Here is a 144,179-nt window from a genome sequence, read left to right on the forward strand (position 1 = left end):
AACTTCAACATCCAAAAAACAACAGTCCTCTGAGTTGTCACCCCAATTGCACTTGCTTTCTCCCAGCTCTCAAGTCTCCACCCACCCTGCAGAGTTTGGTGTAACAGAGATGGCTGAGTCTGCAGAGCTGTTCAGTCACACTATAGCCTGGGAATCAGGCTCTGCTCCCAAGCTACAATGAGTACAGACCAGGAAATGGTCTGCAGTGATGCCCAGAAGCTTTGTGAGTCAGATTCAGGCCCTGATGACCAAGTTTCTGAGCATAATGTAGACCCTCATTCCCAAACTGTAACACCTGTTGGTGGAGACAATGAGGAATATACTGATGATGATGAGACGCAGATACCCGATTGGGATGACAATTTAACTATTCAGCCAGGGCAGGAAGAGGTTAGGTCTGAGGGCGAGGGGAGTGCAAACAACGCTTGATGATGAAGTTCTAGATCCCACTTACTGTCAACCCACAGTCAGGCACTCAAGGAGGTCACCAGAGGCGGTGGAGGAGGATGTGACTGACGACGAAGTCACCTTGCGCCTTCCTGGACAGAGTTGGAGTACTGGAAGCACGTCAACAACTGCATCCTCAGCCACAACTCTGCCTCTGAGCACAAGTCGGGGTGTCTCTGCAGGTCACATAGGCTCTAAGCGTTGCCTAGCCTGGTCCTTTTTTGACATCGCAAAGGATCTCCCAAATCATGTGATCTGTAAGATTTGTCGCCAATCTATAAGTAGAGGCCAAAACCTCACTAGTTTGACAACTTCTTCCATGAATCGTCACATGAATAACAAGCATAAGTAACAGTGGGAAGCTCACCGAGCTACAATGCGGCCAAGCGGAGTGGGCCAATCACCATCTGCCCCTTCAAGTGCATCCGCACGCTCTTCATCCTCTATGACTGTGGGGACAGCAGTCACACATGTTTTTCCACGCAGACCTTCCACCTCTTTAACTGCAACAGGCAGTTTGCGTGGCAGGTCGTTAGTTGTTTTGGAAGGGGAAACAAGTGCTGGTGTAGAGCTCCGTCCCTCAGATGTGGACAAATAAAAGGCCATTTCCTCAAAGCCATGACAAAGCTAAGAGGTTGACTTTATCCCTCTGTAAGCTCTTGGCTACCGAAATGCTGCCTTTCCGCCTGGTGGACACAGAGGATTTTCGAGACCTTATGTCAGTCGCAGTGCCCCAGTACCAGATGCCCAGTCACCACTACTTCTCCAAGAAAGGTATGCCTGCGCTACACCAGCATGTCGCACACAACATCACCGCTTGAGAAACTCTGTGTCACAGGGTGCATTTCACCACCGATACTTGGACCAGTGAGCATGGACAGGGGCATTACATGTCGCTGACTGGGCACTGGGTAACTATGGTGAGAGATGGCGAAGGGTCTGCTCAACAAGTCTTGCCATCCCCACGACTTGTGCGTCAATCCTCTGTATGTAGAAGTTCCTCCACTGCTTCTGCCTCCTCAACCTCGTCTGGGTCCTCCACCTCCGCCCCAAGCCTGCCTGGTCAGGCCACCCGCATTGTAACTGCGCACAAGGAATTCCTCACACCTCCTTACTATGCTGGCAGCAGAGCTCAACGGCATCAGGCAGTCTTTACCTTGAAATGTCTTAGAAATAAGAGTCACACAGCTGAGGAGTTGTGGTCAGCTCTTGCGAGCGAGTTTACTAAATGGTTGTCTCCACTCAACCTGCAGCCAGGGAAGGCCGTGTGCGACAATGCTGCAAACCTGGGTGCGGCCCTATGCCGGGGCAAGGTGACACACGTGCCTTGTATGGCTCACGTGTTGAACCTTGTTGTCAAGCAATTTTTAACCCACTATCCCGGCCTAGATGGGCTTCTGCACAGGGCACGGTCACTCTCTGCTCACTTCTGCCGTTCAACCGCCGCAGCTGACTGACTTGCATCGCTCCAGAAGTCTTTCGGCCTGCCGGTTCATAGCCTGAAATGCGATGTGCCGACACGCTGAAATTTGACTCTCCACATGTTGCAGCGACTGTGGCAGTACCGCTGAGCCCTGGTGCAATACGTTATGACATATAGCCTGGGCGAACGAGATGCAGAGGTGGGGCAGATCACACTGCTGGAGTAGTCTCAGATCAAGGACCTATGCACCCTTCTGCACAGTTTCGACATGGCGACGAATATGTTTAGCGCTGACAATGCCATTATCAGCATGACAATTCCAGTCATTTACATGCTGGAGCACACGCTAAACACTGTTCAGAGTCAGGGGGTGGGACAAGAGGAAGTGGAGGAAGTACAGGAGGATTCATATGCGCAAGGGATACCAACATCTACAAGGTCCAGACGTTCAGCATCACCAAGGCGGCAGGCGTGGGGGAGAGGGATTAACAAGGGCGCATTGTAGCAGCCAAAATATTGAGGAAGGGCAGGAGACCAGGAAGAAATGGAGGACGAACTCTCGATGGGCATGGAAGACTCAGCAGATGAGAGAGACCTTGGTCAAATTTCGGTTGAACGAGGTTGGGGGGAGATGTCAGAGGAAGAAAGCACGGTTATCACCTCGCTGTGACAAACACAGCGAGGACTTGGTCCGCATGGATGCACAAGACACATGAGCGCCTTCTTGCTGCACTACCTACAACATGACCCTCGGATTGTCTGAATTAGAAGTAATGACGACTACTGGGTTGCCACACTATTAGATCCCCGGTACAAGTCCAAATTTGGCAAAATAATTCCAGCCATAGAAAGAGACACACGTATGCAGGAGTATCAGCAGAAACTGTTACTCAATCTTAGCTCGGCATTTTCACCAAACACCAGTGGTGCACGGAGTGAATCTCCCAGTTGAAGCTTGCCAAGCATGAGACTGTCTCGTCATCATCAGTCAAACCATACCAGCAACACCGTATCTGGTGCCGGTAACAGCAATTTTATGGAATCGTTTTTTAATTTCTTTAGACCATCCAATGCAAGGCCACAAGAGACAAGAAGTCTGACACATAGTCACCTGCTGGAGAGTATGATACAGGAGTATCTCCAAATGAACATCGATGCCAAGACTTTGCAACTAGAGCCTTGCTCATTTTGGGCTTCAAATCTTGAAAAATGGCCTGAGCTCGCCACTTACGCCTTGGAGATCTTGTCGTGTCCAGCTGCCAGCGTTGTCTCAGAACTTGTCTTCAGTGCTGCTGGGTGTGTGCTGACAGATAAGCGCACGCGTCTGTCCAGTGACAATGTGGACGGACTAACGTTCATCAAGATGAACAAGTCATGGATCCGCAAGGACTTTCCTACCCCTGTGTCATCCTGGGGAGAGTAAAGGCTGGCGTATTTTGGAATGTGCTTAATGCAAGTCAACCTGTCAAGTTTGCAACTGGGGGACAACTGATGCCACTGAAGTGGTGTGTGTGTGGCCCAATTTTTGGAAAAAAGGGAGACTCTGCTTGGAGTCCCCTTGCGGTGTTTTTAAAAATGAGCCAAGATGAACAAGTCATGGTTCAGCAAAGACTTTGCTACCTACCCCAGTGTCATCCCGGGGACAGTTAAGGCTGGCGTATTTTTGAATGTGCTTGATGCAAATCTACCTGTCAAGTTTGCAACTGGGGCACAAGTGATGCCACTGAAGGGGTGTCTGTGTGGCCCAATTTTTGGAAAAAAGGGAGACTCTTGTTGGAGTCCCCTTGCTGTGTTTTACATGATTTTAGAAGTGCATAACATGCCTATATCTGTGTCTCCTCTTTTTCCTCGTCCAGCTGTTTTGTTTTCGCATGAATATATGTCCTTGTCACTTTCGTATGTGTTTGTGGTGTCTTGGGAGTTGTTTGTCACATTTTGGACACCTTTGAAGGTGTTTTCTATGTGTTTTTATGTGTTTGTGTTTGCCTCCCATTGTTTTCAATGGGGTTCGAGAGGCTCGTAGAACGGTTCATCGAACCAAACTCGAACAGGGCCTCCGTTCGACGAACCGAACTCGAGCCTTCAGAGGCTTGCTCATCTCTACCCAGGACCCTAGAGCTGCCAGACTGCAGTGCTAACCATTGAGCCACATGCACATCCACAGGCATAAGAACTGGCATCATTGTGGTCACACAACCAATGGGGCCACTCATCTCAAATCATCCTTCGGGCTCCTTCATACTTCAGTGCAATTCAGTCCAATATCGGATCGCATGTATGGACTGGCCCTGGCTCTTCAAACTCGAGCATGACAGCTTCATAGAAAGCATTAGAGGATGCAGATGGAACAGGGCTCCTGTGCACACACAGTATATGGGTCCTTTGCAGTCCAATGACTCATCAGTCTGCATAATTACACAGACTTTATACGTTTAAATGGGCCCCCTTACCTTTGCAGCCCCTGTGCGGCTGCACAGGCTGCACCAATGATATGTCCGCCCCTGATAGAAATATGTACAGTGACCACGCTCGAGCTGGGAGATGCACAGCCGGTCCATACATTGTAATCCAACATCGGAGAGAATTGCACTGACGTGTCAGAAAGCCCTTAGACAGATAGGTATACCCCTCATTAAGCACAGGTAACTCCACCTTGGCTCAAACAAGTTCTGAGCATGAGAGCCAGCATCAAACAGGGCAATTAGCTCATTTTCACAGTTTCAAATAAGTAACTGGTGTTTATAGAAGGTTAAGTAACATTGGGTCACTGATCTCACCACTGTTGCACAGGGATGCTGCGCATCAAACTCAGGGCTTCCTAGGCTGGCCAACATGGGTTCTGGGCATAAAAGTTTGCATTAAAGTGGGCAGGCAGCTAGTTTAAAAAAAAAATAAAAAAATTAATATGTAACTGATGTTTTTAAAGGGTTAAATGACTTTGGGCCACTGATCTCATTTCACCCCTAAACAGATAGCGATGCCCCACATTAAATTTGATTATTTCAGGCTGGAGTGTTTGATGCAGGCTGGATGATCCACGTTTGATCTGGGGAATCCCTATTTGTGAGACAGTGGTGTAAAATTAGTGGCTCAAAGTCATTTACGCCTTTAAAAGAACCACTTACACAGGTGTTTCAGGGTTTTTACCCCTCATCAGTGCAAAGCTTCTCTAGGAGGGAAAAACAATGTTTCCCTAGACCTCAAAGGCCTGTTACACAGCCAACTGGTACGCTCTTCTCCAAGAGCCCTTAAACAAACCTTGGTTAAATATCCATATTGCAAGGCTCATTAAAGAGTGAGAAACGAACTTATAGTGCAGTTCATAGAATGGTAGAGTTGGAAAGAACCTCAAGGGTTATCAGGTCCAACTCCCTGCGACTGCAGGTTTTCCTAAATCATCCAAGCTGTGTATCCGGCTTCCACTTGAAGATTTCCATTGATGGAGAGATCACCACCTCCCACGGTCGCCTGTTCCACTCTCTGACTGCCCTCACTGTCAGAAAGTTTTTCCTAATATCTAATGTGAATATCCTTCCTTTTAGTTTCATCCCATTGCTTCTTGTACTTCCTTCTGCTAATGAGAATAGGGTGGTTCCCTCTGCACAGTGACTTCCTTTCAGATATTTGTAGACCACTATTAAGTCTTCTCTCAGCCTTCTATTTTGAAAACTAAACATCCCTAAATCTTTTAGCCGGTCTTCATATGACTTTGTTGGTAGACCTTCTAACATCTTGGTTGCTCTTCTCTTCACTTGCTCCTATATATCGATGTCATTCTTGAATCGGGGCGCCCAGAACCGTACACAGTATTCTAGGTCTGGTCTGACCAGGGCAGAGTATAAGGGAATAATGACTTCTCCTGATCTAGATTCAATGCTTGCCTTGATACAACCTCGAATTTTGTTGGCCTTCTTAGATGCAGCACCACACTGTTAGCTCATGTTGAATCTGGGATTGGTGCCATCACCTAGTTTTATTCCTCCCATACTATATATGCTTTTTACATTTCTGTTACCCACATGTAGGATTTTGCATATGTCTCTGTTAAACACTGTTCTGTTTCTCTCGGCCCATTGGTCGAATGTGTCTAGATCCTTTTCAATATGCTCTGTCTCCTCTCTAGTGTTAGCTATTCCTACTTAGTATCATTTGTGAATTTTATGAGTTCCTCAATAATTCCATTGTCCAAATCATTTATTAAGATATTAAACTAGAAAACAGCTTTCCTCCACTTGAAAAATATCAGTTGCATATCCTGATCCTATAGAGCATTGCTTGGCCTACAAGTCTCCTTACACCTGCTGGTGGTGTTAGTAAAGGAAAGCAGTTTTCCCTAGACATGAAAAATGAGTTAAATTGGCTGAGTACGTATCTGCAGGAAAGTCAGGCAATCGGATTGAATAATTCCAGCTGTTGGTTGCATTTTACATAATGTTTGGAATTTTCGCTCAGCATTCGTGATTCTTCTTTATTTACAGACAGAAGCTTTAGCATTACAAATTGGACGATAATGGTCTTACGGTGACGATAGGTATATAGTCCCATTTATAACTACACAACTATAACATCTATGTAGTGTATTCTTGGTGATATATTGTGCTTATGTTTCTCTCTGCATTCGTTCTTATTAGAGTTCTGATATTGACTGGATCACATCTTGTTCACAATTTTAGGATATCTGATTTCAACTGACGTAAGTCTTTATAGTGTGCAACCTCTACAGTTAAATGTACAGTAGAATGGCAATCTGTAAATCCGTAACAGATAATTACAAGGAGGTGAAAGGACATCTTGGACTAAAGAACAGAATTTATGGTCCTTAGTATTTGGTGCACTACTCCATGTGAGAGATTATTAACCCTTTACATTGGACACTTGTCTCTCCATAGACTAAACTGTGAGAACAGATTTATTAACAGTCACTGAAATTCACTAAAAGTGCATTTCTGTCTTGACAAATGTGCACCTAATGGACAGCAGATACAATAATAAAGGGGTCAAAACAAGAATCAATTAAAATAACCGTTAACTCCTTATCCCAATCCCGTTGTAACAGGCCAGATTAACGCCATGCCGAGACTATACCAGGGGGTATAGTGACCTAGGCCAGATTATATCCTGGGTATATTATAGCCTAGGCCAAACTATACCCGGGGTATAAAGTGGCCTTGGCCAGATTATACTCCTCCAGTCCAGAATACACCACAGGGTATAAATTGGCCTAGGCCATAATATAAGCGGGTTATAATCTGGCCTAGGCCAGTTTATATACAGGGTATAATCTGGCCTAGGCCAGATTATACTCCTCCAGACCAGAATATACCACCGTGTTAATCTGGCCTAGGCAAATTTATACCCCAGGGTATAGAAGGCCTAGGCCATAATATACCCAAGGTTTAATCTGGCCTAGGCCACTTTAACTCCGGGTATAGTCTGGGCAGGGGGTTAATCTGGCCTGTTACACTGGCACAGTCTTCCAGCTCCTTGATGCAGCTGGTAGATTAGAGGTCTGTGCTAGCCCAGACTTCATTACTCACTCGAGTGCCCTTCTTTAGTGCCCTTTCAGCTGCCCACTTTCTATGATCTTCATTACACCAATGCTCCATTTGGGATGAAAATGCCCAAACTCAGGAAAGTTTCCTGTGACGACATAAAATAACATGGGCCACACTGCACACTAATGAAGCCCAGCTGGAGGCCTGTATGAGAGTGGTTTGATGAAAAATATCTAAACTCCAAATTTATTATTACGGTACTTTTGGATGGGTACTCAGGAAGGAGCACAGGGAGCATTATTACTTTTTGTGGACCACTGAAAGAATTTTCTCTTTGGGGGCAATTGAGGCATTATAAATGGTTATGGGGACACTTAGGTAACTTATTTTTGGGGGCATTTAGAGGACAATATTAAAAATATTAATTGGTAACTGCTGTTTAAAAGAGCATTAAGACTTTTTAGGGAACACTCAGGATATATCATTAAAAAAATTACAGGTGGAATTATTATATTTAAGGGCACAGAGGATAATATTAATCTTATCTAATTAATATTGAAGGGGATACTCAGGGGGCATTACTTCTTAAGGGAAGGCAAGATACGGTAGTATAACCTTCAAATTGGACATTATTACTTTTTAGGGATCAAAAAGATGGCACTAATAATTTTGAGGGTACACAAGGCACAAAAATAATGTCCTCTGCATTCGTTTCTTGGAGACTTTATATATTTCTAGAAGGCAAAGAGAAAGTATTATTTCTACCAGTATGTAAGTTACACAATGGTGGATTAGGGGCTTATTCAGATGTTTTGCTCCCTCCCATCCCCAACTCTGAACCCCTAGCCATTCCTCTGTTTGCCAGTGTAATGACCTTTGGTTCATAATTTTATCCAGGGACATACCTAGAGCATGCCTCGGGTACTGGGTGACAACAGGTCACCAACAAATCACTTTACATTGGCCTTGGTATTTATATGTAGAATTAGGAACTTTTGCCACAAGTGGAGAAAGTCTAGTTTTGACTCTTTTTTTATTTACTGATGAGCAAAAGGGTAACAATGTTTGAAACATTTAACTTTAAAGCTCCATATCCCACCACCCACTACAGTTTTCAGTGTGAGACTACATTCATTGTATAGACAATCATCTTGATTATCTTATATATAAATTTGACTTGCGACTATTTAGCATATGATTAGTTATGTAGATTATTTTCGTGTCACTGCATGGTTACTGTGTTGCTCCTAAAAATCTAAATTTTAAATTATTCTATTACTATTTTGTAAATCCACCTTTGGCTTTCAACAATGCCTGACTCCTTCTGGGCATTCTCTCGATCAGTTTCAAGCATGTCTCCATTGAAATCTGATCCTGCGTCTCTACTAGATGTTCCCAATGTGGGTGCATAGTGGTCGACCCACTTGGGTATGTGTACAGATTTTCCTTCAACTCTGCCCACAAGTGTTCCATTGACTTAAAGTCTGGGAACTGTGGGGGCCAATCCAGCACCTCTACTTCATTGTCATTGAACCATTTCTTTGCCAATTTGGACGTATGCTTACGGTCTTTGTCCTGCTGGAGCACGGTCATACTTTTCATAACCATAGTGCTCGAGTGTATGGAGTAACTCATCTCCTAGGATACTCACATAAAACTCAGCATTGAGACCAAGATTGATTCTGGTTAAGTATCCAATGCCTTTAGCTGTGAAACAACCCCATTTCTTCAGGCTTCCTCCACCAAACTTGATATTTCCTTCAATTTCTCGATCTGTTGGCCCCTTTTTCCCTTGTTTCTTACAGACCTATATGCACCCATCAGAGCCTAGTCTATTGACTTTCATCTCATTGCTCCAAATCACCCATTTTCAATCTTCTACTGTCAACTTTTTGTACTTTGTTTCCAAACTCGAGCTTCTTATAATGATTTTGAAGTCGAGGCTTCTTCAGCTTTTTTTGGGCCACCATTCCAGACTTGTGTAATGTGCATTGCACGGTGCTTTCAAGGACATCTGTAATCGCACTATTACAAACCATACGCCACCTCCACTGCCATGTTTGTCGCTATAGAACTGATAGACCTTGTGATGAGACAACTTATTGACTCCAATATTTTGCTGGACTTCCACCTCTTGGCTTTTGAATTTGTATTCTTCCAAGTGTCATAGCCTCACATGATGCAGTTTTGGAGCTTTCTGGGAAGAAAGATCACTATCGATGAGCTGAATGATGCAGTTTCTCTTTTCTTGGTAAATCTACCTTATGGCTGCTCCTCAATTTGTGTTGGAATGAACTTAATGACACACTGAGCTATTAGGGAATGTGAGAACAGGTTGTAATATGTAATATACAGGAAGAAAAGGATTTTTCCACCACCAGGAGCAAAGCAGTAAACAATGGAGTGACATGACAAGAATCATATGCTAAATAGTTGCAGCAAGTCAAATTTAAGCATCAGATAGCCAAGATGATTGTCTATAAAATAAAGGTAGTCTCACGTTTAAAGCTGCAGTGGATGATGAGATATGGAGCCTATAAGTCAAAAGTTCAAAATATTGCTACCCTTTTGCTCTTCAGTGTATGTTATGCCATGTGTTCTTGCAAAGTAAAAAAAAAAAAAAAATTAAATGGTCCTTTTAGAAACGAAGCAGCAAGCGGAGGGGGAAGTGTGGAAAAGTCACCGTTCAAAAAACACCAAGGTTCCAATAGTTCAAAATCCCTTATAGATATTCATCAGCTGAAAGCTCGAGTCGTAGTTCTATAACGAGTCCACCGTTCTTGATAAATTAGCTGTTTTAGGGCGAATTCACAAACTTTCTGCCTGTCTAATTCATCACAAACAATTCCATTTAGATTAACCAATTTTAAGTTAGTATAATATATTTATATTTGGTTAGTTACAAGCAGCTGTAAAAAAATTATCATCTACACTATCCACTCATATAGGACACAGTACAAAATATTATCTACACTATCCACTCATAGGACACAATACAAAATATTAAAAGCAATGGTGTGAAGAGGTGGAAGAGTTAATAGGTAGGGCAGTGTAGAGCTGTATGTGGTGGGTGGTCTAGACTCAGGGGGGCGCCCTCTTGCTATATCCAGCTCCTTGCTGCAGCTGGAAGGAGAAGGCTAGAGGTCTGAACTAGCCCAGTCTTCATTACTCACTCGAGTGCCCTTCTTTAGTTCCCTTTCAACTGCCCACTTTATATCGGCTTCATTACACCAATGCTCCATTTGTGATGTAAATGCCCAAACTCGGGGAAGTTTTTCTTTTAGCCTTGTCTGCGGAAGAATACAGAGAGGTATTCAAAACGTATTAACACAAATCAATGGCACCAATAAAGGCAAAATCTCCTTAGCAACATAATCTTGATTGCAAAGGAAGAACTGAGAGCATTTAGGAGAACAGTAGCCGGCATGGTATAAGCATTTGCCTGGAAGAATTTAACACAATGCTAAGAGGAGATATTTGGAAAGGAATAAAAAGTAAAATGAGCGCACAATGAACAGTTACTTTTCTACATACAAAAGTGGACAATTGCCTACATCAAATCTTTCGTGTGCTCCGGCACAAAGGATACAATGTAGCTTAGTGGAGTTAGATGACAATGCGGCCTGCACGTTATCCTGCGCAGTACTGTACGGTTACACAGGAGCTGGGACTCTGCACAATTAGGACTAACGCCAATGAACAAAAGAAGCAGGAGATTTCAAAGTAAGAATAAATTACCATCTATGTAATAGCCGTAGTGTCATTTAGTGATTGCGACAAATGGTTAACCTCAATTGCTTTAGATTTTTTTTTATTGCTTATTGGACTTTTCTATATTACCCTCATCACATTATTGCTCTCTTTAGAATTTTCAGAATCTATTTTTTAATAAAATAAAGAAATTAATGAACGCCTATATCAATATACAAATTATTTTTTTTAACTTGCATTGTTACTTCAGCCATATTATACCCTATGAAGGTAGATACAGGCAAGATTTACTCCATACACATCTATTTCTGTAGCGAGTAGTCGTTTTAGTTTAGTTTGTTAGAAGAGAACTCAAAAAACAGGTTGTAAATTTTTCCCGTTGAGGCACTTTAGACATCCATAAAATTTTGCTATAAAACATCCAAAACTCAAGGAACCTGCATTGTTATGCCCTGATAGAGCACATGTCTCAAAGAAGGGGTTCCCCACACAGAATCCCCCCTCTAGGAGTCAGAATGGAGGGCTGATTTTACATGGCAGATAAGACAAGCCTAAGGGCCCGTGCCCACGATCAGGAATAGCAGCGTTTTGGATGCAGCATAGTTTCGCTGAGTCCAAAATGCTGCGTTGTACAGTACACGCACAGTGGATGGATTTATAGAAATCTAACCACTGGGCTTCTTTTAGACACTGTGTGAACTGACCTACAGTGCGGCTTCCAGAGCCACATGTCGTCAATATATCCTTGCGGAGACAAACATGTCCTCAGTGGGAGCACACAGAAATCCACTGTGCCCAGAATCCTGATCTTAGGCACAAATACGGTGTTCCCCAGCAGAGATCACTAGTTTCTCCGGGAGAGGAAAGCCGCTGCATCCATAACGCAGCGTCTCCCGAGTGTTGTCACGTTCCCTTATTGTGCTTGATGTGTGTGTTTTAATTTTTAGCTTTCATCTAGCACCCGTTCAATCCCTTTATCCACAATCCTTTCAAAGTCCTTAAAGGGGTTGTCCAGGACTTTAGGTAATTGACATCAGGTCAGTGGGGGGACAACAACTGGCACCCCCGCCGATCAGCCATTCCTGATGCCGCCAGCACTACTCAGCTGTGGAGCTGCACAACTCCATCAGTAGAATAGTGGCAGTGCCGAAGTACTGCATATCCACCTTCTATTGATTGAACACAATTGCACAATATAGTTAGTAATAAATTTAATAAATAGATCATACCATGGCAGAACAGCACTTGAACAAATCTATAACCAAAGTTTAATCAAGAGACTTAAAACATAATTAAATAAAATGAGCTTTATTATAAAATAACTTGAAGTACAAAAATATACATGATTGTACAGGTAAATAGCACAATAAATAGGTTTAAAAAAAAACCTCAATTAGGGAGTACCCCTAGCAGCCAGAGAAAAAATGCAAAAACACCCTTACCTACCACCAGCCATAGTCAATGGATCAGAGATGGACTGCACTGCCCAGTACCTCAAGACGTGTTTCATGTTTAGCATTGTTAGGGTGGATGCTATCCAGTTGACGGAGCTGTGCTGGGCAGCTCTCAGCTGAGCAGTTTTGGATGGCAGCAGCGACAGCTGATCGACAGGGGTGCTGGATGTCGCACCCTCACCGATCAACATTGACGACCTATCCCAAGGATAGTAACAAAAAAGACACTTGCACTCTGTAGTGCTAACATACCATATTTTTAGGACTAAAAGACGCACCGGACTATAAGACGCACCCTTGTTTTAGAGGAGGAAAAAATAGAAAAAAAATAAAATTAAAGTAAAAGAATGTGGTCATGACACACTTATTTTACTGCTGACAGTGTTACTGAGGTAATAATATCCCCCATTCTGGGTACTTTCCAGGTATATATGGCCCCCATCGTGGAATATGTACAGTGCCTACAAGTAGTATTCAACCCCCTGCAGATTTAGCAGGTTTGATCAGATGCAAATAAGTTAGAGCCTGCAAACTTCAAACAAGAGCAGGATTTATTAACAGATTCATAAATCTTACAAACCAACAAGTTATGTTGCTCAGTTAAATTTGAATACATTTTCAACATAAAAGTGTGGGTCAATTATTATTCAACCCCTAGGTTTAATATTTTGTGGAATAACCCTTGTTTGCAGATCTGATCAGGCCGGCACAGGTCTTTGGAGTTATCTTGGCCCACTCCTCCATGCAGATCTTCTCCAAGTTATCTAGGTTCTTTGGGTGTCTCATGTGGACTTTAATCTTGAGCTCCTTCCACAAGTTTTCAATCGGGTTAAGGTCAGGAGACTGACTAGGCCACTGCAACACCTTGATTTTTTCCCTTTTGAACCAGGCCTTGGTTTTCTTGGCTGTGTGCTTTGGGTTGTTGTCTTGTTGGAATATGAAATGACGACCCATCTTAAGATCCTTGATGGAGGAGCGGAGGTTCTTGGCCAAAATCTCCAGGTAGGCCGTGCTATCCATCTTCCCATGGATGCGGACCAGATGGCCAGGCCCCTTGGCTGAGAAACAGCCCCACAGCATGATGCTGCCACCACCATGCTTGACTGTAGGGATGGTATTCTTGGGGTCGTATGCAGTGCCATCCAGTCTCCAAACGTCACGTGTGTGGTTGGCACCAAAGATCTCGATCTTGGTCTCATCAGACCAGAGAACCTTCAACCAGTCTGTCTCAGAGTCCTCCAAGTGATCATGAGCAAACTGTAGATGAGCCTTGACATGACGCTTTGAAAGTAAAAGGTACCTTACGGGCTCGTCTGGAACGGAGACCATTGCGGTGGAGTACGTTACTTATGGTATTGACTGAAACCAATGTCCCCACTGCCATGAGATCTTCCCGGAGCTCCTTCCTTGTTGTCCTTGGGTTAGCCTTAACTCTTCGGACAAGCCTGGCCTCGGCACGGGTGGAAACTTTCAAAGGCTGTCCAGGCCGTGGAAGGCTAACAGTAGTTCCATAAGCCTTCCACTTCCGGATGATGCTCCCAACAGTGGAGACAGGTAGGCCCAACTCCTTGGAAAGGGTTTTGTACCCCTTGCCAGCCTTGTGACCCTCCACGATCTTGTCTCTGATGGCCTTGGAATTCTCCTTTGTCTTTCCCATGTTGACCAAGTATGAGTGGTGTTCACAAGTTTGGGGAGGGTCTTAATTAGTCAGAAAAGGCTGGAAAAAGAGATAATTAATCCAAACATGTGAAGCTCATTGTTCTTTGTGCATGAAATACTTCTTAATACTTTAGGGGAACCAAACAGAATTCTTGTGGTTTGAGGGGTTGAATAATAAATGACCCTCTGAATAAACGTTTCACAATTTAAAAAAATAAATAAAAAAGAACTAACATTCTTTTTTGCTGCAGTGCATTTCACACTTCCAGGCTGATCTACAGTCCAAATGTCACAATGCCAAGTTAATTCCGAATGTGTAAACCTGCTAAATCTGCAGGGGGTTGAATACTACTTGTAGGCACTGTATGTTCCCCATCATTATATGTGTGATCCTCCAATCTGGTGTGTGTGTGTGTGTGTGTGTGTGTGTATATATAGAGCTATATACTATGTGTGTATATATAGAGTTATATAGTGTGTGTGTGTGTGTGTATATATAGTTATAGTGTGTGTGTGTGTGTGTGTGTGTGTGTGTGTGTAGAGTTATATAGTGTGTGTGTGTGTATATATAGTTATATAGTGTGTGTGTGTAGTTATAGTTGTGTGTGTGTGTGTGTGCATAGAGTTATATAGTGTGTGTGTGTGTGTGTGTGTGTGTGTGTGTGTGTAAAATTATATATATATATATATATATATATATATATATATATATATATATATATATATATATGATATACCCCATCCAGGTGTACAGTAATGCCTATATATTATATTATTTATTGCCTTACTTTTACTGATGTGATGCTCACCATGCTTCAGTTTGGTCCTGGCATCACAACCAAAGTCTCCCATATCTGAAGGACCTGCAGTGAAGTAATGCAGAGGCGGGCACTGTGCTGTTCTGTGCTGCTCTGGCCATCCCTCTGCATTACATCACTGTAGGTCCTTGTCAGCTACGGGAGACTGTTTCTAGTGTAAAGGCAGCAGGAGCAAAGTGAAAGTAATTTGAGCCCTCAGCACAGAGACTGCGGCTGTGCAGTGAAGGTATGCCGTGCTCTGGCCCCGGACACTGCAGTGATGTGCAGTTCCTCCGGGCCAGATATGACTGCAGCCGCACCCTGCTCCTGCCTCCTAAATAGCGGACACACAGTCTCCCCAGCCACTGCAGGAAGCCGGCGTCTGGAGCTCCCACGTGTGACCGCTGTTTACATTAAACTATTGATTAGCTGCTCCTCACCCCCGCAGTCTGCAGAGAGAGGTGGGCGGGGAGCAGCTAATGAAAATTCACTTACTTTAAGCAGCGGGCACACATGGTTTCTCCAGCACCAGCTTCCTGTAGCTGCGACCCTCCCTGCCTCCTGTGATCCCACTGCATAGCACTGACTCCCCACAGCTTCAGACCATAAGACGCACGCCACACTTTCCTCCCAAATTTGGAGGAAAAAAAAGTGCGTCTTATGGTCCGAAAAACATGGTAGGCGTAACAATGAATACAGGAAAATAGACATGCATTACTGCTATGGAAAACATGTAAAAATGGCCAGTTTTATGTGAGTCCAACAGCCAATGCAACCTCTTATTGTTTGGTCCCTATCAAACTAATGGCTCTCTTTGGATTAAAAACCTATAATTTTGGGTGGACAGGAACATGCAAATGGAGATTTAAAAATTGCATAAGGCTGAAGAGCAGGAGTGCTCAATCAGAAGGCATGGCGCTATTATCTAAAAGACTGATGGCACTTTCTAATGTGAACAGGAGCATACTGAGCATGAAACAATCACAAAAAGGAAACTGCTGCCTTTGTAGTGCTAAGATGTGTAACAATGAAAATAGGAATGTAGACAAGCATACTGCTATGGAAAACATGTAAAAATTGAGATACAAATATGGACAGTTTTATGTGAGCCCAACAGTCAAAATCCTCTTATTGTTGGGTCTTTATCAAACTAATGCCTCTCTTTGGGTTAAAAAAAAAACCCCTACAATTTATGGGCGGATAGGAACCTGCTAATAAAGAGAACCATTTTGCAGGTACAGGTGCTCAACACAAAAAGCTTGCCTTTCCCCAATGTCAAAATGATCAAAGAACCATCCCCTAGCCTTCAGCAAGCTTCAATGAGTGGCTGGGATTTGCTGTATCTTCATGACACGCATAATGTGTGTGTATATAATATATATACACATACACACACTGTATACATACATACGTGCACACACAATCCCCATATACTACATCACTACAACCGCCACATACTACACCTGTAATATACATCACTACATCCCTATACACTACACCTGTAATAAACTACACCTCTATATACTATACCACTATATACTACATCACTATACCCCTATATACACCTGTAATACTACATCAATATATACTACACCTGTAATAAACTACACCACTACATCACTATATACTACACCTGTGATAACCTACATCACTACACCCCTATATACTACACTTTTAATATACTACACCTGTAAAACTACACCCCTACTCCTCTATATACACCTGTAATATACTACACCTGTACTATACTACACCACTATATACACCTGTATTATACTACACTCCTATATACTACACCTGTATTATACTACACCACAATATACTACACCTGTATTATACTACACCACTACACCCCTATATACACCTGTATTATACTACACCCCTATATACACCTGTATTATACTACACCACAATATACTACACCTGTATTATACTACACCACTACACCCCTATATACACCTGTATTATACTACACCCCTATATACACCTGTATTATACTACACCACTACACCCCTATAAAAATACACCACTATATACTACACCACTACACCCCCCCATATACCACACCTGTAAAACTACATTCCCATATACTACACCACTACACCCCAAATATTTGTCAACAGTTACCCCCCCCTCCCCCCCCCACGCGCCCCCCATTGTCCCCGCAGGTTACTAGTAACCACTCGCCGCTCCCTTCTTATTGTCTCCTCCTCAGGCACCTCCGTACGAGCCCGCCGCTGAGCTGCTTCTCTTTCACATGCCCAGGCTGCGCCGATGCTGTTTTCCTAGGAGCCCCCACCGCTGCTTCTCTTGTATGGGCCCCCGCTGCTGCAGCTTCTTCTCCTGCCGGGCGGGAACTTTTCAAATGACACACACGCGCCGTACTGACAACATCAGGGCGCGCGTGTGTCACAGAGAAAGGTGTCGGGCAGGGAACAGAGGAGAGATTCCTGCATTCCGCTGCCTGCACTGTGCTGAGCTGCAGGATCGCTCCCTGCCCGGCACACAGCGTGTGATGAGGGCAATCTGACCAGGGGTCTCCCGGAGCCTGGAGCTCCAGACAACAGGTCAGATTGCCCTCATCACTGACCGGTCAGCAAGGACGCCCTGAACCAGGCGGGCCAGTCACAGAGAGTAGGCGGGCCGGATGTGGCCCGCGGCCCGCCCCTTGCCCAGGTCTGTCATAGAAAGTAGCTAGTGCCCAGCAAGTAGATTGGCTGCTTATGTAGAAGAGAAACTCATGACAAACTTATCTGAACATTTGAAGTCTATTTAGGCAGCGACCAAGATAACAAAAGGCAGCTCTGAACTCTCATAGCTTTCTAGATCTCCACTTATGAGTCATTGTGTGAGAAGAGAATCGGAGAACCTACTGTTACTAAATTAAAAAGTGTCACCTGTAAAGAGAAACTTATAATAAAACTAGTTTTTTTTCCCATACTTTTGCTAGCACTGACTAGGGTTTGTGCTGGGACTAGGGTTAGGGAAATTGCTAAGGTCCATATAACAGGTGTTTCAATATTCGTATACTGTACTGACTGAGCGAATTCTATTAGTTCACAAGATAAGTGTGCAAAATAGTTACCGTGCCCTGGAAATTGGCAATCCTCACCTCGCGACTGGTACTGAAATATAAAGCTTGTCTCAATTTATTGTACCAAATCAGTGGTGAACTTATTTGATTTTGGCTCACACAGAATAATTCTGAGGTCCTACACATCATATCTGAACCAGGATTTCGAAAACACACAAGTCCATCCTGCTCCATCCCTACTTCCCAAGAATTGTAGAGCTCTGTCTTACAAATATGACTCTGTCTGACGGAGTAAATCAAAATTTACTGCAAGTTGCAATATTACCACTACATATTGAGTACTGTCTGTAGCTTGACAGTACTTGTAGCTTGACAGTACTCGTACTGTCAAGCTAGAAATTCAGAATACCACCATCATATAGTGCCAGAAAAATCACTTCAGGCTTAATGAGCAGGAGTGCTCAATCAGAAGGCATGACCCCATAATCTATGGAAAAGACTGATGGCACTTCGTAACACGCAAATGTAAACAGGTGCCTCCTGAACATGAGATATATTTTAAGAAATAAAGAGACAGCTGCACTCTTATATGCCGAGTATCTCATTTTTTTAGATTTATTTTCTTAGTTCTAATGCATTTTCATATTCATTGTTAACACATCTAAGGGTATTTGCACATGTCTGCGTTCTAGTCCGCAGCGTTTAATTCACTGCATGTGCGTTTCAAACGCAGACGAAAAGCTACATTTTTAATGCATTGTGAATGCAGAATTCTTGCAGAATTCATACACTCTGGATGCTTGTTCTGCCATAGACAGAGTGGGAAAAGCATCCAGAACGCACAAAAGAAGTGACATGTTGCTTTTTAGAACGCAGCGTTTTGGCAAAATATTTAAGCATGCAAAATGCTGCATTATAAAACGCAACATGCGGATGTAATTTGCACAATCTTCATAGATTGTGCTGGGGACGCAGGACGCATGCTTTTACACTGCAGTGCAATACGCAGCGTAAAAGCTTGCACAACGCAAACGTGCGCACACAGCCTTAGCATTTTAGAGTGCAACTGTCTATTTGCAGGGTGGCACGGTGGCTCAGTGGTTAGCACTGCAGTCTTGCAGCGCTGGGGTCCTGGGTTCAAATCCCACCAAGGACAACATCTGCAAGGAGTTTTTATGTTCTCCCTGTGTGTGTGTGGATTTCCTCCCACACTCCAAAGACCTACTGATAGGGACCTTAGATTTTGAGCCCCAATGGGGACCGTGTTGCTGACGTACAGTGGGTATGGAAAGTATTCAGACCCCTTTAAATTTTTCACTTTCTGTTTTATTGCATCCATTTGGTAAATTCCAAAAAGTTCATTTTTTTTCTCATTGATGCACTCTGCACCCCATCTTGACAGAAAAAAACCCCAGGAATGTAGAATTTTTTTCAAATTTATTAAACAAGAACAATTGAAATATCACATGGTCATAAGTATTCAGACCCTTTGCTCGGTATTGAGTAGAAGCACCCTTTTGAGCTAGTACAGCCATGAGTCTTCTTGAGAATGATGCAACAAGTTTTTCACACCTGGATTTGGGGATCCTCTTCCATTGTTCCTTGCAGATCCTCTCCAGTTCCGTCAGGTTGGATGGTGAATGTTGGTGGACAGCCATATTCAGGTCTCTCCAGATATACTCAATTGGATTTACAGTTAGGTCCAGAAATATTTGGACAGTGACACAAGTTTTGTTATTTTAGCTGTTTACAAAAACATGTTCAGAAATACAATTATATATATATATAATATGGGCTGAAAGTGCACATTCCCAGCGCAATATGAGAGTTTTCACATCCAAATCGGAGAAAGGGTTTAGGAATCATAGCTCTGTAATGCATAGCCTCCTCTTTTTCAAGGGACCAAAAGTAATTGGACAAGGGACTCTAAGGGCTGCAATTAACTCTGAAGGTGTCTCCCTCGTTAACCTGTAATCAATGAAGTAGTTAAAAGGTCTGGGGTTGATTACAGGTGTGTGGTTTTGCATTTGGAAGCTGTTGCTGTGACCAGACAACATGCGGTCTAAGGAACTCTCAATTGAGGTGAAGCAGAACATCCTGAGGCTGAAAAAAAAAGAAAAAATCCATCAGAGAGATAGCAGACATGCTTGGAGCAGCAAAATCAACAGTCGGGTACATTCTGAGAAAAAAGGAATTGACTGGTGAGCTTGGGAACTCAAAAAGGCCTGGGCGTCCACGGATGACAACAGTGGTGGATGATCGCCGCATACTTTCTTTGGTGAAGAAGAACCCGTTCACAACATCAACTGAAGTCCAGAACACTCTCAGTGAAGTAGGTGTATCTGTCTCGAAGTCAACAGTAAAGAGAAGACTCCATGAAAGTAAATACAAAGGGTTCACAGCTAGATGCAAACCATTCATCAATTCCAAAAATAGACAGGCCAGAGTTAAATTTGCTGAAAAACACCTCATGAAGCCAGCTCAGTTCTGGAAAAGTATTCTAAGGACAGATGAGACAAAGATCAACCTGTACCAGAATGATGGGAAGAAAAAAGTTTGGAGAAGAAAGGGAACGGCACATGATCCAAGGCACACCACATCCTCTGTAAAACATGGTGGAGGCAACGTGATGGCATGGGCATGCATGGCTTTCAATGGCACTGGGTCACTTGTGTTTATTGATGACATAACAGCAGACAAGAGTAGCCGGATGAATTCTGAAGTGTACCGGGATATACTTTCAGCCCAGATTCAGCCAAATGCCGCAAAGTTGATCGGACGGCGCTTCATAGTACAGATGGAGAATGACCCCAAGCATACAGCCAAAGCTACCCAGGAGTTCATGAGTGCAAAAAAGTGGAACATTCTGCAATGGCCAAGTCAATCACCAGATCTTAACCCAATTGAGCATGCATTTCACTTGCTCAAATCCAGACTTAAGACGGAAAGACCCACAAACAAGCAAGACCTGAAGGCTGCGGCTGTAAAGGCCTGGCAAAGCTTTAAGAAGGAGGAAACCCAGCGTTTGGGGATGTCCATAGGTTCCAGACTTAAGGCAGTGATTGCCTCCAAAGGATTCGCAACAAAATATTAAATAAAAATATTTTGTTTGGGTTTGGTTTATTTGTCCAATTACTTTTGACCTCCTAAAATGTGGAGTTTTTGTAAAGAAATGTGTACAAGTCCTACAATTTCTATCAGATATTTTTGTTCAAACCTTCAAATTAAACGTTACAATCTGCACTTGAATTCTGCTGTAGAGGTTTCATTTCAAATCCAATGTGGTGGCATGCAGAGCCCAACTCGCGAAAATTGTGTCACTGTCCAAATATTTCTGGACCTAACTGTACGTCAGGGCTCTGGCTGGGCCAGTCAAGAATGGTCACAGTTGTTCTGAAGCCACTCCTTTGTTATTTTAGCTGTTCGCTTAGGGTCATTGTCTTGTTGGAAGGTGAACCTTCAGCCAAGTGTGAGGTCCAGAGCATTGTGGAAGAGGTTTTCTTCCAGGATATTTCTGTAGTGGGCCGCATTCATCTTTCCTTCAATGCAACCAGTCGTCCTGTTCCTGCAGCTGAAAACACCCCAAAGCATGATGTTACCACCACGTTTCACTGTTAGGATTGTATTGGGCAGGTGATGAGCAGTGCTTGGTTTTCACCACACATACCACTTAGAATTATCACCAAAAAGTTCTATCTTTGTTTCATCAGAACAGAGAATGTTATTTCTCATAGTCTGGAAGTCCTTCATGTGTTTTCTTGCAAACTCTATGCGGGTTTTCATATGTCTTCCACTGAGGAGAGGCTTCCATGGGGCCACTCTGCCATAAAGGCCTGACTGGTGCAGGGCTGCAGTGATAGTTAACTTTATGGAACTTTCTCTCATCTCCCTACTGCATCTCTGAAGTTCAGCCACAGTAATCTTGAGTTTCTACTTTACCTCTCTCACCAAGGCTCTTCTCCCACGATTGCTCAGTTTGTCTGGGCGGCCAGGTCTGGGAAGAGTTCTGGTGGTCCCAAACTTCTTCCATTTAAGGATAATGGAGGCCACTGTGCTCTTAGAAACCTTGAGTACTACAGAAATTCTTATGTATCCTTGGCCAGATTTGTGCCTTGTCACAATTCTGTCTCTGAGCTCCTTGGGCAGTTCCTTTGACCTCATGATTCTCATTTGGTCTGACATGCACTGTGAGCTGTGAAGTCCTATATAGACAGTTGTGTGCCTTTCCAAATCAAGTCCTATCAGTTTAATTAAACACAGTTGGACTCCAATGAAGGAGTAGAACCATCTCAAGGAGGATCACCATTAAATGGACAGCGTGTGACTTAATTATGAGTGTCTGAGCAAAATGGTCTGAATACTTATGACTAGTGATGGGCAATCCCGAACTGTAAAGATCGGGGTTCGTACCGAACACGTAGTGATTGTGTACACAATCCCGAACACTAGCTTTCCTGGGAAGATCGTGTTACAGTTCAGGTCCAGGGTCTGTAAAAAAAACAAAAAAAAAAAAACCAGAAAGCACATTATTTAACATTATGATCATGCTTACAGGTCCCGCGACGTGTCCTGCCTACTGTTTCCTAGCCGCTTCTGCATCCAATCATTGCTGTGCCCCCTGGTAAGAGCCACTGATTAAAGGACCTTCCATGATGTCATAGCCATGTGACCAGTCTGGTGTGAATGTTATACAGACATTGGCTGGTCACATGGCTATGACGTCATCGAAGGTCCTGTTAACTGAACTTAGACTATCACTGTGCGGATGTCGCATCGGCATCACCCGGTATTGCTGCACACTTTCCTGACAGGAGCGGTCGGCTGCATGTATTTCTATGCAGCTGAAGCGCTCTTGTCTGGAGAATCAGTCCGTGCGGGATGATGCCGATGCGAGACTGCACGAGTCATACGAAAGTGGAACTCTGGCCACAGTGTCAGCCTGCTTCTCACTCTGTAGAGATGCTTGTCTTTACGGAGTGATGAAGCAGAGCTGACAATGCTCTACCTGTGGAATTCGTCGGACTAAGGATTTTTTTTATAATACAGATGGAGTCTCTAAATGTTTTTTTTTTTGTTTTATTTCTAATAAACAAAAAATTCTCTTGTGGTTTTTTTTTTTTTATGGTTTACTAGAAATTCATGGTGGCCATGTCTAATTTGGCGTGACAACATGAATTTTGGGATCGGTACTAGCTGAGAATACAAAGCTGGTATTAACCCCTTTATTACCCAGCGTGCCACCGCCATCAGGGCTGCTGGACAAGCTAGGTAAAGCGCCTGGAAATGGCTCTAAGTAACAATGCACCATTTCCAGGGGCTGCTGCGGCCTGCTGAGAATCCCAGCCCCCAGCTGCCTGGTTTTACCTGTCGATCAAAATACAGCAGGAGCCCACACATTTTTTTTTAATAATTTTCACAATGGTTACAAAAGAAAATGGACCACAATATGTGAAATTTGTTGAGCAATGTCTCAAGTACAGCAACACACCATAGTGTAAGAAATGACCTTTCAGGCACAGTGCAAAGCTCAGAATGGAAGGAGCGCCATATAGGAGTGCAGATTTGGGTGCAATAGTTTGTGGGTGCCAGGTCACATTGGCAGAGCCTCTGAAGTGTCAGATCAGCAGAACCCCTCAAAAGTGACCTTATTTTACAAACCACCTCTTAATAAAATAATTTAGTGGCACAGTGAGCATAGTGACACCAGGTTTCACAAAATGAAAAAGACTACTGGGCGGTGAAGAAAAAATAATTCCATGTTTACAACTGTAAAAATGTTTTAGCCCCAGATTTTACATTTTCATAAGGGGAAATGAAATAATTAAAACTGAATACATAATTGTTAAACAATTTCTCTTGAACGTGACAATATACCATATGTGACTGTATAGTACAGTTTGGACACATGGTGAGATTTATGAGGGAAGGAAGGAGCGCTATTTGAATTTTGGAATGCAGAGTTTCCTAGAATAGTTTGCAGACTCCATAAACAGAACTCTTAAGTGCCAGAAGAGCAGAAACCTCCCTCACGTGACCCAAATTTGGAAATTACACCCCTCTGGGAATTCAACTACTGGTATAGTGATTATTTTGAATACATGGGCGTTTTCCAGAAGCAAGCAGCAATGGATGTTGCAAACTGAAAATGTAAATCTGATCAGTACATCATAGTGCCCATACCCTGTGCCCAGTTTGTGCTTCTGTAGTTCTGCACCCTGTAAATTCAGAGGGCTCTCCTCACTACAGAAATGAAACCAGGGGATGGAAACCAGGGGATGGAAACTGTGGTTTAGATACAAGTTTGTGCTCAAAATGGAGTGGGGGATTTGGGAGCACAGATTTCTTATGGGTGGGGCTTGTTTTTTTTCATGGGTTAAGTAGAATCTTTCATGGTATTTTGAGTATAGAACATTTAGCATCAGTTCACATTTATCCTGTGCTCTACATTGAGCATTTACATCTGAGTTTCCAACTACATCTACAAAATGCGTAATTCAGATGAAATCTCCAAAGGATCTGTAGCGCCCCTGAAGCCATCAGGGAGCTACAAGGTGGAAGCTACAAGGTACTGCATCCCCACTGGGATGCAGGGCCTGCCCCCTAGTGACCCAGAAGCCCAGTGGCGGTAACACAAACACTCCAGGTAATCCCAGTTTTCCCCAACTTCCCCCCATAGAAAAATACAAGGCTAGGGTCGGACCAATGGACGGCTGCCTACAGGTGGAGCCAGTCCAGTCCACTAGTTGACCAGATGGGAGGGGCAGACTGTGGACAGTCAGGAAGACAGTAGTCAGTCTAGCAGGGACAGAGGAACTGAAGTCAGACAGTTAGTTGAGGTCTAGCCGTGAGAGTGGGCATGAGCAGACGCACTGACTAGGAGTGAACAGTAACCTGGTGACCAGGAGTCTAGTTGCCGGTGGAGTACTCCCGGATTTACGCACCAACGGGGTACAGGACCCTAGGTCAGGCAGAAGCTCCAGGCAGGCCTGATAACACCTGCACAGTGAGGGGACCATCAAGGACCTCACTGACCTTGAAGTTCGGGACTCCGTAGCAAAGGGAGAACCGGGGACAGGACCAGACACTCCAACCCCACAGGGTTCACGCTACCATCATACGGACTGCAGTGGAAGACCACCAGACGGGGACCCCCAGCTGCTCTACGCCTCGGGGACCCACCAACCAGAGACAGGTGCAGGGGAAGAAGGTACCAGATTATTGAACTGGCACTGGGACTAAGGGGACCTGAAGGTGAAACCAACCGGCCTTGGGTGACCAGTTACCACCAGAAAGTGAGTAAAGAACCAGTTGCACTGAAACCCTTGTGTGGCCTACCTTCTTCCGACACCCCTCACATCATCTACCCTCTGGGGCCTGGCCCTGCTTGCGGAGGGCCTAACATCCAGGCTGCCATTAACACCAGCCCCAGTAGTGGACTTTGTGCAGCGGCGGCTCCAACTACATAGCAGCAACACCGCAAGTGGCGTCACGTGTGAACCTTATTCTAATCCCCTGCAAATATTCCCCTTTGCAAAAAGGACTCGGGGTACGGGACCAGGCAACGGCCTCCAAAGTGACATTCCCCAGTTGTACACCGCCCAGGACCGAGTACCCCATAATCCTGGGCGACACAGATCCATTTACTAATGAGACAGCAGAGATACTGTGAACTCTATGTGGCTTCTGTTCTGTGTCTAGCTTTTAAGACGTGCACAAAAAAGGTGGTCGACCTCAGTTTTGTACATTCTTAAAAAGATGATCATAGGCCAGAGAGAGTCCAAAGTTTTTTCAACTGCCTCATAGTGAGTTTGCCGTCTGGGGTTGAGCCTAAATCACATATTGCAGAGATTTAAATGGAAACCGTGCTCAGCGTTGTGTGCAGGATAAATGTGAGCCAAGCCTTACTGCGATCTTTGGAAGCAAGAATAAACAAATCAACGGCAAGTGAAGAATTGCCTTTTTTATTTAATTTAAAAGTAGTTAAGTGAGCATATCGACACGACAGTTGTGTTACAGAATTTTATGCCATAGTGCAGTAAAGAAAACGTAATTACATTTTTACAACAAAAATTTAGTTTTAACCTCAGATTTGATATTTTCACACAGGGATATAGAAATGGAATCAAATTTGTCACAAAATTTCCGCTGAACATGGCAATACCCCACATGTGGCTGTAGAGTACTTGTTAGCCACACAACGAGACTCAGGAGGGCAGGAAGGAGCGCTATTCAACTCTTGAAGACTAGATTTTCCTAGAATAGTTTGCAGACTTCATATACAGGGCGATTTTGGGATGCACTCCAGCAATCAAAATTGGGGTATTGGGGGGGGGGGCTCTACAGTTCCAGAGAGTGCAAAGGTTGATTGTGAGAGAAGGGTAAGGAAATAGTTCATACAATGCAAAAATAAAATTAAATAAAAAATAAAATGTATCTACCTATTTATCTCTATCTATATACACACACTATACGTATAAAATCCTTTACATATGTATGATAGAATGTAATATATATATATAGCGCCCCGCGCTTCGGCGCCACCTGCCAATACTCCCCTCATCATCCTCCCCGAGGCTCGCTCCACCTGTTGGGAACAGTACCATCTTGGCTGCTACGACCATCCGCCCCTGAGGACAGCGACAGCAGTAGCGGCTAATTCCCTGGCCGCGTACCGCAGGTGGCGTCACGAGACAATCATCCTCCTCACCTTCATCCACCACTACCCATTCTCCGTTCCCTCATCCATCTCTTATTTTGTACACCTCAGGGCCACGAAGCCGGGCAGGGCCACGCTAGACATCCCGGACCCAACATCACCGACCCGGCGACGAGTAACATTTGACCCCCTGCCCCGTGGGTGCTACACATCCTATGTATGATTTTTTACATGGGCATTTGATGGCATAGATGACTCCTGAGGTTGAACATGATATGAATTGTGAAATTGTATGTTTTTTCCGCTTTTATGTTGGTGAAAATATGTTCAATTTGCCTTTTGATGCCCGTTTGTTGGGTAACTGAATCTGTGTATCATCTCTAGACCCTCTTATCTAAATAGATTATAAAATAAAATACCGTATTTTTCGCTTTATAAGACGCACTTTTCCTTCCAAAAATTTGGGAGGAAAATGGGGGTGCGTCTTATAAAGCAGTACCTGGGGGGGTCCTGTGAGGCGATCGGTCGGCCGGGTGCCTGTGGCTGCATGCTAGCGGCCGGGTACCTGTGCTTGCATGCGGTGGCAGCCAGGTACCCATGGCTGTGTGCGGGCGGCAGCCGGGTGCTGTGTGCGAGCGGCAGTCGGGTGCCCGTGCGGGTGGCAGCCGGCTGCCGCCCTCACACAGTCACCCAGCTGCCGCCCGCACACAGCCATGGTTACCCGGCTGCCACCGCACGCAAGCACGGGTACCCGGCGGCGTACGGGTACCCGGCGGTGTACGCAGGGTGGGCGGGCAGCCTGCTGGCTGCCACTCTGTGCATGCGGGGCGGGCGGCTGTGCAGCATGTTACCAGTTGTCCGCGGTCCCACTTTCAAATGATGGCGCCGGTGGAGCTCTTGGATGAGAGCTCCATCTGCGCACGCGCTACTCCGGGCACCATTACTTGAATCGGGACCGCGGACACACTGGGAAAACACCGCATCCGTCTGCTCCACCACTGAGCAGTCCCTGCCCCTGCCACCACTGAGCAGTCGCCGCCGCTCCCACCACTGAGACGCCGCCGCCGCTGACACCACTGAACCGGGACCGCAGACACTCACTGCACCGGCCTGCTGCACGGCTCACCCGCCACCGCTGCTGCCGCCACCACAAACCCCACAGCTCCTGCCACCGCGCCTGCAACCACGGACCCCGCTGCCACTGACCCGCCTTGCCTGCCAGCACAACCTGTGCCTCCTGTGACCCCGGTTCACCACCACTGCTGCCCCCCTCCGGTAAGAGAACACCGGAGTATAAGACGGACCCCATTTTTCTTTTTTTTACCTTTTTTATGTCTAAGTTTGGGGTGTGTCTTATATTCCGGTGCGTCTTATAAAGCGAAAAATACGGTACATATATTTTTAACATTATCAAGTCTCAGATGTTCCATTTGTTCTATATCCACACATTACAACCCAGGCATAACTACTTATCCCGGACCCCTTCCAAAAAGTGAGCGCGGCAGTCTCCATATTCAGAGCTCCTACGTGAAAGTAAAGGAGAAACCCCTCAAGTGACCGCATTTTGGACATGTATTAACAGGTAGTGACAATTTTGACTCAATGGGTGTTTTCCAGAAACAGGCAGCAATGGATGTTGCCGAGTGAAAATGGAAAGTTTGCTATTTCAGTGCTCAGTACATCGTTGTGGCCATACATCGTGTCCAGCTTGTGCTTTTGGACACATGCACCCTGTAAATTAAGTGGGCTTCCTTTCTATAGAAATGCCAAACATGTGGATGCTAAGTGTGGTTTAGGCACACTGTGGGAGACAGATGGGAGAGTGATATTTGGATTTAGGAGAGCAAAATTCGCTGGATTTATTTGGGGATGGGGTGGTCGGGGAAGCCATAGCTCTTTTCCAGAGCCTTTGTGTTACCAGTAAAGTGAAAACCCCTATATTTTCATTGGCAGATGATAGACGGGAGTGGGGACTTTTTCTTTTTTTTCTTTTTTTTAACGTAGATTGATTTGAGGCTTTCAATGGGAATATTTTACATAAAATGTTGGATCCATTCATTCTAATGAGGTAGCAGAGTTCCGCTAGACTCTGTATGGTCTCTGTTCAGCATTGTCCTTTTCAGAAGTGCACACAACTGGTTGACCGCACTTATATGCATGCTGAAAAAGACAGACACCACCAGATCATAGGCCAGAGAGTTCAAAATGACTTCCTCGTCCTGTACTCCATGCTGAGCACTTACATAGGGGTTTCCATTTGAATCTAAGATACGTGATTCAGAGGAGACCCCCCCCCAACGGATCTATTAACTAGAAACTGCAGAGACACTGTGGACTGAGTGGCCATATCAAATTTTGCAATGCCATATTTTGAGACCTATAATTTTTCTAGACTTATGCTTGCTGCCATGTGAGGGCTTGTTTTTTCACGGGATGAGTTGACGTTTTAATTGACACCAGTGTCAGACATTTTTTATTATTTTCTATTCTGAATTTTGGGAGGCAGAATGAACAGGAATCAGCAATTCAGGAAATTTTTTTTGCTTATTATTATTATACAGTTCAAAAGTGATAAGACCGCTTAACTTTTCAGGTCAGTATGATTACAGCAAAATCACATTTATAATTTTTGCTGCTTTTACACAATCAATTTTATAAAATAAAAAATCTTAAATTACTTACCGGTAACGATTTTTTTCAGAAGCCACGATAGCGCCACCAGAGAGATAGGTCCGCCCATCTTAGGACAGGAAACCCACTGAAATAAAAGGGCGGCTCCTCTATCCCGCATCAGTCTGGTTACAGAGCACAGAGAGGAATACCAGAAAACATGGTAAACACAAAGATAACATACCATCACCTCAAATTATACACCCGTCGGACCGTGGTTACCAAGAACCCTGCAGGGTGAAGAAGAAAATTGAAAGTGGCGGGAAGCAGTGGCACTGTCGTGGCTTCTGGAAAAAATCATTACTGGTAAGTAATTTAAGATTTTTCCCTTCACAACGACAGCGCCATCAGAGAGATTCGACGATAAACATTAGGGAGGGACCACAGCCTCTAGCACCCTTCTACCAAAGGTCAAATGCAAGGTGGCCGACAAATCTAAACAATAGTGATTATAAAAGGTGATAGGAGAGGACCAGGTTGCAGCCTTACATATTAGATCCAGAGGCACATCCGCTCTCTCGGCCCAGGAGGTTGCCACTGCCCTAGTTAAATGAGCTGTAATACCTTGCGGGATAGGTCTATCCTGGGCTACATAAGCTACCTTAATAGCTTCCTCAACCCACCTCGCTATAGTACCTTAGGAAGCTGAGCACCCCTCTCTAGGACCCTAAAAACAAAGACATAACACCTGGGACTACCTCCAAGGCCTGGTGGCGCCTTAACGCCCTGGTAACATCTAATGTATGTAACCTTTCCTCCTTGGGGTTCCTAGGCGTCAGACAGAAGGATGGTAGGCAAATTTCCTGAGAGCGATGAAGAGACGTAGCTACTTTGGGTAAAACAACAGGGTCGGTGCGAAGGAGGACCCTATCCTCAAAGAACTGCGTATAAGGAGGACTTACAGAAAGGGCCTGAAGATCACTAACTCTCCGAGCAGACACAAGGGCAACCAACAAAGCAACCTTTAGAGTAATGGACTTTATAGTAGATTGCGAAAGGGGTTCAAAAGGGGGGTCCTATCAAGGAATACAAAACTAGATTGATTCCCAAGGAGGGAAAACTAGACCGGGAACTGGCTTGGCCCTCTGACAAGAAAAGATGAACCTCTTTATCCATCGATTACCTGCCAAGTCTGAATTCTAGGTGCTCACTGAACCCCAAATCAACACCCCTCTGGAGAAACTCTAGAATATCTCCCACCGAGGGCTCACCCACTGGACTTTTACCAGAAAAAGATAGAAATTTGTTCCCTACTCTTGCGTAAATCCTGGTGGTAGCCTGATTCCTACTTCGCAAGAGAGTAGAAACCTTGACCCTCTAACAATCGCCTCTCAAATTCCAGGCCATCAAATGATGGCCTGAAACCTGAGAGTGAAGCAGAGGGCCCTGGGAGAGGAGATCTGGCATCTCCGTGAGGATCCAAGGGTCAGATACTGACATTCTTTGGAGCCCGTAAAACCAAGGCCTCCTGGGTCAGAAAGGAGCTATGGAGGAGCAGTTTTGCTTTATCCTCCCAAGCCTTCAAGACTGCCGGAAGCAAAATTAGGGGTGGGAAGGCATAAAGCTGATCCAATTCACATGAAACCTGGAATCCGTCCACTGCCCAAGGTCTGTCAAGAGGGTTGAGGGAACAGAACTGCTGTACCTTTCTGTTGGATCTGGTTGCAAAGAGATCTACTGTCGGGCACCCCGAAAGACGTACTATTTGGTGGAAGACCTCATCGTGCAGACACCACTCCCCCTGCCGTACTTGATGCCTGAGGAAGTCGGCTGTAACATTGTCCGCCCCCCGAATATGAAGTGCCGTAAGGGATAAAAGGTGAACCTGAGCTAGGGAAAAAAAAAAAAATGGTGTTTGCTACCCCTATCAGGGAAGAAGACTGTGTCTCCCCTTGGTGGTTGATATATGAGACTGCAACTCTGTTGTCTGAGAGTACCCTGACACGTGTACCCACCAGATGAGGAAGAAAGGCTTGTAGAGCCTTCCCAATTGTGCATAATTCCCTTGCATTCAAGGAGCATTGACTTTCTAGAGGACTCCAGGGACCCTGCACCGCCTGATCCCTCAGGTGAGCCCCCCAACCCAGTGCGCTGGCTTTGGTCATGATGATATCTGAAAGTGACCAGGGAACCCCAGCTGACAGATTCCGAACCTGCACTCACCGGGGGTTGGGGGGGAGAAGAGTGCGAGAAGAAAGGGTGATGAGCCTGTCCAAACACCCTATCAACAATCTCTGCCCCCTCAACAACTCCCCTTGAAGTACCCGGGTATGCCACTGCGCCTAGGGAACTCCCGGGATAAATGCAACCAGGGACCCCAGTAGTGACACGGCCTCTCTGAGGCTGGGAACTGGGTTTGCGATGACCGAGGAGACACGTGTCCTGAGAAATGACACTTTCTCCTGAGGTAGGGGGCAGTGCGGAGAGCAAGAATCCAGAATGAGGCCCAAAAAAAAAAACTGTCTTGTGGAGGGCTGTAGTTTGGATTTTTCGAGATTCAAAATCCAACCTAGATTCTGCAGGATGGAGATCACTACCAGAATCTGGGACCTGCAGTGTAACTCTGAAGTGCCCACTATTAAAACATTGTCTATGTTTGTCCTAAAAATACAGGGAAGAAAGAAGGGAATTCCCTATTAATGGGAATAGAGAAACCCCAAAGAACACTCACCCACCACTGGCCATACGGTACCGGATCAGGCGAATGAGCGGGTCTCTTGGGACTCCTGCAGGAAGCAGATGACCTCTTGTCCAGACGTCCCCCACTGGAGAGACTACCGCCGCTCCCATGATGCTCCGCCTGCTTCTGCAGTTGTTTCTCAGTCAGTTCATGCTCCTGGGATTCTTCCTGAAGCTCCTCCATAATAAATCTGGAGGATGAGCACCGTGGATAGTCTCCTTCTCGTGTCCTGGAGGCAGAGTAGCAGTGGGCAGCGCCATATTGTTACCCACTGCGCATGCACCGAGGCGACTTCCTGTTACTGCTGAGTCACTGCCGGACCCAGGACCTGACCGCAGTGGAATCCCTGCGTCGCCGTGCTCCGCCTGCAAGGTCAGACACTGGGCGCCGAATAGGGGCACGGCCGGAAGATGGAGTGGCGAATCCTGCAGGGACAGCCACCGGACGCAGCCGACTCCATCCTGACGTATACACTGCAGGGTCAGTCACCGGATGCAGAGCAGGTATGCGGATGTACAGGGGAAAAGAAAATATCCACCTGTCTTATCCCTTCCCCGGAATGCTTCCAGAGTTAAGGCCATTGCCCTCACCCTGGGATATGCCGTCCTTCATATGGAAGCACCACAGCTCTTCTGGTTCTCCCATCTTGGGACAGGAAACCAAAACTGATGCGGGAGAGAGGAGCTGCCCTTTTTATTTCAGTTGTTTTCCTGTCCTAAGATGAGCGGACCTATATGTCTGGTGGCGCTGTCGTGGTGAAGGGAAAAAAATGTTTTGACATTGCAGGTCTCTGGCACCTCATCTTTTTGCACTTGCCGTCCTCCTCCCTTGCTCTGTGTGGATGATTTGTCCTACATTATCCAGTATCCTCAATTGCACTCTTGCGCATGCGCACTTCTCTCTGCCATGCTGAGGGCAAATCAAAGTATTGTAGTACGCATGCATGGGCGGTCTGTGACCTTTCCCTGCTTCTGCACATTACAATACTTTGCTCTGCCCGCAGCAACATAAAAAGAAGTGTGCATGCACAGGATCTTATGTAGGCCATTGGGCTCACAAAATAGTCCCCGATCATAGCTTTCAGATCAGGAAAAAAAAAGAAAAACAAATTCCAGTGCCTGACTGGTACGCTAGGGATCCATTTAGTTGACATTTTCAAGCTAATCTAAAGTCTGACTTACTTACAGGGGCTTGACATCATGATGACTGATTCCTTTTTAAGAAAAATAAAAAAAATCCAGAAGCCAGTAGTTCTTCTGGTAAATATTGGTTTAATAGTAATGACCATTTTGAAGTGATTAAAGTGGTTTTCCAGTTTCACAAAACTTGTCCCTAAACAGATAATAGAAAGTACTCATCCTCCCCAGGGCTGGCTCTCTGACTACTTCGGCACAGTGATTGTCTGCACTAGTGGTAGGTGCTGTAGTTGTGATGTCATAGCTGTAACAATACACATTTCTTTGCTGTATTTAATATGGGGTATTGCCCTTTTGACTGGCTTTGCACTCCAGCCTCCACCTTACCAATTAATGATTAGCCCAAGGTGTGTTTAACTTTGATTGGGAGGGGATCACATGCCGCCCTTAGGGTGGGGTCACACACAGCGACAACGACGTCGCTGCTACGTCACCATTTTGTGTGTGACATCCAGCAACGACCTGGCCCCTGCTGTGAGGTCGCCGGTCGTTGCTGAATGCCCAGCTTCATTTTTTGGTCGTCGCTCTCCCGCTGTGATGCACACATCGCTGTGTGTGACAGCGAGAGAGCGACGAAATGAAGCGAGCAGGGAGCAGGAGCCGGCATCTGGCAGCTGCAGTAAGCTGTAACCAGGGTAAACATCGGGTAACCAAGGGAAGACCTTTCCCTGGTTACCCGGATATTTACCTTCGTTACCAGCGTCCGCTGCTCTCGCTGCCAGTGCCGACCACTGCTCTCTGCACATGTAGCTGCAGTACACATCGGGTAATTAACCTGATGTGTACTGTAGCTAGGAGTGCAGGGAGCCAGCGTTAAGCATGGCTCCCTGCACATGTAGCACAGCGACGCGTGTCGTTATGATCGCTGCTGCATCTGCTGTGTTTGACAGCTAAGCAGCGATCATAATGCCTGCTTTACACGCTTCAATAAATCTTTCAATCCGTCGTCGGGGTCAAGTTGTAAGTGACGTACATCCGGCATCGTTCGTGACGTATTTGCGTGTGACACCTACGTGCGATCAAGATTGAACCCAAATACGGTGATCGCATACACGTCGTTTATTCCTCATACATTGGACGTTTTGTTGCACGAACCTAGTCAATTGAAACGTGTGACATCCCTCATACGATTTTGGTGTCTGATGCTATGTGCGCAGGTGTGCGCTCTGCACCGCAGCTTAAAAAAGGTCCGCTTCAGAGCGCAGCTGAAAAGCTGCGTTCTGAAGCGCCTCAAAATGTCTGTCATGCACTAATCTCTGTCAGTCGGTCACTATCTCTGTCCCTCTCTCTCTGTCCATGTCAGTCTATCCCTCTTACCCCCTCTCTCATACTCACCGATCCCCGGCGCGGCTCTGCACGGCGTTCACACTGCTCCGGCGGCTTTTACTGTTTTGAAAAAGCCGGCCGCCCATTAAACAATCTCGTATTCCCTGCTTACCCCGCCCACCGGCGCCTATGATTGGTTACAGTGAGACACGCCCCCCCACGCTGAGTGACAGGTATCACACTGCACCCAATCACAGCAGCCGGTGGGCGTGTCTATACTGTGTAGTGAAATAAATTATTAAATAATTAAAAAAAAACGGCGTGCGGTTCCCCCTTAATTTTAAAACCAGCCAGATAAAGCCATACGACTGAAGGCTGGTATTCTCAGGATGGGGAGCCTCCCAGCCTAACAATATCAGTCAGCAGCCGCCCAGAATTGCCGCATACATTATATGCGACAGTTCTGGGACTGTACCCGGCTCTTCTCGATTTGCCCTGGTGCGTTGGCAAATCGGGGTAATAAGGAGTTATTGGCAACCCATAGCTGCCAATAAGTCGTAGATTAATCATGTTAAGCGTCTATGAGACACCTTCCATGATTAATTTGTAAATTACAGTAAATAAAACACACACCCGAAAAAAATCATTTATTAGAAATAAAAAACACAAACATATACCCTGGTTAACCACTTTAATCAGCCCTAAAAAGCCCTCCATGTCCGGCGTAATCCAGGATGCTCCAGCGTCGCTTCCAGCGCTGCTGCATGGAGGTGACCGGAGCTGCAGAATACACCGCCGCTCCTGTCACCTCCACACAGCAACTGAAGACAGCCACGGGATCGGCTGAGCTGTCACTGAGGTTACCCGCTGTCACTGGATACAGCGGTGGCCGCGGGTAACCTCAGTGACAGCTCAGCTGATCGCGCTACTCACCTCAGTTGCTGCGTGGAGGTGACCGGAGCGGCGGTGAGTAGCGCGATCAGCTGAGCTGTCACTAAGGTTACCCGCGGCCACCGCTGCATCCACCGCTGCATCCAGTGACAGCGGGTAACCTCAGTGACAGCTCAGCCGATCGCGTGGCTGTCTTCAGTTGCTGTGTGGAGGTGACAGGAGCGGCTGTGTCTGCTGCAGCTCCTGTCACCTCCATGCAGCAGCGCTGGAAGCGACGCTGGAGCATCCTGGATTACGCCGGACATGGAGGGCTTTTTGGGCTGATTAAAGTGGTGAACCAGGGTATGTGTTTGTGTTTTTTATTCCTAATAAATGATTTTTTCGGGTGTGTGTGTTTATTTACTGTAATTTACAGATTAATCATGGAAGGTATCTCGTGGAGACGCCTGACATGATTAATCTAGGCCTTATTGGCAGCTATGGGCTGCCAATAACTCCTTATTACCCCGATTTGCCAACGGACCAGGGCAAATCGGGAAGAGCCAGGTACAGTCCCAGAACTGTCGCATATAATGTATGCGGCAATTCTGGGCGGCTGTTGGCTGATAGTTAGGCTGGGGGGCTCCCCATAACGTGGAGCTCCCCATCCTGAGAATACCAGCCTTCTGCCGTATGGCTTTATCTGGCTGGTTTTAAAATTAGGGGGGACCGCACGCCGTTTTTTTAAATTTTATAATTATTTATTTCACTACACAGGATAGACACGCCCACCGGCTGCTGTGATTGGGTGCAGTGTGACACCGATCACTCAGCGTGGGGGGCGTGTCTCACTATAACCAATCATAGGCGCCGGTGGGCGGGGTAAGCAGGGAATACGAGATTGTTTAATGGGCGGCCGGCTTTTTCAAAACAGTAAAAGCCGCCGGAGCAGTGAGAAAGCCATGCAGCGCCGGGGATCGGTGAGTATATGAGAGAGGGCTGCTCAATTCAGTTACTCAGGAGTTTAGCGGTCACCGGTGAGTCCTTCACAGGTGACCGCTAATCAGGGCGCGACACAGACAGAGCCGCAGCATGACAATGAAGTCGGGTGAAGTTCACCCGAGTTCATTCTCACAGTGCGGCTCTGTCTGTGTCTGCTGTCATCTGCCATTCAGCTCTGCTACATGGCTGTCTGTGTCTGCTGTCAGCGGCCATGTAGCAGAGCTGAATGGCAGATGACATAGTAAAAACGCATCCCTACACATTACACACGCTTGTCAAGTCAATAAATAAAAAAAAAAAAAGGTGCCCAATGCATACGTCACAGAACACATGATCTAAAGGATCGCACACAAAATTGATCAATTTAACAGACTACTAACGCACGTGTGACAGCAAATGAACGACCTACGTGCAATCTCATTCAAATCGCCTATGCGACCTGGGCGTGTCACATCGCATACGAGATCGCACACCTAATTGTAAAGGTGTAAGGCTATGTTCACACACTGCGTTTTTTACCTGCGTTTTGGGTCCGTTTTTGCTGCAGAAATTTCTTGAGAAATTCTTGTAACCTTTCTGCAGACATTCCCCAGCAAAACCTATGGCAAAAAAAATTAGCTGTGCACACACTGCGTTTTTTTCTTAAGAAAATTCTTTCAGTAGATTTTCTTAAGAAAAAGAATGAGCATGTCACTTCTTTTCTGCAGCTAACTGCGTTTTTTGCCATAGATAATTGGCACAATAACGCAGGGAGCAACCAGCGGTAAAAACGCACCAAAAACGGACCGAAAACGCACCAAAAACGCACCGAAAACGCGGCAAAAACGCAGGTGCGTTTTTGGTGTGTTTTTTAACACAGGTGCACTCTTAAGAAATTTCTTAAGAAATTTCTTAAGAAAAATCATTTTTCTAGTGTGAACATAGCCTAAAGCAGGCTTTACAGCGACTTACAAGGTCGCTGTTGCGTCACAGAAAATGGTGGCGTAACATCGACGTCGCTGTCGCTATGTGTGAGCCCAGCTTTACATGTAGGTTTGTAGAACCCTAGAGAAAAGCAGTACACAGTAGGACCCAGCATAGTGAGGTTGCAGTGACGTGACTGCTGGGCAGGTATTACAATGCCCATGCTAATATGCTAAAACAACTTTAAAACAAAAAAAACAAAAACGTTTTTAGATTGCTATTAGTATTTTAAATCTTTTGCCATTAGTGTTTGATTGTTTTTCCTTTTTATATGCAGCCAATACACAGACATTAACAGTCATGAAGTGTGGACGCTGGACCCAGGAGGCTAAAATTGCTGTTTGTTTTTTTTTTACTTCATATGTATGAAATCTTTTGGAGTCAAGTTTTGTAAAAGTGGAAAACCCCTTTAAAGAAGTTAATTGTATGATACAGGTAAACCAAAAATCTTGTATAAACATCTCCAACTCTTGATTCTTTTTCAGAATGCTCTCTATAAACCCCTTTACCACCAAGCCGGTTTTCACCCTCCTGACTGGGCCATATTTTCACTGTCCATTGTCAATTTGTAAAGGTAATAACTCTGCGAAACATTGAATCATTCCAGTGATTCTGAGGGTATGTGCGCACGTTGCTTTTTACCTGCTTTTTACCTGCTTTTTCTTCTGCGCTGTTTAATGCCAAAATGGATGTGTTCTTCTATTCAAGCAAAGTCTATGGGAATTTGGGTTTCTTGTTCACACTATGTTGTTCAAAATGCTGCCTTTTTGTGGCAGAACTTTGGTCAAAAACTCAGCTTTGCAGTGCAAAACCCAAATGGCAAAAACAATTGACATGTTGCTTCTTTGAAAAGCTGAGTTTTTGACCAAAGTTCTGCCACAAAAAGGCAGCATTTTGAACAACATAGTGTGAACAAGAAACCCAAATTCCCATAGACTTTGCTTGAATAGAAGAACACATCCATTTTGGCATTAAACAGCGCAGAAGAAAAAGCAGCAAAAAAGCAGGTAAAAAGCAGGTAAAAAGCAACGTGCGCACATACCCTGAGACGGTTTAGCCGTGACACATTGTGATTTCTGTTAGTGGTAAAGTTTAGTGCCGGATGTTTTTGGTAACCATAACACATGAGATCGCCTGGTCCTTTATCTGGATGACTCAGGGTCTCCACAGGTTCCAATTATATGTCCAGCAGTCGTGCAAGATTCTCCCAACGCGTTTTCTTTACATCATCAGGGGAGGATAGAAATCCAGTATTCAGGTCACAATAAGACCCATGCAAAACGGCATAGATTACTGTTGGAAAGCATAGGCACAAACCATATCAAATGATGAGGAGGTCTATGTCAATAATATAGAGCGAGCGGCCTAATATAGAGCGGCGGGTACAGCTTACCTCCATCGATACCAGGAAAACTCCTGGGCAAAGTGCGCCTGTCATAGTACGCCGTCGGATTTAAATGAACCGCTCACTCGCGATGGCGTCTGACGTCACATCCGCATGCCGCAGTGAACCCGCTTCCGGGTCACATGATCGCGGCCGCGATGTGTACGTCACAAAAGGGGCGTACGCAGTAGTCATGTGAACCTTGACACAGCAGGTAAATGACTACAACAAAATGGCCACGGTTAGTATCGTAAAGCCAGCGATACAAAGCGGTCATTTAATTAAAAAAACGGCCCATCAACATCCATATTGGGCCGAGAAAAGCCTGTAACATATATTACAGGCACCCAGATAGGTAGGAGGCTCATAAAGAATACAGGCAATGAAAAAACCGATATAAAAAGAAAATACACCAGCAGGCATATTTATTCAGGAAAGGGAATGAGAAAGAAAAACAGATTATACCCGTTGTTTACAAAATAGCAAGGGACCAGGACAAAAAATAGCGAAGGATCAGGAGAGGTCAGTAAGGACTCCAGAACAGTTATGTAATAGATAATGGGGCAAACCCGACTATATGGCCAGAGAGGTAAGAAAAACCATCACCACCCTAGACCTATCCTAATGCCCTATATTTAGACCTGACCCTACCTATTTGTGGAGGTCGGCACCCTGGGATAGATCGGTGATTGGTGCCCCCACTCGGGCGACGACTAACCCTCCTAACCACTATCTGTACTAATCTACCACAAAGGGTGCAAAGGAGAGCGCTTCATTGAGGCCCAAGGGTTTACTAGTTTTTAACAAAAAGATCCACTTCGTTTCTTGTTTCAGAATTTTGTTATCCCAATTGCCACCTCTGAGGGGGGGAGCCACAACATCAATACCCTGGAAACTGATTGATTTAATGTCACCTGCGTGATGTTCCATAATGTGACTTTTCTTTTCTCACGTCCTGGGGAAGCGCTTTGATATCCGCTCATTTATTAACTGCAAAACGAAGGGCGTTATATACAAAGCCACCTGTAGCTGCCAGAAAGAATACGTGGGAAAGACCAAAAGAGAATTTAGGAGGAGAATAGGGGAACACATCCGTGATATCCGCCTGGGCAATGATACTCCTGTGGCCCGTCACATTATGGAACATCACGCAGGTGACATTAAATCAATCAGTTTCCAGGGTATTGATGTTGTGGCTCCCCCCCTCAGAGGTGGCAATTGGGATAACAAAATTCTGAAACAAGAAACGAAGTGGATCTTTTGGTTAAAAACTAGTAAACCCTTGGGCCTCAATGAAGCGCTCTCCTTTGCACCCTTTGTGGTAGATTAGTACAGATAGTGGTTAGGAGGGTTAGTCGTCGCCCGAGTGGGGGCACCAATCACCGATCTATCCCAGGGTGCCGACCTCCACAAATAGGTAGGGTCAGGTCTAAATATAGGGCATTAGGATAGGTCTAGGGTGGTGATGGTTTTTCTTACCTCTCTGGCCATATAGTCGGGTTTGCCCCATTATCTATTACATAACTGTTCTGGAGTCCTTACTGACCTCTCCTGATCCTTCGCTATTTTTTGTCCTGGTCCCTTGCTATTTTGTAAACAACGGGTATAATCTGTTTTTCTTTCTCATTCCCTTTCCTGAATAAATATGCCTGCTGGTGTATTTTCTTTTATATCGGTTTTTTCATTGCCTGTATTCTTTATGAGCCTCCTACCTATCTGGGTGCCTGTAATATATGTTACAGGCTTTTCTCGGCCCAATATGGATGTTGATGGGCCGTTTTTTTAATTAAATGACCGCTTTGTATCGCTGGCTTTACGATACTAACCGTGGCCATTTTGTTGTAGTCATTTACCTGCTGTGTCAAGGTTCACATGACTACTGCGTACGCCCCTTTTGTGACGTACACATCGCGGCCGCGATCATGTGACCCGGAAGCGGGTTCACTGCGGCATGCGGATGTGACGTCAGACGCCATCGCGAGTGAGCGGTTCATTTAAATCCGACGGCGTACTATGACAGGCGCACTTTGCCCAGGAGTTTTCCTGGTATCGATGGAGGTAAGCTGTACCCGCCGCTCTATATTAGGCCGCTCGCTCTATATTATTGACATAGACCTCCTCATCATTTGATATGGTTTGTGCCTATGCTTTCCAACAGTAATCTATGCCGTTTTGCATGGGTCTTATTGTGACCTGAATACTGGATTTCTATCCTCCCCTGATGATGTAAAGAAAACGCGTTGGGAGAATCCTGCACGACTGCTGGACATATAATTGGAACCTGTGGAGACCCTGAGTCATCCAGATAAAGGACCAGGCGATCTCATGTGTTATGGTTACATAAAACATCCGGCAATAAGTGCTCCATTTGGTACAGGGAAAGGGTGACACGGCAGACGGGGTAAGACCGTTCCTTTTTCCACCTTTTACTCACCGCCAGCTGCGGTTCTGGCAGGTGTTGCTTGTGGCTGCATAGTATGTATCTTTCATGACATGATTTATACTGCAGATACATTTTGCGGTACATTTTTGACAACTACATATATGAATATCATTGTCCACATATCAATTTGTGTGATCAGCCAATTGGTCCTCTACCGTGTTTGAGTGTATTGGCTGTTTTATTGGTCTGATTGTCCTTTTATAGGTCCACTCTTGGATTTTTATAATTTATTAGATTAAAGGCTAAGTTTTAGGCGTAATCATTTCTGTTCACTTTTGCTATTTTTATATACTTACCAGTGAATTGATACCCAGTAGCTATTCTAGTAAAGTTTAGTTGATATAATTTCCGTTTAGTTAAAAAAAAAAAAAAAAAGTTGCAGTTTTCAAACTTTGAATTTTTATGCCCTTAAACTAGATATTAAAATCTCACAAAATCATTCATAAATAACTTTCTATATGTCTACTTTATATAATCACCAGGTTTTTTTGGGGGTAGAAAAAAAAAATATTGCTAGTAAGTTATAAGGGTTGAAAGTTTATCAGCAATTACATCTTTCACAAAAAAAAAACCCTTAAAAAAAACTTTTTTCGGGACCACATCACTTTTGAATTTGCTAAAGCAATGTGGAAGGAAAAATGAAAATGTTACTTTTTACCACAAAAATGTTCCTTTAGCCCCACATTTTTCATTTTCATAAGAGTATCAAGAGAAGATGCAAAGTCCAATTTTTTGTGCAATTTCTATTGAAAACAATGATACCCAATACGTGGCACAAAACTACAATTTGGTTGTACGTCAGGGCTCAGAAGGGAGTGCCATTTTAATTTTTTAGTGCACATTGTCTGGAATAGATATTGGACGTCATGTCCCATTTGGAACCCCTGATGTGCCCAAATAATGGAAATCCCCCTACAAGGGATCCCGTTTTGGGAACTACATGTCTCAAGGAATTTATAGGTGTGGTGAGCACCTTGAACTTTTAAGTTAAGGATGAGAGTTTCGAAATACATGGATTTGCGATACTCGTAACGAGCACTGTAATACTCGCGTATGCATTCCTAATAGTGTGTGCAATGCAAGGCAATGGGGAATACTCGCAATGGAACGAGTAACCCGAATGCTGTACTATTCGTGTAAGTAGTGCATAGTACGGAATTCAGGTTGTTACATTACGAGTATTTCCCATTGACTTGCATTGCACACGCTATTCGGAATGCATACGTGAGTATTAGACAGTACTCGTAATGAGTATCGCGAATCCGAGTATTTTGAAACTTGCTTATTACCTCAAAACCAAAACAGCTGTCTGTGGATGGATACCTGGCCTTGGTATTTCCCTTGTCATATCTTTAAGTTTGTCAAAAAGTTGGACATTGACTAAAAGGGCCACTTAAGATAGTGGTTATGGTGGTCTAAAAAGAGCCACTCCTTGGCTAGGTCCTTCTTGGAGGAATATCTGGCTAGTTTCTGTGTCGAGACTCCTAACAGAGGCTCCACAATGTTTTTGATTATCATTACTCCAGGTGTTTCACAGAACTTTAAAACATTTAACTGTGAATTAAAAAAATAACCACAAAAATGTTGCTTTAATCCCAAATATTTAATTTTCACAAGAGTAACTGGAAAAAGTGGAACCTACATTTTGTTGTTCAATTACTCCCAAGTACATAGATACCCCATATGTGATAGAAAACTACTGTTCAGGCACAGGACTCAGAAGGGAAGGAGCGTGGTTTCAATTTTGGTGTGCAAAACTGGCTGGAACAGAATGCAGACGCCATGTCACATTTGAAGATGCCCTGACATGCGAAAACAACAGAATCCCCCCACCCCCCTCAAGTGACCACATTCTTTAAAACTGACACCTCTCAAGGAATTCATCTAGTGAGCATTTTTAACCTTTAGGTGTAATTATTTTCATAGCACAATGTTATGCAAATAAAAAATACATTTTTTCCTCTAAAATGTTGCTTTGGCCCCAAAGTTTTAGTTTTCAAGAAGAGTAATAGGAGAAAATAGACTATAAAATGTCACAATTTCTCCTGAGGTCGGCAATACCCCAAATGATTGAAAACCACTTTTGAGGCACAGCGCAAAACTCAGAAGGGAAGGGGCGCCATATTAAAGATCAAATTAAGTTGAAATGGTTTGGGGGTGCCACATCACATTGGCAAAGCCACTGACATGCCAGAAAAGCAGAACCCCCCATAAATGACCCCATATTAGTACACCCCTCAGTGATTCAATCTAGGGGTGCAGTGAGCACCACAGGTGTGTCACAGAATTTTATACCATTGGGCGGGGAAAAAACGGATTTTTGTGTACTCACCGTAAAATCTTTTTCTCTTAGCCATCATTGGGGGACACAGGACCATGGGTGTTATGCTGCCTATCCATAGGAGGACACTAAGTAGATGCAAAAGCATAGCTCCTCCTCTTCAGTATACACCCCCTGGGCGGGCCAGGCAAGCTCAGTTTTAGTACACAAGCAGTAGGAGAAAAAAAAAAAGAAAAAAAAAACAGTAAAAACTTACCTCAACAGAGGAACATGAGGAAAAAAAAAGTCATAACCAAATAAGGTACTGAGAGAACCAAGGCCCAACAGGGCAACAGGGTGGGTGTTGTGTCCCCCAATGATGGCTAAGAGAAAACGATTTTACGGTGAGTACACAAAAATCCGTTTTTCTCTGACGCCTCATTGGGGGACACAGGACAATGGGACGTCCTAAAGCAGTCCATGGGTCGGAAACATAAAAGAAGACAACACAACCCAAGGACTAGGAACCAGTCCCAGAGAGCCTGGAGCGCCTACTGAGAGAGGTGCTCTATTGCAGTTTGCAGAATTTTCCTACCCAGATTTGCCTCAGTTGAAACCTGGGTATGGACTCTGTAATGCTTTGAAAACGTATGTAGGCTAGACCAGGTCGCAGCCTTACACACCTGTTCCACTGAAGCCTGATGCCGAATGGCCCACGAAGCTCCAACTGCTCACGTGGAATGAGCCCGCAGCCCACTAGGAATGGGCTTGAGTTGCAAGCTGTAGACTTCCTGGATCGCAGAGCGAATCCAGCGAGCCAGTGTCGCCTTTGAAGCTGCCTGTCCCTTCTTAGGCCCCTCAGGAATGACGAACAAAGAGGCCGTTTTCCTAAAGGGGGCTGTCCTGGATATGTAATATCTGAGAGCTCTAACGAGGTCTAACGAATGCAGAGACCTTTCCACCCTATGAACCGGGTGTGGACAAAAGGAAGGCAGGACAATGTCCTCGTTCAAATGAAACGGGGTAAGAACCTTTGGAAGGAAATCCGGAAGGGGGCGCAGAACCACCTTGTCCTGGTGAAAGATCAGAAAAGGCTTGCGGCAAGAGAGTGCTGCCAGGTCCGAAACCCGTCTGATGGACGTAATTGCCACTAAGAATGTTACCTTCCAGGACAGAAGAGCAAGGGAGGATTCCTTGAGGGGTTCAAAGGGAGACCTCTGGAGACCGTCCAGAACGAGGTTGAGGTCCCATGGTTCCAGTGGACGTTTGTACGGGGGAACTAGATGGGAAACGCCCTGGAGGAAGGTCTTGACTTGCGGTTTTTGAGCCAGGCGGCATTGGTAGAAGATTGAGAGCGCTGAGACCTGCCCTTTAAGGGAACTGAGAGCCAACCCCGCATGCAAAGCCAGACTGTAGAAAGTCGAGAATTCTGGGGATGGCCAGAGGCATAGGCTGGACGTTAGTTTCCCTGCACCATGAAAGGAAGATTTTCCACGTACGGTGGTAAATGCGGGATGAAGCAGGCTTTCGGGCGCTGATCATGGTGGCAATAACCGCGGGGGAAAATCCCGCTCTTGTTAATACCCAGGTCTCAATGGCCATGTTGAGCAAAGGGTACTGCTTCCATAGCCGCCACCATCCTGCCGAGCACTTTCATGCTGAATCGAATGGAGCGAGACGGAGGACGTAGAAGGCAGCGTACCGCTCGTTGAAGAGCGAACGCCTTGTCCTGAGGGAGAAGGAAGGATCAAGCCCCGACGGGTGTCCAGAGACATGCCCAGGAAGGTGATGGATCGTGATGGGATCGGGGATGATTTGTCCAGATTCACTAGCCACCCTAAGCGGGATAGGGTGTCCACAGTGATCTGTACGCTGGTTGAGCAGTCGCGGAAGGAGGGGGCCTTGAGGAGGTCGTCCAAGTAAGGAAGAACGACTACTCCCCTGGCATGAAGGACGCTCATGGCGGCCGCCATGACTTTAGTCAAGACCCTTGGTGCAGTGGCAAGGCCGAAGGGTAGAGCTACAAATTGAAAGTGGGAGTCCTGAATTGCGAAGCGGAGGAACTTTTGGTGATCTGGGGCGATGGGTATGTGCAGGTACGCGTCCTTGATGTCTATGGAGGCGAGGAATTCCCCTTCGACCATGGATGCAACAATGGACCTTAGGGACTCCATTCTGAATCTCCGTACGTGCACGTTTGTTTAAGTGTTTGAGGTCCAGGATGGGTCGAACTGACCATTCCTTTTTGGGGACCACAAAGAGGTTGGAATAAAAAACCCCGAACTTCTCGTCGTCTGGGACAGGTATTATCACTCCTGCTGTTTGGAGCGAGTGGATTGCTGAGAAAAAAGCTTTGCGTAGTTTGAGTCTTTGGGGGGTTTGAGAGAAAGAACCGACTCGGGGGTCGGGTCCGAAATTCTATGTGGTAACCGGAAGACACAAGGTCTCGCACCCATTTGTCATCTGAGGCGGCAGCCCAGATGTGTGGAAAGAGCCGCAGTCTACCTACAATGAGTGTGTCTTCCAGGGTGCCGAAGGAGTCATGAGGAGGGAAACCGTCGTGGCCGAGTCTCCCTAGTGCTGGACTGTTTCGGTCTAGGCTGCCATGACGAAGTGGGTTTCGGGGAGAGCTGAGAAGGTCGGTCCCTGTGTAGTCCGCAGCTGATGGCGGGGACAGTACGGGATGTCGACCAACCAAATGAGTTCCGAAAGGAGCGGAACGAGGACTGTGGACATCTGGTGAAGGACATCCTGGACTTCAGTGGGGGGAGGTACTCTTTCCTCCCGTGGCGTCAGAAATGAACTTGTCCAGACGTTCGCCAAACAAATCGGTCTGGAAAAAAAGGGAAGGCCCGTGAGAGACTTCTTGGAGGCAGAGTCCGCTCGCCATCGTCGGAGCTAGAGAGCTCTACGGATGGCTATGGTATTTGAGGCGGCAAACGCTGCGCAGGTAGCAGCATCCATGGAGGCCTGGATGAGGTACTCCGCCGCAGCGGCAATTTGAGCTGTTACCTCTGAAGGTATGAATGAACTGGGATTCCTCAAGCGAAGTGTTAAGGGAGTCTGCCCAGACAGAGATCGCCTTTGCGACCCACACAGAGGCAAAGGAGGGCGAGAGGGAGGAACCCCCAGCCTCAAAAGCAGAGCGGGCGAGGTGCTCCACCTGTCTGTCGGGTCCTTGATGGAAGAACCATCGGGTAAAGACAGGAGCGTCTTTGTGGTAAGGCGGGAGACCGGGGGGGGGGGGGGGGGGTCGACCGAGGACGGATCGGCCCAGCCCTTAGGGGCAGGTGAGGCAAAAGGGTACCGGGACTCCATGAGTTTTCGGTTACCGAAGCGGCTGTCAGGCTTCTCCCTTTGCTTTGTGAGGATATCCTGAAACTCTGGGTGATCAGCGAAAACCTTTTGGGGTTTCCTTGCCCTCTTAAAGGAGACCGCATGGTCAGTGGTAGTGGATGGGGGATCCTCCACATGCAGAGTTTGGTTGATTGCTGCTATAAGGGAGTCTATTGCAGTTTGATCATCTGGGGGTGATGAAACCAAGGAATCCTCCTGGTACAAACAGCATTCTCCCTCCTCCAGCTCTTCAGAAGCCGTGGAGCGTGTGGGAGAGCCTGCCCTGTGTGCTCCCAAGGGAGAGCCCGCTGGAGACACCCGGCCGTGTACTCTTTTCCTGATCCCTGCAACCGGTGAAGCATGTGCCCGGATTACCTCAGAAGGATCCTCCATAGGGGTATCCTCAGGCTGCGTTCCGTCCAGGGACCCAGAAGGGTGTGGACGACGACATTGCATAGCCAGAACCAGGTTCTGGGACAGTTTTTCCATGGATTGGGACAGAAACTGTGCCCATTCCAGTGGGCTGGGGGCCCTAGGCTCTGGGCTGCCGGTTGTGGCGGTGGTGGCAGGGGGGTCTTGGGGGGCTATAGGGGCACAGGACTCACAGAGAGAAGAGGTGTGTTTACGTGGTAGCTCAGAGTGGCAGGCAGTGCAGGCTGAATAATAGACTATGTGGGCCTTAGTACTCTTAGATTTCTGCATGTTCCTAATAGGAGTATGCCAGGAGGGGGGAGCAATGATCAGCAGAGCTACAATTGAAGCAAGCACCTCACCAGAATCAGCCGATGGCCCTGTCCTCAAGAAGGGTTAAGCTCTATGAAGATCTTCGCACGCTTTCCTGGGGGATGGGGGGGCTTATCGCGGCCGTGAGGGGGCGGGGCTTAGCGCTAAAAGAGCGGGAAGATGAGTCAGTGTGCCCCCCCTGCTGTGGGTAGTAAAAAAAAACAGCGGGAAGGGAGCTTCTGAGTTTTCCTCCCTCTCCCTACAGTCAGCACACAGCTTGTCACCGGTGGTTATCAGCCGGCTTTTCTGCTAGAGCAAGTAAACAGAGCAGATAATAAACAGCGCGAGTCCCTGAGCCCTGGGCCCTCCTCTCTGCCACCGGGAAATTATCTGCAAGACTTTCTGCAAACAGCAGAACTTCCCCCTCCTCCAGCCAGCAAGCTAGAGAATGTTAACAATGTGTGCAGGATCCTTTCTCCTTGCACATAATAAATACTGTAAATGTCCTGGGACCCTTCCCTGCAGCGTCTTTTCTCCCTTTGTCTGGGAAACCAGTCAGGGGGGGATCTCACCTTAAAACACTGCTTTCCAGGCAGTGAAAATAGCAGAGTCAGCTTGCTGTGTCGGTGTCATATTCAACTCAGAGCCTGCAGAGAGGGGCTGAGGAATTGGGCTATAGGGCACAGGCCTCTACCCTGGGCTTTGGAAAATCGGTGTCTGTGGAACCAGTCGTCCAGCCCAGGATCCAGCGTCGCAGGAGGGGGTACGTGGAGGCGATACTCCACGTTCCCGCCCGTTGATGGTAGTGGGAGATCGGTCCCAAAAGGAAACAGTCGCCCTCAAAAATAACAAACCTTGAAAGGAAGTGCCTCCTACAGACACTAAGCTAAAACTGAGCTTGCCTGGCCCGGCCAGGGGGTGTATACTGCAGAGGAGGAGCTATGCTTTTGCATCTTAGTGTCCTCCTATGTATAGGCAGCATAACACCCATGGTCCTGTGTCCCCCAATGAGGCGACAGAGAAAATGAATTAAATTTTAATAAACACAGAATGTTTTAGTTCAGTTTCTTATTTATAAGGGCCAATAAGAAAAAAATGAACCACAGTTTGTTCTGTAATTTTTCCTGAGTTCGCCAATAACTTCCATGTAATCTGGAACTACCTTTGAGGTACAGTGCAAAGCTAATATCTGCCATTGTAGTAGCCAATACGTTGTGCCCAGCTCAAGCTTCTGGAGACACATACTCATAAAAGAAGTGGGCTCTCCTCACTACGTTAATGTCAAGCATGTGGATGCAGTCTGCAGTTTAGGTACATTGTGGGGCTCAGAACAGGTGTGGGGGGGGTGGCATTTGGATTTATGAGTGGAGATGTCACTAGATTTCTTTTGGTCGGAGTCATGTCACTTTTTTTTCCCCAGAGCCTTTGTGCTATCAGTAAACCCCTATATTTCTGTTAACAAGTGATGGACCGGAGTGGGGAGTTGTTTTTGTGGGTTTAGTTGAAGCTTTTATTGGTGGCATTTTGGGGTAAAGACCATTTTCGATCAGTTCACATGTATCTGGTGCTCAACGCTGAGCACGTACAGTAGGGTTTACATCTAAATATCAGATGAAAATCTTAACGGCTCCATTCACTAATGAGGCAGGCGGAGTTACTCCGGACTCAGTTTGGTCTATTTTGCGTCTGGCTTTTCAGAGGTGAGCAGACCTGTGGCCGACCGAGCTTTTTTGGACACCTAAAAAGACGGAAACAGCCTGATTAAAGGCCAGACAGCGACCACAGTGTCTCCATCTGCCTCATTATAAGGAATCTTCTGTTGGGAGTTCTGGCTGAATAACATACTTCAAAGATCTACATGGAAACCCCGATGTAAGTGCTGAACGCAGAGCACAGGCCATCCCTCATGATGGCATTAAGGGAGCGCACTTCGTCTCGCAGCCTCCTAAATGTTGCGATCTAAGTGGATCATCGCATTTAGGAGGTTAAACAGCCCAGAACGGTGTAGGCACCACTCCTGGCTGCGAGACCAGGGCTCGGCTGTCACGTAAGCAAAACTCCCAGTGGCGATCACAGCTGCTGTGCTCTGAGCGATTGCAATGGCATACCTATATGTCATTGGTCAGGAACTACTACCTAACCACGACGTACACGTATGTCAAACGTTGTGAAGGGATTAAATTATCCTCCTTAAATGGTTCATAAAAAAAAAAAAAAAAAGGTTGGTCACCAGCAAATAAACACAATCCAAACAGCTCATTCTTTATATATTTTTTTTCATTTTAATAGTGTACAAATGGCAAAACATAACTAAAGCAAAGCATCTTACAGCAACATATGGACATCTGAGAATTTGTACAACTGATTTTCCTTGATTAACATATGCGGTGCAATCCGTTGCCAGCAGTGGTTATGCACCCAAAGAAAGTGACAAAATATTAAAAGTATTTAAGGGGATGTCCAAGAGGCGTTCCAAAATGCCATAAAGCAGGTAAATGCATTCATTTCATAAAATAACTTCTCCATACTATTCACCAGTGAAATTCCCACCAGCACCGGTACAGTTGGTCTTTGTCAACTGTCCTTCAGGTTCCATCTGCCAACCCATACATCACTGTTACAGACAATCATTGCCAAGGTCAGAAAATCAATATTGCTGGACAGGTCACAAAGACCACTGGATCCACTGCTGTGGTCGGGGATTTACCAGTCGAGGAAAAATTATTTTATTAAATGCATTCCGGGCTCTTAAAAAGAATCTTGGACAACGGCTTTAACAACTGAAGAAAAAAAAAAAAAAAATGAAAAAGGTTAGGCAAGACCACATTATACCACCCATGCTCGGTTAGTGCCGGCATTACATCTGTTATTAAGGAAACTTTTGAGGGGGGGGGGGGGGGGGGAAGTTCCAAGATGTCATGATTTATCCATGAGGGTGAAGTGAGTGATCCTCACGTATATAATTAATAAATGTACCACATACCAATGTATCTGTGAATGAGGATCTCATGGTGATATTCATTGAGGAATCCAAGATAAATCATTTTTTCCAATAGTGGTAATACAAATGTCATTATTTATCACTTTTAATAGAGCAGTGGTAGTAACCAATTATTTCTTACTTTATATAGATCATCTGAAGTTAAAATGCTGTACATCATATACCACAGATATATAACTAGTGTTAGAGTATAAAAAATGTTCAGACAACGTTCAAGTAAGACAAAAGGAAAAAAAGGCATATTATTTCTCATAAGTATTAGTTATTGTGATGTGACAGAGCATTTTCCTGGATTGTCTCGGTGCTTCCTAAGCATAGTAAACATAGTAAACCAAAAGGATAACATGTAAATAAAAAAAAAATGTGTGAGACCCAGCTAACTAGTGATGATAAAGGATGATAAAGAGGTAATAAAAGGAGTCTGTCAGCAGAAAATTACTGCTCAAACCAAGTACAGCGCATCCTTGGCATGGCCGAGTAATATGGTGCACCTTCCAACCTATTTATTTTTAACCGCCCGCTGATGGGTACAGTCCAGAGCTGTCCATTAAGGGAGCGGAAGATTGCGATACTTAGAAAACCAGAATTTAGGAAGGTTCAAGAACACAGAAGAACAGTGGCACACTTCAAATCGTGAAAGTCTTCTTCTTTTAATAATCCAGGTATGTGGAAAAACAGCAACCACGACGGTAATTGTGGAAATGGGGAGCGGGTACAAACAGGAGCATGGAGCCGGACTCCGTGCAGATTGGCGCAAAACTGCCATTGTCCAGTTCCGTGCTCCTATTTGTACCCTCACTATTTGCCCGAAGGGCAACAAGAGGTACCCTAACTAAAGACCTAATCAAATAAACTTTATTTAATTATATAAATGGACAAAAAGTTAAAATTGGCAGGTGGGAAGCCAATTCCGTATAAGATAAGTGTGGCCGCGGACCGACACTACTCTGGATAAATTCCTAACGTAATATGGCTGGCTATCACCTACACTGCCTTCATCAGGGGCTGAGGCTATAGAAGCTGTTCTATAGCCTCAGCCCCCTGATGAAGCCAGTCATGGCGAAACATGTCGGGGAGGCTATTAGTTTTTAACAGGCAGTGTAGGTGACAGCCAGCCATATTACGTTAGGAATTTATCCAGAGTAGTGTCGGTCCGCGGCCACACTTATCTTATACGGAATTGGCTTCCCACCTGCCAATTTTAATTTTTGTCCATTTATATAATTTAATAAAGTTTATTTGATTAGGTCTTTAGTTAGGGTACCTCTGGTTGCCCTTCGGACAAATAATGTTTGTATAATTTACCCCTACGCTGACCGGGTGTGACAATCAGAGGTTAGTGTTTGTCCTATTTGTACCCTCTCCCAGTTTCCGCCAACTGTGGTTGCTGCTTTTTCACATACCAGGATTATTAAAAGAAAAAAAGTTTCACAATTGAGGTGTACCGCTGTTCTTCTGTGTTTTTGGATCACCACTTCACCCATCACTGGGTTTTGACAAGCAGAGCACCTCCAGTTTCATCCAGCAAGTCCTGCAGAGCAGACTGAAACCCACGGCAGCCGGGTGTTGCCGCATGTGTTATGCTATTTGTTGTCAGACATTGCAGTATTTAGGAAGGCACACTTAACCGCTGGACCAAGTCAAAGGTGCACAGAGTTCCTGCGCATGGTTTCAGCAGTGAATATCTGCCAACAGACTCCATTCATGGATTCTTTGTACAAGCAATCAAAACAATAAATGGAACAGTTTCCTAATCCAAAATGTAAGGGTTTGTCCGAGATTTTAATAAAAAAAAAAAGTCTAGATTATTGGAGACATGATAAATTAACAAAACAGTATGTACTACCTAAGAAACCCCCCCCCCATACATATCTTTGTTAGCTGTCTTGCAGTGATGACATTTTAATTTCCTGCAAATGACTGCTGCTGTCAATCACTGGCCAACCATGGTACTCCACTACTGTGGAAGCCAGTGACTGTCTACAGTGGTTACATGTGGATAGAATATCATCCCTGCAGGACAGTAAAAGGCTGGCAGGACCGCTGGATTGGCGTGTTTACCTTTTGTTATTTTATCACATCTGCTGCTATGTAGATTATTTAATAGCCCTGGACAACTCCTCTTAGACAAGAGTATAACAATATCAGAACTGCGTGGTCCTGCTCCAGCAATATGGCTCATGCACATTTTCCACATCGTAGATCAGTCAAGAACGGATCAGCTACAACGTTTTCCCAGGGCGTCCTCATCAGTGCCAGCTGACAAGATCATAAAACAGACAGATTCCTAATGGTGCAGTGAAATCTTGGTTCCCAAAAGTGTGACCTGGGAAGTGTGAAGGTGAAAGGGGTGTTGGGGGAAGAAGAGGGGAAAAAAAAACAGAAAAAAAAAAGTCACCCATATTAGCACTCTGAAATCTACGTTTAAAAAAACAACAAAACAAAATACAAAAAAAATTAAATAAAAAAACAAAATATCTACAGGGAATGACGTCTATATATTATGTGAGAAGATAGTCACTGAGGTTTTTTTTCTTTTTGGGTCTAAAGCACTTAAAATAAAAACAGGGTGAAGTAGTGTTTTTGATGAAGAGGTGGGGTGGGGAGGACAAACTTTCATTCCTTGAAAGAAGGAACAAACCACAAGATTCAGTAGAATCTTAGCTATGTCACCATTGGGGAAAAACCAAGCAAGGCACCATCGGAAATACAAGTTAAGTCGAACAAGTCCTTGTGGAAAGAGAAAGAGCACTAAAAAAAGGAAAAGGAAAAAAAAAGTGGGAGGAAAAAAAAAAAAAAAAAAGACTGCTAATCTGGTCGAAAAATTGGCGTCTTTGGTAAAAATTCTATCAAGATGACCTGTGGAAAGAAAAAAAAAAAAAAGGGAAAAGTTATCAGCGTTCTGCTTCATCCATCATATCAGCAGTACAGAATTGTGACATTTATTGGCCACTTAAAAACTATAGAACATTGCATTTCATGGAAAAAAAAAGGGCAAAGAAAGGGGTCAAAACGAGCAAACAAAAAGTAAACTCTTTTGAGTCCGGAGTCCATTAGTTGATGATCCACAGCAGGTGTCTTAGAGTAATAAACAACAACACCGCCAGCTATGAAAAGAGGCATACAAACATATGGCGGAGAGGTCACTAAATCTGTTAAACTGAGCACCAGCTAATTATTAACCAATGATCTAAGTCATACAGTTCATCACGCAAAACAAAAAAGGACAATTCCATTGATAACACCTTTACAATGAAAGTATGCCTTACCGCTAATCATGGCCTTTTAGAACTAATTAATGACCTAGTGTCAAGGGGTCTATTGTAGATTCCCCCTTATGAATATTGATTCACTTTAGGAGGGTAATTAATTACAACATGGAATGTAAGGGTTAATCCACAGCAACAGAGAAAAATTAAGTTCAATAGAAATGAGAAAAAAGATCAGTAGCTGAAAGTGAGAAACTTTTCCCATCAGCTATGTGTTTTTTGAGCCTCAAAAACTAACGCAACACAAATAAAAAATTAGTGATAACATAATATACACAATCAGAAGGAAGGTTGATACATACACCAGTAGAAACTTCATTTTATATAATTATATATATCAGTGTATGTGGATTTTAACTATAAATCAAATTTATATTATTTTTAGAGAAGAGTATTTAAAATATATAATCAAAGATATATTCTAATATATTCACTCAGTACTGTTTTATACATTACGTACTGTTTTATGCAATACTATGCACTGTTTTATATACAATACTATGTACTGTTTTATATACAATACTATGTACTGTTTTATACATTATATACTGTTTTATGCATTACTATATTCTGTTTTATATACTGTTTTATGCAATCCTATATATTGTTTTATACATTACATACTGTTTTATGCAATTCTATACACAGTTTTATGCAATACTATATACCGTTTGATGCATTACTATATACCGATTGATGCATTCCTATATACCGTTTGATGCATTACTATATACCGTTTGATGCATTACTATATACCGTTTGATGCATTACTATATACCGTTTGATGCATTACTATATACCGTTTGATGCATTACTATATACCGTTTGATGCATTACTATATACCGTTTGATGCATTACTATATACCGTTTGATGCATTACTATATACCGTTTGATGCATTACTATATACCGTTTGATGCATTACTATATACCGTTTAATACATTACTATATACCGTTTGATACAATACTATGTACTGTTTTATACAATACTATGTACTGTTTTATACAATACTATGTACTGTTTTATACAATACTATGTACTGTTTTATATACTATGCACTGTTTTATACAAATGTAAGATTAATAAAATATCATTAAAGATTGGTTACAATTGCTTTTAAATTTCAATTTGCCCTTATAATAACGACCAACAATGACACCAATTATCCAAACAATAGTTTCTCCCGAAATAAACCAGATACAAGGCCAGCTCATAAAGACAAAAGACAGCAAAAGACTTGGCTTCAGAAAAATAACCCCTAAAAAGGAGGAGAAAGTCTTTATGCCTCTGATGAATTGTCCTCAGAGAGTGAACTTGAATATGGCTATTTAGTATAATGCTAATCAAGCCTCAGACTTGCTGTGCACCCAAAGATGTGCTTATCTTTCTTACAGAATCGAAAATTTCACACCCCATCAATGCACGCCTGAGCGGCTTTATTTTAGCAATTAATTTATTATTTTTCTCAACAGCGCAGTGAAGACTTGTCTCAGTGCCCTTCATAACTTTATAAATCAGCCCTATGCACGACTCTGGGCAATTGTGAACCGTAGAAAATCCTTCCGCTCGGCTGATTAAGCTCTTGACACCTTTACTGATTAATAATCAACGAAAAGAATAAGATCAGAGGGAAAATAAATGATCATTTAATAGAGAGACTCACAAAACAGCCCTTTAACTTACATATTCCATCATGTTATTGGTTTCACATTTCCTTTTGCTCAGTCTCCAATGCAAGCACAGCTGGAAGAGAGGGATAGTAAAAGAAGAAAAATGAGCTCCGCTGGACTGCGGCACACACATTACACCATTTATCCACCTTTCATATTTTTTGCCTAACAAAAGCATCTGTTTCCATACTGTGCAATTCAGACTTGCACACTGCGAAGCTGCTCCCTGCGGTACTCACCTTGTGGTATAACCTATTGTTTTCCCATTCCAATAACTTCTCAATCGATCTTCGTGTCTGGAAGACAAATGAGGGACAATTTTACCCTTCAGTAGCTTAAGGGAGATAAAGAAAAAAAAAATACATACACTTTGCAGCTGTTTATTGCATAAGACCATTCATGCTATGGGACAGTGGCTGGGATTGGGGTGGTCTGTAATGTTATCAAAGGGATGCTGTTAAATAGTAACTCGCACCATAATAGATATAGTTACAGGGGAGCCAGCATTCACACAAAACAACTTACTGCATCTTAATAGGCCATAAACTTGCCTCTAATTGTTCACATATTGACATTTAGGGTGACATTATGGCCAGGATAACACCCCTGCAGTCACTTAACACTTGGTGTGTAAATAGTTCCATGGCTTCCTTAGGTCAATGGAATATTCTTATATATATTTTTTTTTTATTTTTAACTACATAGGGAAGCATAGATTACTAAAGAATAACAGAGGCTTGTGCTTGATTTAAGTCCTTAGATGGCTCCTCATTATAGCAGTGTTGTCACTCATGGGTTGTATGTAGAGGTGACAATCTCGGGCTCGGAAAACGACGCGAGTGTCTCCCTGGTGAGTATCGCGATGTGCTTGTGTAATGCGCAGCATTGTGCACGATCAGCTCAAACTTGACATTCAAACCTTTACATTCTGCGATCACCCACATACAGAAATGTTTTGCTGTGGGCTGAAAGCAAAACATCTCAACAGGTGGGTGTTTTTTTTTTTTTTATATATATATTCTCCGTGAACATTACATCTTAGAAAGCAGAATTTAAGTCAAATCTGAGCCGATCTCACACTTCCCACAGCGCGCACAAAGCTGCACATCACTCAGACACCAGCACAGCGCGATACTCACCAGGGGGAGAGACACATCATTTTCTGAGCCCGAGCCAGAGGTTCGCTCATCTCTAGCTGTATGCCATTATTATTTAGTTTCTTAATGCATCGCATGGACCCAATGCAATATTTCCCATGATGTCTTTGGCTCTACAGAGGGGGCTGAGTCTTACATTGATCTGCTTGGAATCCTATCATAAACATTAGGCCGCTTTCACACTGCATTCCTCTCCCACTTCAGTGGTCCCGTCAGAGCTTCCATCCGAACTCACCGCTAAAACGGAATTCGGATGTATGCACCAACGGGGCCACTGTCTATAGAGGCACAGACCGAGTTAAAGTGGGCTTTGTCGTGCCCTATTTTCGGGGGTATACGCTTAAGGCTGCTTTACACGCAACGACATCGCTAATGAGATGTCGTTGGGGTCACGGAATTCGTGACGCACATCCGGCCTTGTTAGCAATGTCATTGCATGTGAAACACATGAACGACCATTAATGATCAAAATTACTTACCTGATCGTTGACCAGTCGTTCCTTTCCAGATTATCGTTGCGGTTGCAGGACGCAGGTTGTTCGTTGTTCCTGCTGCAGCACACATCACTACGTGTGACACCGCAGGAACGAGGAACATCACCTTACCTGCGGCCGCCAGCAATAAAGGAAGGAAGGAGGTGGGCGGGATGTTCGGCCCGTTCACCTCCGCTTCTATTGGGCGGCCGCTTAGTGACACAGCTGTGATGCCGAATGAACCACCCCCTTAGAAAGGAGGCGGTTCGCTGGCCACAGCGAGGTCGCTAGGCAGGTATGTGTGATGGGGACTAACGATATTGTGCGCCACGGGCAGCGATTTGCCCGTAATGCACAAACGACGGGGACGGGTGCAATCGGCAGCGTCATCACTAGCGATGTCGCTGTGTGTAAAGTGGCCTTTACTGGAGGCGGACACCCAGACATAGTAACAAAGATGATCGTCTATACAATTAAGGTAGTATCACACTCTAACCTGAAGTGTATGATGAGATATGAAGCCTGAAAGTAAAAAATTCAAAACGTTTTTCCCCTTTTTCTCTTCAGTGTATGTCACTTACCTCATGTGCAGGACATTGCAGCTTAGGTATCCATAGTTATGACCAGTGATAGTTACTTGGTTGTGGTCATAACCATGGCTACCTTAGCTACTGTAATGCCCTGCACATGAGGTAAGAAACACAGCTTATAGAGAGACATATACTACATTTCTAACTGGAGGTATTTGCTAATATTTTTAGTACACCTGCTACATATTGGGATAAGGTCTTGGAGATGGGACTACCCCTTTAAGGAAATGCTTGAAAAACAATGGTGGCCTCGCAAAATATTGACACTTTAGGCACAATTTGGCCATTTTCAGTTAAGGGTGTACTTCCTTTTTATTCAAGTGGTTTAGACATTAATGGCTGTGTTGAGTTATTTAGAGGGCAGCAAATTTACACTGTTATACAAGCTGTACACCGACTACTGTACATTGTATTGAAGTGTCATATCTTCAGTGTTGTCCCATGAAAAGATAAAATAGTTACAATATTGTGAGGGGAGTACTCACTTTTGTGATCTACTGTCATTCCTACAACATGAATAGGTTGATAACCAAAAACGTTTAGAAACAGACGTTCAGTCTGACGGCACTCAATGTGGCTGGTCACAGACTGGCATAAGTGTACACGGACAGAATTTACTCAGTAAACTATGAGGACATAGCAATAAAATCTTGACCTGGTCATAAAAATGTGATTTAGTTGCCTAAAAAAAAAAAAACAAAAAAAAACAAACAAAAACAATATGAAGAAAAATAGTCCAAAACCTAATATTGAAAAGGGAACAAACCAGCAGAATTTTGCTACATAAAGTAAAGCCAGTGTTATACTGGCGCAAGGAAGCTGAATCCAATCATACATTTAGTTGAGAGACTGGCTACTCAAAAATGTGTAATTAAAGTTCCAAAAATGCACTGATTGTTTGATTGACGTGTGCATCGGGGTGGGTCTATGTGGATTGGATCCTGTGTTCTTATTTCGCCCCTTTATGTTTGCCTGGCCTCTCTTTCCCCATCACCACCATTTCATGACGTGCAGTAACATTGGGAAGTATTTCATCAACTCTTCAGAGTCCGCATCTGCGCACAGCGCGCTCTTATTGAAGACGGTCTACTATTTGTGTGTTCGATGAGGTTGCAGAGGTTAGAGCATCTGCCCTCACATCCTTTTCCTTCTTCAAGGCTGCGGGAGAGAGCGGAGTCACAGTACAAGAGAAATCTGCCTCTAGCAGCAGCAGATCACCACACCCGAAGCAGACGGGACCCTTGGACTCAAGCCGCCCTCAGCAACAGCATCGGACACGTATGAAGCAGGAGGAGAAGTCTTCATTAAGGCTGCTTTCACACATCCGTTTTTTTTGCAGAGCGGCACAATACGGCGCTTTGCAGAAAAAACGCAACCTTTTTTTGCTGCCAGTTGCGTTTTTTCCGCATAGACATGCATTAGCGCCGTATTGTGCCGCATGGCCTTGTGTTGCGTCCGTTTTTTGCCGGATGCGACATATTTAGCCCATGCGGCGGCCGGATGGAACGTTGCCTGGCACTTTTTTTGTGCGGTGAAAAAACCGCATCGCGCCAGATCCAGCACGATTTACAATGCAAGCCTATGGACGCCGGATGCGGCGTCCTGCTGCAAAACCCGCATCTGGCGGCCGGATGCGGTTTTTTGCACTGCGCATGCTCAGTATCAAGCCGCATCCGTCAAAAAACGGACGGGCCGCATGGAAACACTTATGCAACTGATCCATTTTTTTCGCCACATCCGTTGCATAGGTTTTTGAGCCGGATTGAGCCGCACTACAAAAACCGGATGGGTGAAAGCAGCCTAAGATGGTGCTAGAGACAGGATTATGTGCACGCACCAACTCCATCGTCATCTTAGTGAACAGTAGATTAAATACTTCTCAAGGCTACTGCGCGCTGGACATAAAGGAAATGGCGGCAACGAGGGGAGAAAGGCCAGGCAAAGGGTCGGAATAGGAACGCAGGACCCGACCCACCCTGATGCACACGCCAATCAATCAGTGCATTTCTGGAAATTGACACATTTTGCAGCAATCAGGCATGCAATCTCTCAACTAAATTACGATTGGATTCAGCCTCCTAGTGCCAGTATGCCCTAACTTAACTTTATATAGCAAAATCCTGCTGGTTGATTCCCTTTAAGTCATGAGAAAACCAAATACATCCTAAGTGAAACTTAGGGTTTGATGTATCTGGACATTTATCATAATAAAAAAAATAAATAAATAAAAAAAAAACAAAAAAAAAAAAACAAAACCCAGGTTCATAAAAGGGTCATAAAACTAGGTGAATACAGCCTCAGATGAACACCACCAGAAAAGCAATTGTTGGTGCCCATCAATCAGGTAAGGGTTAGAAGACCATTTCCAAACTATTTGGCGTTTATCATTTTATACTGCGATTAAAAAAGATACAGCTCAGTCTCTAAAGGCCCCGTCACACTAAGCAACATCGCTAGCAACATCGTAGCGATGTTGCTAGTGATGTCGCTGTGTGTGACATCCAGCAACAACCTGGCCCCTGCTGTGAGGTCGTTGGTTGTTGCTGAATGTCCTGGGCCATTTTTTAGTTGTTGCTGTCCCGCTGTGAAGCACAGATCGCTGTGTGTGACAGCGAGACAGCAACAACTAAATGTGCAGGCAGCAGGAGCCGGCTTCTGCGGAGGCTGGTAACCACAGTAAACATCGGGTAACCAAGAAGCCCTGTCCTTGGTTACCCGATATTTACCTTTGTTACCAGCCTCCGCCGCTCTCACTGTCAGTGCCGGCTCCTGCTCTGTGCACATGTAGCTGCAGGACACATCGGGTTAATTAACCCGATGTGTGCTGTAGCTAGGAGAGCAGGGAGCCAGCGCTCAGTGTGCGCTGCTCCCTGCTCTCTGCACGTGTAGCTCCGTGCGCTGGTAACCAAGGTAAATATCGGGTTGGTTACCCGATATTTACCTTAGTTACCAAGCGCAGCATCTTCCACGCGGCGCTGGGGGCTGGTCACTGGTTGCTGGTGAGCTCACCAGCAACTCGTGTAGCGACGCTCCAGCGATCCCTGCCAGGTCAGGTTGCTGGTGGGATCACTGGAGCGTCGCAGTGTGACATCTCACCAGCAACCTCCTAGCAACTTACCAGCGATCCCTATCGTTGTTGGGATCGCTGGTAAGTTGCTTAGTGTGACTGGACCTTAAAGGCACAAGTTATCAACTGATCATTACCATATAATTAGCAAAAAAATTGCTGCAGATTGACTGAGCAAAAAAGCAAAAAGAGCAGATCTCTTCTGTGCTGTGCTGACTATAAGAAATGACAATTAAGCCCGTCATATTTAACGACTTACCAGCGATCCCAAAAACGATGCGACCTGATAAGGATCGCTGGTAAGTCGCTGGCAGGTCACTGGTGAGATGTCACACTGTCAGACCTTACCAACGATGCAGGAATGATCAGCGACCTGTATAATGATCTCGACGGGCGTTTGGACTGTGTTAGGAGGTCGTTGGTAGGTGTCAAACACAGCGATGCGTCCTGCCCAGCAGGACATCACCTTTGAAGAAAATGGTCCCAACCATGCAGCAATGAGTAGAGATCTCGCAGCAGGGGCCTGATCGTTGGTAGGTGCCTCACATAACAAGATCGCTGCTGCGTCACGGAAACTGTGACGCAGCAACGATCTCGTTAGCGATCTCGTTGTGTGTGATTGGGCCTTAAGTCTTCTCCTGCAAACAGATTTAAAGTTACAGCTAGGCGCCATACAGAGGGGAAAAACTGGTGAGAATGCAGGATAAGCCACAGGGGCGTACTAACATGCTAATGAGGGGCGACAAACACCCAGGGGACTACTGCCCTCGCTCATTAGCATACGATAAAAGATCTATAGAAATACTCTTTCTAAAGATCTCTTTATCTATGCGAGTGCATACAGGGACAGTTAGGCAGGGAATAGCAATATGCACCCAGAACTTCTCGTGGTTCTGGGTGCAAATTGGACCTGAGAGGTTCCCTTTAAGAACATTGTTGTCATTCACATGTAATTAGAAAATAATGGCTGCCTGAAATGGTCAAAATAAGCAAATTTACAATTTCAGACACCTTTACCTAATGTGTATGACCAGCAAAAGTAACATTTTTAAAGGGGTTTTCCAGTACTCAGACAACTTCTTTTCAATCACCATAATTGCCCCAGATATAACAGCAGTCATACTCCCCTCCAGTCCTGGCACCATTCCAGCAATGTCGGCACTCACTCTCCCAGGACTCACATGAAGTTCTAATGTAACGCAAGACCTGTTCCCAATCATTACCGGCCTTACGCTCCTCGACATTGGACGCGTCAAACAAAAAAAGAGGAAGGGGCTGCCAGCAGCAGCTGTGACGTGTTATTTTAACAGGAGCAAACCGTGATTGAGAAGGGGTTGTCCAAGTAGTGGACAACTCCTTTACATAGATCCTCCATATAGATTAGATGAAGGTATACATAACACTAAGGGTACCGTCACACTTTAGCGACGCTCCAGCGATACCACCAGCGATCCGACCTGGTCAGGATCACTGGTGCGTCGCTACATGGTCGCTGGTGAGCTGTTAATCAGGCAGATCTTACCAGCAACCAGCCCCCAGCCAGCAGCGACGCGTGGAAGCGATGCTGCGCTTGGTAACTAAGGTAAATATCGGGTAACCAAGCGCTTGGTTACCCAATATTTACCTTGGTTACCAGTGCACACTGCTTAGCGCTGGCTCCCTGCACTCCTAGCCAGGGTACACATCGGGTTAATAAGCAAACCGCTTTGCCTATTTACCCCATGTGTACTCCGGCTACTTGTTCAGGGAGCCAGCACTGACAGCCTGAGAGCGGCGCCCGGTAGTAACCAACTTAAATATCGGGTAACCAAGCAAAGGGCTTCCCATGGTTACCCGATATTTACCTTGGTTACAGCTTACCGCAGGCTGCCAGACGCCGGCTCCCTGCACATTCAGATCATTGCACTCTCGCTGTGAAACACAGCGATATGCGCTTCACAGCGGGAGAGCAACGTCCAAAAAAATGAACCAGCACTGTGTGTAACGATCAGCGATCTAACAGCAGGGGGAAGATCGCTGCTCAGTGTCACACACAGCGAGATCGCTAATGAGGTCACTGCTGCGTCACAAAAACCGTGACTCAGCAGCGATCTCGCTATGTGAGAAGTAACACTAATGTGTATGAAGGACTCCTCCCTTTTCCTCAACAGATGTTGGGAGAGGCAAGAATGGGGCAGTTAGAATTTCACCACTGTGGAATATGTTGATGACGTATAAGGCTACTTTCACACATCCGGTTTGAGCACTGCGGCTCAATCCGGCTGTGAAAACTATGCAACGGATGCGGCGAAAACACCCCATCCTTTGCATAAGTTTTTACATGCGGCCCGTCCGTTTTTTTCCGGTTGCGGCATGCAACTGAGCATGCGCAGTGGAAAAAACCGCATGCGGCGACCGGATGCGGTTTTTTCCCGCATCGTGCCGCATCCGGCCTCCATAGGTATGCATTGAAAAATGCGCCGCAGCGGCCGGATGCGGCGCGATGCAGTGTTTTTTGCCGGAGCAAAAAACGTTGCAGGGAACGTTCGATCCGGCCGCGGCATCGGCTAAATCTGCCGCATGCGGCCAAAACCGGACCGAACGCAAGCCCCTGCGGCACAATACGGCACTAATGTAAGTCTATGCAAAAAAAAACCGCAACCGGCGTTACAAAAGCCGGTTGCGGTTTTTCTGCAGAACGTCGTATTGTGCCGCAGAGCAAAAATCCGGATGTGTGAAAGTAGCCTAAGATAAATAAGTGTTAATCCAAGCACTAATGTATATGGGGTGGTAGAAATAGCTGATGGCCAACTGAGCATTTGTCCACCAGCTATCTTATGTTTATGGACAGCTTTATACAGACGATTGTCTGCTGATTCTTTCACACCAAAGATCTGACAGTCAATATAGAATAATGATCAGGCAGATTAGAAGACAATCGACCCCCAAATCACCACTATGGTTTCTACAGTTTTCAAAAGTAATTTTCTCCTTTTTAGCGGCTTTAGTATTTGCACCTTGTGTATGTTTTGCTCTACTTTTTAAAAGGGAACCTGTCATCAGAAATTTAGCTATAAACCTAAAAGTTTCCCCTTCTGTAGCTCGTGGGCTGCATTCTAGCAAGGTTCCTCTAGTTTTTCTGGCCCCTTTTATACCAAAATAAACACTTAATAAAGTTGTACCTTTTCGTATGTAAATTTCGTAAATTATCCATGGGGCGGGCTGCCTGGTGTCAGTTACTGTCCTCCTGCCGATTTACACCGCCCCCAACGCTGAATTTCAAACCTCAGGACGCCACCCCTGGGCGTCCGAGGTCCCGCGCATGCGCTGTGCGACTGTAGCGGGACGGTGCACTGCGTGCACGTGTGACTGCTGGTGACGTTTTGCGCAGGCACGAGGTTATGGGCGGTGCTGTGAGTGTCATCAGCAAGTGCCCGCCCATAACCTCGTGACCGCACGTTCCCCTCTTACTCCAGCGTTCTGCGCCAGCCAAATGACCAGACGTCACCTCCTTCCCATCGTACCCTGCAGCAGGAAATAGATGGGAGGAACGGAGCAGCACAGCACAGGAGAAGCGGAAAGGATCTGAACGACGTACAGAGGGGAGAGCGGGGCCACGAGAGTATGGGCGGGCACTTGTGATGCAATCACAGCGCCGCCCATACTCTCGTGCCTGCGACCACATCACCAGGTGTCCTGGCGTGCACGTGACCTCGGGTGCAGTGGGCGGCGTCCTGAGGGATGATTTGGAGCGTGGGGGGACAGTGTAAGGGACAGCAACGGTCAGCAGAGAGCCCGCCCCCATGGAGAATTTACAAGATTTTCATACCAAAAAGGTACAACTTTATAAAGTATTTATTTTGGTTTAAAAGGGGGCACAAAAAGTATAGAAACCTTGCTAGAATGCATACCCAGGAGCTGCAGAGGGGGAAACATTTAGGTTGAAAGCCAAATTTCTGATGACAGGTTCCCTTTAAGTTGTCTGGTAATTCAGATATTTTACATATTCATGAAAATGTGATTTTTAACAAGTGTCAATTTTTATTTTTTTTTTATAATTTATTCTTTTGGGCAACTCACTGCAGTCCCTTTTCAGAATAAGATTTCTGGAGTAGTTTTCAATTTGGTGCTGAAAAGCTAAACAAAAAAATAAAAACTTTTATTGATTAAAATAAAGCACTTGTGATTTTGCACAACCACGTTCGCCATTTTGAAGAATTTGGTGCAAGAAATGTCAGCAACTATAAGACAAAAAATACAAAATGTAGGCCTTGTTCACACACTGCGTTTACCCACTTTTTTTCCGTTTTGCTGCAGAGAAAATGGTTATAACCTTTCTGCAGACATTCCCTAGCAAAACCTATGAAAAAAAAATAGCTGTGCGCACACTGCGTTTTTTTTCTCAAGAACATTCTTTCTGCAGAATTTCTTGAGAAAAAGAATGAGCATGTCACTTTTCTACAGGTACCTGCGCTTTTTGCCATAGATAATGGTAAAAAAACGCAGGGACCATCCTGCGGAAAAAACGCATAAAAACGTGGTAAATACGCATGTGTTTTTTGGTGCGTTGTTGGTGCGTTTATTGACCGCAAGTGCGCTAATTTTTTTTTTTTTTATAGTGTGAACAGAGCTTAAATGCAATTAAAAAAAATCAAATAAATGATTTGGGCCATTAGTGTGGGTTTGCAAAAAGTTGGTGAGTGGAGGTTGCAAAAGCAAAAAAAAAATTAAATCTTCAAACTATTTTCACTAGATTAGTCTGAAGTGGGCTAGACATCTTGCAGGTAATTTCCAAAATGATGGTGCTTGGCTGAAATAGTCATTGTTTAGGCCAACAGTTATTTTGGCATCTTCAGAAATACCAAAGTTTTTACGGATGTTACATACAGAGGCAACGCTTTAGTATTTGTTCAGTCTTCTGTCTTTTCCAATGATTCCATGCAGTGTAATTTTCAGATAAAGAAGGATTTAATAAACCTGCTCAGTTTTCTTTTTCTTTTCTTGCATGGCGTGTCTTCCATAATGGTTTGTTTAGATGTGGGAGCATCGCAAGAAACTAAGACCACGGAGGATAAATCATGATGCCAGGTGTTGAAAGCAACCAAAGCCGCAGGTGCAAAGTGACAGCTCCGCCGTGGGTGCAGCTGCAGTGAGAAAGGACGACCCCGCACTGCACCACACTGATGGCAGCAACAAACAAACCTCATAAAGTCGCATCATTGTCACCAACTCTGGAAAGGCTTCCTCAGATTTCCAAATCAGCAAGTACATTTTCATATTTCTCTGCCTACATTAGTATGCAATTAAGCCCACTACATAATTACTGCTCGTTTGCAATAAAAACACAATCCGCACAATTACCAATTAGAGCTCGATTGATCTGAATAGCCAACGGGACTCCTGGGCTCTTGAGAGATAGTTCGAGTGGGAACCTAAGAGTTTACTTTGGACATGAGTGTCACTTTTTAAATTTATTACATTCATTATGTGAGCATTTCTGGAAAGTGAAACCGTGCCCCGAGCTGACAAAGATCAGCAGACCCTGCTTGTTTTTTTGTAAAGATCGTCTTTTTAGAGGCTGTTCCCCTTTTAAATGAAAATGGGGCTGCAGCTATGGTCACACTTTGTGTTAATTTAGTTGCCAGTCAGCTTCAAATCAAAAGAAAATAAGGCTGTGGAGTGTAATTAACATTCAGTTCAGTCGTTTTGTCCCTTGTCTAGCCCCAAGCTTTGTTCACATTGCCATCTGAATGCTGAAGGCTGTAGGGAAATCGATTTGATTCTAATCGCACCATGAAAAGAACATGATCTAACTGCTTTCAGCCCTCCGTAAATCTGTACTGGGTCTTTAGCACAATGCAACTTCCAATTTAGAAAGCACTGAATGTCTCGTCAATGACTTTGTGAAGGGGTAAGACGAGGAGAGAAAGAAAAAAAAAAAAAAAAAAAAAAGTTGGGTGGGGGTAAGAGGGGTGGAGGAAAAAAAAAAAAAAAAAAAAAAAAAAAAAAAAAAAAAAAAGGGAAAAAAGAACAAGGCGCAGACATAAAAATTCCAATAGTTGTTTAAGCATTACAGTTCATTTGCATCACAGCGAACCTGAAAAGGGCTGACCCCTTAAACCGCCTCTCAAGTCTATGAAGTTGTAGGGTTGACAAGCTTATATTGACAGAAGCTCATTGACTCTGAAAGGCTACTCTAGCAATGGTGCAAAATGGCAATAGGTTCTACACTGAGCAGGCATCTGCCGGCCCTCCCGCTGCTAAATCAATGGCACGGGATTAATACATTCAAAATCTAAAACGCCACTTTAGCACTACTTGCTTATAGCATATAAGGGGTCCACCTTATACGCCTGTTGGACATAGTTTTAAGGATCCCATGTGAGCACAAAATGCCTTGGGAACATTTAAATGTTCATTTCTTGATGGATGGCAAAGAAGGGATCCTAATGGTACCATTATAAAAGTCTACGGTCATTGTCAAAATCCTGCATGTGCCATTATTTCCATTCTAATACAATGAGTCACACGTTTCTCAGACACATTAGCACGCTGCGATATGTAGGAGTCGGCTGTAGTGGTGCAAAAGTGAGGACCAATATTCTTTACTGGAAGCATGACTTCATATTTCCGGGCCGGGAGATGGAGGGCAGACCGCAGAGCACATTACGCATTTCATTTTTCTCAGCTGTGACAGGTGAAAGTGAAAAGCTCCTGCACGTGCAGCCTAATTAATCTCCGCACTTGACAGTCACTGGTTCCCAGCGAAAGGCAGGTGACAGCACACAAAAACATAAAAGGGCACTTGATTGGAGAGTAATATTTTTAGCCTACAACAATGGCACAATTATAGACACAAAGACAATGGAGGAAAGTCCGGCATGAAAGAATAGATTAGTCAGAGAAGCCTCGGCAAGAAGATTATCCAAAGAATAAAATAAATGTTAAAATAAGTCCAGACTCAAAAGGACATAAAAAGAGGAAAGTGCAAGTTGTAAAATGGCCATAATAGAGGGTCAAAGGCCAAAATGTTCATCCCAAAATAAAGAGACAAACTCTCCATATGAGGGTATGAAGACACAACAATAAACCACTGCACGGCAACAACGTATTTACTAAAACATACAAACAGGAGGCAGAGATCTAGATTTTCAGGTTTTACACCTCTATTGGGATCAAGTCATAACATGAATTATCAATACTTAATACAGTGGAACCTTTGTTTACGAGAGCAATCCGTTCTGGGAGTGTGCTTGTAAACCAAGTTACACGTCTACCAAAGCAAAATTTCCTATAGGAAATAATGCAATCTCAGACAATTCGTTCCACAACTTGTGCAATGTCCCATTCTGGTCCCCTATTGTGCCATTCCACACACGCACAAACACATTATGCTCACCTTACCTTTCATTCCCTCGCCAGCCTTATGGTTCTTGTAGTTTGCCGGTACAGGATGTGTATCGGGTAACCATCGCAACCAATGCCTTCTTCTGCCAGAGCGCTGACGTCAAAGGCATGAGCGGCTTGCCTCTGATTGGCCAGCGCACTGCCTTTGAAAAACGGCTGACAGCGGAAGTTCCTCCATCATCGTGATGGTTACTAAATACACATCCTGTACCGGTGAACTACAAGAACCATGAGGCCGGCGATGGAACGAAAGGTAGGGGGCAGCATAATGTGCGTGTTTGTGCAGACTGCCAGAGCAGGTCAGAGCGCGGTGAAAGTATGGAAGTGTGTGCGGTGAGTATTTGCTCGTACAGCAAAGCTTGCTCGTAAACGGAGTTACAAATTTACAGCAAGCTTTGCTCGTATAGCGAAATGCTCACAAACCGGGTTACTCATAAACCGAGGTTCCACTATATTAAACATCCCCCCCTTAAATCTAAAGGTCCCGATACATTTTGGACTACAGGGCAGCAGCTGAACCAGCGGATAACGGCAGTCTAACGATCATGGGGCCTCCAGACCCTCCCAACAGAAATCGCCAATCCTTGTGTTCTCGCCTGAGATAATCCATATCCAGTCTGAAGATGGCTCTTGGACAAACGATTCTTCAGTTTGCATCTAATGTGTATGCCCAGCCATAGCTTATGAAAAAAAGTTAACCTTTCTTTAGAATTTTATTGCATAGGGAATTTTATTTTTAGTAATAACCATGCAATGTTCCTCTGGGAATTGAAATACTTAGATTATACACAGCCCATACATAAACCAGTGTTCTATGGAATGAGAAGGAAGGGGAGAGTGCGTTTGTAGCTCCAATTTTTTCTATATATCGAAAGGGGTTTTTGTATTTTGGAGAATTAAAAAAAAAAGCAAACTGCTTTACACACCCTCCCAGATCCAGCAGGGAGTCTCCGTCTGCTCCTGAAGTCTGTTGGTATTGTCTACAGTGTTGATGTCATGTTGACATAGTGGTTGTATACAACCCCTTAGTGTTATCATTTCTCAATTGAATTTAATGGGCATTTGTCTTTTTTCAACTGTATTAACCACATGTTGAGATCAGGGCTCTGTGCCATATCATCACTTCCAAGACTCCTTGCTCTTCTGTACACTAAACATAATTCTTAATGACGTTAGCTGTATGTTTGGGTTTTTTGTCCTGTTTTGAAATAAATAAGGAGGAAAATGCCTCCTATATTATATTGTGTGATATTTCTCAGCGTCGAGGATAGCATTCCAACTCCATTTGCTGAAATGCACCCTCAAATTTGCAAGAATCCTCCAACATGCTTCACTGTTACCTGCAGACACTCATTGTAACCCACTCTTTGACCTCAGTGAACAAACTGCCTTTTGTTACAGCAAATATTTGCATTTTGACTCATTAGTCCAGAGCACCTGCTGCCATTTTTCTGCGCTCCAGTTCCAATGTTTTATGCATAGTGATTTTTTTTTTTGCTGCAATTCTTCCACGAAGAGCACTTGTGGCCAAGGACTTCTACGAATAGTAGTAGATGATGTAGCGGAGTCTCACTGGTCACTGCTGGTTCTGAGCTCATGGCTGGTCCACTCCCTGCCCTTATTCAGATTGAGGCCTGTTTTGACCCTTGGTAAGGTCTTAATATTTGAGAGTGTAGGTATTGTCCCGACTGTACACCTTGTCGTGGTGGGATGGCTTTACGTTTTTTTTTTTGTTTTTTTTGTAAATCAAAACAGTGTTTACTAATTACCCTATGTTTATTTATATGCATTATGCTTTTAATTTAGTTACAGCAGGGTATATATATATATATATATATATATATATATATATATATCCATAATTTATCTTGGGTTTTCTTTGTCCTATGGCCAGTGTGAACATGAGCTTACAAGATGCATGTACACCTACTAATACTAGAGCTCACTTTTTTTTTTATCTTGCGCAATGTGCAAGGAGGCAATGGCAACTATGTTTTGTACAGTCCTGCACCTTCATCTAAACAAATGTACAAGTAACATGACAGTATGATCGTGGGTTACTAACACCGCCATGTACGCATTTACTTATGGGTACAAATAGTTTATAATGGTCTTGTAATAGGCTGTGAATACAGACTGCTGAGCATTTCTTGACCTAGCCATCCACAGTAGATTTATATTCAGATTTGGAAAGGGACATCCATCAGCGGAAATGGGTCAGACTGGTTGGATTTTTAAGCCAAAGCAAATTGTTTGCAGCCCCTCAGGTGAAGTCCATCACAGGGAAAAGGGACACAAGTCAAAGTCCAAGGGATCCTCTTAGTTACCATATCACAGTAGAAGATTAGACAGCATCCCAGGGGTATTCTCCATATTTCTTCATCCCATCAAGACAGAAAAGCAACATTTCACCCTACATTTGCGCTTTGTCAAACATGTGCAAAACTCTCCCACACCCAGTTTATATAGTCTATGACAAAACACCAATCCGGGGAATCACCAACCCCTGCATATACAGCCAATCACAATAGTGTCTCCCAAAGTGAAATATAAATAATCCAATATTATAAGATCGCACAAACATTCTTCAACAAAACCATAGCATGGGAAAATATATTCTCCTAGACATCCAACACATCCAAATATAGACAACATCACAAATACCATGTGCAGAAAAATCCTTCACGAGATGTGTCCCAGCGAGTGGCGTCCACGTAACCATGATAACCACCGTCCAATAGCGTAGCCTCAAAGAGGCATGTGATTCAGCAGTCTATTAGCATAAACGCGCTACTGCACACGCGCCAGCGTCTCGTTCTCATTGGGCCGTCAGGAACAAGTCTATGGTCCTCCTACTCAGGCCCCTGTGCCTTTCCACCACCCATAAAACTTAAATTATATTTCGAAATGGTCTTTAAAAGAGTAATTGTTTTAATGTTTACTTCATAAATAAGTTGTAAGCATCAAACTAAGCATCTTTGTGGCTATATGTTAGAGAAATCTGATTCTTTCTCTTCAAAAATTGATCTTTAATTTTCAAAATGTGGATTCAGTGAAGAGATTCTCCTATTGGTGAGAAAGTCTTATCAGTAGCAGCTGCCATTTCCTAGGTAAAAGACATAGGAGCAGAGCTTCTCCCTCCTGCATAGAATCTTATCATCACTGCCATCTCCGATCTCATGGGCTCTTCCTCCAACGAACACATGTAGTCATCATGGAGGACTGGACTGACCAATTGTCCGCAGGCCAACAGAGTCCATGGGCTCTCATCTCCTGTCTCAGTAAAGGGAGAATTTGTCTTCACTGAACACAGATTTTAGGCTATGTGCCCACGTTGCTTTTTTGTGTGCTTCTTTTCTGCACACAAAGTATGTTTTGTCAGGAAAAAAACAGCTGAAAAAACCCCACGCATTTTTTATTGTGTTTGCATGTTTTTTTCCACTTGCGTTTTTTTTGTTTTGGTGCTTTTCTTGTCATGGTTAATAGATGTTTTCGGACTCCAATATGGCCATCTTATGAGTACATATTTTGTTTCCGGCTGATGTTACAGCCGGGATCGAGCTCTCACTGCCCGGAGCAGTGCCCGCGCCGCTCCTGGCAGGTTAACCCCCTTACTGCTATCAGTGCGCTCGCAGCATACAGAAGGCAATCGCTTAGCTCCCCCTTGCGATCAAGTTCTTGTAATGCGATCACGGGGACCTGATTGTTGCCGCAGTAACCCTGGCACGTCACCATGATGACCCCAGGTTACTGAGCTACAGAGAGCCTCACACACCACACTGTATGCACAGTGTGTGAGGTGAAGTACCACGATACAATCTCCTGTAGTGATAAAGCATAGCAGGGGATTATAGAAACAAAAATAAAAAAACAAAAAAAAAAAAACAAAAAAGCAGAAATAAATCACATGCTGCTTTTTCAGCAACAAAATCTGCAAGAAAAAAGAAGCAGCGTGTGCACAGCAAAACATGATTCTCAGACTTTGCTGGGATGCTTTTTCCTTTTTTTTTTTTTAATTAAAATAAGCAAGGAAAAACCCATGAAAAAAAGAAAAAAAAACAACCATGTGTGCACATAGCCTAAAGCGGGCTTTACACGCTACGCTATTTCTAGCAATTGCTAGCGATATTGTACGCAAAAGCACCCGCCCCAGTCGTGCATGTGATATCGTGTGATCGCTGCCGCAGCGAACATTATCGCCACGGCAGCATCACACGCACTTACCTGGTCGGCATCGTCGCTGTGACTGCCGAACAATCCCTCCCTCAAGGGGGAGGTGCGTTCGGCGTCACCGCGACGTCACTAAGCGGCCTGCCAATCAAAGCGGAGGGGCGGAGATGAGCGGGTCAAACATCCCGCCCACATTCTTCATTCCTCATTGTGGGCGGGAGGCAGGTAAGGAGAGGTTCCTCGCTCCTGCGGTGTCACACACAGCGATGTGTGCTGCCGTAGGAACGAGGAACAACATCTATAAACAACCTTTAACAATTTTTGGTTTTAGGATGACCTCTCCATGGTGAACGATTTTCACCACTTTGGAGGACGTTTAAGGTCGCTGGTGTTACACGCTGCGAAACAGTTAATGACGCCAGATGTGCGTCACTAACAACGTGACCCCGACGATAAAACATTAACGATATTGTAACGTGTAAAGCCCCTTTACTCTTGAATTGAGAATTTTGAAAATCAATGAACAGCCTCAGAGGAGGAAGATGCTGATTTTTAATAAGATAGGTTACCAAGTTTCTTATTTTCATGTGTGCTATTGATTCATGGGAAAAAAAAAAAAATGAAAACAATTACTCATTGGTTATGCTTACACGTTGCTTTTTTTGCTGCAGCCAAAACCCACTCTCTTGGCAGAGAAAAGTTTCTTACAAAAAGCAGGTTTTGCTGCATTGCTGCAGCTTTTTTCTGTGTTTTTGGTGTAGATTATGTGTGTCTCTTGTCTACAGTACGCTTGCTAAAATTAGTTTAATTCACCAAAATCGCAGCGGTTGCGTTTTTGCACTCATTGCTTTCTATGGTGAAAAAATGCTGCAAAAAAACGCTCAAGGAATGGACATGCTCCAGTTTCCAAAAACGCAGCGGTTTTCCAATTCAGTCAGGAAAACAAAAAAAGCAATCATGTGCATGAGGCTTTTGAAATCTCAGCTTTGGCTGGTACTGTGAAAAGCAGATTTTAAAAGGGAGCCCCACACCCTATAGCCCATTAGCATTTGTATATTTATTACTAAATATTCTGCCCAACCAGCCCTTTATTGTGTTTTACACCTAATCACTTTTTTTGTTTTTAAATTATAAAAACAAGAGGAATTAGTGTCCATCTGTTAATTGTATTTCCTGGAGTCCATCATGACAGCACATCGGAACGTCATCCTTCTCATCCTCTATGGGGACAGGAAAACAGGAAAGGTTAAAAGCCAGTCCCACCCCCACCCATCAGTGGCATTTTCAAGTACCACATCAGGGTGGATGCAACTTACATTTATTGAATTTTCTTTTACAGATGTTAATTCACATAAGCACAAGGAATAAAGGGACCGAATGTTAGGGTACCATCACACTTTAGCGACGCAGCAGCGTTCCCACCAGCGATCTGACCTGGTCAGGATCGCTGCTGCGTCGCTACATGGTTGCTGGTGAGCTGTCTAACAGGCAGATCTCACCAGCGACCAGTCCCCAGCCAGCAGCGACGCTGCGCTTGCACAGAGCCGGCGTCTGGAAGCTGCGGACACCGGTAACTAAGGTAAGCATCGGGTATGGTTACCCGATGTTTACCTTAGTTACCAGCGCACACCGCTTAGCGCTGGCTCCCTGCACTCGTAGCCACAGCACACATCGGGTTAATAAGCAAACCTTTGCTTATTTACCCGATGTGTCCTCTGGCTACGTGTGCAGGGAGCAGGAGCCGGCACTGGCAGCGTGAGAGCTGCAGACGCTGGTAATGAAGGTAAATATCGGGTAACCACCTTGGTTACCCGATGTTTACCTTGGTTACAGCTTACCGCAGGCTGTCAGACGCCGGCTCCTGCTCCCTGCACATTCAGGATTGTTGCTCTCTTGCTGTCACACACAGCGATGTGTGCTTATCAGCGGGAGAGCAACAATAAAAAACGAACCAGGGCTGTGTGTAACGAGCAGCGATCTCACAGCAGGGGCCAGATCGCTGCTCAGTGTCACACACAGCGAGATCGCTGCTCTACATATCTGGTGCGCGGAGGCTTCCCTTCTGAAGAATATGCCTTACAGATTGTGGATTTGATCCATCTAGAGTTGATTTTGAAGCTCCCCCCCTGCTCCTGCCCTGAAAATTAACGAATAGATTTGAGTTCAGCCTCCAGTTCCAAGTAGCCTCTTAGTAGGACAGCACTCACTGTCTAACGTCCAAGGAGTTAATAAATGTTCCTTCAGATATCTAGGATGTTGAAAGAAGGAGCGCAGGACACTGACGATTTACATTGCTTTTCTCCCAAAAGCAGTATCTACATTCAGAGTCTCATTATATTATAAGATCTTCCAAAATCTAAAAGGTACGGGTCTCTGACCAACAGTCTGAATTTATCCTATTTTTTTTGCCGAAGTAATGGCCACCCAGAATGCCATTTTTAGGGAAAGACTTAATACTTATCTGCTCCCTGGGTTTATAGGGCGTTTTGCAGAGCGTAAATTCAAGTGCCAAGGGGACAGATTTCATCACCGTGGATCGCAGTCTTTGGATCACTTTGGGGAACCCGACAATCCAAAACCCAATGAGAACTAGCTGAATGGAAATCAAAGATGATGCTTAAGGCTGAAGTTTGAACTTTCAAGGTACTTGGTCTTAAGTGCTTATTAAAGCCTGCCTGTAGAAAATACAGAATCTTTGTGATATCTGACCATGAGGGGACTATGAACGATTGACTGAATTCCAAACAAAACTGCTTTCATATCTTGTTATATATTGCTGAGGTTACCGAATTCCTACTCAACTGAATGGTAGAGATCCTGTGATCAGAGAGACCCTGTGATTTTAAGTTCTGCCTTTCAGGATTGTGATACCAATGTGATATGACTGAAGAATGAGTGTGATTAGATAGGAATCCTAATCAAAAGATAGTGATCACAGGTCTTAAGGTGGCTTTACACACTGCAACATCGCAAACGACATCGCTGTAACATCACCGGTTTTGTGACGCAATAGCGACCTCCCCAGCGACATTGCAGTGTGTGAAACACATCAGCGACTTGGCCCCTTCTGTAAAGTTGCTGATCGCTACAAATCGTTCAGGACCATTCTTTGGTCCTTTGTTTCCCGCTGTGCAGCAAAGTCTCAGTGTGTAAAAGGACTTTACAGCGACTTCGTTAGCGACTTCCCTTTCAAAAAGCTGCTTTACAACGTCCCCAAAGACTACCTAGGTCGTTCTGCAGGTCCGGATCGCTGTTGCGTCGTTGGCCAGGTTTGCCTGTTTGACAGCTCACCAGAGACTTTGCAGCAATCCCGGCCAGGTTGGGATCGCTGGTGGGATCGTTAGAAAGTCTCAGTGTGTAAAGGGGCCTTTATTGATCCATCCAAACTCAGTATCAGAGAGGTGTCCTCTGGTTGACCCTATTTCACGATGATGAAGAGTACGTGTTAGTAGGTCTTGAACAAACCACTATTATGAGAAAGGAACGCTTACAGTTCAACATATGCAGGAAACCAGTGGTTGGTTGGCAACATGTGTAGGAAACTAGCAATGTAAAATTCACGGCTCATTGCAACATATGCAGGAAACCAGTGGTCAGCCAGCAACATGTGCAGGAAGCTACTGGTGCCCACAGCAGCGTGCGGTCAGGTTACATGACCATGACTCAGCAATCACATGCTGGTCACCAATTGCAATACTCAGTGCACACGACGACCACAATGTACAAAGTTTGGTATAAAAATACAGGGCTCGCTCAGTGAAACAGGGACATTTCCAGGACGCGCAAGTGGGCGCACTGCGCCTGTGATGCAGAGGCCGGGTTGTCTTCCTTCTCACTAATAGAGTCCCTCCGATGAGAAAGGAGTGCTACAACATACGGTAATGTTGATGCATATTACTGTTATTGTATAAGATTTTATGACTATAAAGTAGTGCTAATGCCTATGTACCATTGATTATTCATGTGCCATTAAAATAAATAATATCATTCTAGAAAGAATCTTAGTATTCGTGCCTGATTAGGATATCAGTGAGCGCTTCGTAAGTACGGGCTTTCAGCCCCTTTTTAGGAGAATTTAGCAAGACAAAGATCCATACTGACAGTCATTTTATATCTTGATGTAGAAGAGGACCCTAGTGAAGGAGGTAATCTCTCTCAAGGGAAGCAAGATAGGATCTTCTAAAGCAAAATCTTTCCGCAGGGGAAACCAGTTTCTTCTGGGTCAAAATAGAACTAGAACTACTAGGATTACCCTGGCCTGGTCCTCTTGGATCTTTTTCAGCACTCTGGGGATCATGGGAAACGGTAAGAAGGTGTATGAAAGTCCCATGCTCCAATCCTGAGTTTCAAGAGAAATTGATCAAAATGATCAATTTCTAATCGAGTTTATACACATGTATCAAAAGACATTTATGGATTCCTAAAAGGCTTTGTTATGGGAGTCCACCCAGCTCATACAATTCATTACGGTTGTAGTTATTACATTACCATTAAAAGGGAACCTGTCGTGTTCATAAACACTATTTATTTGCAGATATAGCCCCCAATATTGTGACTCCTAGGAGCATCTGACTCCTATATGCCCCCAAAAAACAGAGACAAGTATAGTTTATCACCAGTCTTGATGAATCAGGGCCATAGTGTTAATCTACAGGTAAATAGTTTTAAAATAAGAATTATTCTTACCGATAATTCGGTTTCTAGGACCTTCCACGACAGCATAGGAGGTTGTCTCTCCACGCCCTAATTGGGACAGGAAGTTCAAGAGGTTTAAAAGGACCCTCCCACCTCCCACAGCCAGTGTCTTACAAAGAATCCATAGCATATGAGAAGTACTACACATTCAGGAATAAATGAATACATAGGGGAGGGAATTACCTGCTGTCGTGGAAGGTCCTAGAAACCGAATTATCGGTAAGAATAATTCTTATTTCTCTAGTCCCTTCCACGACAGCATAGGAGGAATACCAAAGAATTGATACCTAGGGGGGGACCACAGCCTGCAGGACCCTCCTGCCAAAGGCCAAATCCCTGTTGGAATCCAGATCCAACCGATAATGCTTCGTGAAAGTATGGAGCGAAGACCACGTAGCCGCCTTGCAGATCTGCTCAGGGGAGGCCCCTGCCCGTTCGGCCCAGGAGGCAGAGGTAGCCCTGGTGGAGTGCGCCGTGAATCCAGTAGGTGGAGAGAGATGCTGAGCGAGGTAGGCATCTCTAATTGCCCGCACAATCCAGTTGGCGACGGTACTCTTAGCCACCTTCTTGCCCTTATTGCGGCCAAAGGGCTGGATGAACAGGTTAGAATCAAGGCGCCAAGAAGCAGTAACCTCTAGGTAGTGCAACACTATCCGACGGACATCTAAAGAATGAAACACTTCCTCACCCGGAGTCCGAGGATTCTGACAGAAGGAAGGCAGGACGATGGACTGCGAACGGTGAAAATCCGAAACCACCTTGGGAAGGAAGGAAGGGTCCAGCTGAAAAACAATGCTGTCATCTCTGACGGTCAGGTAAGGTTCCCTAACAGACAAAGCCTGAAGTTCGCCGACTCTGCGAGCTGATGTAATAGCCACAAGAAAGGCAGTCTTGTGAGAAAGGGAACGAATGTTACAAGAGCACAGAGGTTCAAACGGAGACTGAGATAGACCTGTAAGGACCGTATTGAGATCCCAGCGAGGCGTCAGGACCCTCTGACGTGGACAGAGTCTACTAGCGGACACAAAGAACCGACGGATCCAACGATGATCTGCCAGAGCCGTGTCAAAGACTGCACTGAGTGCTGACACCTGAACTTTCAGGGTGCTAGGCCTAAGCCCTAAGTCTAACCCACTCTGGAGAAAGTCCAGAATCTGCGCAATATTTGGTCGAAGAGGGTCAGGAGGCCGAGAACCACACCAGGAGGAAAATCTCTTCCAGATTTTGTTGTATATACTATTAGTCACAGGTTTACGGTTCTTCTGTAGTGTAGCCACAACTTTGTCAGAAAGCCCTTGGGCCTTCAGTGCCCGGGCCTCAGAAGCCAGGCAGCCAAGTTGAGTTTCTGGGGAGCCGGATGGAAAATCGGACCCTGTGACAGTAAGCTGGGGTCCGAACCTAAGAGGACTGGGCCGTCGATTCCTAGCGTCATGACCAGGCTGTACCAACTCCTCCGGGGCCACAGAGGGGCTACCAGTATGGTTGGGACCCCCTCGTCTCTGATCTTCCTCAGGGCCCGTGCGTGAAGAGGAAGAGGGGGGAATGCGTAAACGAGGCGAAAGGACCATCTGTGGCAGAAAGCGTCTACCCCTAACGCCCCGTCCCTTGGGTTCAGGGAGAAATATGTTGCGACCTTGCGATTCCCTGCCGAGGCAAAGAGGTCTACCTCTGGTGCACCCCACCTTGCCACTAGAGAGCAGAACACCGCCTGATCCAGGCTCCATTCCCCTGGATGAACATCCCGACGACTCAGGAAATCCGCCTGAAGATTGAGGGAGCCCTTCAGATGGACCGCAGAAAGGGAGAGCAGAGATTGTTCTGCCCATTGAAAGATTCGGGAGGATACCGACTTCAGGGCGCCTGAGCGTGTACTGCCCTGATGGCGGAGATGTGCCACTGTTGTGACATTGTCTGAATATACCAGGACGTGACAGTCCCGGACGAGGTCCTGAGCCGCAAGGAGGGCTTACCTGACTGCCCTGAGCTCCCGGTAGTTGGATGATTGGGAGCTGACGTAAGGACTCCAGACCCCTTGAAATGGGGAATTTGCCACCATTGCCCCCCATCCTCGTAGGCTGGCATCTGTGGTCAGTGTAACCAGGGGTTTCTGAGTCCAGGCAACCCCCACCTGCAGGTTGGCGGGACTCAGCCACCAGAGAAGGGATGAGGAGACGGACTCCGAGAGGCGAAACCGTCTGTTTAGGGATGACGGGAGTCTGTCCCAATGTGCCAGGATATGATCCTGGAGACACCGAGAATGGGCCTGAGCCCACCTGACTGAAGGAATGCAGGATGTCATGGAACCCAGAGCTGACATAGCCGCTCGAAGCGTCGGGCGAGCCTGCCTGCGGAGCTTTGATATTTTGGCTAACAGAGCTATCCTGTGGCCCTCTGGGAGAAAAGATGCCTGTCTGTCGGAGTCCAGCAGCACTCCGAGAAACTGCCGAGTGGAGGAGGGGGTTAACTGTGAATTTTTGAGATTGGGAATCCATCCCAGAGACCGAAGGATTCCCAAAGACCTTTCCACATGGCTCCGGAGGGTTGGAGCAGATGGAGCCATGAGAAGAAAGTCGTCCAAATATGGAACCAGACAGATACCCTGCAATCTCATGAAGGCGACCACCTCTGCCATGATCTTGGAAAAGATCCTTGGAGCTGAGGAGATCCCGAAGGGAAGTACATTGAATTGGAAATGAAGTACTTCCTCCCTGTGAAGCACCGCAAACCTGAGGTATTGCCTGTGTCCCGGATGGACGGGTACATGGAAGTAGGCGTCTTTCAGATCTATAGAGGCCATCTGATGGTGTAGACCTATCAGGGGAATAGCTGATTTCACTGACTCCATCTTGAACCGCCGGTACCTGACCTGACGGTTTAGACGTTTTAAATTGATAATTATACGGACGTCGCCGGATGGCTTCTTGACCAGGAAGAGACGGGAGTAGTGTCCTACCCCTTCTTCCTGACTCGGGACTGGGGAAACTACCCCCGAGTGCACTAGCTCTATAATCTTTGTGTACAACAGAGCCTGTGAACCCGGTGACGCCAGCGCAGTGACTCGGAGACCCGGAAGAGGGGGGGAAAGGAATTCTATGAGAAGACCATCCGAGATGATCTTCAGAACCCATTGGCAGGTGGTTATGGACTGCCACTGGGGAAGAAACGCTGAGAGTCTTCCCCCCACCCGGGACGAGTCACTGTTTGTCCCGCTGTGGACGTTGCTGATGGGGAGGGATGAGGATGTTTCTCCCTCTACCTTTGGGATAGCTCCACCTGCCAGCCTTCCCTTTCCCTCTGGGCTGGGAGGCCTGAGGCATCGAGGGACGAAAGGACCGCTTCCTGTTAGGTCTAGGATCGGGCAAGGCCTTACGATCGGTCGCCTTGTCCAGGATATCATCCAGGGCAGGCCCAAACACTAAATCCCCTTTAAACGGAAGTGAACAAAGCCTCATTTTGGAGGTGGAGTCTCCGCTCCAGGCCTTAAGCCAGAGGGCACGTCGGGCAGAGTTAGAAAGCACCGAGGTCCTGGCTGCCAGGCGGACAGATTCCACCGAGGTATCTGCCAGAAAACAGGTAGCCTTCCTAAGCAAGGGAAGGGATTCCAGTAATTCCTCCCTAGGGGTCCCTTGGGAAATATGAGCCTCCAACTGGTCTAACCACCTAATTAGGGACCTGGATACGCAGGTGGAGGCAATGTTGGCTTGAATAGAGGAAGACGATGCCTCCCAGGACCGCTTCATCAGGCCCTCTACCTTCCTATCCATCTGATCCTTCAGTTGGGAAGTATCCTCAAAGGGAAGAGCCGTTTGCTTAGCTACCCTAGCCACCTGAACGTCTACTCTTGGGACCTCCCAATGTAGTCCCGAAGGTTCCAGAGGAAACCGGCGTCTAAGGTCACTCCGTACCCGCCTCTCAGGAAATTCCCATTCCTGAGAGACAATATCCAAAACATTGGCATGAACTGGGAATCCCAACTGTTTGACTGACTTCAGGCCAGCAAACATTTCGTCCTGGATAGAAGGAAGAGACTGCACTTCCTCTAAACCCATAGTGCTCCGAACTGCCCCAATAAGATCCCCCAACTCTTCTGAGTGAAATAGCAAGGACTGGTCAGACCCCCCCGATGGAAATCCTTCATCAGGACCCTCAGAGGTGGAATCAGCGTCCTCCTGATCAGATGGGGTCGACTGGAGTCTCCTCTTTTTTGGAGGAGAGGGTCCAGGAGCAGGGCCAGGAGCAGGGCCAGGAGCAGGGCCAGGAGCAGGGCCAGGAGCAGGGTTAGGAGCAGGGCCAGGAACAGGAAGGGAGGCCAGAGAGGCCCTAATCTCCTGTTTCATCATGGACCGCAACTCATCTATCAGAGATGGTTGTTCGGCCCTAATAATCTGGTCCGTACATTGCTGACAAAGCTTTTTATCCCATACTGCAGGGAGCTTTTTTATACAAATAGGACATTTTTTAATTTTTTCCACTCTGTCAGGTCTATCAGGCTTATCGGACTTGTCAGCTTTCTCTGACTTCTCAGGCTTCTCTGACTTTTCATTTCTGTCAGTTTTCTTGGTGGCCTTGTCCTCCTAGAAAACACAGACCATAGAGCCATAAATCACCTGATGAGACCTATGTCCGAGGGACCATTCCCCTCCATACTCACAGTAGCAGGGGGCACACTGGGTTCTGCAGAGGCTGCTGCAGCGGAAGACATGACAGGGAGCACGGTTGCTTACCATGATCTGATGTCTTCGTGGCAGCCCTTATGCAAAAGGGCCTGCCCCCCCCAGTGACGGTGTATGTTCCCCGCCTCCCGCATCCGGTCCTGGGCAGGCCGTGTCACCGTCGGCGTGCCTCCACGCTGCCTCCGCAAAACCGGAAGCGCTCGACCGGAAGTCCGCAAGACCGGAAGTCCCGCCCCCGGGAGCACTTCCGGATCGCTCCAGCAGCGTGCATGCGGGAAGCGGCCGGCGGCTCAGGGAGGACGCCGGCCGGGGAGCTCAACAGCCTGCATCACCCCTCAGGAGGATCCGGAAGACTGGAGCAGCGGTCCCCCACAGCGTGAGGGAACAGCAAGGGAGGAGCGGTGAGGCCCGACCGATGCTGTCCGGCTTAAGGTACAGGGGAAGAAGAAAACAAAAAAAAAAAAAAAATATACTGTAGTTCGCCGGCCACCACAGCATAGGAGAAAAACAAAACCTCTCCATGCCCCATGGGGACAGGAAAGACACTGGCTGTGGGAGGTGGGAGGGTCCTTTTAAACCTCTTGAACTTCCTGTCCCAATTAGGGCGTGGAGAGACAACCTCCTATGCTGTCGTGGAAGGGACTAGAGAAATAATGGTTGTATGCTTTACTGGAGCAGTGGCTACAGGGAGAACAAACTCAAAGCATCCCTGAAGCCACTTGCTTTCAGTCATCAGTTCAGTACAGGTAGCTGTTACAGTCACCACTTATTACACAGTGAGCACAGCTGTAATCACTATCCGGCACATTAACCTTCGTCCGGCTGAATAGGTACAATTGTAACTATTCCGTTTTAAAATGGCAATACATTTTTTTTTCCAAAAGCCGCAGAGGGCTGAAATTTCGTGACATCTCTGCAGTTTTGGTCCAGAATATATTGGCCAAATTTCAATAAAATATCTCCACCCCCTTCCGAGATAAGGGGTTGCTGTTAACGTCGTAAAATTATGCAGCCTGACGAAGGTTAACACTGTCCTCTGCAGAATATAAGCCAATTACAGCGCTAGGGAATGATTACAGAGGGCTCACTTTATAGAGTGGTTGACTACTACTCACTGCACTTCAGAAGTGGCTACAGGAATTAAATAAGTTTGCTTTCTCTCGCAATTTCAGTGATTTTAAACACTATTTTCCTGCAGATTATCCCAATATCTGCAAAATAAAAAGGTTCCCTTTAAGCTACATGAACTGGATTATGAAAAGCAGTGCTCCAATTCCGCTATCAAAATATATTTGTGGTCTCCAGAGGTTATTGGGTATTCAGCACCGCCAACAGCACAGGCTTACATTACAAGGCAGGTCTAAGGATATTGCAAACAAGATTAAAAGTCCTGCACAGACACACTTGCCTTGGTACTGGGGCAGCAGAGGAAGATTTGATATTGAACATTTAACCCTTCAGGATACGGCTATCAAGAATAACAATGTTGCCATCTTATAGGAATGTGGATGATGCTCATGAAAAGCTGCTCCCCCGAAATCCAGGAATAACTCAGCAAGGGCTGGTTGCCAACATTTATCAGTTTTGAAAAAAGAAGAACCAGAAAACAAACAAGTATAAACAAAAAGATCAGCTCCGATATTCTACGGCTTATATGAACACATAGTAACAATAAGCCTTAATATATGAGCCTCACTTAACCCCTGCCACTCCAGCACTGCCTCTGTGCTGCTGCCCCTGAAGTGATGTCACTATTACAACTCAAAAGCACTGCAGCGAATCACTGGGGTCAGCCAACTACAATCATGACCATACGTTTTTAGACTGATGCAAATTTTGGTTTTGACAAAGTTTGTTGCTTCAGTGTTTTTAGAGGTGTTCGTCAGATATTTCTATAGTTACTGAAGTGCAATTATAAGTATTTCAATGTATTTATTTTTTTACACTTATTGACAAAATACATCAGGTTTATGCAAAGATTCAATATTTATATTTTAGGACCCCGATTTTTCACAACTTCTGTAGTTTGCCCTGGCATGCTGGATATCAGCTTCTGGGCCAAATTCTGACTGCTCGCAACACATTCTTGAGTTTATCACCATTTTTTGCTTTTGTTTTCACACCCACTTTCTGAATGTTGACCACAGGTTTCCAATGTTATTGAGATCTGGGGAGTTTCCTGGCCATGGACACAAAATATCATAGCTTGGTTCCCCGAGACACTAAGTTATCACTTGTTGCTTTCACGCTGGAGAAAGCATGAAGTTGCTCTTGGGGGTGGGGTGGGGTTGTGAAATAAGATCCCATTCTTTATCCATGGCAGTGTTCTTAGGCAAAATTGTGAGTGAGTCCACTGCATGGATGAAAAGCCCCCGAGACATGAATAGTCTCAGGATGCTTTACTAATGGCATGACACAGGACTTATGGTAGTCCTCATTTTTTTTTCTTCTCTGGACAATCCTTCTTCCAGATGTTTTAAAAGAGTCTGAAGGGGGATCCATCAGAGAAAATAACTTTACCCCAGTCCTCTGCAGTCCAATCCTGACTTTGGGATATAAGGAAAAAATGATAGCCCAGAAAAGAAAAGGTGAGCGCTGCCATGAGTCCTGTGTCATGCCAACAAAGAATTCCGAGACCATTCACGTGTGGATTTGCCTTTCATGCATGGGAGTTGCAACTGATGATGTCCAGCATGACAGCGCACACTGCAGAAGTCTTGTAAAATATGGGACAACACTAAGTATTCAGTCTTTGCATAAACCTGATCTATTGAACAATAGATATTTAAAGACTTCTGTGTGGCATCGTCAAACACAAGGTCTCTAACATCCACCAGCTCCATGATGTAGTCATGGAGGATGGACGAGGATCCAGTGGCTCCTGTGAAGCTCTAGTGACCTCCATGTCCAAGAGAGTTAAGCCAGGGCTTGAAAATAATGGTGGCCACACAAAATATTAATACTATGGGTGCATTTGGGTGGGCCATTTTCACTTAGGGGTGTACTCACTTCTGTTGCCAGTGATTTTGACATTAATGACTGTGGTGAGTTATCTAGAGGGCAACCAATTTATACTGGTATACAAGCTGTACACTGGCTACTTTACATTGTATTAATGTGTCATATCTAAGTGTTGTCCCATGAAAAGATATTTACAAAACTGAGGGGTGTACTCATACTCACTTTTGTGATAATAGAAAGCCCTTTTGAAATATAATTCCTTCTCCTGCTTAAAAGGTGGAGTATCTAGAATAGCAACTGGACACTTCGAACAACTGTGGTTAAATGGGTATTCCCATCTGCAAGATCCTGTCCCAGTATGTAGGTGGTGTCATAATATTAACAAATACCTCCACTAAGAAATGTAATATAGTTCTCCTGATGTAGCCATGTCTCTTACCTCATCTGCAGGGCATTGCAGCTTAGGTATTCATGGATCTGACCATGAGCAGCTAACTAACTACCGTATTTTTCGGACTATAAGACGCACTTTTCCCCCAAATGTTTTGGGGAAAGTGGTGTGTGTGTCTTCTAGTCCAATGTCTGCAGGGAAGGGGGGAGGGGGGGTACGGTGGTGGAGCGGGTCATCTGAGGCCGGAGCAGGCTGTAGCAGCACCTACCGTGACCACATGGGCCTGCTCATTAGCCTCAATTCATATTGCACTGCATCCTGACGCCCATCATCTCTTAACTCTGAAGCCATAGCTGAGAGGAGGGCGGGATGATGGGTGGGGGGTGTGCGTATACTAAACAGTCGGCCTGCGTGATCATCCCTGGCTCCTACAGCCTCGAGTGAACAAATGTGGCTATATTCACTGCCCCCCCTGCGTATCATCATCAGCATGGGGGGCAGTGAAAACATATACTCACTGGCCACCGATCCCTGCAGCATCACGATGAGCTCCTATCTGCCGGCCCGCTGATATGTGTGGAGAGCGATACGCAAAGCGATGACGTCATCCCTGTGCGCATGGCTCCACACAGGTAAGCGGCACTGCTGCTGGCACAGACAGGAAGACGAGCAATGCTGCATGGAGTGACGAAAGGCGAGTAGAAACATTTATGTTTTTATGTGTGCTACAGGATGCGGGCCATATACCAGGACGGGAGCACATACCAAGATGGGGGTATTTACCAGGATGGGGGTATTAAACAGGATGAGGGACATACTGGTGGACCCATAGAAGCCCATTCAGAGGCGAAACGTCTGTCGTCCGCAGCGAGGGGCTGCATCCAGGTCTCCTCCACCAGCCTGCATCGCACACCGTTAAAATGAACACATTTTTTGCTTAAAATTTTATTTTCCTATTTTCAGCCTCTAAAACCAGGGTGCGTCTTAACCCCTTCACCCCTGGCCACTAAAACACCCTAATGACCGGGCCATTTTTTGCAATTCTGACCAGTGTCACTTTGACAGGTTATAACTCTGGAACGCTTCAACGGATCCTGGCGATTCTGAGATTGTTTTTTCGTGACATATTGTACTTCATGTCAGTGGTAAATTAAGGCCGATATTTTTTGCGTTTATTTGTGAAAATTTAGGAAATTTGGCGAAAATTTTGAAAATTTCGCAATTTTCAAACTTTGAAAATTTATGCCCATAAATCTGAGAGATATGTCACACAAAATAGTTACTAAATAACATTTCCCACTTGTCTACTTTACACCAGCGCAATTTTCGAAACAAATTTTTTTTCCGTTAGGAAGTTAGAAGGGGTCAAAGGTCATCAGCAAATTCTCATTTTTCCAACAAAATTTACAAAATATTTTTTTTTTAGGGACCACATTACATTTGAGGTGACTTTGAGAGGCCTAGGTGACAGAAAATACCCAAAAGTGACCCCATTCTAAAAACTACACCCCTCACACTGCTCAAAACCACATCCAATAAGTTTATTAACCCTTTAGGTGCTTCACAGGAACCAAAGCAATGGGGAAGGAAAAAATGAAAATTTTACTTTTTAAACACAAAAATGTTACTTTAGCCATAAAATTTTCATTTTTACAAGGGAGAAAAGAGAAAGTACACAATACAATTTATTGTGCATGTTCTCCTGAGTACGATGATACCCCATATGTGGTAAAAATCAATTGTTTGGGCGCACGGCAGAGCTCGGAAGGGAAGGAGCGCCATTTGAATTTTTGAACGCAAAATTAGCTGCACTCATTAGCGGACGCCATGTTGGGTTTGAAGACCCCCTGAGGTGCCTAACCAATGGAGCTCTCCCACAAGTGACCCCATTTTGGAAACTAGAGCCCTCAAATAATTTTTCTAGATGTTTGGTGAGCACTTTGAACACCTGGGGGCTTCACAGAAGTTTATAGCGTTGAGCCATGAAAAGAAAAATTTTTTTTTTTACCACAAAACGGTTGCTTCAACTAGGTAGCTTTTTTTTTCACAAGGCTATCAGGAAAAAATGCACCATAAAATGTATTGTGCATTTTCTCCTGAGTACGCAGATACCTCATATGTGGTGGAAAGTAATTGTTTGGGCGCATGGCGGGGCTCAGAAGAGAAGGAGCGCCATTTGACAGCAAAATTGGTTGGAATCATTAGCGGACGCCATGTCACGTTTGGAGACCCCCTATGGTACGCAGATACCTCATATGTGGTGGAAAGTAATTGTTTGAGCGCATGGCAGGGCTCAGAAGAGAAGGAGCGCCATTTGACTTTTCAAACGCACAGACGCAGTGCACTGATCGGCCGCTGCAGGACGCACGGTCGGATGCGATAAAAAAAAGCGTCGGGGATACGTAAAAAAAAAAGTCACGCCAAAAATTGACCATGGATGCAGATACGTTATGTGCATCCCTGATCGGCGCTTGGCGGGATGCACGGATGGATGCGATACAAAAAGCGTCGCAAATACGGAAAAAAGTCACGCCAAAAACTGACCACGGATGCCGATCCGTTATCTGCATCCCTGATCAGCGCTTGGCGGGACGCACGGACGGATGCGATACAAAAAGCGTCGGGGATACGGAAAAAAAAAGTCCCGCCAAAAATTGAGCAGGGATGCCGATCAGTTATCTGCATCCCTGATCAGCGCTTGGCAGGACGCACGGACGGATGAGGTGTAAAAATGGACAGGGGATACGGAAAAAAAAAAAAAGTTATACTCACAGTACCCAGAGGACTAGCAGGAGGATTACCGACCAGAAGAGCTGCAGAGGAACAGATGGCAGAGAGATGGACAGCTTTACAGGAGCAGCAGGCAGATCAGCAGAAAGCCCAGGAAGGACCCAGCGATGGACGCAGATGTGATCAGGCCGGTGAAGACAGGTAAGAGGACGTCGGGGGAGAGCAGAGGGGGAGAGGGGGGGGGGGTGAGAGCAGAGGGGGGGTTGAGAGCAGAGGGGGGGGGGGGGGGAGAAGAGCAGAGAGGGGGAGGGGGGAGACCGGAGAGGGAGCTGCAGAAGCAGAATAGAGATAATGGGGGAGGCAGTCAAATCGCGGGGGGAGCGGATCGGGATGTCGGGGGGGGGGGGGGGTGGTTGGGGTTAGCAGATCGCGGGGGGGGGGGGGGGCACGGCAGGGGCTATCACGGCAGCGCGCAGGGGCACCACGGGAGCGCGCACGGGCTGCAAAGTGAGCACAGTACTCACGTGCAGCAGCAGATCGCAACAGGGAAGCACATGGCAGGGGGCAGATCGCGGCAGGGAAGCACATGGCAGGGGGCAGATCGCGGCAGGGAAGCACATGGCAGGGGGCAGATCGCGGCAGGGAAGCACATGGCAGGGGGCAGATCGCGGCAGGGAAGCACATGGCAGGGGGCAGATCGCGGCAGGGAAGCACATGGCAGGGGGCAGATCGCGGCAGGGAAGCACATGGCAGGGGGCAGATCGCGGCAGGGAAGCACATGGCAGGGGGCAGATCGCGGCAGGGAAGCACATGGCAGGGGACAGATCGCGGCAGGGAAGCACATGGCAGGGGGCAGATCGCAGTAGGAGGCAGATCGCAGCAGGGCGGCACATCAGTGAGCATGCAGGGGCCATCACGGGAAGCGCGCAATACTCACGTGGAGCCGGAGCTGCGGTGACATCAGCGGCGGTGGCGTGGTACCACAAGTACCAGCCACTGCACGCTGCAGACATGTTGGGGGAGGGCTCACAGGCCAGCACAGGCCTGGGGAGGGCGGCCACCGGCAGATCAGACCGCCCCACTGCACACTGATTGGAGCGATTGCGCGTCATAGCACGATCGCTCCAATCAGTGCTGCAGGGGCTGGGGGCGGCATGTTTGAGGTCCACCTATGATATGCTGCAGCAGCTGCGGCATCTCATAGCTGGATCTCACAGGATCGCACTAATTCGGGCATTATTTTTGCCGAAATTAGTGCGATCGATGTGGTTGGCGGTTCAGATTTGAACAGCCAATCACATCGATCGTCGATAGGGGGTGGCGATGCCGCCCCCCCCCTGGGGTCAAGCAAAGGTCCCCTGCTGTAAGAAACAGCAGGGGACATCATTTGAAAGCCGTTGCTATGGCCACGGCAATCAAATGAAGTTTAGGCCGTAAAATTACGTCCCTGGTCGTTAAGTCACGTTAAAATAGGACGTAATTTTACGGCCCGCGGTCGTGAAGGGGTTAAGGTCCAGTGCGTCGTAAGTCTGAAAAATACGGTATATGAGTGGACATAATTATGGATACCGAAGCTGCAATGTCCTGCACATGAGGGAAGAGCCATGGCTATATCAGGAGAACTACACTACATTTCTAATTGGAGGTATTTGGACCTTGGACCTTTGAATACCCATTTAAGATATACGATTTCATAATTGATTGAAACGATTTCTTATTATAAATATAATCACACATTTTTGCATTACAACACGTAGAGAAATATAGACGTGAGTATCATCATCACTTACTCTTTTACTGAGACATACTACTGGCCACATACTACATCCCAGCGTGCAGCAGCAACACAGACACCCACATAGCAGCCATCGAACATTTATTGGAAGGTTCTTCTTAAGACAACTATTGACTCTGTTAATACTAGACTTAAATTCTTCTGGTGCTACCTGAAAGTAAACAAGATGACGACAAATTAAGATTATGAATCATCAACATTTCACACCAGGTATCTGTGTCAGTAATGAATACCTACTTTTCCAGTTAGAGATGATGGGAATTCTGCTTCAAACTTGTTACTAAGACCAAACCTACAAAAAAAAAAAATAAAAAAAAAGTTATCTAATGTTTTCCTGCAACAAAAGCTTGTAGCACACTGCTGAAAACAGATGATCCCAGGAGTAAACCTGTGGGTGATTGGGTAGTGGCAGTCTATACAGAATAAAGGCCCCTTCATCACTGCCCAAGGTTTTATTACTGGAAATGAGAAATTGTCCTGTGTTGGAAAGTTGTGCCAGAGATATAAACCCAAGGTGGCATCCATCTTCTTAAAGGGAACCTGTAACCAGATTTGGTGACTATAAGCTGCGGCCACCACCAGTGAGCTCTTATATACAGCATGTTAGAATGCTTAATATTCACCTAAACGGTCAGTGCAGTGCAGACTCGTCATATGGGTGTGTCTGTTCTCTGGTACCGGCACCTCCTCTTTCGGCCATCTTTGTACTCCTTCATCTGAAGCCTGGGTGCTTGACGTGTCCTACGTAATGCACACGAGCCGGCATTGAGGTCTTTCGCATGAGCACTACAAAACTGATCTGCCCTGCTCAGGACTCCAGTGTCTGCTTACGTACATGACGTTGGACGCGCCATGTACACAGGCTTCAGAAGGAGGACAAAATGGCCAAAAGAGGCAGCGCCGGACCCGGAGAATGGAGACACCAATCTGACCAGTCTGCACTGCAATGACCATTTAGTTGATTATCAAGTGTTTTTTAGGTTCTACACAGCGGCCTGGGTTATTATACACAGCATGTTAGACTACTGTATATAAGAGCCCACTGGTTGTGGCCGCAGCTTAAAGTCACCAAATCTGGTGACAGGTTCCTCTTAAAAAGGATGTGGTCCTTCCTGATCAATACAGAACATGACTAGGTGCATCAAATAGGTGGAGTCATTGTGCAAAAAGAACATGTGACAGATGGGGATGTGGATTCTGCGTCATCTACATACAAGTGTTACCCTTCATTGTAATCCTGCCTCTAATAATAATAGTAATGACTTCTGAGAAGTGGCCTTTGCAGAACAGGAGGGGTAAGGCTAGTATGGGGACCAGGGGAGGGCCAGTACAGAACAGTATTGAATACAGACTTCTGACTCTTTACAGTGTGTGCACTGCACACTGTCAGGATTCTCTGGTATTCTTGGTGAGAGCAGGTGGTTACAACATCACAAGAAAGAAATTGGCATACATGTCTTCACATGCCATCTAGACGTGTTGGGCATTGATCAATTCACAAGTATTGAGTGAGGCTGAACACGTCTCATAGGATTGTGGCCAGAAGTATGCACATCGCACTGAGTCACGAGAATGCTAGCTCTCATCGGCAATACCAGAGAATCCTGACTGTAAATATTCAGAGGTCTGCTGTCACTGACTACAGACTTATCAAAAGACCGGAGAAGAAGAAGTTCATATATTTACAATAGAAACAAATCTAAAAAGATATTTCAAAAGAGAACAACTTTAACAATGAGGTGCCTTCGTAAGACATGGCATGACCAGCGTGCCACTGCAGTACACAGCCATTCAGGGGTGTCCATGGGACAAAAAAGTGGTTGTACAACAACTTAGCATTTATTGAATATTTATTCAAATTAATTTTACTTGTCCTTTACTGGGTATGCAAATAATGCAAAAAAAAAAAAATTGAATTACCAATTCAGCAATGATTTCAGCAATTTCCTAAAACATAAAACACTTTAAAATGTTGCAAAATTTTAGCACAACTTAAATTTTGTGACTTGAGGTTTTATGCACCAGTTCTGACAAGAGGGTGGAGTTAGGCTACTTGCGTTGGATGGCTTCTGTAGCATTGCGTTGTGTGACAGATGCGTTGCATAGCGGCACAACGGATGCTACTGATCGTACAAAACGGAAAGTTGTTTTTTTTTTAATTTTTTTCTTCTTTACAGTTTTACCGGCAGCAGACTATTGTGGACGATCAGCAGAGCGCTCCCACATGCCGGCGGCCGGGCGCTCAGCACAGCGCTCCCACATGCCGGCGGCCGGGCGCTCAGCACAGCGCTCCCACATGCCGGCGGCCGGGCGCTCAGCACAGCGCTCCCACATGCCGGCGGCCGGGCGCTCAGCACAGCGCTCCCACATGCCGGCGGCCGGGCGCTCAGCACAGCGCTCCCACATGCCGGCGGCCGGGCGCTCAGCACAGCGCTCCCACATGCCGGCGGCCGGGCGCTCAGCACAGCGCTCCCACATGCCGGCGGCCGGGCGCTCAGCACAGCGCTCCCACATGCCGGCGGCCGGGCGCTCAGCAGAGCGCTCCCACATGCCGGCGGCTGGGCGCTCAGCAGAGCGCTCCCACATGCCGGCGGCCGGGCGCTCAGCTGAGCGCTCCCACATGAAGGCGGCCGGGCGCTCAGCTGAGCGCTCTCACATGAAGGCGGCCGGGCGTTCAGCTGAGCGCTCTCACATGAAGGCGGCCGGGCGCTCAGCTGAACGTTCGGCCACTGAGAAACAAAATAAAGTTTGTGATTAAAAAAAAAAACAAAAAAAAACGCATGCGCAGTAAAAAATAAAGGTTTCCGTCCCTAAAAAAAAAAAAAAACGTTACATGCAGCGTTCCTTCCGCCCGACGCAGCGTCAAAATAACGACGCTGCGTCGGCCAGCGGACGCAATGCTGGCACTTGCGTTACAGTGCGTCGTCCATACAAGTCTATGGAGAATAGTGCAGTGCGTTAACGGACTGTGCTATTCTTCAGTGATGGACTCCGCTGAACACAAGTGTGAAAGTACCCTTAGGGCAAGCCTGCTCAAGAAAATCATAATTTGCACCACAAAAGTGCCAGGAATGAATGCCAATGAGTAGAGTAACATGTCTGGTTGAGGCAATCGGCAGCTGTATGTTGAAAGATGCGCAAAATTCATTAAGAGGCGTGTGACACTTATGGAGTTTGATGCGCTGTGCTTCATTTTTCTTTAGGACTTGATTACAAGACGCCAATCTTAATGAATAGGGGCCACAGTGTTCGAGCCCTATAAAGTGCACAATATGCCTCACACTTCTAAGAATAATCTAGCCTTAAATAAAACAAGCGCCTGGCGTTTCTCCATGACTCTCTAATGTAGAAGTATGCAGAAACCATTAGCTTGTGTGAGAAGCAGAGCTTTGTTTTCATTACTCTTTTCCACATAGAGATGAAAAATATTTTGATGAAATAGTTTGGCACAAAGAGAAGCCGTTAATGGCGGGACAGGAGCTGGAGCGTCCTTGGAATGCTACATGGGGGATATTTCCAAATTACCAGCTATGACCTTATAAAATCTTCACCCACAGTTATAGGAGGAACAGAAAGACAACACTAAACGGCTAAAAAGACTGCCGGACACAGGATGTACGGACACCTAATCAAATGCAATTCTACTATCAGAATCTTGGGGGGAAAAAAAGGGATCTTATGCCTTGGGATTTCATCCCTTCCAAGGATTCAGTGTGAGACGCTGATCAGAGGCAGGTATCAGTGATGGATGCCGGGCATCGAAAGACGTCTTGTCTATAGGATAGCCATCCGCTGTCACACAATAAGGCTATGTGCGCACGTAGCATTCTATCCCTGCAGAAATTTCTGCAGCGATTTGAACAGCACACGTGCGCTTCAAATCACTGCCGAAACACTGCGTAATGAAAAAAAAAAAAAGATGATTCCATGCACTCTGAGTGCAGCCCCTCCCATAGACAGAGCGGGGGATGCATGCAGAGATCAGGAAAGAAGTGACATGTCACTTCTTAGACCGCACGCTTCGGGCAGCAGCCGAAGCGCTGCTTTCTAAGACGCCACGTGCGCACGACTCCTGCATAATCTTCATAGATTATGCTGGGGACACAGGCAGTTACGCTGCGGTGCAGATCGCAGCGTAACTGCATGTAAATACACAACGTGCGCACATAGCCTTAGGCTGGTTTCAGACGTCCGTGTTTCAGGGACGCGTGACATCTGTTTTTAACACTGATGCCAAATGTACCTATGTTATTATTTGCTGTTACTCACAAGTTCGTGTTTGCACACAGACCGTGTGACCTCTCATGCATGCAGGCATGTCCGTTTTTCCTCTGGCAGCATGGGTGTCACACGGATTGCACATTGATGTGATCAGTGTGACATCAGTAGGATACCGGAGAAAACACAGGTCTTTTTAATAAAAAGATTTTCTATATTTACCTGTACCAGCGATGCGGTCTACGGCTTTGCTGCCTCCTGCTCCTGACCCCCGCTCATTATACTCACTGAATATTCAGTGCCTTGTGGAGCTGGAAGCAGCGCTGGGGACTTCAGTGCTGGGTGAGTGTACAGGTGTGTGTGTGTGTATGTGTGTATATATATATATATATATATATATATATATATATATATATATATGTATATATGTATATATGTATGTATGTATGTATGTATGTATGTATGTATGTATGTATGTATGTATGTATGTGTGTGTGTGTGTGTGTGTGTGTGTGTGTGTGTGTGTGTGTGTGTGTGTGTGTGTGTGTGTGTGTGTGTGTGTGTGTGTGTGTGTGTGTGTGTGTGTGTGTGTGTTCTGAGGACTTGGAAGCCGGAGCATCGGGGACTCATCACGGTTCTCAATGAACTCTAATGAACCCATGAAGCTGTAGCACGAGTATCGCGGGGGGTGATCAAGATGTCAGAGTTAATTTGGAACTCCGATGATCTCCTGGATGTCACTGTGCTTGCAGAATACTCACCTGTCCCAGCGGTGCTGTCTTCAGCGCTATCCCCTCGATGCTCCGGCTTCCAGGTCCTGAGTGCGGTGAATAATCAATGAATATAATGAGCGGGGGTCAGGAGCAGGAGGCAGCAGAGCCGGAGAAAACAGGTTAATATGGAAAATCTTTTTTCCCCCTCACCCATGACAGCACCACGTGATATAAGGGTGCTGTCATGGGTTCTGGAAAAACCGGCTACCGGTAAGTAACCGTGGTGTTTATTTCACAGACCCGTGTCACACACGTATGACCATAAACATGCATGTGACTAGTACGTGATTAAACACGGACGCCTGAAACCGACCTTAAAAATATAACCACAATCCAAATATCAAGTTCTCGGTTAACCCATTACTTGCCAAATTAGAAATTCTTTTTTTTTTTATTAAAATTACAGATTTTTAATGTAAAAATAAATTTAAAATGAAATTTAAGCAAAATTAATTAAATGTATAAATTAAATTAATGATTAATTTAATGAATTTTAAGCAAAAGATTAGGCGTCCCAAAAAAAGGACATTGGTAGATATTAGGTGCAATGGATGGGTAAAGAAGGGAATTTTGTTTACTTACCGTAAATTCCTTTTCTTCTAGCTCCAATTGGGAGACCCAGACAATTGGGGGGTGTATAGCTTCTGCCTCCGGAGGCCACACAAAGTATTACACTTAAAAGTGTAAAGCCCCTCCCCTTCTGCCTATACACCCCCCGTGCATCACGGGCTCCTCAGTTTTGGTGCAAAAGCAAGAAGGAGGAAAAGTTATAAATTGGTTTAAAGTAAATTCAATCCGAAGGAATTTCGGAGAACTGAAACCATTCAACATGAACAACATGTGTACACAAAGAACAACAGCCCGAAGGGAACAGGGGCGGGTGCTGGGTCTCCCAATTGGAGCTAGAAGAAAAGAAATTTACGGTAAGTAAACAAAATTCCCTTCTTTGTCGCTCCATTGGGAGACCCAGACAATTGGGACGTCCAAAAGCAGTCCCTGGGTGGGTAAAATAATACCTCGTAATAGAGCCGTAAAACGGCCCTTTCCTACAGGTGGGCAACCGCCGCCTGAAGGACTTGCCTACCTAGGCTGGCATCCGCCGAAGCATAGGTATGCACCTGATAGTGTTTCGTGAAAGTGTGCAGGCTCGACCCAGCCTCCTTCGCACAAAGCATAAAAACTGAGGAGCCCGTGATGCACGGGGGGTGTATAGGCAGAAGGGGAGGGGCTTTACACTTTTAAGTGTAATACTTTGTGTGGCCTCCGGAGGCAGAAGCTATACACCCCCCAATTGTCTGGGTCTCCCAATGGAGCGACAAAGAAAAACGGATAGCATACAGATGGTGTCCACATGACATGTGATTTAATACATTCATTGAGGTAATTGGCAAGTCTGATGCAAAAAAAAAAAAAAAAAAAAAAAGAATCAGATTAGTCTACGCTGAGGGGTTTTTGTTTTTTTTTCTTTCAACAGACTGCTGGCGTCTGCATATTTCCAATTTTGCATACGGACAACACACAAAACATATACTGATCTGAACGACCGATCACGCAACTGGAACACTGAAGTCAAAATTACATAATCTGTTTTATCGTCCATTTTTATCGGATCACCATAGGCTTTGAAAGCTGAATCTAATCCGTAAAACAAACCAGCAAAGGATCACAGACAGGAGGCGTGGATCTAGTTTATAACAGATATGCCTATACATCAGGGCTCGGGAACCTATGGCTCGTAAGCTAGACGTGGCTCTTTTGATGGCTGCATCCGGCTCGCAACCAAGTCTTTAAAATATATATATATATATATATATATATATATATATATATATATATATATATATATATATATATATATATATATATATATATATATATATATATATATATATAAAAAACAAAAAAAAAAAAAACTGTAGTATTGTGGCCCATCCCCGTAGTATTGTGCCCATCCCCGTAGTATTGTGCCCATACTTTTAGTGTTGTGGCCATCCCCGTAGTAATACGCAAAAAAAAATTCTCACCTTTCCTCCGTTCCCTGTGTGCCCACCATCAGTATTTGCAGAGTTTTGGATGCAGCATGCTTCAGCTGCGTCCAAAACCTTATGTACAGTACAAGCACTGCAGTGTGGATGGGATTTCTAGAAATCCCATGCCCACTGTGCGTGTACGGCTAGCAGTGAAAATGGACTTTGCGGTGTAGCTTCCAGAGGCCGCAGAATGTGAATTTATGCTGCAGAGTCGGAAGCGTCCTCCCTAGGCAGACCACAGCGAGGAGACCGCAGCGGTCCAAACCCTGATCGCGGGCACGGGCAGCTGCAGTCTCCTAAAGAGAAGACTTGCGGCCCCGCCAATCAGGAACCACTGCGTCCAGCATGCAGCGTGTCCTGATTTTGAGCACGTACTTTACCAGCTTGTTGCGGCCCGTGACGATCGCGGCTCTATGCTGAGGGTCGGCGCCGGCAGGAACTTTACTGCATTTGAATCCATCTGCGGTGCCGCACAGAGGAGCTGTGTCTGGACCAATGGCTGCTGCCTGCCAATCAGATGCAAGGAAGTGACGTCGCTGTATGACGTCACCTCCTTGCATCTGATTGGCAGACAGCAGCACCAACTGGAATAGAGCTGACAGCTCCTCTGCGCGGCACAGCAAATGGATTCAAGTGCAGTAAAGACCTGCTGGCGACGAGCCTCAGCATAGAGCCACGATTGTCACGGGGTCTGCGGGCCGCAACAAGCAGCCTCAGGGGCCGCAACAAGCAGCCTCAGGGGCCGCAACAAGCAGCCTCAGGGGCCGCATGCGGCCTGCGTGTTTGAGACCTCTGGTTTAAGGCCTCGCTCTCACTTCTGTATAAAACGGAAGAGTGGGTTATTATTAAAAAAAAAAAAAAAGTCGGATTGCACTTGCACCAATGTTATTCAATGAGGCAGTATTCATTGAGAGTTTTTCCTTATCTTATCTGGCAGAAAAAGTCGCAGCATGCTGTGTATGGCCGAGTATATCAAACGAGACTCACCAATTAAAGTAATTGGCGCAGGAAAAAAAAAAAAAAGCGGACGGCACATGGACCATCCATATACAGTCTGTTTTTGGTGTGGGGGGGCTTTTCTGGTGACACTGTTGGGGATTTATTCAAAATTGAAGGTATATAGAATCAGCATGGCTACCACAGCATCTTGCAGCGGCGTGCTATTCCATCCGATTTGCGTTTAGTTGGACCATCATTTATTTTTCAACAGGACAATGACCCACAAACACACCTCCAGGCTGTGTAAGGGCTATTTGACTAAGAAGGAGAGTGATGGGGTGCTACGCCAGATGACCTGGCCTCCACAGTCACCAGACCTGAACCCAATCGAGATGGTTTGGGGTGAGCTGGACCGCAGAGTGAAGGCAAAAGGGACACCAAGTGCTAAGTATCTCTGGGAACTCCTTCAAGACTGTTGGAAAACCATTTCCGGTGACTACCTCTTGAAGCTCATCAAGAGAATGCCAAGAGTGTGCAAAGCAGTAATCAAAGCAAAAGGTGGTTACTTTGAAGAACCTAGAATATAGACATATTTTCAGTTGTTTCACACAATTTTAGGTATTTCATTCCACATGTTTTAATTCATAGTTTGCCTTCAATGTGAATCTACAATTTTCAGATTCCTGAAAATAAAGAAAACTCTTTGAATGAGAAGGTGTGTCCAAACTTTTGGTCTGTACTGTATATATGCCCTAACTGCCCCCGAGTAAATTTGTAGGACCACTTTTCTCTGCAATTGCTGCTGAAAGTCTGCAACTTTAGCTGTGTCCCCCACATGCCATGTGGACTAAGGTGTTCTGGTCTGATGAGACCAAAGTAGAACGTTATGTCCTAAATGCAAAATGCTATGTGGGGTAGAAAACTAACACTGCACATCTCCCTGAAAACACCATCCCCACTGTCACGTATGGTGGTGGCAGTATCATGCTGTAGGGAGGATTTTTTCAGCCGGGACAGGGAAGCTGGCCAGAGTTGATGGGAAGATGGATGGAGCTGAATACAGAGCAATCCTGGCGGAAAACCCGTTAGATGCTGCAAAAGACTTAAGACTGAGGTGTAGGTTCACCTTCCAGGAGGACTGCGACCCTAAACATTCTGCCAGAACTACAATGGAATGTTTTAGATCAAAGCATATTCATGTGTGTGAGTGGCCCAGTCACAATCTACACCTAAATCCCCATGAGAATAAATGGGGGAAAAAAAAAAAAAAAAAAAAAAAAAAAAAAAACTCTGCTCCCCAAAATACTTGCAGCAGTAATTGCAGCTAAATGTGATCCTATAAAGTATAAACCTGGGGGCGGGGCTGAATTTTCAGATTTATATTTTTGAACTTTTTAGAAAACCATGTATCATTTCCTTTACACTTCACAAATACCTGCTTTGTGTTGGTATATCACAAATGTATTTTATTGGGGTTTTAAGTTTGTTGGTGGAATGTGAAAAAAAATAAATATAGAAAAGTTCACAGGTATGAATACTTTTTCCAGGCACTGTACAATATCCTCCACAGAACGACACTATATATGCCATGGAGCAGCACTTATGGCATCTGGAGAGAAATGTACCATGCCTGTCATATGCACGACTCGCTATGTGCCTCACAGAGGGCAGGTGTCTTTCTGCACTGAGCTGGGAAGCACAACAGAGGTATCAGGGGCCGAATAAAATTAAAATCAGCCCATCACCCCCTTTATTACTAGAGATTAGCACATCTGGGAGTTCGGGTTCAGTCAGACTTTATATAAAGTTCTGTTCTGGACTCGGATTTGACCTGAACCCCATTTTCAGTCACTAATTGGGCAGTTTGGCTCTCCACCCACATACAGCCAGCCATAAACAGTATTTCCAAAGGAGGAAGGGGTTTTATCATTGTTTTTAGACACACTACATCTGTCAATGCTGATTTTATCCCCACTCAGAGCCAGAGACTACAAGCAGCTCGCACTGGGCCGAGCACCGAGTGTACCCGAGCACAGTGATGCCTGATCGACTGGTTTGCATACATAAAGTACTTGAACTCTGAACATGGATATTTTTGTATAGTTTGTGTTCGGTATGAACCCCGCACATGTTTGGGTTCGCACATCTCTACACACTATCTCCTTCCTGCTTGTTCACAGACTGGCTAGGTCTTATCAGGCAGCCACTGATCTCACATGTGTCTTGAAGACACAAACCTGTGGGCACTTAGGCTGCTTTCACACATCCGTTTTTTGCCGTGCGGCACAATATGGCGCTCTGCAGAAAAAAACACAATTTTTTTTGCCGCCGGTTGCGTTTATCCTGCATAGACTTGCATTAGCGCTGTATTGTGCCTCATGGCCTTGCGTTGCATCTGTTTTTTGCTGGATGCGGCATATTTAGCCCATGCGGCGGCCGGATGGAACGTTGCCTGGCACTTTTTTTGTGCGGTGAAAAAAACTCATTGCGCCGGATCCGGCGCAATTCACAATGCAAGCCTATGGACGCCGAATGCGGCGTCCTGCGGCAAAAACCACATCCCGCCGCTGAATGCGTTTTTTTGTACTGCGCATGCTCAGTCAGTATCAAGCCGCATCCGTCAAAAACCGGACGGGCCGCATGGAAAAACTTATGCAACGGATCAGTTTTTTTCGCCACATCCGTTGCATATGTTTTTGAGCCGGATTGTGCCGCTCAGCACAAACAGGATGTGTGAACGCAGCCTTACATAGATTGATGTAGCAATGTGGGGTGCAGTCTGTGTATACAGAGAAGCGCAAACTAGAGAAGTTGCTCCACAGCACAGGCTGTAAAAAGCAAGTTTTCTTGCAGACTTTGAAGGGGTGCAGTGTCTCACACACACAGAGATCATTGTATGTGTGTCCATGCAGACTGACAGGCGCAGTTTATTGTGTATATATTGCATATACACATACATGTGCAGCACTAACACACACAAGAAGCTCTCCCATCTCATATATATATATATATATATATATATATATATATATATATATATATATATATATATATATATACACACACACACACACACCACACGCATTTCCTTACAGCTGGTTATGATGTAATGGGGGAGGGGTATGCCTGCCTCCCCTCAGTGCCCAGCACGTCCCTCACACCTCGGCCGCTCAGTGCCAGCAGTATATTGCCCTTTTTCCTCCGTCCTCTGTGATGCAGCCCCCGCCATACCTTGTACTACTATCGGGGGGATCCCAGCACAATCCCAGCCCCCTCCTGCCCTTTGCAGCCTTACACTGTGACGTGCCCACATCCCCGCACAACCACCGGGTCCGGGGCGTATTTCAGCAGCTGCTCCTCCAGCGCTCGCTCCTCGTCTTCTTCTTCCTCTTCGTAAATCTCATCAAACTCCGCCATTCTCCAGAGCCGGGCGGGCGGGGGGCGCCGCAGCTTTCTTCTATCTCGTCTCCCGGTGCCGTTACCAGGAAGCTGAGGCCGCCATACCCTGCCGCTGCGTGCATACGTCAGCACGTCACGAAAGTCATGTGACCAAGTAGTGCGCCACATCAGTCGTTTGTTTTTTTTGTTGTTTTTTTTTTACACTTTTTCTAACTTTATTGTTCTGCTTCAATGTACAAGAAATGGATGTCCTGCCAGTGCGCATGTGCGGTGATGTGTGCCGCTCTCTGCCTCAGGAGACGGGGCGAATGTGGTGGAGGTTTAATGCAGTCACCTCAGGGCCTCTTTTAACCCTTTCCCAACGAGACTGACTTTCTTATTTGCTCTTTCTCACCCCCATTTTTGCTACTTTTCTATTCCATGAATATGGGGCTTGTGAGACCACTCTCTTGGGAGACCACTTCTAGTTTTGAATGACATCATCCAGGGGCGTAACGACCGCGGTCGCAGCGGTCGCCAGTGCGACCGGGCCCGCAGGGTTTTAGGGGCCCGGCAGCCGCTCTGCACAGCCGGCTCCTCTCTGTAACAGAGGAGATGCGCTGTGTAGTGGCCGACTACGCGACCGCCAGGGGGCCGGCCTGTGAGTCAGGGGGCCCAGTGTCAGCAGGGGGCAGAGGGGCCCCTGACCTGGAGAGACCCACCAGGCGTTTCTGAGCTGCGGCAGAGCAGAAGCGCTCCTGCACAGCAGACGAAATCCATCCTTCCAGGACCTGCGATGATGTCATGCCCATGTGAGTGTGTGGGAGGAGACACAGGATTGCCGGGCAGAAAGCATCAGAAGATACGGATTCCTGAAGGAGACATGGACACATGATGACTGGTAATGAGAAAAGAGGGGGCACGAGGGGGAGGGGAGTGCAGGGTGAGTGGCATATGAGGGCTGCAGACTGTGACAGAAGGATGTGAAGGGGTGCAGAGTGTTTGAGAGGGGTAAGTTGGGGTACAGGCAGGGTGAGATATGTGGGGCAGGGTGTGTGACATATGGGGGTGTAGTGTGTGTGCGCTATGGGGGGTGCAGGCTGTATGGGGAGCAGTGTGTGTGACATATGGGGGCAGGGTCATAACTACCGTGGTTGCAGGGGTCAAAAGGAGAAGAGAGGTACTTGTTTTTTTATTTTGCTGGCTCCATGACACATGGAGGCCTGGAGGGGCCTTGCTGCATGACACATGGAGGCCTGGAGGGGCCTTGCTGCATGACACATGGAGGCCTGGAGGGGCCTTGCTGCATGACACATGGAGGCCTGGAGGGGCCTTGCTGCATGACACATGGAGGCCTGGAGGGGCCTGGCTGCATGACACATGGAAGCCTGGAGGGGCCTTGCTTCATGACACATGGAGGCCTGGAGGGGCCTGGCTGCATGACATGGAGGCCTGGAGGGGCCTGGCTGCATGACACATGGAGGGCCTGGGGGCCTGGCTGCATGACACATGGAGGGCCTGGGGTGGCTGGCTGCATGACACATGGAGGCCCTGGGGTGGCTGGCTGCATGACACATGGAGGCCTGGAGGGGCCTGGCTGCATGACACATGGAGGCCTGGAGGGGCCTGGCTGCATGACACATGGAGGCCTGGAGGGGCCTGGCTGCATGACACATGGAGGCCTGGAGGGGCCTGGCTGCATGACACATGGAGGCCTGGAGGGGCCTGGCTGCATTACACATGGATGCCTGGAGGGTCCTGGCTGCATGACATGGAGGCCTGAGGGCCTGGCTGCATGACACATGGAGGCCCTGGAGGGGCCTGGCTGCATGACACATGGAGGCCCTGGAGGGGCCTGGCTGCATGACACATGGAGGCCCTGGGGTGGCTGGCTGCATGACACATGGAGGTCTATGGGACTGCATAAAAAACATGAAGGACACCTTATACATGGACTAGGGGTACATTATACATGGAGGAGTATGGGGCTGCATAATACAATATGAAAATTGATGGGGCTAAATTATAATACATATAGGACTATGGGGGCTGCATTATAATATATGGAGGACTATGGAGGCTACCTTATACATGGACTATGGAAGTGCATTATAAAACATGGAGGACTATGTGGTGCAGTATAATATATGGAGAACTATGGGGTGAATTTTAATACATGGAGAACTATGGGAAATGCATTATAATTGAAGGGCTACTTTATACATGGAGGATTATGGGGGTGCATTATAATATATGGAGGTCTATGTATCTGCATTCTAATATATGAAGGGTTATGTGAGACCCTTTATACAATTATTTGGAAGGCTATGTGGGGGCTGTTATAGTATTTTGAGAACTTTATACAGGGGGGACAAAGATACAAGTATGGGATGGAAATGTTTTGTGCTGAGGGAAAAAGGCTCTTTCCCTCAGCAGCCAACTTTCCCATGCTCTGCTATACATCTCTCAGCACCCAGCTTTCCCATGTTCTGATATACATCTCTCAGCACCCAGCTTTCCCATGTTCTGATATACATCTCTCAGCACCCAGCTTTCTCATGCTCTGATATGGGAAAGCTGGGTGCTGAGGACAAGATAAATATCAGAACATAGGAAAGCTGGGTGCTGATAGAGGGATTTCAGGGTGCTGTGGGTGAGAGCCAAGTGTCAGCGTCATTATCCTGTACCCCGAGTGTCAGTGTCATTATCCCTTACCCCATACCTCCCAACCGTCCCGGATACAGCGGGACTTTCACGCTTTACGTTGTTTGTCCCGTTGCCACGATCGGGACGGCCGGCTCCCGGGCTCCGCCCACCCACTCTCTCTCCGCCTCCCTGCTTTTCCCTCCTACCATCCCAGTAGACGTGGCATAACAGAGAGGAGCGCTGCCTGTGCTGCTGCTGGTACAGTAAAATCTCCCCAGCGCTGATTTCCCTCCCTCCCCCCCCTCACCCCCGGCCGGAGCGTCTCTGTGCGGTCGGCCGGCCGCCTGTCTGTGCGGTCGGCCGGCCGCCTTTCTGTGCGGGCGCCCCCCGGCCGCCTGTCTGTGCGGGCGCCCCCCGGCCGCCTGTCTGTGCGGGCGCCCCCCGGCCGCCTGTCTGTGCGGGCGCCCCCCTGCCGCCTGTCTGTGCGGGCGCCCCCCTGCCGCCTGTCTGTGCGGGCGCCCCCCTGCCGCCTGTCTGTGAAGGCGACCGGGCACCTCACTGTGTGGGCGACCGGCCGCCTCACTGTGGCTCCCTGCGTGTCCATGCTGGAGGCCCGCCGGCTGCCTGCGTGTCCATGCTGGAGGCCCGCCGGCTGCCTGCGTGTCCATGCTGGAGGCCCGCCGGCTGCCTGCGTGTCCATGCTGAATGGGTGTGGATGGGGAGTGGATATGGGCGTGACTGTGAAATGGGTGTGGTTAGGGGGCGTGGCCTAAAAATTTGCCGCGCTACTTTGTCCTTCTTTTCCTTCTTTAAAAGTTGGGAGGTATGCCTTACCCCAAGTGTCTGTGTATGTGGAGGGGGGGCCCAGGTCTAAACTTTGCACCAGGGCCCATCCAACTCTAGTTACGCCACTGACATCATCCATTTAACGTATAATGGACTGGAAAACGAGGAAAATAGTTTTATCATTTTTATATATTTTAGTGGTTAAATTTTTTTTTAGCACTTTGTGTCTCAAGTTTCTGCCCCTGTAACTTCCCATGGGTGCAGCGGTGTCCGTGGGTGCGATGGTGTCCGTGGGTGCAGCGGTGTCCGTGGGTGCAGCGGTGTCCGTGGGTGCAGCGGTGTCCGTGGGTGCAGCGGTGTCCGTGGGTGCGATGGTGTCCGTGGGTGCAGCGGTGTCCGTGGGTGCGATGGTGTCCGTGGGTGCAGCGGTGTCCGTCGGTGCAGCGGTGTCCGTCGGTGCAGCGGTGTCCATGGGTGCAGTGGTGTCCGTGGGTGCGATGGTTTCCGTGGGTGCATGAAAAGATTAGGACCCTGCTTCACCTTCTAGGTATTCTGGAGAAAAAGACCAATCAAGAGAAAAGAGAACTCCGGCACATTACCCCAATAAATGTCAAAAACAGAGATTTTGAATCAAAAATGTTCTTTATTATGTGAAAAAACATAGAAAGTCCAAACAAGAAAGTCTAAACAGAAACGTTTCGACCAATTAAGTCTTCATCAATAGGACTATCTAAATACAAGTAAGAGAATATCGATTATTACAGAACTAAAAAATACAGTGTCAATCATACATAGAAAATAGAAGAAATATCACTTGGAGGAGAATTTTTTTTTTAAAAAAAAACCTATTCGAAAAAGCATATCCTAGCTCGAAACAGTGTTTCAGTGATATCCAACGATATCCATCGTTACATCCTGCAATAGACAGGTCCATGTGTGCCCATATATGACAAAAAAGGAAGTGCCGGTATTAATGAGTTACCTTTGTGAAACAGTATACAGTGAGTAAATGGTCAGAGGTGCAGCACAGTGAGTTCCAGAAGAGTATATCCTGAATATGTCAGGTAATTCAATTATACCTACCAAGGTAGAAGGACAGTCACTTATAGCTGTGATAAATATGTGTAGAGATACGTACGTATTGGAATATATCCAAGTATATACACATACACACATATATACATATATATACATATATGCACATACATGTAGACATGTATACAGTCATATGAAAAAGTTTGGGCACCCCTATTAATGTTAACCTTTTTTCTTTATAACAATTTGGGTTTTTGCAACAGCTATTTCAGTTTCATATATCTAATAACTGATGGACTGAGTAATATTTCTGGATTGAAATGAGGTTTATTGTACTAACAGAAAATGTGCAATCCGCATTTAAACAAAATTTGACCAGTGCAAAAGTATGGGCACCTCAACATAAAAGGGACATTAATATTTTGTAGATCCTCCTTTTGCTAAAATAACAGCCTCTAGTCGCTTCCTGTAGCTTTTAATGAGTTCCTGGATCCTGGATGAAGGTATATTTGACCATTCCTGTTTACAAAACAATTCCAGTTCAGTTAAGTTTGATGGTCGCCGAGCATGGACAGCACGCTTCAAATCATCCCACAGATGTTCAATGATATTCAGGTCTGGAGACTGGGATGGCCATTCCAGAACATTGTAATTGTTCCTCTGCATGAATGCCTGAGTAGATTTGGAGCGGTGTTTTGGATCATTGTCTTGCTGAAATATCCATCTCCTGCGTAACTCAACTTCGTCACTGCACATTATTGTCAAGAATCTGCTGATACTGAGTTGAATCCATGCGACCCTCAACTTTAACAAGATTCCCGGTGCCGGCATTGGCCACACAGCACCAAAGCATGATGGTACCTCCACCAAATTTTACTGTGGGTAGCAAGTGCTTTTCTTGGAATGCCGTGTTTTTTTTGCCTCCATGCATAACGCCTTTTTGTATAACCAAACAACTCAATCTTTGTTTCATCAGTCCACAGGACCTTCTTCCAAAATGTAACTGGCTTGTCCAAATGTGCTTTTGCATACCTCAGGCGACTCTGTTTGTGGCGTGCTTGCAGAAACGGCTTCTTTCGCATCACTCTCCCATACAGTTTCTCCTTGTGCAACGTGCGCTGTATTGTTGACCGATGCACATTGACACCATCTGCAGCAAGATGAAGCTGCAGGTCTTTGGAGGTGGTCTGTGGATTGTCCTTGACTGTTCTCACCATTCTTCTTCTCTGCCTTTCTGATATTTTTCTTGGCCTGCCACTTCTGGGCTTAACAAGAACTCTACCTGTGTTCTTCCATTTCCTTACTATGTTCCTCACAGTGGAAACTGACAGTTTAAATCTCAGAGACAACTTTTTGTATCCTTCCCCTGAACAACTATGTTGAATAATCTTTGTTTTCAGATCATTTGAGAGTTGTTTTGAGGAGCCCATGATGCCACTCTTCATAGGAGATTCAAATAGAACAACTTTTAACCCCTTCAGCCCCCGGGCACTTTCCGTTTTTGCGTTTTTGTTTTTTGCTCCCCTTCTTCCGAGAGGCGTAACTTTTTTATTTTTCCATCAATCTTGCCATATGAGGGCTTGTTTTTTGCAGGACGAGTTGTACTTTTAAATGAAACCATAAGTTTTACCATATAGTGTACTGGAAAACGGCAAAAAAAATCCAAGTGCAAAAAAATTGCAAAAAAGTGGGATTGTACAATAGTTTTTGGGATATTTTATTCACCGTGTTCACTATATGGTAAAACTGATGTGTGGGTATGATGCCTCAGGTCGGTGCGAGTTTGTAGACACCAAACATGTATAGGTTTACTTGTATCTAAGAGGTTAAAAAAATTCACAAGCTTGTCCAAAAAACGTGGCGCACGTTTTGCGCCATTTTCCAAAACCCGTAGCGTTCTCATTTTTCAGGATCTGAGGCTCAGTGATGGCTTATTTTTTGCGTCTCGACCTGACGTTCTTAACGGTACCATTTTTGCGCAGATGCTACGTTTTGATCGCCTGTTAATGCATTTTGCGCAAAATTTGCGGCGACCAAAAAACGTAATTTTGGCGTTTGGAATTTTTTTGCCGCTACGCCGTTTACTGATCAGATTCATTGATTTTATATTTTGATAGATCGGGCATTTCTGAACGTGGCGATACCAAATATGTGTGTATTTTTTATTTTTTTAACCCTTTAATTTTCAATGGGGTGAAAGGGGGGTGATTTGAACTTTTAGGTTTTTTTATTTTTTTTTAATTTTTTAAAACTTTTTTTTTACTTTTTTTTTTTTATTTTACTAGTCCCCCTAGGGGGCTATAGCGATCAGCAATCCGATCGCTCTGCACTATCTGCAGATCTCAGCTACAGAGCTGAGAACTGCAGATTTGCTGCTTCACTTTCAATGCCGGCTGTATTCCGGCATTGAGAGGAAGTGACTCATGTTAGCTACAGGCATCATCACATGACCCTGTGCTACCATGGCAACCGCCGAAAGTCACGTGATCATGTCACATGACTTCCGGTGGGGGCGGGGTAAGTCACTGTCATGGCGGCGCCCATATACATATCGCTGCCAAGACTTTGGCAGCGAAATGTAAGGGGTTAATGGCCGCGGGTGGAAGCGATTCCACCCGCGGCTAGCAGGCACACATATCAGCTGTTGATAACAGCTGATATGTGCGCGTCTCGCCGCCGCCTGCCGGCGGAAGGGGGCGGGGCTTACTGGCACACGATCCATGACGTACCTAGTACGTCATGGGTCGTTAAGGGGTTAAGGTGGCAAGTGTTTAAATGCGGATTGCACATTTTCTGTTAGTACCATAAACCTCATTTCAATCCAGAAATATTACTCAGTCCATCAGTTATTAGATATATGAAACAGAAATAGCTGTTGCAAAAACCTAAATTGTTATAAAGAAAAAAGGTTAACATTAATAGTGGTGCCCAAACTTTTTCATATGACTGTATATAGGGTGATCTTGATCCACTACAGGTAATATAGTGTCAATCAAATAGCAAAATGATCATGTACCTTAATTGCATGGGTCAATGATATCACGTAAAGTGTATGTCACTATACGTGGTCCTCACATAGGGTAGAATTGCTGTACAATATGTCCTAACAAGATAAATGCAATCATTAATATGTATATATCATTAGGAAGGGTTAAAGCTAATGGCCATAGAGAAAAGAGAAGCTATACACCAGTGACGTATATGTGAATATTCAAATCAATAGTGTACCACTGTGGAGGTACCTAAATAGGTAATCCATAGGGAATAAAAAGATAGATGGATCAATATAAAAATGATCATATACCTTCAATATATGGGTCAATGATATCAAATGGATGCCCACGTTGGGTGTGTGTCACTACACGTGGTCCTCACATAAGGAAGGGATGTTATATATCACTGTATCCTAATAAGGTAAATGCAGTCATTAATATGTATAAATTATTAGGAATGATAAGTGTAATTTCGATATACCGTAACTGAGTAGACATACCTGTGTGTCAAATTAAAGCTAATGGTCATAGAGAAGGAAAAGCTATCTGAAAATGTTTGTATGAAAATATTCAAATCAATAGTGTACCACTGTGAAGGTACCCAGGTAGGTAATCTATAGGGAATAGAAAGGCAGACATTATACTAGATAATGTGGGCACGTGCAGACAACGTATTATCGGTCTAATCAATATACCTGTATCATATCACGATTGACAATGAAAGGGAACCAACTGTTGTAAGGATGATTATGTGTCAATCAGTATAAGTATGCACGATTGGAGCAGAGTCCAGGTAAGGGTCTAATGTAATAAAAAAGAGTTGATAAGGATCTCTATATTGGGACTCAGGAATCAAACATAACAGACCAAGGCATACCTTATTTAGACCACCGTTAGTCAATGGGGAGGAAAACCCATAACAGGTAAATGGCTGTATAAAGAAAGGAAAGTGTGACGCCCTGGCCGGGCTAGGTAGTCACAAATAGGCGCACTACACCTTTTTCTCACAGGTGACATCAGCCAACCTCAAAACCCTAGTCTCCCCCCTCAGGGCTTGATAGACACACCAGGGGGCAGAACCAGGCCGTTGGAAGACGCCCACCAAGGAGTCTTGACAGTATGGGGCGGGAAAGTAGACAGATCAGTTTTAGAGTTCAGTGAGAGTAGAGGTCAGGCCTGTGTGTCAGGCCTGAAACAAACTGACAGGTGCCAGGGTAGGAGCCCTGGTGCCTTTGGCTAGGAGGCAGACGGCGGTCTCCGTCTGCAGGAGTCGGGAAGACGGCTCAGTGGAACTGAGGTGGACCGGGACAGAGTACTGGCCTGCCGGTGCCGACCCAGGGAACCGACTCGGAAACCGGAGCACACAGGGGGGTACTCGGACCCTGAAGCCGGGACCAGAAGCGACTGGAACCAGCTAATTAACCGATTGAGGCCAGGACTAGAGGTCCTGTCCCACCCAAAGTCCCTATTAGAAGACAACAGCCCAACAAGGGGGATAAAAGGCCAGCACCAGGGCTCAGAGATCCCACGGGCCAGCGTCTGCGGGCAAGGGCTCCTTAGGCCATATCCAGCTGGGAGCGGACTCCTGAAGTTGCAAGCACAGGCAGTCCACCATTACACAAAGGTGCAGGAGAAAGACAGAGACCGCCAGCCGGATGGGGGACCAGAACGCAGCCGGCTGCGGGCACCGACCACCGACCACCATCACCTTGGTTTATCAGAGACTCGTGTGTTTACTTCACTAGTGAGTACACCAGCACCCTGCGGTCGCCCATCTCCCTTCACCAATCACCCAACGGGTCCCGGGGCCACCATCCCTGCCCACGGAGGGGTTAACAACTTGCTGCGCAACATCTCCCCCGGGTGCCCCGTAACTGCAGCGGTGGTGTCCAAACTCGCCACATACCGTGGGTGGCGTCACAAACCTAGTATGGCCCAGCCCGTACATATACGTCCTACATCCACCATTCCTCCCAACCCTTTTCATTCGGAGTGTCCGCGGATTCCCCTGGGTCCGGAGACCCTCGAGCCACCCACCGGAAGGCCCGGACCCGAGTAGTGGAAGGCTGCCGGCACGGGGGCGGCACAAAAGCACAGTTAGATCCAGCAGTAAATCACTGTATCGCACCTCTAAGTAACTCACTAAAATCCTTTTTGTGTGAGGGACCGGCTCCTTGTGTCTCGCGGTGAGTGTGTGCGGCTGCAGATGGGATTTTATAAGGGAATGGTGTCCGTGTCACTTCCGGTAATCGTATACCAGGAAGTGGGAAGGTGAAACGCAAGTGACACTTGCGTTCCATATGTCACATGATCTCCGACGTAGTTCCGTAACGTCACATCTGGTATGTGAATAACGTGACTTCCGGTTCGCACGGAGAAAAGCAAAAATATCTAAAAACAGGTCAGGAGAGTGACCATTGTTAGAAGGAGCGTTCCTCGTCCTGAATAGGAGTGAACTATCGGTGAAGGACTCCTATTATTGCGGTGGTTCCGTGACATATAAATTCATGAGACAGGAAATAGTGCTTAGTGAGTGCAGAATCAATAATTCTGAAAAAGAGAAACAAAGATATATTTTAGTCACCATAGTAACGATTATTATCAATATAATCATTATAAGCACCGCTACATGGTCCTGTGCTGCAAATATTTGAATAACAGAAGAAAAAGTATCACCAAAATGGTATATATGACATGAATGATATTTAGAATTAAATAATACCATACATTGATTATATGGGTCAGTAATCACTGTATTCGCCAGAATTCATTATCCTTATATTATAAGGATTAACGAACAAAAACATCATATCAAACAGGCAGAGCAACAGAGATAAATCATTAAAAATTCATATGGAAAATCCATAACATTGGTGAGGAGAACTGTAATGGTCTCTCTAATGCTCAAAAGCAGGGGGAGTTTTCCTCTAGAGGAAATAAATGTGTATTCCCCATTTTCCTAAAGTCCTGATTCGTGTCGCCGGTTCAGTCCATGGGGTTCCATGGTGTCGAGAGTATGAATCCATCTAGCCTCTACCTCACGTAGTGGTTTAATCCTATTGCCCCCCCCCCCCCCCTACGGATCACATCCACATGGTCTATAACCTGATAGCGTAACTGGGAGATAGTATGTCCTTTCGTGATGAAGTGGTGTGGGATGGGCAACAGCATTTGACCACAATGAATATCAGATTTGTGTTTATTTATGCGGTCCCGGATATGCTGGGTGGTCTCACCAACATACCCGAGACCGCACGGGCACTTGACAAGGTATACTACATATGTGCTGTTGCAGGTGAACAAGCCTCTGATGTTTAATATTTTACCTGTTCTCGGGTGAGTGAATGTCCCAATGTTAATGATATTCGAACATTGTGCACACCTTAGACATGGAAATGTGCCATGTTGCTGTGTATTCAAATAGGTTTGTTGTGCTTTCTGAAGGTTGGAACCCACATCAGCACGAACCAATTGATTTTTAAGGTTATCAGAGCGTTTAAAGCAAAAAAGGGGAGGATTCTTAAACTCTACCACTTGTGGGTATGCTGTAGATAATAGGGACCAATGTTTCAATACTATGCGCTTGAGTAAAGGGGAGAAGGTTTGGTAAGTATTGATGAAAAATTGTCCATATTTTGCTCCTAGTAAGTAATAAAGCCCCATGTGCACCTTTGATGGTCATAATACAGTGCCCCTATAACAGTAATAGTTCTCAAGTGCCTACTTAACATTTAATAATGTCCCCTGAGTTCCCCCATGTACAGCTCCTCATGTACACAGTGTATTACTTCTACACCTCCCCTATACACAGGGGCGGACTGACCCACCAGGAGGTCGGGAGAACCCCCGGTGGGCCCCTGCTATTGATGGCCACGCCCCCTAGGCCCCGCCCCCTACCCCCCTTGGGCCCCTATGGATATGTGTGAGAGGTCCCCCCCCTCCCCCGGCCGGTAATTTCACTAATCATATCGGCACATTGCCGATATGATTAGTGACAATCCCATTGCCTCTGCAGCGGCAAGCAGGGAGAGCAGGGGCCCGGGGGAGGGGTGCGGGGGCCCGAGAAGCGAGCAGGGGCCCCGGGGGGGTGCGGGGGCCCAGGGGGGGTGTACGGGGGCCCAGGGGGGCAAGCAGGGGCCCGGGGGGTGGGGTGCGGGGGCCCAGGGGGGCAAGCAGGGGCCCGGGGGGGGTGCGGGGGCCCGAGAAGCAAGCAGGGGCCCCGAGGGGGGTGCGGGGGCCCAGGGGGGGTGTACGGGGGCCCAGGGGGACAAGCAGGGGCCCCGGGGGGGGGTGCGGGGGCCCAGAAAGGCAAGCAGGGGCCCGGGGGGGTTCGGGGGCCCGAGAAGCGAGCAGGGGCCCCGGGGGGGTGTACGAGGGCCCAGGGGGGCAAGCAGGGGCCCGGGGGGGTGCAGGGGCCCGAAAAGCGAGTAGGGGCCTTGGGGGGGTGCGGGGGCCCAGGGGGGTGAAGTGCGGGGGCCCAGGGGGGCAAGCAGGGGCCCGGGGGAGGGGTGCGGGGGCCCGAGAAGCGAGCAGGGGCCCCGGGGGGGTGCGGGGGCTCAGGGGGGGTGTACGGGGGCCCAGAGGGGCAAGCAGGGGCCTGGGGGGGTGGGGTGAGGGGGCCCAGGGGGGCAAGCAGGGGCCCGGGGGGGTGCGGGGGCCCGAGAAGTGAGCAGGGGCTCCGAGGGGGGTACGGGGGCCCAGGGGGGGTGTACGGGGCCCCAGGGGGGCAAGCAGAGGCCCGGGGGAGGGTGCGGGGGCCCGAGAAGCGAGCAGGGGCCCGGAGGGTGCAGGGGGCCCAGGGGTGGTGTACGGGGGCCCAGGGGGGCAAGCAGGGGCCCGGGGGGGAGGGGCGGTTGGGCATGTGGAGACAGTGGGCAATCAGATCAGTAACATTAACCCTTCAAACGTCTGCACAGTCAGGGGTGGGATTCAGCCGGTTCTGTCTGGTTCTGGAGAACCGGTTGTTAAAATAGCAGCCGGTTCCCAGAACCAGCAAGAAACAACTCCAGCGATCCGGTTCCCTGTATTCATTTTTATTAGTGTCTCTTTAAGACACTGACACAAATGAATCCCTGTACCTCCGTATGCGCCGCACTTCCGGGTTCAGTGGACCCTGACCCGGCGTGCAGCGACGTGCTGACGCTGCAGAGGTCACGGCAGTGTGGGGAGGTAGCTCCTCCTCCTGCCGTCTGTCAGCGTCAGGCCCTGTGCGCACTAGACGTTTTTGCTGCGTTTTTAGCAGCGTTTTTTACCGCGTTGTTTTGCAGAAAACTATGTGACATTGCTTCCCCAGCAATATCTATGGGTTTTCAGAAGTGCTGTCCGCACAGCGCTTTTTTGCATTTTCACTGCATTTTCCACCCATTGAGTTCAATGAGATGTTCAAAAACGCAATGAAAAACACATATTGCAAATATAGCTGCGCTTCTATGACTAAAAACGCGGCTGTAAACGCAAGGGGTGAGTAGTACAGTGACGTGTACAGGAAGAGGATTCCTTCTGTTGGTAAACACAGAAGCGTGAATCCTCCCAGTACCAGCACCGCTACTTCCATCTCCCGTCCTGTGCCATATCCGCTCCCGTGCGGCGCCATGTACGGGCAGGAGTTGGAAGCAGCTGCGAAGTCAAAAGTGAACAGTAGAGAAAAAAATGTCATACTCACCTGTCTGCAGCCTCCCGGTGCCATGTCCACTCCCAGCTCTTCTCCCGGTACCGCCACCCCTGCTCCGGCTGTGTGCAGACGGCCGGGACACCTCCGATAGCTGCAGGACCTGGCGCTGATCACCTGATGCGGTCACCTGAAGGAATCAGCTGACAGTGACAGTGGTGACGCCGGCTTTTTACTACCCGGCCGGCTAAACTATCAGCTGATGCCGTCAGGAGACTTTATCAGCTGATTACCGCCGGGTCCTGCATTGATCGGTCTGACAGGAGTCTGCACTGAAGTGTGTAGTTTGTGGGGTTTTTTTTGCACTGATGCATCAGCTGATTGTATAAATGGCTTTAATACAATCAGCTGCTGTGTGATGGAATTCACATCCTTGATCCTGACACATCATCAGATCGCTTTGCCTTCCAGCAAACCGATCAGAGGATATTGGATCCGGATTGGACGGCGCGGGACCCTTGACCCAGGATTACTGCGGAGGAGGGGGGTTCTTTATTTCAATAAAGATGGAGTCACTAATTGTGTTGTGTTTTATTTCTAAGAAAAATATTTTTCTGTGTGTTGTGTTTTTTTTTTATCTTTACTAGAAATTCATGGTGGCCATGTCTAATATTGGCGTGACACCATGAATTTCGGGCTTAGGGCCACTTGATAATATACAGCTAGCCCTAACCCCATTATTACCCAGCGAGCCACCCGACATCAGGGCAGCTGGAAGAGTTAGATACAGCGCCAGAAGATGGCGCTTCTATGAAAGCGCCATTTTCTGGGGTGGCTGCGGACTGCAATTCGCAGAGGGGGTGCCCAGAAATCTTGGGCACCCTGCACTGCGGATTCCAATCCCCAGCCGCCTAGTTGTACCTGGCTGGACTCAAAAACTGGGCGAAGCCCACATCATTTTTTTTTTTAATTATTTAATGAAATTCATGAAATAAAAAAAAAAAAAGGGGCTTCTCTATATTTTTGGTTCCCAGCCGGGTACACATAGGCAGCTGGGGTTTGGGGGCAGCCCATAGCTGCCTGCTGTACCTGGCTAGCATACAAAAATATGGCGAAGCCCACGTCATTTTTTTGGAGGGCAAAAAACATACTGCATACAGTCCTGGATGGAGCATGCTGAGCCTTGTGGTTCTGCAGCTGCTGTCTGCTCTCCTGCATACACTAGTGGAGAATGAAGAACATATTGAAGAAGGAAATGACATCAGACCTTTTTTTCAACAGTCTTTAATGGCATTGTTCACTGATAAAAAAACGCATAAAAAAGCAGTGAGAAAAAACGCAGCCAAAAACGCGGTAAAAACGCATCGCGTTTTTACCACGGGTGCGTTTTTGTGCCTTTTTTGCGGCCAAAAACACACAAAAAACGCGGTGTGAAAAAAACACCTAGTGCGCACATACCCTTAGTGTGCAGAGAGCCGCGGAGGACGGAAGACAGAGGAGAGGCCACCGGTGCTTGGAGCAGGTAAGCGCTCAGTGAGCCGAAGATGCAGGGAGAGGGGCCACATAAGATGGCAGCTATATGTGGCTATATGGGGAATGGGGCCACATTAAGATGGCAGCTATATGTGGCTATATGGGGAGAGGGGCCACATAAGATGGCAGCTATATGTGGCTATATGGGGAGAGGAGCCGCATTAAGATGGCAGCTATATGTGGCTATATGGGGAGAGGAACCACATTAAGATGGCAGCTATATGTGGAGAGGGGCCACATAGGATGGGAGCTATATGAGAAGAGGAGCAGATGGGATGGGATCTGCTGGGGAAAGAGGCCATAATGGGATGGGATCTGCAGGGGAAAGAGGCCATAATGGGATGGGATCTGCAGGGGAAAGAGGCCATAATGGGATGGGATCTGCAGGGGAAAGAGGCCATAATGGGATGAGATCTGTATCGGGAAGGTCGTCCATTCCAATTTTAGCAGGGCTCCTTTAGTAATAATTTTTAAAAACTGTATAAAAATCATTTAATACAATAAGACTGACAGTGACTGGAACAACTGGTGCTGGACAGGACAGTGACGGTACAGGAGGGGAAGGAGATTTTACTTTAAATTACTTGTATTTTTTGGTTGAGGAAATTGCGGGAAAATGGGTGTGGGTAACAGAATGGGTGTGGTTACAGAATGGGTGTGGTTTTCAAATGGGCGGGGTTTACAGAGAACCTGTTAAAAATTTGAATCCCACCAATGCTATATACAGTACGGTAACTGCATGGTGCTGGTGGGCCCCAAGATTGATTTTTCCTGGTGGGCCCCAGGTACTCCAGTCCGCCGCTGCCTATACATAGTATGATAGGCCCACAGCTCCCCCAAAACAATGGTCCACAAACTGAATAACAGCCACCAAAGTAGCTGACACAGTTTAATGGTCCCCACAGTAGTCCCCACATTGTATAAAGGCCACCAAAGTAGCCCCCAAACTGTGTAGTGGCCCCACATTTGCTCCCACGCTGTTTAATGCCCCCCACACTAGCTCCCACACTGTATAATTACCCCCACATTAGCTAACACACTGTAAAATTGCTCCCACTTTATACTGGCCCTCACATTAGCTTCTGCACTTTATAATTGTCGCCACATTAGCTCCCACACTGTATAAGGGCACCCCAAACCAGTGGCGTAACTAGAGTCCTATGGGCCTCTCTGCAATATTTGGATGTGTCCTCTCATTCACACCCCCCTGCATGTTGGTCAAATGTATAGACCTGTCACGCTCCCCGGCTCCTCGGCCATGCTCCCCGGCTCCCCTGCCATAATCCCTCTGTGGATGGGAGACCCCTCTCTGACACCATCTCGTGGATCACCAAGTCGGTAGAATTACGTATCGGTGCCCTGCACACCGAGAACATCACTCTCTACGTCCTCCCACACATGTCTCATCAAATCCTGCTGGGACTCCCCTGGTTACGGACACACGAACTGTCAGTCAGCTGGCGTACTGGTGAAGTTACCCGATGGGGCTCCTCTTGCCACGAGAACTGCCTGAAGACCATACAGCCCATCCAACGACCTCAGGTTCCGGAGTCCCTACCAATACTGCCCTCGGCCTATTGGTCCTTCGCGGACGTCTTTGATAAAAAGGAGTCAGAGGTACTGCCGCCACATCGTCCTTACGACTGTGCCATCGACCTACTCCCGGGAACTACACCACCTCGAGGACGGATATATCCTTTGTCCCCTGCTGAAACAAGGGCCATGTCTGCCTACATCACTGAGAACCTGGCAAGGGGATTCATCCGGAGATCCTCCTCTCCTGCTGGAGCAGGCTTCTTCTTCGTTAAGAAGAAAGAGGGCGACCTGCGCCCATGCATTGACTACCGGGGATTGAACCAAATCACCGTGAAAAATAAAAAATAAAAATAAAATAAATCTTTATTTTTATATAGCGCTAACATATTCCGCAGCGCTTTACATACATCACGAACACTGTCCCCATCAGGGCTCACAATCTAAAGTCCCTATCTGTATGTCTTTGGAGTGTGGGAGGAAACCGGAGTACCCGGAGGAAACCCACGCAAACACGGGGAGAACATACAAACTCCTTGCAGATGGTGTCCTTGGTGGGATTCGAACCCAGGACCCCAGCGCTGCAAGACTGCAGTGCTAACCACTGAGCCACCGTGCCGCCCTAAAAATAAATACCCCCTGCCGCTCATCCCTGAATTGTTTGATCGGCTTAGAGGAGCTCGTGTGTTTACCAAGTTGGACCTTCGGGGTGCCTACAACCTGGTCCGCATCCGCTCTGGGGACGAATGGAAGACCGCATTCAATACTCGCGATGGGCACTATGAATACTGTGTGATGCCCTTCGGCCTGTGTAACGCACCAGCAGTCTTTCAGGAATTGGTGAACGACGTGTTCCGGGACCTTCTCTACGTCTGTGTGGTGGTATATCTGGATGACATCCTGGTCTTCTCTCCGGACCTCCAGACCCACAGAGAGAACGTGCAGCTGGTACTACAAAGACTGAGAGAGAATCGTCTGTACGCCAAGTACGAGAAGTGTGTCTTCGAACAGTCTTCTCTTCCCTTCCTGGGTTACGTAATCTCCGATACCGGTCCTCAGATGGACCCAGAGAAGGTATCTTCCGTTCTCAACTGGCCCCCTCCTTCCGGACTGAAGGCAATCCAACGGTTTCTTGGATTTGCAAACTATTACCGTCAGTTTATCCCTCACTTCTCTGCCCTGACTGCGCCTCTCTCCGCCTTGACCAAGAAGGGGGCTAATCCGAAGGACTGGTCACCTGCGGCAGATGCCACGTTTGGCTCCCTGAAACAGGCATTTGCTTCCTCTCCTGTGCTCCACCGTCCTGAGTTAAACCGACAGTTCACCTTGGAGGTGGATGCCTCCTCCTCGGGAGCCGGAGCAGTGCTCATGCAGAAGTCCTCCTCCGGGAAGATGGTTACTTGCGGTTTCTACTCCAAGAGCTTCTCCGCGCCTGAACGCAACTACACCATCGGTGACCGAGAGCTATTAGCAGTCAAACTGGCTCTGGAGGAGTGGCGCTACCTTCTGGAGGGAGCAGTGTACCCCGTGATCATTTACACGGACCACAAGAACCTGGAATACCTGCGGTCCGCTCAGCGACTGAACCCACGCCAAGCCAGGTGGTCCTTGTTCTTTGCCAGGTTCGATTTTCAGCTCCATTTTCGGCCCGCGGACAAGAATGTGCGAGCAGATGCATTGTCCAGGTCATTCATGCCCATGGAACAGGAGGAGGAGACGTCTCAGCCCATCATCTGCCCAAGTAAAATCGTTCCGGTGGCCCCTGTCACCCTGGCCCAGATACCGCCCGGGAAGACCTATGTCTCTGAAACTGACAGACAAAAAGTGTTGCACTGGGGCCATGCCTCGAAAATAGCCGGCCATGCTGGTCAGAAGAGAACATGGAGTACAATTGTACGTCACTACTGGTGGCCATCCCTTCGCACGGACTTCGCGTCTTTTGTCTCAGCCTGCTCCTCTTGTGCCAGGAACAAGACGCCCAAACACCTGCCATATGGTCGCCTTCTGCCTCTGCCTATTCCCTCCGTTCTGTGGCAACACATTGCAATGGACTTTATTACAGACTTGCCCTTGTCCGCCGGACACACAGTCATATGGGTCGTGGTGGATCGGTTCTCCAAAATGGCTCATTTCGTCCCTATGGCTGGACTCCCCTCTGCCCAGGAACTCGCTGACGCCTACATCCAGCACATCTTCCGGTTGCATGGCTTTCCATCACACATTGTGTCCGACAGAGGAACTCAGTTTACCTCCCGCTTCTGGAGGGCCCTCTGCAAACATCTGGGAGTGGCTCTGGACTTTTCTTCAGTCTACCATCCTCAGTCGAATGGCCAAGTGGAACGAGTCAGTCAGATCCTGACCTCCTTCTTACGTCACTATGTTAATACCCATCACGATGACTGGTCCACGCTTCTTCCTTGGGCTGAATTCTCCCATAACCACCACGTCAGTGAGTCCTCCTCCAGCTCTCCCTTCCATGTCGTTTACGGACTTCAGCCTTCCGTCCCATTACCTGTATCCTCTTCCTCGGATGTCCCTGCTGCTGATGCTGTAGTCCGTGACTTTACAACAATTTGGGACTCTTTCAAGACGTCCCTTGGACGTGCTTCCCTGCGGATGAAGAGACACGCAGACAAGAGGCATCTGGATCCTCCGTGTTTCTCTCCAGGAGATCTGGTCTGGCTTGCTTCCAAGTACGTCCGATTGAAGCTACCATCATACAAGCTGGGTCCTCGCTACATCGGGCCATTTAAGGTCATCAGCAAGATTAATGAGGTCTCCTACAAGCTGCAGCTCCCGGCCACGATGAGGATACCCAACTCCTTCCACGTCTCCCTGCTCAAGCCGGTTGTCCTTGGTCCCTTCTCCGCTGCTGCCAGTTCTGCTCCTCCTCCTATTGCTGATGATGACATCTATGCGGTAAGGGATATCGTGGCCATGAAGACCGTGCGGGGCCGACAGTTCTTCCTGGTCGACTGGGCTGGGTATGGTCCTCAGGATAGGTCCTGGGAACCCCGGGAGAATGTGGGTACTCCCCTGATACGTGCCTTCCTGTCCCGGTTACGGGGAGGGGGGCGTGGGGGAGGGGGTACTGTCACGCTCCCCGGCTCCTCGGCCATGCTCCCCGGCTCCCCTGCCATGCTCCCTGGCTCCCCTGCCTTGCTCACCGGCTCCCCTGCCACGCATCCCCCGCTCCACAGCCTCCATGCCCCATCACCTGCGGTCCCCAGGCAGCCCGGTCCCCGCTCCCGGCGCCCGGCGGCAACTCTGATCCAGCCCGGCACTCCTGCCTCCTGTGCACCGCTCCCTGCTCTGGCTTCTGGCACCCGGGCCTCGCGCATGCGCATTAGGGCGCGCGCGCGGTCATTGACCCTCTCTTAAAGGGCCAGTGTCCTCCAACAGGATATTGAAGTATCAGGTACAGGGTATATAGGGGGATCCTTTCCAAGTGGGCGGGGCCTGTTCTTCGTGTTTGCTAAGCTAGAAGTCAGGTCTCCTTGTGTCTTGTGCCATACTTACCTATCTCTCTCGTAGAGTCGCTCCTGCCACGCCAACCGGTCCTGACGATACCCGAACCCCGAACGGTGACTGCCATCCCGTCAGTTCCTACCATCTCCGATCCCTTGTCACGCTCCCCGGGTCCCCTGCGCTGCCCTCCGGCTCACCTGTCACGCTCCCCGGCTCCCCTGCCTCGCTTCCCGGTTCCTTGGTCCGGTCACCGCCGCTCCCCGCTCTCCAGCATCCATTGCCGGCGCGTCCCCGACGTCCTGGTCCCCGCTCCCGGCGCCCGTCGGCTTCTCAGCCCCAGCCCGGCCCTGCTGCTTCCTCCTCGCAGCTTCCTGCTCTGGCTTCTGGCACTCCGGCCGCGCGCATGCGCATTAGGGCGCGCGCGCGGTCATTGACCCTTTCTTAAAGGGCCAGCGTCCATTAACAGGAAATGATGCAAACAGGTACAGGGTATAAAGGGGTTTGATGTCCAAGGGGGCGGGGCCTGATCTTCGTGTTTCTTAAGCTAGGAGTCAGGTCTCCTGGTGTCTCTATGATATACTCACCTATCTCTCTTGTAGAGCCGTGCCTGCCTCGCCATCCGGTCCTGCCGAATCCCGAACCCCCGAACGCTGTCCATCTGCCATCCTGACAGTCCGTACCATCTCGGATCCCTGCGGTGACACGTCATCTCGCTCCGAAGGTTCCGGACCCCACCTGACATCTTCTCGGCTTCCGAACCTGAGCTCCGTCACCCGGACTACCATCAGTGACTCCGTGGTCCCAGGGACTTCTCCATTATACTCTTGTGCACGGACTGCCCTGCTACCTATAGTGCTCCGGCTACCGGACTCCTTACCACCATCTAGGAGTTCGGCCCAGTGGATCCACCTCCTGGGTCTACCCGTCCACCTGGCCCTGACAGTAAGATCAGGCCATGGATCCCGCTGCAGCACTAGCAGCCGTACAGGAGGAACTCCAACGCCAGCGTGAGACTCAGACCCGCATGCTGCAATTCATGTCTTCTGTGGACGCCCGCCTGAACACGCTACAAGCAGCAGTTACGTCTTCAACATGCCGGGCTTCCACTAGTCAAGCCACGGCTCCAGCTCCCGTGGCGACTTCTTCAGAAGCTTCCAGACTTCGTTTGGCCTCACCACCCCGGTACGCCGGAGACCCCAAGACCTGCAGGGGATTCTTAAACCAATGCTCCCTCCATTTCACGCAGCTGCCGCATTTGTTTGCCTCCGACCAAGCCAAGGTCGCCTTCATCATGTCCCATCTAGAGGGTGAGGCACTGGCGTGGATGAACCCCTTGTGGGAGAAGGGGGATCCTGTGACCACGAACATCCAAGAGTTCCTGCAGGCATTCCGTGGCACCTTTGATGAGCCCGGACGCGCCTCCGCGTCTGCTTCATCTCTTCTCCGGTTACGTCAGGGGACTCTGACGGTGGGTCAATACGCAATCCGGTTTCGCACCCTGGCTGCGGAACTCGGCTGGAACAACGAGGCCCTAACCGCCGCCTTCTGGGAAGGACTCTCGGGGCGAATTAAAGATGAGCTGGCGGGTCGTGACGTACCGACCACCCTGGATGCCCTGATTGCCCTAGCGACTCGAGTAGACATTCGCTTTCAGGAGCGATCCAAGGAAGTGTCCCGTGAGAGACGTCCGGTACGGCATTCCTCTCCTCCGCAGAAGCCCTCCGTACTTCAGTCATCAACAGCTGGGGCCCCCGTCCACGAGCCCATGCAGATCGACCGAGTGCGGCAGTCTGAACAACGTCGAGCAGAGCGGCTCGCCAAGGGTCTCTGCTTTTACTGCGGAGAGGGCACACACCTGCTACGCTCCTGTCCAGAGAGGCCGGGAAACTCCAAAGCCTAGGGTTGGTAGGAGAGGCCACCCTAGGTGCTGGGACTCTCTCAGACCCCGTTACGTGGACTGTGCAAGTGACAACGGGAGAGACGCGGTTCACGGCTGAGGCATACCTTGATTCCGGGGCAGCAGGCAATTTCATCCAGCAGGCCACGGTAGACAAGTACCAGGTGCCTGTTACTCCACTCGACAAGCCCCTAGTGATTGCCTCTGTGGATGGGAGACCCCTCTCTGACACCATCTCCTGGATCACCAGGCCGGTCGAACTGCGTATCGGTGCCCTGCACACCGAGAACATCGCTCTCTACGTCCTTCCACACATGTCCCATCAAATCCTGCTGGGACTTCCCTGGTTGCGGACACACGAACCATCAGTCAGCTGGGGTACTGGCGAAATCACCCGATGGGGCTCTTCGTGCCATGAGAAGTGTCTGAAGACTATACAACCCATCCGACGACCTCCGGTTCCAGAGAACCTACCGGGACTGCCCTCGGCCTATTGGTCCTTCGCAGACGTCTTTGATAAAAAGGAATCTGAGGTACTTCCGCCACATCGTCCTTACGATTGTGCCATCGACCTGCTCCCAGGAACTACACCACCTCGAGGACGGATATATCCATTGTCTCCAGCCGAAACAAGGGCCATGTCTACTTACATCACAGAGAGCCTGGCAAGGGGATTCATTCGGAGATCCTCCTCTCCTGCTGGAGCAGGCTTCTTCTTTTTCGTCAAGAAGAAAGAGGGCGACTTACGCCCATGCATAGATTACCGGGGATTGAATCAAATCACCGTAAAAAACAAGTACCCTCTGCCGCTCATCCCCGAATTGTTTGACCGGCTTAGAGGAGCTCGTGTGTTCACCAAGCTGGATCTTCGGGGTGCTTACAATCTGGTACGCATCCGCTCTGGGGACGAATGGAAGACCGCGTTCAACACTCGCGATGGGCACTATGAATACTGCGTGATGCCCTTCGGCCTGTGTAACGCCCCAGCCGTCTTTCAAGAACTGGTGAACGATGTTTTCCGGGACCTTCTCTACGTCTGTGTGGTAGTGTATCTGGATGACATCCTTGTCTTCTCTCCGGACCTCCAGACCCACAGAGAGAACGTACAGCTGGTTCTACAAAGACTGAGAGAGAATCGTCTGTACGCCAAGTACGAGAAGTGTGTCTTTGAGCAGTCTTCTCTCCCCTTCCTGGGGTACATCATCTCCGATACCGGACTGCAGATGGATCCAAAGAAGGTCTCCTCCATTCTCAACTGGCCTCCTCCTTCTGGACTGAAGGCAATCCAACATTTCCTGGGATTCGCCAACTACTACCGCCAGTTTATCCCTCACTTCTCTGCTCTGACTGCTCCTCTCTCCGCTTTGACCAAGAAGGAGGCTAATCCAAAGGACTGGTCACCTGCGGCCGACGCCGCGTTTGGCTCTCTGAAGCGGGCATTTGCCTCCTCTCCTGTACTCCACCGTCCGGAGTTAAACCGACAGTTCACCTTGGAGGTGGATGCCTCCTCCTCGGGAGCCGGAGCAGTGCTCATGCAGAAGTCCTCCTCCGGGAAGATGGTAACTTGCGGATTCTTTTCCAATAGCTTCTCAGCGCCTGAACGCAACTACACCATCGGTGACCGAGAGCTATTGGCAGTCAAACTGGCTCTGGAGGAATGGCGCTACCTTCTGGAAGGAGCAGTGTACCCCGTGATTATTTACACGGACCACAAGAACCTGGAATACCTGCGGTCCGCTCAGTGACTGAACCCACGGCAAGCCAGGTGGTCCTTAGTCTTTGCCAGGTTTGATTTCCAGCTCCATTTCCGACCCGCGGACAAGAACGTACGCGCTGATGCCTTGTCCAGGTCTTTCATGCCCATGGAGCAGGAGGAGGAGACTACCCAACCCATCATCTGTCCTAGCAAAATCATTCCGGTGGCTCCGGTCACCCTGGCCCAGATACCGCCCGGGAAGACCTATGTCTCTGATACTGACAGGCAAAAAGTGTTACACTGGGGTCATGCCTCGAAAACAGCCGGTCATGCTGGCCAGAAGAGAACATGGGGTGCGATTGTACGCCATTACTGGTGGCCATCCCTTCGCACGGACGTCGCTGCTTTTGTCTCTGCCTGCTCCTCTTGTGCCAGGAACAAGACGCCCAAACACCTGCCATATGGCCGTCTTCTGCCTCTGCCGATACCCTCAGTTCCGTGGCAACACATAGCGATGGACTTTATTACGGACTTGCCACTGTCCTCCGGACACACAGTCATATGGGTCGTGGTGGATCGGTTCTCTAAAATGGCTCATTTCGTCCCTATGACTGGACTGCCCTCTGCTCAGGAACTCGCGGACGCCTATATACATCATATCTTCCGCTTGCATGGCTTTCCATCACACATCGTATCCGACAGAGGAACTCAGTTCACCTCCCGCTTCTGGAGGGCGCTCTGCAAACATCTGGGAGTGACTCTGGACTTTTCTTCTGCCTACCATCCTCAGTCTAATGGCCAAGTGGAGAGGGTCAATCAAATCTTGACCTCCTTCTTACGTCACTATGTCAACGCCCATCACGACGACTGGTCCACGCTTCTTCCTTGGGCTGAATTCTCCCATAACCACCACATCAGTGAGTCGTCCTCCAGCTCTCCCTTCCATGTCGTTTACGGACTTCAGCCCTCCGTTCCATTGCCTGTATCCCCTTCTTCGGATGTCCCTGCTGCTGATACTGTAGCCCGTGACTTTGCAACCATTTGGGACTCTGTCAAGGCGTCCCTTGGGCGTGCTTCCCTGCGGATGAAGAGACACGCAGACAAGAGACGTCTGGACCCTCCGTGTTTCTCTCCTGGAGATCTAGTCTGGCTTGCTTCCAAGTACGTCCGATTGAAGATACCATCCTACAAGCTGGGTCCTCGCTACATTGGGCCGTTTAAAGTCCTCAACAAGATCAATGAGGTCTCCTACAAGCTACAGCTCCCGGCCACGATGAGGATACCCAATTCCTTCCACGTCTCCCTGCTCAAGCCGGTTGTCCTTGGTCCCTTCTCCGCTGCGGCCAGTTCGGCTCCTCCTCCTATTGCCGATGACGACATCTATGCGGTAAGGGATATCGTGGCCATGAAGACCGTACGGGGTTGGCAGTTCTTCCTGGTGGACTGGGCTGGGTATGGTCCTGAGGATAGGTCCTGGGAGCCCCGGGAGAATGTGGGTACTCCGCTGATCTGTGCCTTCCTGTCCCGGTTGCGGGGAGGGGGGAGTGGGGGGGGGTACTGTCACGCTCCCCGGGTCCCCTGCGCTGCCCTCCGGCTCACCTGTCACGCTCCCCGGCTCCCCTGCCTCGCTTCCCGGTTCCTTGGTCCGGTCACCGCCACTCCCCGCTCTCCAGCATCCATTGCCGGCGCGTCCCCGACGTCCTGGTCCCCGCTCCCGGCGCCCGTCGGCTTCTCAGCTCCAGCCCGGCCCTGCTGCTTCCTCCTCGCAGCTTCCTGCTCTGGCTTCTGGCACTCCGGCCGCGCGCATGCGCATTAGGGCGCGCGCGCGGTCATTGACCCTTTCTTAAAGGGCCAGCGTCCATTAATAGGAAATGATGCAAACAGGTACAGGGTATAAAGGGGTTTGATGTCCAAGGGGGCGGGGCCTGATCTTCGTGTTTCTTAAGCTAGGAGTCAGGTCTCCTGGTGTCTCTATGATATACTCACCTATCTCTCTTGTAGAGCCGTGCCTGCCTCGCCATCCGGTCCTGCCGAATCCCGAACCCCCGAACGCTGTCCATCTGCCATCCTGACAGTCCGTACCATCTCGGATCCCTGCGGTGACACGTCATCTCGCTCCGAAGGTTCCGGACCCCGCCTGACATCTTCTCGGCTTCCGAACCTGAGCTCCGTCACCCGGACTACCATCAGTGACTCCGTGGTCCCAGGGACTTCTCCATTATACTCTTGTGCACGGACTGCCCTGCTACCTATAGTGCTCCGGCTACCGGACTCCTTACCACCATCTAGGAGTTCGGCCCAGTGGATCCACCTCCTGGGTCTACCCGTCCACCTGGCCCTGACATCCCTGCGGTGACCCACCTTCTCGCTCCGTTGGTTCCGGATTCTGCCTGACGTCATCTCGGCCTCCGAACCTGAGCTCCGTCACCCGGACTACCATCAGAGACCCCGTGGTCCCAGGGACTTCTTCACTCCACTCCTCTGCACGGACTGTCCTGCTACCTGTAGTGCTCCGGCTACCGGGCACCTTGCCCTCGGTGAGGTGTTCAGCCCAGTGGATCCACCTCCTGGGTCTGCCCGTCCACCTGGTCCTAACAAGACCCTTGAAGCTAAATCCTTGAAGACATGTATGTTGCCCCCCCCTTATGTTGTAATGGTTCTAATCCTGTACTAATATCCCTTATCCTGGGTCATTTCCTAGTATATATGTCTCCATCCTGGACCCATCATGGTATACTGTATATTTCCCCATCCTGCTATATATGTCTGCCATCCTGGTGTATATATCCCACATCCTGGGCCCATCCTGGAATGACCCAGGTATAAATATCCCCAATTCTGGTATATCTGTCACCATCATGGTATATCTGTCCGAGTCTTCGTTTATCTCCAGCAAGGTGCTGCAACTGATACAAGGACATTCAACCTAAGGGTTCACTCACACTTGCATATAAAATGGATGAGTGTAATGCGATAAAAAAATGGGATTGCAACGGGACTCACCAATGCAAGTCTATGGCGTAAAAAATAAAATGGACGGCACACAGACCCAATTTATACGGATGCAACAACATTCTGTAGCATACCACACTGTAAATGGTCCTGTAAATTAATGTAGAATAACAGTAGGTGAGAAAAAAAAATCATGCCATGGAGATGCTAGGCGAGAAAATCATCACACTGTCGCATAGCACTCGCCTGACATATGGAATGACAGATAAAACCACCTTTTGCTTTGATTACTGCTTTACACACTCTTGGCATTCTCTTGATTAGCTTCAAGAGGTAGTCACCGGAAATGGTCTTCCAACAGTCTTGAAGGAGTTCCTAGAGATGCTTAGCACTTGTTGACATTTTTGCCTTCACTCTGCGGTCCAGCTCACCCCAAACCATCTCAATTGTGTTCAGGTCTGGTGACTCTGGAGTAGCACCCCATCACTCTCCTTCTTAGTCAAATAGCCCTTACACAGACTGGAGGTGTGTTTGGGGTCATTGTCCTGTTGAAAAATAAATGATGGTCCAACTAAACGCAAACCGGATGGAATAGCACGCCGCTGCAAGATGCTGTGGTAGCCATGCTGGTTCAGTATGCCTTCAATTTTGAATAAATCCCCAACAGTGTCACCAGCAATACACCTCCACACCATCACACCTCCTCCTCCATGCTTCACGGTGGGAACCAGGCATGTAGAGTCCATCCGTTCACCTTTTCTGTATCGCACAAAGACACGGTGATTGGATCCAAATATCTCAAATTTGGACTCATCAGACCAAAGCATAGATTTCCACTGGTCTAATGTCCCTTCCTTGTGTTCTTTAGCCCAAACAAGTCTCTTCTGCTTGTTGCCTGTCCTTAGCAGTGGTTTCCTAGCAGCTATTTTACCATGAAGGCCTGCTGCACAAAGTCTCCTCTTAACAGTTGTTTTAGAGATGTGTCTGCCGCTAGAACTCTGTGTGGCATTGACCTGGTCTCTAATCTGAGCTGCTGTTAACCTGTGATTTCTGAGGCTGGTGACTCGGATAAACTTATGCTCCGCAGCAGAGGTGACTCTTGGTCTTCCTTTCCTGGGGTGGTCCTCATGTGAGCCAGTTTCTTTGTAGCGTTTGATGGGGACACTTGGGGACACTTTCAAAGTTTTCCCAATTTTTCGGCCTGACCTTCATTTCTTAAGCCCACTTTACACGCTGCGATGTCGTTACCGATATCGCTAGCGTGCGTACCCGCCCTCGTCGGTTGTGCGTCACAGGCAAATTGCTGCCCTTGGCGCACAACATCGCTTACACCCGTCACACGGACTTACCTTCCCTGTGACGTCGCTGTGGCCGGCGATCCGCCTCCTTTCTAAGGGGGCGGTTCGTGCGGCATCACAGCGACGTCACACGGCAGCCGTCCAATAGCAGAGGAGGGGCGGAGATGAGCAGCCGGAACATGTCGCCCACCTCCTTCCTTCCTCTTTGCCGGTGGACGCAGGTAAGGAGATGTTCGTCGTTCCTGCGGTGTCACACATAGCGATGTGTGATGCCGCAGAAACAAGGAACATGCCCCACCAATGATATTATGAAAAGGAGCAACGTGTCAACGATCAACGATTTTTGACGTTTTTGCGATCGTTGATCGTCGCTCCTTGGTGTCACACGCTGCGATGTCGCTAACGACGCCAGATGTGCGTCACTAACGACGTTCCCCGACGATATATCGTTAGCGATGTCGCAGCGTGTAAAGCACGCTTTAGAGTAATGATGGCCACTCGTTTTTCTTTAGCTGCTTTTTCTTGCTATAATACAAATTGTAACAGTCTACTCAGTAGGACTATCAGCTGTGTATCCACCAGACTTCTGCACAACACAACTGATGGTCCCAACCCCATTTATAAGGCAAGAAATCCCACTTATTAAACCTGACAGGGCACATCTGTGTAGTGAGAACCATTTCCGGTGACTACCTCTTGAAGCCCATCAAGAGAATGCCAAGAGTGTGCAAAGCATTAATCAAAGCAATTGGTGGCTATTTTGAAGAACCTAGAATATAAGACATATTTTCAGTTGTTTCACACTTTTTTAAGTATTTTATTCGACATGTATAAATTCATAGTTTTGATGCCTTCAATGTGAATCTACAATTTTCAGAGTCATGAAAATAAAGAAAACTCTTTGAATAAGAAGGTGTGTCCAAACGTTTGGTCTGTACTGTATATATACACACACACACACACACACACTACAGTTCAAATGTTTAGGGTCACATATGGTGTGGTAACTGGGCTCAAGTAAATTTGGCCATTTTTCTTTGCAAAGTAACTCATTTTTTCTAATGTTTTTCATGTTTTCTTGGCAGTAATGCATATTCACATTTCAATATTCACTATTTACATCTTTCAGTTTTTTTCCCCTCCTCTTTACTTGAGTGCAACTTTTAATTTTAAATAATATATGTTATGTTCAGTTTGCACCAGTTTAGACCTTAAATTTAGGAAGTGCCCACAATTCTTCTATCTTCCTGGCAGAGTGGCCTTTCAGTCCATGTTGATACAGTAATCGTTTAACTGTGGATAAGGACACAATCTTACCAGCTTCCGCCAGGATCTTTACAAGGTCTTTTGCTTTTATTTTTGGGATGATATGCACATGAACCAGACTTTTACAAGTCCACAATTCTCTTCCTGAGATCTTGGCTGATTTCTTTTGACTTTCCCATGATGGTAGTGTGTTTCAAATGTGCATTAAAATACATCCACAGATGTGTCTCTAATTAACTCAGATGTAGCCAATAAACCTATCAGAAGCTTCTAAAGACATGACATCATCATATGGGCTGTCCCATATTGTTTAAACACATAGTACTCTTAAGCAGGCTTTACACGCTGCAATCCCGCTAGCGAGATCGCAAGCGATCGTACCCGCCCCCGTCGGTTGTGCGACAAGGTCAAATCACTGCCCGTGCCGCACAATCTCGCTTAACCCTGTCACACGCACATACCTTCCCTGCGATGTCTCTCTGGCCGGCGATCCGCCTCCTTTCTAAGGGGGCGGTTCGTGCGACTTCACAGCGACGTCACACGGCAGGCGTCCAATAGAAGCGGAGGGGCGGAGATGAGCGGGACGTAACATCCCGCCCACCTCCTTCCTTCCGCATTGCCGGTGGAGGCAGGTAAGGAGATGTTCGTCGCTCCTGCGGTGTCACACACAGCGATGTGTGGTGCCGCAGGAACGACGAACAACATCGCTAATCAGCAGAAAACGATTTTTTGTTTCAGGACGACTTCTCTGCGGCAAACGATTTTGACTGCTTTTGCGATCATTTAAGATCCCTCTTAGGCTACTTTCACACATCCGGTTTGAGCCGTGCGGCTCAATCCTGCTGTGAAACCTATGCAACGGATGCGGTGAAAACACCGCATCCTTTGCATAAGTTTTTACATGCGGCCGGTCCGTTTTTTTCCGGTTGCGGCACGCTACTGAGCATGCGCAGTGGAAAAAACCGCATGCGGTGGCCAGATGCGTTTTTTTCTGCATCGCGCCGCATCCGGCATCCATAGGCATGCATTGAAAATGCGCCGCAGCGGCCAGATGCGGCGCGATGCGGTTTTTTTTGCTAGAGCAAAAAACGTTGCAGGGAACGTTCTATCCGGCCGCCGCATTTATTAATTTTGCCGCATCCTGAAAAAAACGGATGCACCGCAAAGCCATCAGGTACAATCCGGTTACAATGCAAGTCTATGGGGATAAACCGGATGCGATACCGGATCCGGTTTACCCGTTTTTTTCCGGATTGTACCTGATGGGAAAAAACTGATGTGTGAAAGTAGCCTTAAGTGTTACACGCTGCAATCTTGTTAATGAAGCCGGATGTGCGTCACAAACACCGTGACCCCGACGATAATTCATTAACGATATCGTAGCGTGTAAAGCCCGCTTTAGTGTATGTACACTTTTGACTTTACAGAAAGTAATAAAAAAAGCCTTAAAACATTCTCTCTCTTATTATTCTGGCATTTGGCAAAATAAATAATTTTGGTTCCTAATTGCCCTAAAACGGATAAGATTTATTCTGATCTCATGTCAGATAGTGAGAAAAACCTGCAGATGTGTCTTTTTAGATAGTGTATGTAAACTTCTGGTTTCAACTGTATTTTTTTTGCTTGGGTCCTTTTGTAGCTTTATTTGTATACAATGTTAATATGTACAGTAAGGGCTCACTGGTGGTGGCCGCAGCTTATAAGGGATAAATCTGGTGACACGTTCCTTTTATTTGAGTGTTTTTATTGAAGTTTTTCCCCATTGAGATCAAAATGGCTTAACACAAAAAAACTCCAGAAAAAGTGCCCCCAACATACACGGAATTAGGCGGGCTTTGCACATTGCGACATCACAAGCCGATGCTGCGATGTCGCACGCGATTGTCCCCGCCCCCGTCGCAGGTGTGATATCGTGATAGGTGGCGTAGCGAAAATTATCGCTACGCCAGCTTCACATGCAGTCACCTGCCCTGCGACCGTCGCTCTGGCCAGCGACCCGCCTCCTTCCTAAGGGGGCGGGTCGTGCGGCGTCATAGCAACGTCACACGGCAGGCGGCCAATAGCGGCGGAGGGGTGGAGATGAGCAGGATGTAAACATCCCGCCCACCTCCGTCCTTCCGCATTGTGGCCGGCGGCAGGTAAGGTGAAGTTACTCGCTCCTGCGGCTTCATACACAGCGATGTGCGCTGCCGCAGGAGCGAGGAACAACATCGTACCTGTCGCTCCCCCGGCATTATGAAAATGTCGGAGGCTGCAACGATGATACAATAACGACGCTTTTGCGCTCGTTCATCGTATCATCTAGGATTTACACACTACGACATCGCAAGTGACGCCGGATGTGCGTCACTTTCGATTTGACCCCACCGACATCGCACCTGCGATGTCGTAGTGTGCAAAGCCGCCCTTACACTATGGTTTTTAGCCATACCGTTCGTTTTTCATGTAGAAATAACAAATCAAATATGTTATATGTGAACGTACTCCAAGGTTGTGTTAGCATAAATAGTTTTAAAGGGGTTGGATGCAGTCCAATGAAACCTCAGAGGGTCACACACATTTTTCAATAGAAATGTGTTAAGAATATTCGGGAGAGCCTGGAAGTTTGAATGCCAAATGATTCGCTCATCTTGAGCCCTCTTTATGTATCTTGTAGCGGTGGGTCTGGTATTGCAGCACACAATATGCCTGGAAAAAAATAAAAAGGATACAAGACATTTCGTCTAGGAGTCATTCCCAGGGTTCATATTAAAAGTTTAGAGAAAATTTGACTGCACTAACAAACTTGCATGTACTGTGTGTTACGCACAGGTGCCGCTGATGCCGCAACTGGCCTTCTGCGGTTTCTATCCCGCCTGGGCGCCGGCTTCTGGCATTGCCTCGGGTTGATGAGCTAGCTGCTCTGGCCTCCGCGTCTAAGTGTGGAGTAACTGCTACTGTGCATGAGCGGCCTGAACTTCCACGGCCAGATGCTAAGTCCGGTGACTGCCCCACAGCACAAGCACAGGCTGAATTGTCAGTGCCGGTATCTAAGGGCGGCTTTGCACGTTGCGACATCGCACGTGTGATGTCGGTGGGGTCAAATCGAAAGTGACGCACATCCGGCGTCACTTTCGACATCGTACTGTGTAAATGCTAGATGATACGATGAACGAGCGCAAAAACGTCGTTATCGTAGCATCGTTGCATTCACCGACATTTCCATAATGCCAGTGCCGCGACAGGTACAATGTTGTTCCTCGTTCCTGCGGCAGCACACATCGCTGTGTATGAAGCCGCAGGAGCGAGGAACATCACCTTACCTGCCGCCGGCAGCTATGCGGAAGGACGGAGGTGGGCGGGATGTTTACATCATGCTCATCTCCGCCCCTCCGCCGCTATTGGCCGCCTGCCGTGTGACGTCGCTATGACGCCGCACAACCCGCCCCCTTAGGAAGGAGGCGGGTCGCCGGCCAGAGCGACGGTCGCAGGGCAGGTGAGTGCATGTGAAGCTGGCGTAGCGATAATTTTCGCTACGCCAGCTATCACATGATATCGTACCTGAGACGGGGCGATGTCGCAACGTGCAAAGCCCGCCTAAGTCCCGTAATGCATCTATGGAGCATGCTCAAGCTGTTAGTGACCAGCCAGAGGCTAAGTGTGGAAATCTGCTCACTGAGCATGTGCGGGCAGTTTCCATGCTCTCTGAGGCTAAGTCCGTAATGGACTCTACTGAGCATGTCCATGACATGGCAGGTCCTGACATGGCTGCCCTGCTGACGTGTCGGTTGTTGATTTGCCGCTGGACACTCGCCTTCAGGACTATTGTACTTGGTCGTCTGATGATGACTGACGCCCTCATTTGAGGCTGTGCTGTGATTGTTTGGGGCGGTGCTGAGATTATTTAAGTCTATCGCCGGTGCACATAGGTTCGCACTTATCAAATGCTATTACCTCATGTGTGTGGATGTCAGACTTGATGCCATTGCTGTGACCTGGGTCTGTGAGAGTTGCTCCACGCCTTAGACAGGTCACTTAGCAGGTACTGCTCATACCGTACATCCGGTGGCCTGGTGTTGTGAAAGGGTTAATCCACATCTTGTGCGGGTCACCTGGGCAGGTACTGCTCGTGCCATGGCCTGTTGCTGCGAGAGATTCTCCGAACCTTATGCAGGCTGCTTAGGCCGGTTAAATTCGGACACTATCTGTTGTAAGCATAGCGTCTTCAAGGTTGTCCACAGACGTTCCGTTTGTGTGCACGCGGGATGGGCGTGTCACACTCCACTGCCACTTCACAATTGTTGGTTAGGCGTGTGTTTTGAGTGTGGGTGTGTGCATGGGGTTTTACTTTGAGTTGTTGAGTTGCGTAGCCTCTGTGAGGTTAACATTGGTTACGGCGACTATCTTCATTTCATTTGCATAACCTCTGTGACATGAGTGTAAGGGGTGGGCAGACCCCTTACAAGGAGGTGCAGTTTCCCCTGAAAGTAGTTAAAAGTGATGTTATTTAATAAAAATGTTTTACTGTTTTAGTGGGTTCCCCTAGTGGCCGGGTGGGACGGCTGTCCCCATAGGAACAGGGTAGAGGAAAGGAGGAGCCGGCAGAAGAAAGGGGAGGGAGGAAAAGAGTTGTTAAGGAAAAAGTTAGAACCAGAGGCAGTTGAGTCCGGGACTGGAGAGAAGAAGCAGAAGGGGCAGAGTGTGGGAGCTGGGTGAACAGGAAAGCGAAGTAAAAGAAGAGAAGAAGTGTCCTCAAGGGTGAAGCAGCATTGGTGTGGGTCCAGTCTGTGTTAGCCGGAGTGGGAGCCAGGTGAAGTGGAGTAGCCGGGCACATCCCCACTAGAGGAGACGTCCAGAACAGGTTTTCCCCTAGCAAAAGTGTGAAGTCATCTTATGTGTTTTGCCTCTGTGATGAAGAAGTGTTCAATAAACATGCCTGCTGGTTCAATCGACCTACGTCTGCAAAGTGTTTGTACTTCTGACGGCGTTATCTGCACCACCACACTCTGCCCCACCAAGCCATCTCCTGTCCCAAAAGTGACGGCGGAGCCGGGGGTAAGCCTGCTAGAAAAAGGGACCACGACTACAATCGTTACATGTGGCGTAGTCGGCAGGATCCGGATTATATGCAAGGGGTCCCGATCCAAGAAGATGGAGACCAAGTGGTGCCTAGGGCACAGGATCCGGATTATTGGCGAAGGGTCCCGATCCCATGGTGGGAAGAACAAGTGGTGCCTAAGGCGTTGGACCGGGCACAAGATGGCGGCAAGATGGCCGCCGTCTTCATGAACACAGTGAGCGCGCGAAGAATTGGCGCCAAAAGAAGAGCCTGGGGCTGGCCGGTGAAGAAAAAGAAGTGCGGAGTGCGCTGCTCAAAGAGGGGAGGTGCTGGCCCCAGGATGATGATGAAGATATGTGAAGTAGGCGGCGTTACAGAAAAAAAGAAGAGCCGCCTTGGCCGGGTCGATGTGATGTGCGAGACTGGGGGTGGAGTATACCCAAGAGCGGGAAAAGAAGGCCCGCCTCCACCTTCTCCAGTATCTCCACTGTCCCCGGCGCTATTGCAAGAAACGCCAACGCAAAGACTGACTCCGAGCAAAATGGAGACTCCGCGAAAACAGCATGCTGCAGTGGGCGCGCTGGTAGCAACCAGCCTGGGCAGAGGACACCCGAAGCAGACTGCGGACGCAGAAGGACTTACCCTTGCTTTACCGGCTGTGCCAGAAGGACCGGAGCGGCCCACAAAAGTAACCTGGGTCACTACCTGGGATACCGCGACCGGTGAGACCTCGACTGAAGTCCGGGCCACCTATAAGGCACAGCTACATCCGGGAAACAAAGTCCTGGGAACTCCACACCAGTGTCCGGAGGTATTCCCGCCAGACGAGGTGGGATCTCCAACCCACGCAGCAGTTCCGGCCCCGGAAGAGCGACATGCCCGGGAGCTAGAAGAGGACGAGTGGGGATTCTTTTGGGAGCCGGTGAAGCCGACGCCCCTGACTCAGCGAAAGTCCCCATCGCCTGAACCCGATCCAGTGCAGGAGAGATTACTGGCTGAGACCGTGGCCCGCGAAATGATGGCTGGTCCCCTTAGCGACGAGTTTGAATGGCAGTGCACCGTCGGCATCGTAGTTAAATTTAACCAGAAGGAGGGCTATGGATTCATTGAGGATGAAGAGACCGGTGACCATTTCTTCTACAACCGGGTAAACCTGGACACTGAGGGCTTACCACAACGCCTTCATACCTTGTACCCGGGAGAAAAAGTGAAATTCCGGAGAGAAGTGGGATGCCGGGGCCTATTTGCCGTAGGAGTGACCCGGATGCCCACTACACAAGAGGCCGCGCAGTGGCAGCAGGAAATCGAATGGGAAGAGTGCCAATACCGGAGGCGTACCCAACAGCGACCGGTACTAACTGAGATTTCCCGGCCGAGAAGCACACTGGCGGTATCGCCCGAAGTCGTGACAGGACTGAGTGCTGACCCTGAGAAGGTGACCCCGGCGGTGTTGGCAATTCACCAGAGCCTGGTCACACACCCGGTGATCATCGTGGGCAGCCCACAGCCGTCCCGTTCAGCGACCCCGTCACCCCCGTCGGGGGTTGAAGAGGAAAAACCGGAGACGGAGGCGCCAGAACCACCAGTCAACTACGAACCGTTCCGGAGATTGCGCCGCTTGCCAGGTCAGTCCCTTTCTGATTACGTGAGGGCTCAGCGGGCCGAATGGCAGCGCGCTTACCATCCCGAGTGACCCGTAATGACCGGAGGTAATGGACATGTTCATGTTGAATACCGGCTTTGTTAAAGAGCCAGAGAAGTTCTACAGTTTGCAACCCTGTTCAAGCTACCGAGCCCGGAAGGAGCCTGATGCTGGACTGAACCAGGGGCTCCTTCTGTGTTGTTAAAGAAGACTTTGTTGTTTTATGATCCTGCCTTCAAAGACCGGGAGTGCTGTGAAAGCCTCCGGGCAGAAGTCCAGCAAAGACCGGGAGTGCCTGCTGAAGGCCTCCGGGCACATTATCTACTAAGACCGGGAGCTCCCAGGAGGGACTCCGGGCGCCAGACTGGTGCGCCCTTGAGTGTGCCTTGATGTGGACATGTTTAGAGTTTTATAAAAATGACTTTGTTGCTAAAATGTGCTTTTCAGGTTCATGCCTTGCCGGGAGGCTTAGGCAGAAAGAGGGGAGGAATGTAAGGGGTGGGCAGACCCCTTACAAGGAGGTGCAGTTTCCCCTGAAAGTAGTTAATACTGATGTTATTTAATAAAAATGTTTTACTGTTTTAGTGGGTTCCCCTAGTGGCCGGGTGGGACGGCTGTCCCCATAGGAACAGGGTAGAGGAAAGGAGGAGCCGGCAGAAGAAAGGGGAGGGAGGAAAAGAGTTGTTAAGGAAAAAGTTAGAACCAGAGGCAGTTGAGTCCGGGACGGGAGAGAAGAAGCAGAAGGGGCAGAGTGTGGGAGCTGGGTGAACAGGAAAGCGAAGTAAAAGAAGAGAAGTGTCCTCAAGGGTGAAGCAGCATTGGTGTGGGTCCAGTCTGTGTTAGCCGGAGTGGGAGCCAGGTGAAGTGGAGTAGCCGGGCACATCCCCACTAGAGGAGACGTCCAGAACAGGTTTTCCCCTAGCAAAAGTGTGAAGTCATCTGATGTGTTTTGCCTCTGTGATGAAGAAGTGTTCAATAAACATGCCTGCTGGTTCAATCGACCTACGTCTGCAAAGTGTTTGTACTTCTGACGGCGTTATCTGCACCACCACACTTTGCCCCACCAAGCCATCTCCTGTCCCAAAAGTGACGGCGGAGCCGGGGGTAAGCCTGCTAGAAAAAGGGGCCACGACTACAATCCCCGAGGCGCCCCTGGCACCCCGTTACATGAGCACAGGTTATTGCGACCCACTATATACTACTGTGTGCCGTCAACACAGCCTATTGGTTTTATATTTATTTTTACCTATAAGCTGTTTGTCTGCCTTGTCCTGTGGACAACTATCAGCAGTATACCATCTCTGCATGGTAGAACCCGGGTTGCGATTGAAGCCATTATATTTCCCTTCAATCCATCAGCTGCGTAACACCGTGTTTTTCCAAAAATAAGCCCTCACCCAAAAATAAGTTCTACCAGGAATTTTCAGCATTTTCAATGTAAGGCTGTACCCGGAAAATAAGCTCTAGTTGCGGTTCAATAATGAAGTGTCCATGCAGATAAAAAAAAGTTAAAGAGGCCAGAAGCAATTGGTATCTCCAGATGTGGTAAGTGTCTGTGTGCGATCTGATGTGTGATTGTGTGTGCCATCTGATGTGTGTGTACAATCTAATGTATGTGAGTGTGTCTGCCAGAGGCAGGGGAGGATGACGTGCAACATACCTGGTGGGAGCGCTCACCAAAGTTCGCAGGAGGACCTGGGAGCTATGGAGACATTTGGGGTCTGGTAAGTATAAGTCACCTGATAAGGGGGTATGCTTTTTTGGAGGGGTAAACTTTTCCCCAATCATGTTTCCCCCAAGAATAAGCCCTATCGCGAAAATAAGCCTTAGCGCATTTTTCAGGAAAAAAATAATACAAGACAGTGACTTATTTTCGAAGAAACATGCTATTATAAGTGCATGGCCAAACATTACTGCTTTGAGTAACTCAAGGCTGCTTTACACCTTACAATTTCGCATACGATATCGTATGCGATATGACCCGCCCCCATCGTATGTGCGGCACGTTTAATTTGTTGACCGTGTCGCACAAACGATTATTTCCCGTCACACGTACTTACCTTCCATACGACCTCAATGTGGGCGGCGAACATCCACTTCCTGGAGTGGGAGGGACGTTCGGCGTCTCCACGACGTCACGCGGCAGCCGGCCAATAGAAGCGGAGGGGAGGAGATGAGCGGGACGTAAACATCCCGCCCACCCTCTTCCTTCCACATTGCCGGCGGGAGCCGCGGGACGCAGGTAAGCTGCAGTTCATCGTTCCCGGGGTGTCACACGGAGCGATGTGTGCTGCCCCGGGAACATTGAACAACCTGACGTTCAATTTTTAGTAATTGAACGACGTATATGCGATCAACGTTTTAGCGTTCAATCGCAATCGTACGGAGGTTTCACACGCTACAATGTAACTAACGATGCCGGATGTGCGTCACTTACTACGTGACCCTGCCAACACATCATTAGAGAAATTGTAGCGTGTAAAGCCCGCTTAAGACTGGTATCATTCAGTAAGAAGGATGTGAGCGATTCATAAAAGTCCCAATTTTTCAATCAATATTGTTGGAACATTTGACTCAAAACGCAATAGCAAAAGGAGAAAACAGCAATAATAACAATAGAGAAATAAGGTTTATATTATGCTGCACTTTCTTGATTATTATGGAAATTGGATGCAGAAATGAAATGACTTATTACTCATAATAGGCGATTAAGAGGGCTTGAGTGCCACCTGCACAGGATTTTAAGCTGAAACTGACCTGAAATACTTGGCATGTGCTTTTATTCATTCAGAAATGCAGAGGCTTACATAAAGAATAAAATACCAGCCAGGGGACAAACCGACTTCTCAATGAGGGTAATTGTGCCTCTTTCACTTGGAAGAAAGACCTTTACTCCAGAAGCTAATGCTCTTAAAACTGCAACTCTCTAATGAAATAAGCATGATTTTCCAGTCATTTGGTCTTAGCCTGTCATTCACTAGCATTTAAATATTTGTTTTCTTCATCATTTCATTAGGCAAATTAATCTTTTTTAATATGCCACACAATAGTGCTTTCATTTTATAAGTTAGATCATGCATTATTTTTCATTAGCACGCTGGTAATGAAGCAAACGTAAATGGTATTACCTATATTAGAATCATATTTTATGTACGTGTGATTAATAAATCCCACAGGTTTACACTAACAGTACAAAATTAACTTTATTTTAATCTTAAATTTCTGTAATAATCCAATCTTTTTTCTAATATAGCATATTTTTCAGATTATAAGACACACTTGAGTCGAGAGCTCATCTGCGCATGTGCGGCCTCCAGCCCATTGATCTTCCAGCAGCAGACTTAAGGAAAATGGCACCCGGAGGTGGCGCGTGCGCAGATGAGATCTCGGCTCTTCATTAAACCAAGAGTTCAATCTGCGCACTCATCAACTCCGGGCACCAGTCCTTTGAAGCCCGCACTACTGACATTTTGAGGAAGGCTCCTGCCTCACAGCAGGCTACACCTACTCCACCACCGTCCCTGCCTCTCTGTGACCCCGCTCTACCACTGCTGCTGCCCTCTGGTAAAATGGAACCAGATTATAAGACGGACACCATTTTCACCCAAAAAAATATAATCCAGTGCGTTTTATAAAATGAAAAATACGGTACTTTAATTAAAAAGTACCTATCATTCCTTTTATGGTTAATATTTGACACCTAGCTTTGATTATCATTTAAGCAATTTATATATCTTTGATATCTTTGTGGTACATTAGGATTGTGTCATTCAGAAAAGCACTGACACAGCGTATGTGTTGTTACTTTGATAGTTGTTTTTTAGCCAGTTCTTATCTTGGTTTGAAACAATTCAGCAGAATCTATGTTTTATGGCCTTTTTATTGGTAAAACGTACATGCCTTTTAGATAAGTACTAAGCTATCCCCATTCTTATGTGGATGTAAAAAATTATTGTGACTTGTCATCTGAAGACATACCTAGTACACTGACAGACACTGGCTGTGTGTGCTCTTGTCTCCAATGCATCACTGTTAAAGGGAATCTGTTGCCAGGTTTCTGCCACCTAATCTGCGAGCAGCATAATGTAGGGACAGAGATCCTGATTCCAGCAATGTGTCACTTACTGAGCTGCTTAGTGTAGTTTTGATAAAATCACTATTTCATCAGCAGTAGATTATCATTACAGGGCTACTTGGCATGCTGACAGGTAGTCCAGCATATTCATGAGCTCTGTATAACTGCTGGATCTGCAACAGATGAAACATTGATTTTATCAAAATAATAGCGAACAGCTCAGTCAGTGACAAATCGCTGGAATCAGGGTCTCTGTCTCTACAGTGTGCTGCTTTCAGTTGTGGGGTAGGCAAGACCTGTTGATAGATTATCTTTAGTTTGACCAACATGGCAGATCTGGAAGCCCTTTGTACAGTGCCTTGCGAAAGTATTCGGCCCCCTTAAATTTTTCAACCTTTTCTGACATTTCAGGCTTCAAACATAAAGATAAAAAAAAAATAAATTTTAAGGTGAAGAATCAACAACAAGTGGGACACAATTGTGAAGTTGAACGAAATTTATTGCTTATTTTAAACCTTTGTAAAAAATAATAAACTGAAAATTGGGGCGTGCAATATTATTCATCCCCTTTAAGTTAATACTTTGTAGCACCACCTTTTGCTGCGATATTTGCTGCCGAATACTTTCGCAAGGCACTGTATCTGATCCCAACTTAGCTCTCCCAGGAAAGCGGTTTCCACAACATTCCATCTCTAATCTACCTATCTGCTTCCATCCTGACATTTGAATGCTAAAATAAAATCTTTAAAAACTGAGCATTAACTTTGCTTAGGGCAAGAGCATTCAGTTAACGAGCCCAGAAGATGCAATCTTGCCTGCAGGTTCAATAACAAGGGCTATAAATGTACTGATATTCATAAGGGATATCAGCGAGCATGTAATGTAAGTAGACGGACCCTATTATCTCATGGTACCAAAAGACGAAGTCAGCAGCCAATGTTACTAGGTCCATCACTACATTTAATTCTAGGTGGATTCTTGGTAGGTATTGGCCTATCTTACTAACAGACAGAGATCTAAGGGGTACTTTGCACGCTGCGACATCGTTACTGCGATATCGTCGGGGTCAAATCGAAAGTGGCGCACATCCGGCGCCGGTAACGACGTCGCAACGTGTAAAGCCTAGATGCGCCGATAAACAATCGCAAAAGCATCGTAAATCGGTGATCTGTGTAGCGTCATACATTTTCATAATGTCACACCAATAGGAGATACGATGTAGTTCCTCGTTCATGCGGCAGCACACATCGCTGTGTGTGAAGCCGCAGGAGCGAGGAACATCTCCTTACCTGCCTCCACCGCCAATGCGGAAGGAAGGAGGTGGGCGGGATGTTTACGTCCCGCTCATCTCCGCCCCTCCGCTTCTATTGGCCACCTGCCGTGTGACGTCGCTGTGACGCCGCACGACCCGCCCCCTTAGGAAGGAGGCGGGTCGCCGGCCAGAGCGACGTCGCAGGGCAGGTAAGTGCGTGTGAAGCTGCCGTGGCGATAATGTTCGCTACAGCAGCTCTCCCAAGATATCGCATGTGCGACGGGGGCGGGTACTATCGCGCTCGGCATCACTAGCATCAGCTAGCGATGTCTCAGCTTGCAAAGTACCCCTAAGAGTTGTATTAACTAAACATCCATCCGTCAAATGGCGTATTTCTTGCAATTTGAAAGATCTATTGACCAACAGTCACTATATCCCTCTAGAAAGAGATATATTTTTGGTAGTCATAGCCCCCTGAGGCTCTTTTCCCTATGGAGATTGTTGATTGTGCATTCCTAAAACGTTTTACTTTGTTAATTCCTGGGGTGTCAAAAGTTTCCGTATTGTACATCATATAACTTGCAAAACTGAAGCAGTAATCTCCAATGCTGCATGCCCCTGTGGACTGATTTATATTGGTATGACTACATAAACCATGAAAATTCGTACTCAGGATCATGTGAGGGACATTAACAAAGCAGTGCATTACAAGGAACCGGATAAACTAAAAACTATGCTGAAACACTTTTTTTTTCATCAAAGGAGTGTTTATTGACCACATCTACCTGGGTAATAGGGGAGGTGATGTTAAACGTAGCCTCCTTCAGAAAGAGACTAGGTGAATGATTACTCTTGATACTGTCATACCTCATCAACTAAATGAGGCAGTCAGTTTCAAATCTTTTTTCTAATTAATTGCACTAATTTTACGTGGTTTTTTTTTGTGGTTTTAAATTTGGACTTTTTTTTATATATTTTAATGAGGTCCGTAAAAAATCGGAAATAGGGTTACATACAGTTGAAAGCTAGAAATATAGATAGCTGATAGCTGGATAGATAGATAGATAGATATATAGATAGATAGATAGATAAGAAAGACATATATAGTGCCTTTCATGTGGCACTAAAGGGTGCTTAGCCTTGTACTTAGCCAAAAAATAAATAAATAATTAAAAAATGACGTGGGTTCCCGTCAAATTGAATCACCAGCCAAGGTAAAGCAGATAGCTGTGGTCTGGTATTCTCAGACTAGGGAGGTCCATGGATTGGACACTCCCCAGAATAAAACTAGCAGGCCGCAGTTGACATGCCTACACCGGGGCCGGGGGGTGACTCGTTACCCAGTGGCGGTTCTGGCTCTTGGACACCGTGGTTGCGTGGCTCTGCTCCGTGACCCCCGCGGTGTTGTTTAATAAAAAAGAAGGGGATGATAACAGTTTATTTGTGATGCCACCTGTGGTATGCGGCAAGTTAGGTGCCACTGCTGCAAGATGGGGATCCCCGGGGCAGATGGTGACGCAGCTTAGATGGTGTAGCTTTCCACAGGTAGAACTGGGCCCCAGGGTGGATGGGGGTGGTTGTAGTCTATAATGGTGGGCGGACGCAGGCGAATAACGGAGCAACACAGGAATGCAGTCTCAAGGTTTTTACTTACTGTTGCAGGTTGCAGGGTAACATGACATGCCAGCGACCGTTTTTGGAGTGTTGGGTTCCACTATGATGGGCTCCAGCCGATCCCGGATAGTTCGGAGGTCAAATCTGGTGCACCATTCTTAAGTGTACCTTCCCTGGCCATCTCTGCGCTTACTTCGCCCTCCTGCCTTGCGCCCTCGCTCACTGAACCCTGTGCCAGTGCCCGTGGACCCTGTTGGGGTGGCGTGAAGCTCTATTACTTGGTCTATTTGGGTAACCTTCCAGCGAATTCACGTGCGGTGTACCAGCTGTGTAATGTCACCTGGCATCAAGCTCTGGCATTGGTGATGTCACGGTGTCTAGAAGATACCCGACATCACCAACCTAAACAGTAATACAAAACAAATAGACGACAAACAAATTTTTATTTGAAAAACACTCCCCAACACATTCCCTCTTTCACCAATTTATTGAAAGAAAAAACAAATCGGGGTCCCACGACGATCCATATTCACTGTCCCAGTCAATGAAGAACAAAATGTTCCCCATTGGCTGGGAGAGCAGTGCAGTAACCTGAGCTAACATCATTAGGTAAGGCCACGTCACCGCAGGACATGATGAGTGCCAATGTCATGAGGTTAGCTCAGTTCATTACTAGAAGTGATGAAGTCCGCTGAACTCATGACATCAGAGCTCATCACTGATTTCAATGACCACCGCATTGTCACTCGAAGTATCACGAGCGGTCCGTGACATCACCGCTAGTCACAGCCTCAGGTCACTCGCGAGACTTTAGGTGATATTGCTGCAGGCATGGAAATCAGTGATGAGCGCTGACGACACGAGTTCAGCAGAGCTCATCATCGCATGTAATGAACTTTACTAACCTCCTGACGGCAGTGCTCGTCATCCCTGAAGCTGCTCGCACACAGCATCTTCACAAGGTCTTTTGCTTTTGTTCTTGGGTTAATATGCACATGTCTGACCAAAGC

At 47.0% G+C, this 144,179-nt stretch overlaps 1 protein-coding gene across 1 annotated transcript; it reads right to left on the reverse strand.

Moving 5' to 3' along the window:
* Positions 1 to 51,718: 51,718 nt before the first annotated feature.
* On the reverse strand, positions 51,719 to 100,984 carry CHIC2 (cysteine rich hydrophobic domain 2). Its single transcript, XM_075334188.1, has 6 exons — positions 100,755 to 100,984; positions 89,733 to 89,791; positions 89,495 to 89,646; positions 55,651 to 55,707; positions 55,425 to 55,484; positions 51,719 to 53,329 (listed from the first exon to the last, which is right to left on the reverse strand). Exons 1-6 carry the CDS (start codon positions 100,874 to 100,876, stop codon positions 53,279 to 53,281), a joined length of 501 nt encoding a protein of 166 aa, XP_075190303.1. The 5' UTR covers positions 100,877 to 100,984; the 3' UTR covers positions 51,719 to 53,278.
* Positions 100,985 to 144,179: the final 43,195 nt, after the last annotated feature.

Source organism: Anomaloglossus baeobatrachus, chromosome 1 (assembly GCF_048569485.1).
Source record: "Anomaloglossus baeobatrachus isolate aAnoBae1 chromosome 1, aAnoBae1.hap1, whole genome shotgun sequence".
NCBI classification, from domain to species: domain Eukaryota; kingdom Metazoa; phylum Chordata; class Amphibia; order Anura; family Aromobatidae; genus Anomaloglossus; species Anomaloglossus baeobatrachus.

What these genes read in the sequence shown, in the direction of transcription:
- CHIC2 (XM_075334188.1), bottom strand. Translation starts at nt 100,876, where the DNA reads ATGGCGGAGTTTGATGAGATTTACGAAGAGGAAGAAGAAGACGAGGAG. An exon ending in TAGTATGTCTCAGTAAAAGA is followed by an intron (nt 55,708 to 89,494) that starts GTAAGTGATGAT and finishes TTTGTCTTCCAG; the next exon opens with ACACGAAGATCGATTGAGAA. An exon ending in CCAATAACATGATGGAATAT is followed by an intron (nt 53,330 to 55,424) that starts GTAAGTTAAAGG and finishes TTCTTTCCACAG; the next exon opens with GTCATCTTGATAGAATTTTT.